Source organism: Furipterus horrens, unplaced genomic scaffold (genome assembly GCF_987537825.1).
Source record: "Furipterus horrens unplaced genomic scaffold, mFurHor1.1.pri manual_scaffold_4, whole genome shotgun sequence".
NCBI classification, from domain to species: Eukaryota; Metazoa; Chordata; class Mammalia; order Chiroptera; family Furipteridae; genus Furipterus; species Furipterus horrens.
This window is the reverse complement of record NW_028327174.1, coordinates 52,173,885-52,315,098: the sequence shown is the minus strand read 5'-3', so window position 1 is coordinate 52,315,098 and position 141,214 is coordinate 52,173,885. Positions and strand designations below refer to the sequence as shown.

At 49.9% G+C, this 141,214-nt stretch overlaps 5 protein-coding genes and 1 long non-coding RNA gene across 9 annotated transcripts; 1 reads left to right on the top strand and 5 right to left on the bottom strand.

Annotated features, from left to right (window-relative positions):
• Positions 1–15,441: 15,441 nt before the first annotated feature.
• SMIM41 (small integral membrane protein 41) lies at positions 15,442–17,600 on the bottom strand. The gene is made up of 2 exons (XM_090275556.1): positions 15,786–17,600; positions 15,442–15,590 (listed from the first exon to the last, which is right to left on the bottom strand). The coding sequence occupies exon 1, from the start codon at positions 16,207–16,209 to the stop codon at positions 15,952–15,954; it is 258 nt and encodes an 85-aa protein (XP_090131682.1). The 5' UTR covers positions 16,210–17,600; the 3' UTR covers positions 15,442–15,590; positions 15,786–15,951.
• Positions 17,601–19,831: 2,231 nt separating this feature from the next.
• On the bottom strand, positions 19,832–24,963 carry ATG101 (autophagy related 101). Of its 2 annotated transcripts, none has more exons than XM_090273206.1 (3): positions 24,847–24,963; positions 21,469–21,796; positions 19,832–20,528 (listed from the first exon to the last, which is right to left on the bottom strand). In XM_090273206.1, exons 2-3 carry the CDS (start codon positions 21,718–21,720, stop codon positions 20,124–20,126), a joined length of 657 nt encoding a protein of 218 aa, XP_090129332.1. In that variant the 5' UTR covers positions 21,721–21,796; positions 24,847–24,963; the 3' UTR covers positions 19,832–20,123. The 2 variants fall into 2 exon arrangements, with proteins under 2 accessions (XP_090129332.1, XP_090129333.1); XM_090273207.1 differs by having other exon boundaries at positions 21,469–21,791.
• Positions 24,964–33,623: 8,660 nt separating this feature from the next.
• On the bottom strand, positions 33,624–48,207 carry NR4A1 (nuclear receptor subfamily 4 group A member 1). Of its 3 annotated transcripts, none has more exons than XM_090273204.1 (7): positions 48,000–48,207; positions 37,439–38,316; positions 36,687–36,816; positions 36,272–36,423; positions 35,737–35,939; positions 35,470–35,648; positions 33,624–34,441 (listed from the first exon to the last, which is right to left on the bottom strand). In XM_090273204.1, the coding sequence occupies exons 2-7, from the start codon at positions 38,312–38,314 to the stop codon at positions 34,185–34,187; spliced, it is 1,797 nt and encodes a 598-aa protein (XP_090129330.1). In that variant the 5' UTR covers positions 38,315–38,316; positions 48,000–48,207; the 3' UTR covers positions 33,624–34,184. The 3 variants fall into 3 exon arrangements, with proteins under 3 accessions (XP_090129330.1, XP_090129331.1, XP_090129329.1); XM_090273205.1 differs by lacking the exon at positions 48,000–48,207 and adding an exon at positions 42,017–42,105; XM_090273203.1 differs by lacking the exon at positions 48,000–48,207 and adding an exon at positions 41,185–41,326.
• Positions 48,208–71,710: 23,503 nt separating this feature from the next.
• Positions 71,711–79,769, bottom strand: TAMALIN (trafficking regulator and scaffold protein tamalin). Its single transcript, XM_090275555.1, has 8 exons — positions 79,451–79,769; positions 77,457–77,506; positions 75,450–75,504; positions 75,242–75,344; positions 73,830–73,923; positions 73,664–73,730; positions 73,384–73,450; positions 71,711–72,945 (listed from the first exon to the last, which is right to left on the bottom strand). Exons 1-8 carry the CDS (start codon positions 79,679–79,681, stop codon positions 72,455–72,457), a joined length of 1,158 nt encoding a protein of 385 aa, XP_090131681.1. The 5' UTR covers positions 79,682–79,769; the 3' UTR covers positions 71,711–72,454.
• A 2,517-nt stretch (positions 79,770–82,286) lies between these two features.
• On the top strand, positions 82,287–84,444 carry LOC150011781 (uncharacterized). The gene is made up of 3 exons (XR_016510466.1): positions 82,287–82,506; positions 82,824–83,037; positions 84,014–84,444. It is a non-coding gene; the product is annotated as an uncharacterized LOC150011781 (long non-coding RNA).
• Positions 84,445–90,155: 5,711 nt separating this feature from the next.
• ACVR1B (activin A receptor type 1B) lies at positions 90,156–129,291 on the bottom strand. The gene is given in 10 exon segments (XM_090273200.1): positions 90,156–90,739; positions 93,022–93,152; positions 100,814–100,938; positions 102,158–102,314; positions 103,803–103,970; positions 109,419–109,548; positions 109,550–109,650; positions 112,493–112,741; positions 113,551–113,790; positions 129,168–129,291. Coding segments are annotated over 10 exon segments (1,518 nt in total). The 5' UTR covers positions 129,259–129,291; the 3' UTR covers positions 90,156–90,613.
• Between the last annotated feature and the right edge of the window lie 11,923 nt (positions 129,292–141,214).

The following is a 141,214-nucleotide window of genomic DNA, read 5'->3' as shown; positions in this document are numbered from 1 at the left end:
AGTATGTTGCTCCCAGTATCATTCCCCTCCCCAACCCCACCCCACATCCGCCTTCATAACAGCCTCAGGTCTGAGCCCTGCAGCCCTAAATACCATCCCAGGCTTCAGTGGGGTGGAGGGAGGAGGAGGCAATGCCTTGCTGCCTATCCTTACAAGTGCTGGGGATGGGGCTGGAAGGAGGTGGGGTGCAGTCCCACAATGACTGGAATCCTCCCATTCAATTCCTTTTCAGGATTCCCCCAAAGAGAGCTAGAGACCCACCAGTTTTTTCTTGGGTGACTCCTGCCTGGATGAACACCTACAGCATCTCCTGGGACAAGAAGTTCTGACAAATGAGATTTCAGGAAGAGCATTTCTGCATTTGCAAGGCACACGTCCTGCTCTGCAAGTCATTTGGTCCCCATTTCTTCATTGTTTCCTGGTCCCCCAGGGCCTTGTGCAATCAGGAGAGAACGACTGGATTATCTCCTTTGACTCAAGAGTGTCCCTATGAAGAAATGAGGGGTCCTTCAACTCCCGTAGCACACTTTCAGGGTGCCTCGGGAGCTTGTTTAAGGAAGTTGAAGCTGAGACAGCTTAAACTCCCACCGATTGTATAAGTAAGAGTGTGCAGGTGAGGATACCCTGACTGGCGTAGCTCAATGGGTTGGGCATCATCCTGCAAAACGAAAGGTCGCAAGTTCGATTCCCAGTCAGGGCACACACCTGGGTTGCAGGCTGGGTGCCCCAATTGGGGCATGTGAGAGAGAACCAACTGATGTTTCTCTCTCACACTAATGTTTCCCTCTCTTTCTCCCTCCCTTCCCTTCTCTCTGAAAAATAAAAATTAAAAAAGAGTTCAGGTGGAGAGACAGCATGTATGTGAGGGAGGGGGGCTGATACTCTCCCAGCACGACCTTCCCAGACTTCTGCACTAAATAGCTGTCCCTCCTTGGGGCTGGGGAGAGAAAGAATGGGGTGCCTCTCCTATTTTTACCCACTCCTGATTGTGAGGGCGCTGCTGCCCTCTGGCTAACTGCCTAGGGGAGAGCTTCTGTGCTCGGGTTGCTCTCGGATGCCTCCCTGACAACCACTCGCCCTGTTCTCAGTAACAGTCCTAATTGTGTATTATATCTGCACATCTCCCCAAACAACCCACATGCTTTGTGGGAAACTGGCTCCTCCACAGATCCTAGGTAGGTATACAAGACCAGGTCCTTGTCCTGCCAGTTACACAGTCAGGGTGGGAATATGACCCATCTGGGCCAAGGAGAGTCTTGCTGTGGATTCCTTGGGAAGTCGCTTCCTCAACCTCCTAGAAGAGCTTCCCAAAGCCTCCCTTCCTCACAGGACCTGGACTGGGAAGCCACAGCCATGGACCAAACTGCTGTACCCCTTTGGGCCACACGAGGGTGCCAGTCTCAGGCAGATGCTGCACCACGCCTGTGTGGAGAGAGACCCAGTTCCCCAGGCCTTTTTACCAGCTGAGCCCAGGTCAAACCATCCCTGACGTCCATCCTTCTTCTGCACTGACCAGTTGGTTGAGTTGATAAACCCCCTTTACTGTTTAACTCAGTGTGAGTGAGGAGTGTCTTTGCATATGAAAGCCCCCTGCTAACTCCGGGTGCTTCTCAAAATTGTGTTCCTGCCCTTGCCAGTGTGGGTCAGTTAGCTGGAGCTCCATCTCATAAACTGAAAGGTATCAGGTTCGATTCAAGTCAGGGCACATGCCTAGGTTGCAGGTTCAGTCCCTGGTCAGGGCAAGTTCAAGAGGCAACAGATCAATGTTTTTCTCTCTTACTCTCCTCCACTCCTCTCTCTCCAAAATAAAAATTCTCAGAAGGATTTTTTTAAAAAAGACCCTGGCCAGGTAGCTCAGTTGGTAAGCGTGTCATCCTTGTATGCCCAGGTGGCAGGTTTGATTCCTGATCAGGGCACATACAAGAATCAACCAGTGCCCTGGCTGCTGTGGCTCAGTGGATTGAGCGTCTGCCTGTGAGTCAAGTGCCACTGGTTCAATTCCCAGTCAGGGCACATGACTAGGTTGCACATCAGGTCCCCCGTTGGGGGCGCTAGTGAGAGGCAACCACACAGTGATGTTTCTTTTCCTCTCTTTCTCCTTTCCCCTCTCTCTAAAAATAAATAAATAAACAAACAAAAATAAATAAATAAATAAAAGAATCAACCAGTGAATTCATCAATAAGTAGAATAACAGATCTCCCCACGCACACACACTCTAAAATCAGTAAATTAAAAAAAAAAAAAAAAGAAGATTGTGTTCGCCACCCTCCCCCATTCCTGCTTCTGGAGCAACCTACTGGGCTAGGCCTGGACAATGCAGATGGGCAGGAAGCGCAGCTAGACCTCATAGAGAGTGAGACAGACCAATTATCAACAGAGTGTTAAGCGCTGTTAGTAAGGCAGTGCCAACAATAATGTTTGTGGGATGCAGGCAGGTGTGTGGGCCTGGGTTGGAGTGCTACAAAACTCCAAACAAGAGCAGTGTTTGAATTGAGCCTGGGAGTCTGCAGGTAAACAAGGGGCTCCAGGCTGCAGGACCAGCAGGACCAGGGGTGGCCAGGCATGAAGGCAGGAGAGAATCAACACACACAGGGAGCCGGGATGTCAGGAACGGAGGGTGCAAGTGGGACAAGATGAGAGGTGCAGCTAGACAGGTACACCCAGGTGGGATGGAGGTGTAAAATAGGTTAAGGAGTCTGGACTTTATCCAGAGGGAAATGAACAACCAGGGAGGTTTTAGACATTAACACAATCACAGAGCAACACCACACAGTAGAATTTTCTGCAGTAATGGTAATGTTCTAAGTCTGTACTGTCCAATATGAAAGCCACTAGTCACGTGTGAGTATTGAGTTCTTAAAATGTGGCTACTGAATTTTTTAATTTTATTTGATTTTAATCAATTTAAACAGCTACAGGTGGTTTGTGGCTACAATATTGGATAGCACAGCTCTAGAGGAAGGACTGGAGGAAGAAGATTGGCAGAGACACCAGCCTAGAGGCTGGAAAGTGTTCAGGTAAGAGAAGATAAGGGCCTGAAGACAATGGTAAGGGAACAGAGAAGAGGGCATGGATGCTAGAGACTGTTAATAACTAGAACTAGGACATCAGTCATGGTGATGATCTGAATGTAGAGAGGAAAGGAAGGAGAGCATAGCAGGACCCCCAGAGTGGCCTGGGTGAGTGGATGTTTGCTGTATCATCACTGAGAACAGGAACCTGGGATGAATAGGCATTGAGGAGATGACAAGTTCGATTCTGGGCACGTGGAAGTTGAGATGCTTTAACGTCTCATCTGTATGTCCACATAACATCCAGGTGGAGGCATCTGGTAAGCAGTTCTGTATGTGGCTCAGGTGCTCAGGAGAGACTTAAAGCTGGAGACAGAGATTTTTCAATCACCAGTAGTTACAAACTGGCAGCCCATGGGTTAATTCTTCCAAGAGGGCTACTTTTATTTTTCTTTTTTGTTTTTTTTAAGAGAAAGAAGAGGGGCGGGGGAGAAGGAGAGGAAGAAAAATACACTGGGGAACACAACTTTTGTTGAGTTAGATCCAACACATGTTTTTGACTAACTTTTGGCATCTGAATCCAAAAAATGACCCCAATTTTTCTCTATCGCGTCAACTTTTTAAGGTATAGGATACCCTCCCTTTGTCCCAAGAATCATACAAAATGTATATACAAAGAAAAATAAAGAAAAAATTACCTGAATATACTGTTTATTTAGAGCTATCTTATTCACATAAAGGTTATATATTGTTACTATAAGTCAAATTGTGTACAAGTAGTAAAGTTCTGCTACCACACATACATATTAAAGTATTTTATCTTTTCAAACAACAGGCTAGGAAATGCCAAAATGAGATACTTGAAACAGTCTCCTTCAGGTGGCAAAGCTTTAACAAATTGCTTCATGAGACCCAGTTTTATGCGCAGAGGTGGGAATATAATGTTCTTTCTGTCAACAAGTGGCTCATGTAGAACGTTTGGATCTCCAGGTTTGAAGTCAGATCTTGGAGGCCAATTCAACTCCACCCAATGCTTCTCACGAACTCTGCTGTCCCACATACACAGAAAACAGGGATACTTAGTGTATCCGCGTTGCTGACCAAGAAGGAAGCAGACCATTTTACGGTCAACATTGATGATCCAATTGTGCTTGTGATATTGCAATAGATCAGTGACTCACTTTATGTCTTCATATTCATCACAAAAACAAACAGAATGGCCAATTGGGACTGCACCATTTAAATTAGCATTGTGGAGGAGGACACACTTCAAGCTTCACTTTGAGCTATCGATGAACAGTCACCATTCAGTTGCATTATAAATTGGAATTCCCAATTCCTCCATTAAACCATGTATGTTATGGCAATACACAAAGCCACCGTCATTTCAAAAGTACTGCAGAAATGCACTTTCTCTTGATCGAAAGTAGGATACCTTTGCTCCTTTTTCAAGCAAGTTTTTCTCATGCAGTCTTGATGCTAGGAGTTCTGAAGCCTTTTTTGATAGTCCCAAATCTCATGCCAAATCATTCAACTCATGCTGATCAAATCCCTTACAAACTGAGTCATCTTCAATTTCAAAATCTTCATCATTGCTGTTACTTAGTTCTTCACCATACTCCTGATTTTCAAAAGAGGGTGGTTCAATGAAAACTGGCACTGGAATTTCAGCTGAATGAGGCACTGGCCATATAGCTGATGGTAGACTAGGGTACTCTGTTTTACATTTATTTTTCTTGTTATATCCTGATGTTTTCACTAGACAAAAGTAATAGTCACTTGAATGATCTCTGGGCTCTCGCCAAACCAAAGGTATACCAAATGGCAATTTATCATGTGTTCCCTTCATCCACATCCATAAACTCTCGACACACTGCTTGCACACCTTGTGAGGGGCCCAAGACTTATCTTGATCACCAAGTTTTACTTTAAATATACAAAACAGGCTTGCCTGACAAATGTGCTGATGTTTGTCCTTTGACTGGGAATGGTGAAACTGACACAGATATAACAAAACGATTCAGGGTTGTTTAGGCACTTATGAGGAGAAATAGCAGAGGCAGACAAGATCTGAAGAAAAGGAAATAAGTACGTATGTAAATAAAAATGTTAATTCTGCTAACTCCGTGTATACAGACAAGAACTTGGACTACACTTTGGAATACGATTCACTGTATAGAGCGGCACACAACCTCTCACCACACTGTCTCATGTGTAACTGAATAGCCTAGACAAGTATGAACCTGTCGCTGGTCTCCAAGGTCGTCCCCCACCCCTCCCCACTTGAGGGAGGTTTGCTCTCAGCCAATAGGAGAGCACTAGTGCTTCCCTCCATCCAGGCTCAATCCAGCCTAGAGTGGTCGCATAAAGATAAGCTGTACAGAAAAAAACCTGACATGATAGAAGAAAACTAACTGCAGTTTTGAAATCAGCATGCCTATTTAAGTCTAAAACAACTGAAAAATCGAACTCAACAGGAATTATGTTAAAAATTGTTCCCCTGTGATATTGATTGGCCACCTTTCACACACAAACTAACTGGGGACCAAACCTGCAACCCATGCATGTGCCCTGATCAAGAATCAAACTGGTGAACTTTCGGTTTGCTGGGCAACACCCAACTAAACTTAGCCACACAGGCCAGGGCTTTTTTTTTTTTTTTAATCCTCACCTAAGGACATACTTATTGATTTCAGAGAGGGGAGAAGGTAGGGAGAGAGCAAGGGAGAAATATCTATGTGAGAGAGAAACATCAATCGATTGCCTCTCGTAGGCACCCCAACTGGGAACAGAACCCACAACCTTGGCATGTGCCCTGACCAGGAATCGAACCCACAACATTTTGGTTTACAGGACGATGCTCCAGTCCACTGAGCCACACCAGCCAGGGTGATTACTTACTTTTTAATGAGAAAATAGTTCCGTAAAGAACCTGTTCATTTCCATTATTTTAGTCCAGCTACAGAGTTACAGAGCTCACATGACAGCCTCCAGCCATAACCACAATGGCCAGAGTCACAACCCAGAAATTAAAGTTCAGAATGTATAACCTGATAAAACATACCAAAGTGAACTCAGATTAGTCCAATAAAACATTACCAGCCTCCTGGCCAGTGCAGCCAATTTCCCTGCAGAGCCCACGTGTCAGGTCCTCGGGCTCCCTTGGCTTGGTCCCCCAGTCCCCACTCCCCAGCCAACAGCCTAGGCCACTGACCTCAGTTCATTTTAGGCAATGAGGGTGCTGGGATACTATAAGGACAGGTTAGACCAAAGCAAAGCCAACAGCTCTTCGAGGAATGGGCTCCCTTCTTTGTGACAACCATGCTAAAGAAAACCTAGCCAAGGTCTATTGTGTCCCAAGAACCACAGACTACAGTGAACTCTGAGTAAAATAGTTGTGGCGAAATTAAAATTCTGGGATCACATTTGCATCCTGTGTAAAATTCATGAACATATTTGGCCATTGCTCCTTGTAGAGGTTTGTTTCACATAAGGAGTAGTTCCAAAATGTGTTTTTTAAAACACTCTTTAGAGGGGGTGGGGATTTAAATTTAGTAATGTGGCATTACAGTCCTGGAAAATAAGATTAATTTTATACTGTTCTGATAAAGTAAGGAAAATGTACTATCTGAAGTGGTATAATCTAATTTTTTCCAAAATTTTTTTTCTCTTCCAAAGGAAAGATTTTTAAATGACATTTCTCAAGGTATATTTTTTAGAATGTTAGTCCCATGAGATGCTCCTTTAAAAAAAAATTTTAAGGGGGGTGGGGGGAAGAGGAGGAGGAAGGGGAAAAATAATTCTTTGATCAAATCTGCTTGAAAATCCTCTGTGCCTCTCCTAGATTCATTATAATATTGGTATAACCGTGCCTCTTAAAAGAAACTGGAGTAAAGAAGTCTGTTTAACTTTGCTTAAAACAATAATCCCCAAATGTATTAGACCACAGAGTCTTTTTCATTAAAGGTCCTTGAGGCTGGAGGAGCATGAACTCACTTTAAGAAATGCTGCCTCACCCACTGGGAAGAGGCAGTGGGACGTCACTGGTTCCTGCCAAATGGTCATTTCTCTCCAATGACAAAAGACAAAATATTATTTCTACTTTTAATTCATTTCGCCTACAGTTCCTGGAACATTTGCTATCTGATAAAAAACATTTGAAGTAAAAGTATACATCCAAAATTGGGAACCAGCAGGCAGCACACTGTTCCATTCACTGGCCACCTGTGCGTTTGAAGCAGCTGGTTCGGAACCCACTGTTGCCACAGCCCCTGGAACACCTTCCCAGGTGTAGAGCATGCAATTCAAATTGTCACACAGGTCTGCCCCTCTCCACCCAGCTCCCACACTGGGGAAAACATGTGCTGATCTTTTTTTGCAAACCCATAAAGAGTGGTGTCTAAGGAACCGACAGTATGGAAAGCATTTTGGAGTTATTCAATTTCCTTGTAAAACTTCATTGTTGCTAAATCCAAAAGATGTACATGACAATATCTGGAACCCTAACAATTTTCCCCTTACATGTTGCTGCCATTCCTCTAAAGCTCCTGTTTACACCAAGCACATAGCATATGATCTACTCCAACATACCTCATGCCTCCATTAGGTTCTAGCACATTTCTGGGAATTAACACATTTTTGCTTGAGAAAACAAAGGGGTTATAATGCACTTACAGTTTTTCCCTCCTCCCTACCGTATGATCAAAAAAGTTTAAGAGACGATGTTATGCATTCAAAAATTTATTTCCTGACAGCCCTCCATGTGCAGTGAACAAAACAACAGAAATCCCTATCTTAATAGAGCTAACATTTGAGCAGGTGGCCTGGGCGGAGAAGTTGCCAGCTAATATGGTGGCTCTTACCATGAAACCAGTCCAAGAAGTGGGCAAATCTACTTTCCGCTGACTTGTTATTTTTCAAGGAAGAGGTATAAAGTCACCGAAAGAGAAGGGTTCACGTGGACTGTCAAGAGAGGAGGATGGTGGCCAGGGAGATGGAGCAAAGCCCCAGGAGGTAGCATGGACCATATTTGGTGATGGACTGGCTGTGGAAGGGAAGGAGAAAGGGGAATCAAGGACGGCTGCAAGGGAGGGGGAGGTACCACGCACAGAGCCAGAAGATTGCAAGAGCAAAGATCATGCGCTTGGAACAAGGCCACCCTTACCATGAGCCTCCGTGCCATGGCCCAGCCACCCTCCCTGTCTCTCATCAAGTTCCTGCCGCCCTAGCCTCCTTCCTGTCCCTCAGAGGTGCCAATCTTATGCTCAACGCAGGACCTTTTCACCCACTGTCCCTCTAGCAGGAACGCTGTGCCCCAGCCCTTTGCCTGGCTGGATCCACCTCCTGGGAGAGGTTCCCTGACCACCTCCACCTAAAGTCACCCCCCAGGTCTCCGCCACATTGCGCTGTTTTATTCTCTTCACAGCACAGTCGCTGTGTGCAATTACCTCATATAATTGTTCACACATCCATCAGATGTCCCTTCCCGGCACAGCATGGGCTCTGTGGGCAGGGACCCTCTGTCTCTCTTACTGCGTACTCTCTAGCACCTAGAACAGTGGCTGCCCAGAGTAGCTGCTTAGTAAATCACTGCAGAAGGGACAGCGGGGTTAATGGGCACTCAGGAGCCAGGTTAGGCTGGGGCCACCGATTCTGGATTTCAGAGCTGTCACACAGGTGGCGATCTCAGTCCGTGGGGATGGGGAGCACTCAGGGCAGGGAGGCAAGGTAAGAGAGGGTCCTGGGACTGGTCCTGAGGCAGTCGGCATGCCAGTGCTGGGAGAGGAAAGAGGATGCTGGCACAGGACCCTCTGAGAGGGTGAGCCAGGGACCGGCAAAGCAAGACGTCCCCGGGGCAACACAACTGGGAGAAGGGCCTGGATTCAACCCAGGGAGGCATCCAGAGCCCAGGCTCCCAAATGAGCTGAAGTCCACATCACCTGGGGGAGGGGACAGGGATTCCCAAAGTGGGCACTATCCCTGTCCCGTTGTACAAATGAGGGGAGGATTTCTGTTACCCAGTTAAGTGGCGGCCCCAGGGTGTGGACACAGTGCTGTTCCAGAACCCAAGGTCTCAGTCTCCTCTCCAGAGCGTCACAGAAGCCACAGGGGGGCTGTGTGGAGCAGGGAGCAGCGGCACAGGTACCCAGGAGGCAGCTGAGATACCTGCTGAAAAGTGGCTTCAGAGCAACCACCCAGGGGCTGGTGACCTTGATCCGCCAGTGTAGACGGAAGCTGCTGGAGAGGACTGAGGAGTAAGCAGGAGGTGAGGACGGAGGGTGGCAAGCATGGGTGACTCTTCAGAGAAGTTTGGCTGCAAAGACAGACACAGGGCAGTAAGTGGAGAAGCAGCGGGTGAGAGGAAGGCTATTTTTAGGTGGAAGAAACCTGAGTATGTTTCGAAGTTGAAGCCAGCAGCCATTAAGGAAGCCTTAAGGAAACTGGGGTGAAGAAGGACAACCGGCACCCAGGGAAAAGGTGCTCCCGAGGTGTGCGTGCGGGTCTGGGACAGAGTAGAGGGAGTCTTGCGTTCTGGGGCCTCTCTTCTGTGAGAAGTAGGAGGTGAGGGTATCTGAGCAGAGTACAGGGGAGGAGGGCAGGGATTGACAGTCCAGGTAATTTGCAGTAACAGCATCAGCAGAAAGCTGGCTGGAGGGGTGGGGGGCAAGCCTGGCAAGGGTCCAGCAGGGCCTGATGACCATTCTTGGGGTCATCAGTCTGCCCAGGACTGGGGTGCTCTTTGGGGGCACTCAGTGGCCCAGGTGTAAGTTCAAAGAACAGAGTCACAGCCCTCCAGAGCCAAGGTTCTATCAGGAGGGCTCCATGGAAGCAAAGTCGGGAAATGGGCAGGAGCAGGACTGAGTGATGCACCACAATCTAACCCAAAGCGAAGGAAGCGGGGACAGGAGGGCCTGAGGAACTGGAAAGGAGATGCGGACAAGGTCAGGGAGCCAACCTAAAGATGTTTGAATGAGCAGGTTGAAAGAATAGAAGGTCTGCCCATAAAGCGCAGCGTGTGAAGTTGGTGCTCAGAGACAGAGGAAGACAGACATCGTGGGTGTGGGTGAGGTGGCCGCAGGCTCAGACACTTCAACAGGATGCAATACTCACGGAAGTCTGCTGCTTCTTGGAAGGAAAACACAGTAGCCTTGCAGGGGGAGGAGGTTCCTTTATATGTGTGTGTGTGTGTGTGTGTGTGTGTGTGTTTCATTTTTTTATTGTTTTATTTTGCCTTGGTGATACACAAGCCAAAGGCATGTACTATAAAAAAACAAAAAAAACAAACCCTCTCCTCGCTAGTGAGTTCATTGGCCCAGAGGGAACCACATTCCCACTTTCTTCTGTATGGAGCTCCACTTTCCCAAGGCTGAGGGTAGCAGCGGAGGCAGCTCAGGTGGGCTGTGGGGTCCATGAAGAGGCCTTCTCCCACTGGCCCTCCCTCCTAGGTCTCGGGACACATGTCCCTTCCTAGCATACCAAAACTGCTGAGGGCACTGACACTCCTGGCCACACCCTCAGTCCACAATCTTTCCTTGCCCAACTCCTTGGTGCACCCCATCCACCTCCTCGCCAGCTCCTCCTCTGCTCTGCCTTTAAGTGGTGGGCCCTGCATGCCCAGTCCCCTCCCTTCTTGCCCCAGTGACTCCAACCTAACCTGATCTGTTCCACAGCTCCATTTCCATCCCCAGCAGCATCACAGACCAGAACTCTCTCCGCTCAGCAGCAGCCCCACAGGCTAATTGTGCACCTGACAGCTCCCCCTGGATGTCCTCAACACACCAGAACTGGACCCAACAGCGCCCCCTGTGGCCTCCTATTTGCAGCAGCGGAGTTGGTTTATGGCCACCCAGTATCTGTTCACCGCAGGGCTGAAACAGGCCTAGATTTGGTGAGACATCCCCCTCCTTTGGGCCCTGTGGTTTGGGGTATCTCACCCCACCCCACACCAGTCTGAGTAGGGCAGTGATCTAAACCTAGAACATTCTGTACTTACAGCTCAGTACTTCAGGGTCAGCACAGAGTCAAACTGACCCAGTCACAGCTGATCCTGGGGTTTGGCCTGAGTGAACTCGGAGATGAGCCCCCCTCTTTCCTGATAGATTTGAGAGCCCATACAGTCAATATCCTGCCTCATGTGGGACTAATAACATGCACACTCTACATGTGTGAATCACATTTCGTCCTAACAAAAAATGCACTAGCCAGGCACCGCTTTTCCTCACTCTAAATGGGAGGGAATGGAAGTCAGAGGGGGTAAGGAAGCACCTTGCTCCGGTTGCAGAGCTAGGGAATGTGGTGCCAGCATTCAGATCCAGCAGTATGATTCCAAGCCCTTGCTCCAATCACAAGACAGTCCACAGGAGGCTGGCGGAGTCAAGAAATGACCAACTGAGCACGAAAGGGAGGAGGCCCTGCCCTCAACCTCAGAGGCCTGAGGACTACCCCCTCGGTTTTTCAGCAATATGGGCCAATGAATTCCCTTCTGCTCAAGCCATATAGCATGTGGGTTTCCTATAAAGTCAGATCAGAAAGTACTAACTGATAACACACTGCCTCAGTGGGAGGCAGGCATCACCCCCCTCCGTGATCAGGCCAGGAGCTAGGGTGTCATCCTCCCACCTCCCTCTCCCTTATCCCCCACATCCAACTAGTGACCAAAGCCTAAATCCCAAATCTGGCTTGGATCTGCCCCCCTCCTTTCCACCCTAGTCCAAGCCACCACCACTTTTGCCATTTTTTGACCACAACCTAATTCCCTAAGATCCAGATCTTACCGTGGTGCCATATTGGGTAAATTCCTCAGGGTAAATTCTACCCCTCTCCAAGCTGCCACCTCTCTAGTCTCACCTCCATTCACACCCGGCTCTAGCTACCCCGGCCCACACCCCCTCTGCACCTCTGCTCATAATGTTCTTCCTCCCCTTCTTCACCCCATGAATACCCATTCAGTACCACCTCCTCTATGAGCCCGTCTCTCTGTGCTCTCGGATCTGCCCCCACTGGCACTTCTTATCATCTGTGTTAACTTTAGTTTTGCAAGCAATGCTCTTTACTAGACTGGGAGCCCCTCAAGCGCAATAGCTCTGTCTCATTCACCTCCTTGTCCCCAGCCCTCAGAGCGTACCTGGCACAAAGCCGTCACTCAGTAAATACTCATGGAAAAGATGAATAAATGAAGCAGTCCCCAACAGGGTGGGTGACTCTCCATGTCTTCTCCGGGAGTGGTCAGGTTTGGGGAAAATAATAACATTACATGATAACTGCAATGTAGAAAGCTTTTTATCTACAGACAAGCACATGACCTATTTGATCCTCAGAAGGACATTGTTGCCTTTATTTTATAAATAAAAGACTGAGATTCAGGAAGAGGTTTACAATCTAGAATTCACTGAGCACAGCCACAAAATCAACTCGCATTCTGAGGCACCAGCTGGGGCTGGACTGTACTCAGATGCCAATATCCCTGGTAGAAGGAAGCAGTTTTTGCCCATACTGACCACAGGGGGGCAGCAGAGTGCTGGGTGAGAGTCACTGTCTGCCTCACCTCCTACATCCTTAGAAAGATCTGGACCTGAGACTAGAAAAGCCACCACAGGGGAGAGACCTAGGGAGAGGGGCCCTGGCTGGGGCTGCTATTTCAGTTCAAACTAGAAGTGGCGGTGGGGTACCACTGATGCCAGGAGTCAGGAGCTGGAAACATATAGACTATATACCACAAACTTGCATTGCCTGCATATTTAATAACAAGCCACAGGAACTTATGGGTCATTGCTGGAAAACCCAAGACAAATGGGTGTCGCTGACCCACAACTCTCAGCAAGGACAGGTCACTGGTCTGTCAGATTACAGCCACCGTATACCAAAGGCAAGACATGCTCATGTCCCCAGAGGCCCGGCAGGCAGGGGGCAGGGCCAGCACGTGCTGCAGAGCATCCAGGGTATGTGGCCACTTCAGTGCCCAGGATGCACAGCAGTGGCCCAAGGGCTCTCGTTCCTGACCTTGCAGCCTCACACCTGTGAGCATTTCAGCAGACTGAGTGGAGCCGGTGAGAGGCAGCAGCTGAGTGCAAGGATCTTCGGCAGAGGTCTCACCCCTTGCAGGCTTCTCCCAGTCAGTCCTGTGCGCCGCGCGTGGATCAAACGCAGCCAAGTTCCAGCAGGCTGAAGGAGCGCATCCTAGAGAACGGACCATGCAAGACTCAGGAATCTGAAACAGACAGCCAGCCTCATCTCTGCTGGAAATGGGGCTGTGCTATGTGGAAGCCAAGGAATGAACTGGATAAGCCCCAACAGCCTTTTCCAGCTCAGGGTGAAACTGAGGGGTTGGAGGAAAGTTAAGGCAAGATCGCCTCCCATCTGTTGCCTAGTCTTTCTCCCAAGTGGGACAGTGCAGACTGACAGAGCTTGCCAAGGACCCAGATGCCCAGCCTCGCTCCATGGCACTCAGATCTGCACCCATGCCCCACCTCTCACTCTAGCTGTAGCCTAAGAGATGGAGCGACAGCAGCACCCGTTTCCCAATTTTCTAAATTCTTTTCCTTCCCACTCAGTCTGACAGCCTTGACCAGGGTCAGGGTTCCATAGCAAACACTCAGGATCTTCCCTCAGGAACACTGAGGTCCCCAGCTCATGACACACCCTGACTCTACAAGTCCTGAGCTGAAGGCACAGCAAAGGCAGAAAGCTGGATGAAGTCAGCCTTTGCCTCCCACCTTACCTCCTCCCCCCAGCCCTGCCTGGGTGTCAGCAGACATGATGCTGGGACACAGCTCTACCCTCTACTGAATCTCTCTAGGCCCCTGAAACCACCCAGACTTGAACCCAAAGGCCAATCCAAAGCCATCACCCTTACTTCTGATCCCTCTGCTCTGACCACTGGGATTTTTTCATAGATGTATAGTCCACGTGACCCTCCGAGACCACCCCCAACCTCAGGTTCAGACTAGGAAAGCTGAGCCCAGCTGGCTGGGGAGCTGCTGCAGCATCTGGAAGGCTGTCCCCAGCAGCAAAAAGGTACCTCCCAAGGTTGCTGGGGAAGTAAGGACAGGAGGGAGGCAGTAGCATGGAGTTTGGAGTTCTGGTTACTTTCAGGGAGGGAGGAGAGGCCATATTTTGCATCAGAATCTCAGAGTAGTAGGAAATGGGGAGGTGGGGACAGAGCAAGAGGGATAACTAAGGGAGGACTTCTCACTCAGAGGCCATCCCCACCCCTGAGCTCAGAATCAGGAGCCCCAGGGTCCAGTTCCAGTTCTGTCATTCACTCGGGCACATCATTTTCTTCTTTCTGTGCTTTCCCATATGAAAAATGAAGGGTTCCCAGTGGACATGGAGACTCCTCCACCCAGCTAGGGAAGCAGAGGGGCACACAGGGAGAAAGGGCGGAAAAGCAGCAGAAAGTATCAGGCTTCACCCAGGGTGCAGGAACCTGGATACAAGAGAGAGCTCCCACCTCTCCCCCAGGACACAGCCAAGGGAGGTGGGGTGTGTCCCCAGGGCCCAGCCTGCTGCCAGGAGCAGACGCACACACCTCCCTCACTGCCCCAGCCAGTCCTCCCTCTAAAGGGGTGAGGGTGGTGCCAGGAGGTGATATGTCCACAGCTCAGCAAGGCCAGAGTCGCATGGCTGCTGGGATTAGCACCAAATCTGAGCAGCTCTGTGTAGGCACCATGTGTCACCAGCTTCACCGCTGCTTAGCAGCACCCTGCCCACACTGTCCCTTTGCTCCTCACTCACCAGCCCCTCCTCACATGCCCTAACACCTTTCTCAGAGGGAAGCTGGGACTCCGCCTCTGCAAGCAGGGGAGGGACTTTAGAGGGGGAGGGGAGGTAGAGGCACCTCCAATAGCAGCCACACCAACAGAAACCTGCCAGGACCCCCCAGGTACAATGCTGAACCATGGAGAGGGTCAGTAAAGGCTTCTCTGCCCAATCGCTGTGGCTCTGTCCAAGGTGGCCTTGGCCTGGAATTACCCAGTCTTTAGGCCACACAGGCCCTTCCCTCCAGATGGTTCCTGTCCTTGGAGAGACAGAGGCAGGAGAGCCAGACAGAGACCCCACAGCTGGGAGTCGTCAGCCCTGGCCTCCTGGAGAAAGTGCTACTGAGACCCCCCAGCTGTTAGCAACCTCCATCCACCCACCCCCCAAACACACCACAAAACTCCTTTCTCTGGGACGTCTGTCCAACCCTAACCTGAGCAGGAGCTGAGGGAGCCCCCCTCCCCACTGCACACTTCCCCATCCCCCAGGACCTATCCAGACCCTTGGCTCTGCCCTCCCATCCCCCGTGCCTCAAGAGGGAGGTCACACTGAGGAATCTTAATCTTTCTCAAACCCCTTTAGAGACGGGCTTTTAGATAGGGGGAGGGAAGAACGCAGAGGCCAAAGGCCCAGGGTGTCTGAGTTTCTGTTGCAGCCTCTCCTCACCTTCCAGTGGAATGGGCAGTGCTGGGGCGCTGGAGTCAAGACAGGAGCAAAGTAGTGCAAAGAAAGAAAGGCTCCAAAGTACACTGCGGCCCCTCCCGACTCCCTCCTCTTCCGTGCGCCCCAAGTCCTCCTCTCCCAGTTTGTGATCGCCTGGTCTAGAAAAAGCACTTGGGTGGGGGCGCCGCTGCAGGAGAGTCGGGGGTGAGGGGGGCAGCCCCTTCCCTCAGATCTTGGCACTGGGGGTGGATGGTCGGAGCAGCTGCGGGCCCCACCCCGGGGACTTCCAGAGGAGGGAACCAAAGGCGCTCAAGAGGGGACAGGACTGTGAGTACCCGCTCTGCCCTTCTCACCTGTGCAACCCGCTGGCCTCAAGGGAAGGAACCCGAGTCTTCGCTTCTCCGCAGGGGCTGCTGGCGCGCTCCTGAACGCACCGGCAAGCGCAGCAGCTTTCTCGCAGTCCTGTGCCGAGTTCCAGGGCGGCCTGGACAGTTAGAACGCTGGCGCGCAGCCGGGTGTCTAGGAGTCGTCGTTGCCGGGCTCGGTCTCAGGGTAGGCGCGCAGCTCACGGGCCAACAGAGCAGTCAGGCCCTGGGCTCGGAGGAGGAGGCCGCCTCCCAGGAACAGGATCCCGCAGAGTACGAGCAGTGCCAGCACGCCCAGCACAGCTGCCTGCACCGGGTGCGACCCTTCGGGGACCTCCGGCCGCACCCCCGACTGGTTGCAGCAGCTCAGCCAGGCGCCTCCGGCCGTGGTGCCCTCCTGCAAGGTGTTCATGCTTCAGAGGCAGCTGCCCAGATGTACCCTGATGTGTGCGGGACTGTCAGATGATCAGATGTGCAGGAGGCAGAGCTGGCGGGCAGACCCCAGGGGCTGACGACTACAAGCATCCGGGAGGAGCCTAAGGGGCGGGTCCCAGGTCCGCTAAGCCCCCACCCCTTGCACAGAGCGCGCTCAGGCCCTTCCTAGATAGACTAAGGGCTCCTCCGGTGTGGACTATGGTAGACTTCCGGGCGGGGGGCATATCTTCTTGTCCCAAAGGCCCACACACCTACCCACGCGAATCTAGCCCACTGGCGCCCAGCCAGCCAAACCCAGGAATCCTGTCCCCAAGGCTCTCCCTCCCCCCTGGCAAAAGTCAAGAAATAGCACCTTACTCAGAACCCTGAAAAGCTCTTCCAAACCCCATCCCAGGTGCCGCCGGGGACTCTGCCAGTTTAGCAGGACAAAGGACCAGCAAGGGCCATCCCCATTTCTAGGCCTTCCGGCCCTGGGCCAAAGCTCAGTGCTGCCAGATGGCCCAGGTGGCCACTGGAACCGGAGATAAATGAGCAGCCTCTAAGACCTGAGTGACACGTGTCTTTCCTAACCTCTGAGAGCCTCCTGGGGCTGAACAAGCAGGCCAGTGCCTCCTCGGCCCCATGCAGGGAAAGAGGGGAGGACAGGGGGACTTTAAGGCATACCCCCATTCCTTTGCTCAGGCCCCAGAGGCCAAGGTGAGTTACAAACCAATGGGAAAGCAGATTTGAGTCACCAACGCTTGGGTTTTGAACTTGGTAAATCAGTCCTCTACCTCTGGGAAATCACAATGCCAAAAGGGATAGAGATGTTACTGTCCTGCCCACCAAAGGGAGCTTGCTGCCAGCTGCTTATAGAATACCCAAGCCAATGCTGTAGGGTAGAGCAGCCTGGCTGCAAAAAAGGAGAAAGTTGAGATGGAGGGAAGACCCTCCTGCCCAGGTCTCCTGAAAACTAGCAACCTTGAGCTCTTTAAAACAAAGGTACTGCTTAGCAAACACCTGTATCACCCAATCCCTCAGAAGAGATTAGCTGATGGCCAGCTAGAAGGAAAAGGTCCCCAAGATGACAACAGGACAAGTAGGGATCACACACACCAGTAAGGACTTGCTGAGAACAGGCCTTCCCCATCTCCAAACCTCCAAGAACCTCCTGAGTTCTCCAGTTCCCCAGAAATCAAGGGTAGAACATCACAAAAACTGACATGAAATGTCCCATGGCCAAAAACTGCTTGGAATGAGAAAAATGTGCAAACACTTCCTGGCGATTCTGGCTACTACCTACCTGCTACAGGCCAATGGGCACGACCCCTCCCCACCCCAACCATCTTTCCCTTAGCAACCCTCCCTGCACAGTTTAGTCTATTAAAACTGGTGCAGTGTAAACAAAAAAAAAAATCACCATGTACAAGAACAAAGGAGACCGCAGCGACTGCAACAACTACCGGGGCATCTCTCTCCTCAGCGTCGTCGGCAAAGTATTCGCCCGGGTCGCTCTTGCCCGCCTGCAGACCCTTGCTTCCCGCGTCTACCCAGAGTCCCAGTGTGGCTTCAGAGCTGGCCGATCAACAGTGGACATGATCTTCTCCCTACGCCAGCTGCAGGAGAAGTGTCACGAGCAGCATAAACCACTCTACCTCGCCTTTATTGACCTCACGAAGGCGTTTGATCTGGTCAGTCGAAGCGGACTCTTCAGCTTGCTACGGAAGATTGGCTGTCCACCACATCTGCTTGCTGTGGTCATGTCCTTTCACGACAACATGCACAGCACGGTGTCCTACAACGGCGCAACCTCTGAGGCCTTCCCAGTCAGCAGCGGAGTAAAGCAGGGCTGCGTCCTCGCGCCTACGCTGTTCGGAATCTTCTTCTCCATGCTCCTCCAATACGCCTTTAAGGACTGCAGCGAGGGTGTCTTCATTCACACCAGATCCGATGGCAAGCTCTACAACCTGGCCCGTCTACGAGCCAAGACCAAAGTCCAAGAGGTGCTCATCCGTGAGATGCTCTTCGCCGACGACGCAGCTTTGACATCACACTCCGAAGAGGGACTCCAGCAGCTAGTCACTTGCCTTTCCCACGCATGCAAGGAGTTCGGACTAGCCATCAGCCTGACGAAGACGAATGTTATGGCTCAAGGCACAGGGACTCCCCCATGCATCACCATCGACGGATACACCCTGGAGGTTGTCAACGACTTCACTTACCTCGGGTCCACCATCTCGAGCTCTCTGTCAGTCGACTTGGAGGTCAACCGGAGAATCGCCAGGGCAGCCACAGTTATGGCCAGACTGAACCGGCGAGCGTGGAATAATTCCAGCCTCACTGAGAAAACCAGACTGCGCATCTACCAAGCCTGTGTACTCAGCACTCTCCTCTATGGCAGCGAGACGTGGACCACCTATGCAAGGCACGAAAGGAAACTCAACAGCTTCCACATGAGGTGCCTGCGACGCGTCCTGCATGTCGCCTGGCAGGATAAGGTTCCCAACACCGAGGTGCTGAAGCGAGCCAATATGAGCAGTTTGCATGCAGTTCTTAGCGAGAGACGCCTCAGGTGGCTCGGCCATGTCAAAAGAATGGATGCAGGCCGTATCCCCAAAGACCTCCTCTACGGCGAGCTAGCAGAAGGCAAGAGGATGACAGGGCGCCCAAAACTGCGGTTCAAAGACATCTGCAAAAAGGACATGACACAATGCTCCATCAATCTCAACACATGGGAAGTTCAAGCAGACGACCGCCTAGCCTGGAGGCTCGCGGTCAGGCAAGGTACGTCACGCGCGGAGGCTGCGCGCAACGAGGAGGCGGTCCAGAAAAGATCGAGGCGGAAGCAGCGTCAGCAGCAGCAACAACAGCCATCTGCCTTCACCTGTACCAAGTGCGGCAGGGATTGTCACTCCCGAATCGGACTGCACAGCCATTCTCGGCGGTGCAGATAGACTCTCAGGAAGCTACGCCATCGTCTCTCGAGACGGACGGCTGCCGCCGCCGCCGCCGCCGTAAACAAAAAAACCATTGTAAAACGTGGACTAAATCAATAAAAAGCACACAATGGAGCTCATCGATTTTGAGCATACTAGTGTTGAAACAAGTGTGAGATATTGAAACAATGTCCCAACAACCAGCAAGGGCCAGCCCAGCCTGGAAAATTGTCATCACACACCAGTCTCAAAGTGGCCCGTCTCTCTCCAGAAAGAAACCCCAAATCAAATGAGCTTTCTGGTGCATGTTGGACCTGTGCATGCTCTATGAAGACAGAAGATATTCTTCAGAGAATCGAGACCACATAATATAAAGGGCAAGGATATTACAGGTTCCTCAGGAAGGGAGGACAAACAGCAGTCATATCTAAAAGCAACAGACCCTGATCTGAACCCTCATTCGAGGGACTGACCATGGTCACACCTGGGTGGGTAACATTATGTGAATATCCACAAAGTACAAAATCGGTCAGCTTTAATCTTTCTGTAATCCTATCCACCCACTCTCCTCATCTTGGAATAGTGCCTTCAACACACATCTGTGTCCTCAAAAGTCTGCCAGAAAGTGTTAATATTTCAGGGCAGAACAAACACAAGGCGAGGAAGAGATGGCTCAACCCAAACTCACATTCTCAATTTTATTCACCATCCTACTGATGGTGCTTCTGTACAGTGGAGAAGGGAGGGGCACCCCTCAAAGGGGCAGTGGGACAGTGCTGGCCTGACTTAACCATCAGTGAAGGTTATGAGGCTGACCAGAGGCTGGCAACCATAAATCAAGGAAGCCAGGGGTTGGCCCTTCCAAGACTTATCAGGGACCTGGATCAGGTTCCCACGCCCCAAGGGCCCAACAGTACAATCCCCGGAAACCAAGGTCTGGGAGGCATCAAGGAGCACCCAAGGCACCCAGCAAGACCTAGAGAGCAAGGGTGTCTTTGATGAGCCTGCGCATGGTGGTGGTGACTGAGGTGCCCAGGGCATCGGTGATTTGGAAGGAGATCTTGTAGAGGTAGGGCTGCACGTCCCGCAAGCCTGTGTCAAACACGTTGTCCACCTCCGACTGCGTGGGCATCTTGGGCAGGTACTCGTGCCGATTCATCACCTCCACGATGTTGATGATCTTCTCACAGAGCTTCTCACCCACCTTCTCCCGGCAGATCTGCCGCTCCTGCTCTGTGGCCAGGGCTACCACATGCACCTTGACCGTCCACACTTCCCAGGGGATGCACTCGTCTGAGAAAGGCCAGCGAGACTTCTTCTTTTGGTAGAACTCCAAGGACATCTGCCCCAGCCCATCGCCACCTGAGTTGCGCAGTGCATCCTGGGGAAGAAGGGGTAACAGATGAACAGGCCAAGACAGGAGTTCTCGCCCTGTGACCACCTGCTTCCTACACCCCCAGGAACTACGCTGTCCTAGCTCTGTTAGTCCTTCAGGGAGGGCAGGGAATGAGCAATAGAGAAGGTAAAGGATCCGGGTAATAAGACACAGCAAACTGACAACCTAAAATTGAGTAGTTCAAGCAAAACAACAAAACCTATCTCCTCACCCAACTCCTCCAGCTTTGCTCAGAATTCTTGTTTTTGAAGCACTTATTCTAGGCCAGTCATTTACACTCACAATCCCATTCGCTCCTCTCAACAACTCTTCAGGGCAGGAATATTGAGGCAAAATGAGGCTCAGAGTCAAGCTATTTTGCTAAAAGTCGGAGGCCAGTGCATGGCTATGCCAGGATTTGAATCCACATTGTCTAATTTCAAAATCCTTGCTTTTCACCCTTACATGAAGGGCCTTCCTCTTCCTTCCACAACCCCAATCCTTTAGGCCCCATCCTTCAAAATGTATTCTAACATCTCCTACTCCCCAGGTAATTCCTATTTGCCTCCTCCACTGTCAATTAAGCACAATTCTTCCACTTTATTCACTCAATGACAACCTAAACTCGTAGTCTCTAAAGAAAAGGAGGGGGTACTATAAAGCCTAGTGATCCTTGATTACAAAGAAGGAAGCCAAAGAACAGAAGAGGTAAGGGAGAAGAAGGACAGGCCAGACCTGGCTGCTTCTCCCTCTTCTTGTCTGAGAAGCAAATGGAACCATCTGGTCCAGTAATTCTGCCCATGATCTCCCCACCCCCATGGCATGTGGTAACCACACACTCTTCCCCTATAGGGCAGCCAGAACCCTTTCCATCTCAGTCATGGAGAGCCAACCAGAGAATCAAGATGCTTCCCCCAAGCCCTGACGGGACTGTGCCACACCCTACCTTGAATTCCCCAACAACCTTGCGCAGGGCACGGTCCAGCTCCTCAGAGGAGACGCGCACATAGGTGAAATCAATGAAGTCACAGTCGACATCCTGGGTACCCACAGTGCCGATGGAGTAGGTGCCCTCCTTCTTGTAGTGGAACTTGCCCGTGCTGCGGTGCAGGAGCACCGTGTGCAGCACAGCCAGCATGGCCTCCTCCACCTGCCGCCCCTCCACTGACACCTCCAGCACCTCCGAGCGACAGTTCATCCCGTAGTCGGTGGCCCACAACAGGGTGGGGGACAGGAATAAAGACAGGGAAGCTTCACGCCACCCAGGGGCTGCCCTGCAAGAGGAGCCAGGTCAGAATGCTGACACCTTCTGAATGATCTACATGTTACCTATTCACTTCCTTCCAGGCCCAGCCCAGCCTCTGTCTCTATAGCCTTTCGCTGCATTTGAGCAGCACCTACTATCAGAGAATCTTAAGACTACTGGGATCAGAAAGGGGGAGAACTTCAAAGTTACCAGGCCCAACAACCCGCCACAGCTCAAATTCCATTATGGTCTTCATTGTAGTTTAAAACACATGCTCAGAAAAACAATAAATAAAACTTAAAAAAAACAATTCAACACATGCTCACTGTGCACCACCTGTTAGGCAATGGCCATGCAAGGCAAACACGGCCCCTGACCTTGAGAAGCTGCCAAGATAGAGGAGACAGGTGGGTGAATGTTGCCGTACTGGCGAGACTACAGGTGGGAGAAGGAAAAGGAAGTCTGATTTCCTGGGACCTTGAGTGACCAGGTAAAGGATTTGGACTCTGTCGTAAGGGCAGTGAAAAGTCAATGCGTCACTGGGCCAAGACCAAATCTGTACATCAGAAAGTTAACTCTGAAACAACTGAAGAGGAAAAAACAATGTGACCACTGAGACAGAGACTGAAGAAATGCAGACACAAGCCAAGAAATGCCCTATTATCCCCTAAAGTCTGTAGAGTGGATGGCTGAAACCGATTTGGAAGTTCGGCCCTTCCGAACTGGGGTGCCCAAACCCACAGCCATTGAGCCAAGTGCTGGGAATAGAGCTGCTATTCTGTTTCTTTGTCTACTGTGAGGATCAGCAGGTGCTCCCAACCCACACTGGGCAGTCAGACCTGCAATTGCCAGTGCCCTAACAGATACTTCACAACAGAAGCCTTCATATAGTAAACACATTGTATGTGGGACATGTAAAATTACGTTTTTCACAAACTGCACAGAGTGCCTATATCTTTCATAACAACGATGAAGAACACCTTCTAAGGTAAGAAAATCAAAGTTTCATAAAAAAATTTCAAAGCAGTTTTCAATTTATAGTGATTTTACGTAACAACAAAATTCGGGCCTATATTTCAAAAAATCTCCCACTCCCACCATAATGCAGTGGCAAAAAACGCACACATACAATGTGTAAAGATAAGACTTCACAAGTCTGAAATTGAAAACGCTACCCCTCAACATGTCAAGGAACCGTGTCTGACAAACAGGAAACACTCCAGGATAATTTGTGGTTTCACTTTGTAAATGGCTTCCATTAGGCTCGTCTATGGCCTCAAGTTATACAGAGGCAAAACTCTGTATAGCCCCAGGACCCAAGTACAGTTCCCACCAAATGGGCAAGGACCCAAGTGGCCACAGAATATTCATGAGTTTTATAAAAGTAACAATATTGAAGGTATTGGGTGATAAAGTCTATTTTTATGACTCTCTTAGGCTTATCCTAGATAATACTAAATTACTTTGGAAAAAGATGTATATAGTTTCTTAATGCAGATGAAAAATACGTAATTTGTATAAACCAAACTGTTTATATCCCAAGACATTAAAGACAGACAGTTTATAATGCTGGGGGGAAAAGAAAATTAACTCTGGCTCTTCATGATTTTTGGGCCACCAAATGCTAAGAGAAGTCACTGAAAGCTAAGAAGACTGGGCTGACTGACACATGCACATGCACACCAAAACCCACTCACTTCCAGGGCCAGCCACAGACTCTGCAGTGAAAACTCCCACTTGAAAGCACAGAGGCTGGGCAAGGCATCTGTTAGGGCCACCACAGCAGTGGCAGTTACAGGGACAGCAAAATGGATGTGGGGGGATCGAAGGGCAGAGTGGTGGGGCTTTCATGTCCAGCAATCCTGGGTTTGAATCCTAGCTCTCTCCTATCTTGCTGTGTGACCTTAAACAATTCACACAACCTCTCTGAGTCTGTTTTCTTAGCTGCAAATTTGGATTGTTCTCAGAATTAAGTAAAACAACCCATGTAAAATATAGTAGAACAGTGGTTAAGAACAGCAACTATAAAGCCAGACAGCCTGAGTGGGAACCCCAGCTCTGCCAATTGCTCACTGTGTGCTCTTGGGCAAGCTGCTTAACTGCTATGTGCCTTAGTTTCCCCAATCTATAAAAAGGGAATATTAACAAGAGCTACCTTAAAACGAATGTCTGGAAAATTAGATGAGTTAGCATCTCTAAAGCACTCCCTCACCCCTCCTATAGATTAAAGATCTCCATTCCCCAGAAACATGCCAGCTCCACGTCCCACCTTACCTCCTCAGGGTCTGACAGCTCTTTCTAAGTTTATTTCAGTTTGTTTATATCCCCCATAAACAGTGGTGCTCACCACTGAACACACAGGGCACCAGTCAGAAATCAAACCAGCTCTGCCTCTCACTTGGCAATCAGCCCAGGGCCACCTGTACTAGCAGGCACGGTTTCACAGGTGTGACCCCGTTTGGTCTCTCCCACTTGGCAGACAGTTCCTCACCGGCAGGGTCTGTATCCTGTTCATCACCAGACACTGAGTACCTGGAACCTAATACAAAGCTACTGCTCAACTCACCCTGACCCAGGAATTCCAGGTCCTTCCAAGTGTTGCTGGGTTGGTTTCTCCTACACTCTTAGATCAAGGGTGAGATCTTATTCTTTTCCACCCTCTAGCCTAACTCGATCCAGCAGTTTTCCACCTAAACTCCCAGCTCTGTCCAGCTCCCCTTTCTTGCACAACTTCCCCTTCTGATGTCCCCCACAAACATTCAAACAGGCCATTCAGCTCTTCACTTTTGCCCCAAGCCCAGGCCCTTCCCTCATTCTCAGTGCTATCCTAAGCTCCATTTCTCCAGGAAATCAGTACTCCAGCCTCCTTCCCACAACATCCACCTTTGGTCTGCGATGAGCCTGTCTGCCCGCCCTCCTGCACCCCTGCCTTCTGTGAGCAGGGAGTTCTCCAAAGCAGGGCCCGGTAAGTCTTGTCCCTCTGCTCCCCCCAAGGTCCAGGTCTGTAGAACACAGGGGCAGAGGCTGACAGGTGCCTTCTCAGAGCCAGGCTGGAGCCCAGTGCACCCCAATACCCACCTTACGCGTACAGGCTGAAGTGGGGTCACTCAGGCTCTGATCATCCCCTTCCTCACGCCACGATACGACCTCCGCTGGTCCGCCCCAAACTCCGGCCCGGCGACAGAGCGCAAAAGAACTAAAAGCGAAAAAATAAAGCATTCGCCTAAGCATCAAAGGACTCGGGCAGGACTCAGAATAAGATCTCTGCTCTGGGTCCCGTTTTTCCACCGCCACTCCCCCAGAACCTCCACAGGCCGGGAACCCAGGGCGGAGCTGACTTCGCAGAGGTCTCGGGGGCGGCGCTCCGCGCCCCACCGGGCCAGGCTGGGGAGTTCGAGGCGCACCCTCCCTCCTGCCAGCTCCGGGAACGCCCGCGCTTGCCCAGGTGACGGGGGCAGCAGGTTAGAACGGTGCCCTACCTCCCCGAACCCGCGCCCCGGACCCACGGGCCACACAACCGCGATCCCGGGGGCGCCAGACGAACAGCAAGGAAGGCGACGCCGACCCCGGAAATCCGTGCTCCACCCCTGCTCGCCAGACGGCTCCACTTGGCCCCGCGGCCACCGGTGAGCAAGGCTGGCCAAACCTTGACACCAGTGCAGCTTCCCAGACCGTTTTACATTCACGACAGAGAAAAAATATAGTCATATACTGCTCTTTAATTTATATGCTGGCTTGTTCTTGATTATCTCTCGGATTTTAAGATTTGACAGTGAGACGTATCCCCCTCATTGGACGATTCCATTCACTCCCACCACCGAGAATGTTGTTGTGTTTCGGCTGGAACAGCTCACTTCCGCCATAGAGACGAGATGGGAGGAGAGGCCGATGAGCTCTGTGCTGCCTCCGGAGGCTGAGAGGAGTGATCCGCGGCCAGCCAGCCCCTGGGTGGGGAGAGGGGAATGTGGCCCCTAATCGGGCCTCCGGGGCCCGGAAGGGGCGCCGATCGCCTAAGATGAGGGGCATGCTACATGGAGAGATGACCAGTGTGCTGCTTGAAGCTGAGTGGATGGCAAAACTTTAGCTTTTCCAGTACATAATAGCCAGGATCCCAGGTCCCACAAAGAGACTGGAGAAAAGGACTTCACTTTACTGTGCTATCATCGAACAGAAGCACGCCTTGGTGCTTTACATTGACCAATCTGGTGACAGTTCTTGTAAGGCTGGTAATTCTGCCATTGCCTTTGCATGTGCCTCTTGACGTCACTCAGCCTTTCTGATTTCCTCCTCTAACCGAGTAGTTGTTGCAAGGATCGCAAGAGATCATTCATATGAAAAACCTTTGTGGACTGTAAAGTGGTGTATGAATATGAGTGCATTTTTAGTGCCATGTAACTTCCCGGGAGCGTATTTGGTTCTCCAAGTAGATTTGTGCGCCCAAGGTAGACAGGGGTTTTTCATTGACTCTGTTCATGCCCACAGGACCTTGCATGCCCTGGACCCCAACAGGAGGCACTCATAAGTTGTTTACTTGCAGATCAAGATGCTCATTTTTCTAACATGAAATTCCTCTCCCAAAGTAATTCAAAACATTTATTGAATGGAATGGAAAGGGCATGATTTTAAGTGTTTTGTATACATTAATTAATTTAATCCTATGAGATAAAGAAGTTGGCACTGGGAGGTGTTGTTACCTGGCAAAGGGCACTGGGAAAATGGCAGAGCCTGGGGTTCAAGTGCAGGATTCCTTACCACTCCAGAAGTTCTCTTCCTGGTTTCTCCACCCTTACCCTCCCTCCTGTGCACTACCATGCTCCAATACGCACCCCTCCACCCACACACACACACACTCCTGCTTTCTGGTGGAGAAATGCCTTGATTAGTAGCGTTTGCCAATTTTCTATGACCATTTTCAAGCTATAGTTCATCACTGAATGCAAAGTCCGGGATGCATGAAAGATTACATTTTTATCATCAGAGTTACAATTGGTTGTAGAGTATCAGTACCAGCTGACTCCAGCATACCATTGTCACCTACCTGCCCTTTAGGCTTCCTTCTCCCACCCAGTTCTTCCAAACCCCCCTACTTAACCTGCTCTTCTGGCTGACTTCCCCACTCCACCTATTCCTTCCTTCCTTCCCATAGTTCTGCCCCATGCAGCCTTAGTCTCTGGCTTGGCTCTGTCCCAGTTGTGGATACCTCTCCCCAGGCAGCTTCAGAGTACCCACAGAGCCCGGGGAGGAGAAAGCTGCCTGCCTGACAGACCAGCAGCCTTTTATGGGGCCTGGACTTAACCTGGAGGGAATCAGGATAAAATATTAAGAGGGGAGGGTCTGCAAGGAGCCAAAGGATGGGGACCCTGGGAGGTTAGAACTCCAGGGTGGGGGGAACCAGAACCTAACTCCCAGACACTGCACTGAGTGAGGGGAGTGACTGACCTCCCTCTACCTCTGACACAGTCTGTCTCAGGGCCCTTTGCTGCCACCATCTCAACATCATCATCTTCCATACTACCATTCATTGAGAGTTATTAGGCACCATGCCAGCAATTTACATGCACTATTGTGTTGATTTCTCCAACCACCTTTGAAGGGAAATATCATTTCCTCATTTTCCCCCAATTTACACATAATGCAACTGAGGCTTAAGGATATGTAGTAGCTTGCTTTAATGTCTGATTTTATGTGTCAACTTGGCTGTACCACAAAATGCCTAGATATTTGGTCAAATATTATTCTGGGTTATGTCTGTAAGGGTGTTTCTGAATGAGATTAACATTTGAAACCCTAGGCTGAGTAAAGTAGATTACTTTCCCTAGTGAGGATGAGCCTCATGCAGTCATCCCGGAACAGAATAAAGGCCTGACCCTGGCATGAGTGAGTGAGTGCAGGGACCTCCTCCTGTCCAATAGCTTCTGAGTTGGGACGTTGCTTTTCCCTGCCTTCAGGCTTGAACTGAAATATCTGCTCTTCTTGGTCTTGAGGCTCCCAGCATTTGGAACTACACCTTCAGATCCCCTGGGTCTCCAGCCTCTAGCTTGCTGCCTGAAGATCTTGGGATTTGTCAGCCTCCATACTCACATAAGCCAATTCATATATATATAATTTGGTTCTGTTCCTCTGGAGAGCCCTGACTATATTTGCTGCCAAGGCCACACAGCTACTCTTTCTTCATTCCACTGGTCCTTTTACCTATTCTTGTCCCTACTTCAAAATGTACCCTGTCCAGGGAGCTTTTCCTGCCTGAAGGTGAGGCCAAACCCTCACACCTCTCTTATCTCAAGCTCAGATGCTGGCCCAGACTTGCCTCCTCTCACCTCCCTGAATCTTTATAGGGTGGTTCTCATGGTACCTCATATGGGTGGTCCTGTCAGGGAAGGAAGGTTTTGGTCAAAATAGACTATGTAATGAATTCTCCCATCCTATGCCACTACCCCTGATGATCAAGATCTAATCATTCATTCATTCATTCATTCATGCCACATGTATATAACTGTCCACATGCTAGGCCCATGTCATACTAAGGTGGACGAGTCACAACCCTGGCCCTCTGGGAGCTCAGAGTCTTGCAAAGGAGATGGACCAGGAGATAGACCTGGGCAAGAGAACACAACATGTGGTCTGAAAGAAATGGCAGCAGGTTTTGCAGGGCAAGAGGAGGCCAGCATGGAGGCTACTGATGTCATTCCAGAGAGATGCCTGTGGCTTGGAGAGCAAGGGACACACTTGGAGTAAAGAGGAGTCCCGAGCCATGCTCTCAGCAAGTTCGGAGGTGACTGGGCACCAGAAGAAAACAAGGACAGCTTCAGAGAACACAGGATAACAGCCTGTGGAGGTGGGCGGGCAGGGGATTCTGGAAGGGGAGTCTAGAAAGAAGTGGGGCTACGGTGAATTTTTTGGGGAGGCTTCCTGGGGAAGAGGAAAGAGCAGAGTTGACGCAAGAGGTCTCACTGAGGATGGAGGGTGGAAACTGAGGGTTCTGAGGCAGGAAAGGCAAAGACTTCTCAGCCAGAGCCCAGAGCCACAGCCAGCAGGCAGATGGGCAACTGGCTGAGGCCCTCTGAGCCAGACCTACAGCAAAGGCCAGTGGAGGGAACTTGAAGGCTAACTGGAGACCTTGGGAGTAGGAGCTGGCTGTGCTTGGTGAGTGTGACCTTGGATGGCCACAGCCATCCGAGTCCATGTCCCAGGGGAGAGCTGATCCCTGAAGCTGGCCCCACAGGCCACCCCCAGCCATTCCAGAGCTGACCTGTGTGGCGTCACAGGAATGACTCAGGCCCCAGCAACAACAATAAGTGGGACTGACGTCAGGCTGGGGGCTCCTGACGGTGACCAGCCTGGCTGGGTGGCCAGCACCCTGCCTGCTGACACTCTAACCAGGCTGGGCCTCAGGGATGAGGAGGACCAGCTGTCCCTTTCTGACATCTGCCTCCTGCCACCCTGAGCAGGGGCTCCTCTTCCTCCCACCCTTCTGGGATGTCACTCCCAGCTCCTCCTCCTCCAAGGCAAAGGAAATGGCTGGGCGGACGGAGAGGGACAGAGAGCGTGAGAAAGAGGCACCACCCGGCCCAACATCATCAGGCAGTCTCTAGACCTGGACTGGGTTGGGAGGTGGCTTGTCTGCTGCCACTTCTCCTAGGGGGTTGGGGCTCTATCCTTCCATGCTGGGGAAAAGTGGCGCATCTCTTTTTCTGGGAAGGTCTATGTGTTTGTCCCTCTGGCCAAGTTGGGGTGCAGTGAGCCTTTATTTTTATGTTAGTCCCGTAGGGGTAAGAAGTCCTCTCTCTGTCCTGCAGTTAGTGCATCTGTTCCTTTGGGAGGCATGTGTGTACGCATTGCTCTTTGGGGCACAGGATTCTGTGTGACTGTTCATACAAAAGGAAAGGACCGTTTACCCACCCTTGTCAGAGAGTCTATCTCCCCCTAGAGGCTGATTTTCTCTCCCTGGTTTCTTGTCCAGCTGCAGACATCTCTATCTACCCTCATGGTATCCCAGTTACACGGAATGGGATCCAGGTCTCCTGCTTGGCCTCCTCCAAGGCTGGGCTCCCTGGGTGGGGGCCCCTTCTCTCTGATGTGCCAAAGGAGGAGGGTACCCCATCTGCCTAGCTTGCATGTAGCAGGACAGGCACCCCATCAGCAGTATTCTGCTCCCAGGCCCAGCTGCCACCCCCCGGCCCCTCAGCCACGCCTGAGTAGGGGCTAGACAGGGCCAGCTCCTGAGCTGGCCCTTAAGGAGACCTCAAGTGGTAGGGTCAGGGCCCAGCAGGAGGGAAAGCCAGGGCTGTCGGGAGGATGACTGGAGCATGGGCCCAACCATGAAGAGCTAGGGCAAGAGGCAGAGCCAAGGCCAGAGCCTCCAGGGCCCTATAGCTCTCAGGCCAGCTCTGAGTCCTGCTGGGGACTCTGCAACGTGCCTCCTGCCCTCAGAATGTCCCTGGCTGTGTGGGGAAGATGATATTGGGAGTGGGAGTGGAGGGGGCTTTTACTCAGCTCTACAATAACTACTCTCTGTCTTCACCACAAGGAGCTGGAGGTTTCAAAGTCCCATCAGCCAGGCAGACCAGACCCCCTGTCTGGAGCCAAGGCAGAGCCTAGGAGAAGCCTGAGCCTGGAGCTGGGGTGGAAACAGAGGTTCTGGGCCAGGCTCTGGCCCATCCAGGGAAGACGGAGCAGCTGTAGGTTGTGCGGTGGGGCTGCAAGGCCAGGCCTGGACTGGGCTGGAAGGCAGTCTCACTCCTTCAGCCTAATCTTCTGAGAAAGCGCAGTGGCCTAGGGTCTCTGCTGCAGTCAAGGACTTGGTGGGCACTGTGGCTTGTCCAGGTTTAACTGAAAACTTTCTGGGACTCCCCAGGCCCAGCTTCACATAAGGGTGACCCAGCACTGCCCTCAACACACAGCGGGCTCGTGAGCATGGAAGAGCATCCCTAGCAACCCGCTGACTGTCCAGTCACAACGCCCTTCCACCTCTGACAGGTTCTCTCGCAGACTTCCTTCTGTAGCCACAAAGCTGGCTGCCACACAGCCAGACACGCTGGACACTTCGAGCCAACCACGTGGCACCATGCAGCTCAAGTCCAATGCTGAAGTCAGGTTGTCCATGACCTTCAGAAGCTTCTCTACCTCCTTGAGGCTGACCCTCACCACCTCCCTCCATAACAAGCCCTAGTGGCTGGAGCAGCTTCCTTCACCCCAGGCCCCAGGGAAAGGCCATTCGGCACAGATCCCTGGGGTGTGTAGAGCACCCACTCAGACTCTAGATCTCAAAGCCATTCCCCTACCCGCCTTCCCTAGTCACAGTGGCACCTTAGAGCTAAGGAAGGGGCTCGGGCCTCTGGGCACGGGGCCCAGCGTGGGTGGGTTGGGGGATACAGGGAGGCAAGCTTCCTGGGTCTCCGTGTGAAGACAAACAGCAGGCTTTGAGGCCTTGGAAAATCCCTCCCGGGATTCCAGGCCCTGCTAGCGTCACTGCCTTTTGACTATTGTCCCCATCGGAAACGGGCCCAGCCCCCGGCCAGCCAGGACAGAGCGGCCATTGTGAGGCCCCACCAGGCTCAATGCCCCCTTGTTCGTCCTTCCAGCCCCTAGCAAGACTTGGAGGCCAGTTCTTCCAGTTGCTCAGTGGAAAGAAAGGGCCTGTCTGCAGGCTCCAGCCCTTGGGCGGGGTGGGGCGGGGCAGGGTGGAGCTGCAGAAATCAGCCCCCAGCCCTATATCCCCTGTAGCCAAGAGTTCTGAAAAGGAGCCACCATTCCTGGAGCTTCTTTTATTTCCAAGGCCCTGGGGCAGGGAGACCTAGTGGTTAGATATACCCAACTCAGCCACTTATAAGCCAAGTGACCTTGGGAAAGTCATTTCCTCTCTCTGACTTGAATTCTCTTTTGTGAAAACAAGAGCTGTTATTATTGGGTGTTTGCTTTGTGCTGGGCACTGTTTGAAACACTTTGTATGCATTCATTCATGTAATCATTATAGCAAGTTTATGAAATAGGTACAATCATTTTCTCCATTTACAGACAAAGACACTGAGGCACAGCAAGACAAAGTCACTTGCCCCACATTCCACAGCTGTAGCCAAGATTTAAACCAAGGCAGTCTGGTTCCAGATTCCTTTCCCACTCTGCTGTGAGGTGAGGATAACCACACTTTCCTCATAGGATGATATTGAGGGTTTGAAATAACAAATGTATGAAAAGAACCTAGTGGGCAGTGGAACATAATATGTGGTAGCTATCCTCAATACTGTAGGGCTTAGAGATCTCTAGGGACCAAGATTGTGCACTGCTCACTCCATTCCCCTGCCCCAGCCCCTCCTCAAGCACCAGAGTGGTCCTTCCCCTTCCCCAGGGACTGCCCTGTGCTCCACATCTGTCTGTGCAGGAAAAAAAACAGGATATGGAGGAGAAGGACAGGAAGACTCAGTCCAGCCACAGCTGATGGGAAATTTCCCAGCAACCTCTGCTCCTAACCAGAACATTGCCACCAGACTTGCCTCTTCGAGGCTCAGTGAGGAAAACGGCTTCTCAGAGAGCAGCATGCAACTAAAGGCAGGGCTGAGAACAAGAGCAGATCTCCTGACACTCCCGCCCCCTGCATTGCCAGGTGCTGGTGCTGCAACAGCAGCTCACATGGGGGCTGGGGGGTGGGGGGAGGGCAGCAGGGACACATGCTTGGAAGTCCACACGCTGCTGGGGGTGGGAGCCACCATGCACAGATCCCAGGGCTCCCCACCTCACCCCCACATGTGGACCATTCAGGAAGCCTGGACACGTGGCTGGGGCTCCTTGAGGACCTACTGACTGCTTGGAGCCCTGGGGAAGACCCTTGACTCCATCCTACTCCTGAGCAGAGCACTCTTTTGTTCAACTTCCATCCAACAGGGACTGCCCCCATGCAGTCTAAGGCCCCAGGGAGATGGACACTCATCCAGCAGGTTTGTCCTGGGGCAAGGAAACTACGGGTTGTAAGGAACAAGAGTCAGGGGCACTGCCCTCAGGGTCCCCGAGAAGGAAGCTGTGAGGCTAGACAGGCACTGAGAGTGGTGAGGGGGGCTGAACGCTGCCTGGATGCTGCCTTGAGCCTCAGGTTGGGGACCATCTAGATTCACATTTCTCAAGAGTGCCTCCACCCACCAACCACTTGCATCACTAGCACCTGGGTTCTTGGTAAAAGTTCAGATTTATGGATCCACCCCTCACCAAATCCAGGTCTTTGAGGTAGAGTCTAGAAATCTGCATTTTAAGCCAGTTGACCAAGCAACTGATGAGCCTGGAGGTGGGAAAACCTACAGGGCACACTTGGGCATAGGCAGAGACCTCAGAACAATCTTCCTGCCAGAAAGTCAAGGCCTGCCAGCAACCTGGATCCTGTTGCTGGGGTGTGAGGTACATGGGGAAGAATGCTGAAGATGACGATGGAAAAAACTTCTACTGAATAACAGCTGCTACCACCATTCTGGGCTGCCCAGTGCCCAGCCCATGCTCAGCACCACACCCACACTCCTGGAATTCCAGCAGCAACATGAGGTAGGCTACGCCCCTCTGTTTTACAGATGTGGATGCCAAATCAGAGATCACTGCCCCAGGTTAGGCCTGAGATGCGCTCCTCCCAGTCCGCCTCTGCTGCGGGCCCCACCCACAGCACAGGAGATTGGAGGCTTTCTAGTGTCAGAATCTAGCCTGAGTGCTTTTGCATAACAGCCCCATGAAGTAGATGCCATTATTACTCACTTGTTACAAAAGAGTAAACTGAGGCCTGTTTGCTCAGGTTGGTAACTTACAAGATTTATCCAGTCACCTGTCTCTTCTGTTAGTATGGAGTTGGGGGAGCGGAGTGTCAGAGATAGATAGGATCCCAGTTTTAGCTACATGTCTATTTTTTATTCAATATATTAAATATATTAATCAGAAAAGTCACATACTATAAATCCAGGAAATACACAAATATAAATGTCAGAATCTGTCATCTGTCTTCCTCCTAGAGTGAGTTTATGTACATGTAGAAGGAGGTAGGAAGAGAGAGCCAGTAGGAAGAGGCTGGGAAAGGCTTGCCTAGGCTGGTGGGGCCCATCCCTCCCTCTCAACTGCCCCCCCTCCCCCACCTCAACCTCTTCCTTCCTGTATTTACAGCAACATTTGGCTTATTTACAGCATGGCAGTGGTGTGTTAAAAATGGTTTATCTTACAAAAACACGAAGGCCAGGGCTGGGATGGGGAGTAAGACAAATAATAGGGGTCTCCCCCATGAATGCATCCCCTTCCCCAGGGGATGACCTCCCAAAGCAAGTGAGGAGGCCAGTCAGTCTGCAGCTCCAGCCCAGGCAGGGGGTAGTGCTCTGGGAGTCCAAGGGCCATGGGCTCAAGGCACGTGGGGTGGTGCAGGAGTGTGCGTACACAATGCACGTGTTCCTGGGCTGGGGTCAGAAGGGCAGCGTCTCCATAAAGATCTTGTCGACGATGGGCGGAGGAGGCACCAAGTCCTCCAGCTTGAGGTAGAAGATGCGCTGCAGGCCCTGGGTGCACAGGGTCCGCAGCTCGGGCAGCTTGCCCAGCAGGCGCGACAGGCAGCTGGCCGGCTGGGACTCGCCTGCCACAGCTGAAACGTGCTCCTTCAGGCAGCTGGCGATGCGGTTCTGCAGCTCCTCCACCCGCCGAGGCTCCTGCAGCCCGTGCCGGTCTGTGAGGAAGGTACAGGATTAAACTCCCAATCTGAAGACCGGGCCTCCCCAAGACCTGGCCTTTCCCGGCCTCCAAAACTCCTCTGGCACTTTGCAAAAGCAGGTTCACATATAAGAGCCCATCAGAAGTCTAGGAAGGCAGTAACATGCATTATCCTCAACTTCCCAGGAGAGAAACTGAGACCCAGAGAGGTTAAATGACTTGCCCAAGGTCAAAAAGAGGAACAAGAATCCTAGCCAAGTTTTCTGAATAGACCAGTGGTTTTGGGTTGTTTTTTTTTTCCCCAAACTATCCCGAGGAGCCATGGAGTTGAGTGGTGGTCTCCTGGGGCCCACCTCCAGGGAAAGCTGGCCTCAAAGCCTACCACTCCCTCCTCCGCCCAGAGAGCCCCAGATTCTGTCCCTTATAGCTCCATCCCCTGTGGAACTTAAGTAAAAATGGGACATGGGCAAATTCAGGTGCTTTAAAAAATAAAACAGAGAGATCTGAAAACCTCCATATTGAACACCCAGAGCCCACCCTGCATCATTATATTTACAGAAAACACAGCAGGCTCAGGTAACCCGTGCTGTCGGAAGTCGGGATGGCAGTTACCCTTGGGGGAGCCAGTGATTGGAAGGAACACAAGGAGGGCTTTCTGGGAGACTGGTCATGCCTGTGTCTTGACCTCGGTGCTGGTTATGTGAGTGTGCTTAGTCTGTGCAAACTTATCATTTGAACAATTATGCGACATAATTCAGTAAGAGTTTAAAAAGAAACCACAACCCCAGGCTACACACAATACCTACACAGTCTGGAGCTTGGGTCACCTGGGATCATTCACAGACTTGCCTGGGCTTTACAGTCAGGTGCAGCTGGGCCCAAACCCTAGCTCTGCCTCCTACCAGCCGTGTTGCTCTGAGCAAAGGCTCGCCCTTCTCTGCATCTAGTCACCCTAACTTCACCATGTCGGGGCCTAGGAAGTATCAGATGCCAGCCTACCCAGGGCTCTCAAGCCCTCCCCAGCCCCAGGGACTGGCCACTCACCTGTGATGAGGACGAGCGCAGAGAGGCAGGCAAAGGCAGGGACATCGACAACCAAGCTGTGCAGGGACCGGGAGAAGGCCAGAATGCCATCCATCCAGTCACCGAAGCCTCGGGCGCACTGCAGTCGGTGCAGTACCAGGCCGGAGCAGAAGATGAGCTTCCCCTCGGCCGGCTTAGACCTGGCGGCAGAGGGGACGCAGATGGTGGTCAGGGGGTCTCCAGAGCAGGGCATCAGGGGAGGGGCGAGGCAGACAGCAGGCAGCTCACCGGTAGGCCAGGCGGAGGATGAAGAGCTCCAGGAAGGCAGACTCCAGCAGCAGGTCCCGATCTCCTGCACACAGCTCAGCGAAGCCAGGGATCTTCTCGGCCCACTTGCGGATGACCTCCAGGGACCCCGAGAGCAGGTCATAGAACTGCTGTACATCCCTGGCATCCTCCTTCCCATAGTGGGGCAGCACCAGCTCCTGGAACTAGGGGGCAACCCAGTGGGGTCAGCACCCCACATAGGGCCCTGGACAAGGGCCACCATGTACAGCCACATCATGCATCAGAGGTCAGGGCCCAGGGGTGAGAGAGGAACTGAGATTCCATTCCCCTCCTGCCTGCCAATTCTCAAACATTCACCCATGGTGGGGGCTGCTGGAAGGAGCACATTTTTCTAATTGGCCACCCACCCAAAGGGGTACAATTTTCCATCTGGTCAGCCCACAGGGGCTCTTCTTTTTTCAATTTGTCCAACTGGGTGGCAGGAGGGTGCTTTCCTGTTGTGCAGAGGCACTGGATGTGGGCTGGCGGGGCTCACCTTGGAGTAGTCCAGTTTGGCTGTGCTGGGCCCGGAATCCAGGTGTGCACGAACCAGGGAGGTGAGGAGATTGGCAGGGGAGGCATCTGGGGGCTGCCTGGGCTTTGAAGGGAGCCGCCCCCGCCGTCCCTTTAGGCTGTCTGTCCGGACAACTGCAAAGAAATGGCAGGGGTGAGGAAGGGAGGAAGGGACCCAGGAAAGGGCCTCCCAACCCAAGCTGTGTACAACAAAGCTGGGAGGCACCAAGGACCTAGAGCCCCTGAGACACCCCCCCCCACGCCATCAGCAAGGCAAGTGGACCAGAGATGGGGTGGAAATAGGGTCCAGGCATGCCTTGCCCTGCGGCCCACCAGGACAGATGTGGGGGACTCTGCCCCCCCGACCCACCAGGCCTGCCTCTGTCCTAGCCACCCACCTTCCTTCACCATGCCCACGGCCAGGCACTTCTGGAAGCGGCAGAACTGGCAGCGGTTTCGCCGCCTCTTGTCCACAGGGCAGTCCTTGTTAGCCAGGCAGATGTACTTGGCATTTTTCTGCACTGTGCGCTGGAGGGGGAACAACACGGAACAGGCTGTCAGAGTATGGGGAGGGGACCGTCCAGATCCTGCTGCCATCATAGACAAAAGCACTCTCTGTTCACAGCTATTTTTCTAACATTTGGGTGGCAGGGGAGGGAGAGGTGGAAGGGTGGGGTGGGGGAGAAAGTCTTGGGGACATTGGGGGAGGTTCTGCATCAGGAGAAAGAGCCCTAGGACACCAGATTAGGGGGTAGGCACCTGTACTTCTTATGTGCCTGCATCCACCTATCCCTTTCTCGGGGGCAGACGGGAGAGGGTCGAGGAGGGGTGTGGGGTGTGGGAGTTGGGACGGGAAGCTGAGCAGGCACCCTGAGCTGGGACAAACACACAGCCTGTTCCCAAGTCCACCCCCAGCCGTCAAGCACCAAGCCATCTTCCCAGATCCTTTTATCTCATGCCAGGAACACGAGCGCCTGGGGCCCTCCTTCTCACCGGGACCCTGACTAGGGGGAGGATGGGCAGAGGAAAACCAGAGGCTGGCCATTGGAACGTACCCTCCTGGGTACCCCTGCAGCCCACCCCCTCAATGGAGTGAGAGACCAGCTCATCCCCACTGCTCATGAAAACCACACCCAGGACAGTCCAGTACCTTGAAGAAGCCCTTGCAACCCTCGCAGGTGCGGACACCGTAATGCTGGCATGAAGCGTTGTCCCCACACACAGCACAGCGGCCATCGCTTCCACCCGGAGCTCCGCTCCGGGACTTCGCTGAGGTCACAGGCATATTCAGCATCCCCGGGCAATCCAGGTGTGGAGAAGTGGGCACCAGGCCTGAGAAAGCCGCTGGCATGGAATAGCTCTCTCCCTCCACCAGCTGGTGGGTGGCCTGGGAGGGGAACAGCTTCAGGGGGTTCTGAGCCATGCTGGGGCTGGGGCCGGTGGTCGGGCTGAAGGAAAAGAAGGCCGGTGGCTGGGGGGGCCCAGGGGCCTTGGGCAGCTGCTCTGTCCATGCCCGCAGGTTTTCATAAGTCTGGTTGGGTGAGAAGGGGCCAAAGGAGCCGTCCCAGGGAGAGAGCTGGGGTGGCTGAAGGCCGGGCGTGGGCGGTGACGGGGCTGAGCAGGGGCTGCCATAGTAATCAGAGCCGCTGGAGGACAGGGTCTCATCTAGTGGGCCACTCAGGGTGCCAGGGTAGCAGCCATACACCTGGAAGTCCTCGAACTTGAAGGAAGCAGAGGCAGGGGAGGTGGCTGAAGATGATGATGTGGAGGATGCTGAGGAGGAGGCTGAGGAGGGTGGCTGGGCTGTTCCTGGCAGCTGGTAGAGGAAGGTGTCGAACTCCCCGGTGTAGCCATCCATGAAGGTGCTGAAGCTGGGCAGGGCAGTGGGGGCAGTGGGAGCCACCTCGGGGCTGGCCAGGTCCATGGTGGGCTTGCTGAGTTCGGAGGTCAGGGGGTTGTTTGCCAGGTGGTCACGGGGTCCTGGGCTTGGTGCTGGTGTCCCATATTGGGCTTGGATACAGGGCATCTCTGGAGAGGGAAGACACCCAGGGGTGAGGGGAGGGAATCAGTGAGCAAGACCTGAAGCCTGACCTCTAAGGACAGACCCCCCCGAGTAGCCAGGTGGCAAGAATGCCAGCCAGACTTGGGATCCTGTGACGTTAGGGTCACAACCCACCACAGAACCCAGGAATCCTGGACCCACCCCCAACCCCCAACCAGAGCACCTCCTTGTCACAAAAAGCCCCTGGGCAAAGGCCCAGTGAGAGTGGGCTCAGTCGGAAGGCCAGCCACACCCAGTCAGCCTGGGAACCCCAGGGAAGGCATCCAGCCAGCACTTCTCTGCTGGAACAGGGAAAAGCTGTGTTCCTTCAGCCCCCTGCCCTCCCTCGCCTGGTAAGGCATGGGTGGGGGCTGGGAGAAGCAGCCAGGCTCAGCCTCAGCCCAGTCCCCAGGAACTGATATGCTGTTCCTCCAACCTGGCACTTCTGGGAATATTCCCAGGCACTGCCTAGCATCTGCAAAACCCCCTCTCCTCTCCCCACAGTGCTAGGGAAGAAGGACATCCTGCAGTGGAAGAGGGGCTGGGAGTGAAGGCCTCACTGCCTAAGAAATCAGCCTAAGCAGCAATGACCCTGTCTCCTATCCCTGCCCCCACCCTACATACTGAGTAAAGGCTGAAGATTCCACATGTACCCTGGTCCTGCCACCTCGGGGACAGGTACCCATTCTGTACTTGGCTAGGATCCTCCTAGGGGCAAAGAGGAAGAGCCCCCAGGCCTCCTTACCCTGTCCCCAGCTCCCCAGTGGATTGAGTAACCTGGCTCCAGACCTTTAAAGGCCATATGCTGAAGAAAGGCTGAGGGGAGGCTGGAGGGAAGAGAGAACAGCCCTTTGACATCCAGGAGAATGGACAGTCCCTAAGAGGAATTTCTCTGCTGCCCCCAAAGCATTTTCCTCTGTAATATTTATAAGAGAAGTCTTGGAGTGCACCAGAAGACTTGAGGTGGCTGTGCAGGGAGGAACCTGCTGGTGGGAGGGTGAAAGCCATCCTGCCACTGCCTGGGTCCCTCCACTAACGAGTGTCTGTGCTGTGAAAAATTCAGAAGCTCAGACAAAGGGGGTTACACCCCCCAAACCTGAGGAGCCTGAAGGAGCAGAACCAGCATACTTCAGGGGGATCCTTAAGTTCCCAGACTGGTCATAAATTAACAAGAAGAAGCTCCAGGATGGTGTCCCCTCCCATCTCCATGCCTGGGGTCTGCAGGACTCTAGCCTCACCAGTCAGGGAGGGAAGCTGGGTAAGAAAGCAAGCTGGAACAGAGCACCATAATCAAGTACAGCAGGAAGGGGCAATGGCTGACACCCCCTCCTGGCCAAGAGTCCAAGAAGTCCTCTGGTTCTAGCCTTTCTCCCACCTCCATGGGTCCTGGACAGGTTAGCACCACCCCTAACCTAAGACTCCCACAACCAACCCAGACAACAGAGCCTCTGGAAGCTCTGGCCCCACCTACCCAGTGGCACCTATCCACAGGCACACAGCACCTGTGAGAGATAAGGGTGGCCACGTTTGCCTGCACCAGGAGAGCCTGGGCAGGGATGGGTTTGGGGTGGAGGAGACGCAGTAGCCACGAAGGGCTGGGCGTTCCAGCTTTATTCAAATCCTGTTTCTCCACTTGGACGTCCCACATCCGGATCAACCCCCACCAACCTATCCCTCAACCCCCATGCAGATACTTAATGGCACAAGATATGGACCCACATTGGGGGTGGGGACAACTGCGCAGTCCCACAGGGAGGAGGAAGAGGCGGGGTTGAAGGAGGGAGGGGGAGAATCCGGCTTCAGGCAGGTACTGGCAACAGTGTGCCTTGCACCTGTTATGCTGAACCTGCCTCAGGCTGCACCCTACCTGTATGATCCAACAAGTACTATGGGGGTAGAGGGGTGACTATGGGGGCAGAGGGGTGGGGGTATCCTCCGGGTAGTACCACACCAGAGACTCTGACATCAGCAACTGCCATCCAGGATCCCCAAGGACCAGAGTTTCCACACATCTCTCTCTCTCTCTCTCTTCTCTCTCTCTCTCTCTCTCTCTCTCTCTCTCTCTCTCTCTCTCTCTCACTCAAACACACACACACACACACACACACACACACACACACACACACGATTCAAGCTACAGCTAAAACAATCTTCCTTGTGCTTCCAGAAACCCTGCTCCTGCCCTCTTGGAGAAGACTTTATTCCAGCATGCAGCAGCACCCACTCCACAGTTCAGCTGCCAATGCTGGCCATTTCCTTGGGGAACCAAGAGGTCTCCTAGCATAGTTCAGGCAGAAACTTCAGGCTGGATCCCTGCAAACTAAGTCACAGACTCTGAAGTGTTAAGAAAACTACTAGGGGCATGAGGAGGGGGCAGACAAGCTTGCAGGAAGACCCTTTTGGAAATCCAATCCTGGCAGAAGTCGGATGGATCCTAGCAGCTGAAGCTCTGTGTACCTTTACCCCCACTGTACTGAGAATCCCATCAGCACCCCAGTCTAGGGCGCTGTGTGCCCAGGTGGGCAACCTGGGAGACTGAACTACAGCCAGCTTCCTACAGAACAAGTCCCGACTCCTGGCGCCAGCCCTAACCCCCTGGAGGCTTCCACCTTGCACAGACACTCCCCCCACCAACCCGTTACCTGGCGCCAAGTAGACTCTAGTCCGATCTGGGTCCTCATCCCGTTCCAACCGCTCCTCACCCCAACGCCAGAGCTGCACCCTACACCCGCCCTCCTACATGATTACCCTACAACATCCTTTCTACCCGCGCGTACACCCACCTCCTTCATGCAACACTCCGAAAAAAACTAAAGAGCTCTGATGCACGGCACGCTCCCCGCGTGGGTACCTACCCGACCGGCTTCTGCTCCCCCTGCCCGGGACCAGCGCCCCGGGTTGCAGCCTGATCCCGAGTGCGCTTCAGCAGTCCTACACGCTCCCTCAACCTTCGCAGCCTCAGCCACTGGGGCTCCCCGGCTGAGCCGACCCTCTTCTTAAGCGCTCCGTGACGCACGGAGAGGGGCGGAGGCGCCTCTGACGCACGGCGGGCGAGCCCTGGCCATACAAGGGCGCGGGGGGCGGTGCGGTTCCGGCAGGAGGCGGCGCGGGCCGGGGAGCCCGAGGGGGCGGAGCAAGAAGGGGGCCTGGAATGTCTGTGCGGGTGACGCACGAGGGGTTCCATTGACGCAGGGAGCCCGGACTGTTTGATCTATAAATAGTCCCCTCGCGCCCACTGCGCGGGCTAAAAATAGCAACTCGTGGACTCCCGAGGCTCCCCCCGCGCGACTCAGGACCCGGCCCGGTGTCCCCAGGTCCGAAATAACTGGCCCGGGAGGGCCAGAATCCGAGGAGAGGGCGCTATGGAGCCGCGGCCGCAGGGCTTCCCTGACGAGGATCTCCTCACCCTCCAGCTGCTCCCGCGAGCCATGACCGACCGCGCCCGCTCCCTCCGGCTCCCTTGGCCCGCTCCGCCGTGCACCCTCCCAAGTCCTTCCTGGAAGCCTGGAACTGGGGCGGGCACGCAGGGACACACCTGAGGAACCTGCGCCCCCACCTCAGCCCCGTGCACTTGCTCAGGCTTTCCCAGCACGGTCTCCCCAACAGGTTCCCGGGCTGAAAGGCTGCCCCGAGGCTCAGTCTGAGCCTTTTTCTCTACCCCCACCCCCAATTTCCTATGCAAAGTACCTTCCGGAGGGCAGGGGTTTGCCAAGCCGAGGATGGGCGGGCCAGTGGGCTCTACTCCACCCGCTGAACTTCATTTCTCACCAGTCCCCTCCACAGTCCCTTCCAAGTTGAGTGAGCTCTGGTGGGAAATTACCGAATTTCAGAATCGGGTGGAGCCTGAGAAATGTTTTAGAATTTTGCAGACTCTTCCCCATTTTATAAATAAACAGGCTCAAAATAATGGCACTTGCTCAAGGTCACACAGGAAGGTGGTGGCTCACAGTTGGGGGATGTTTGTGGAACCTAGGGCCACTGAATGTGTCTCTAGGAGGTCTTTTCTCACCTTCACCTGTCCCTAATAAGGGAGCACCCACACTCCCACCTCACCTCCAACACCTGTGTAAAGAGTAGCTCTGCTCTGCCCTACAGGAGCAGGAAGGGCCTTCCAGGGCTATAGCAAGGCACAGATCATGCTGCAGCCACCTGGAACCTTCCCTGGTCTGGCTGTCACCCCTCCACCCCCATTCTGCCCCTAGCCAGGGGAGCCCTCACCTGCTAGGTAAGAGAGGAAGGAAGGGCTAATATTCACAAGAAGAGAGCTATCCCCCTATAGGTCGGAGACACACACACACACACACACACACACACGCACACACGCCCCACCCAGCCCCCTTCTCCCCTGCAAGTCAACATGAAGAGTTTCTGCTTCCTCTGAGCCTTCACCCACAGATCCCAGTCTCACCTCATCTGGTCATCCCACAGCACTTCCCTCTACCCTTCAGGCATTTCCTTCTCCTCATGTCTGCTTCCATCTCAGATTCCCCACTCCCTTGTCTCCAGCCCCCACCTCTGCCCACTCAAAGGTCCTGCCTGCACCTCAGACTTTATCTCTTCCAGACAGCACTTATCTCTGCATTTCCTGCCTGTCACCCCGTCTCTGCTCCTGATGCCCCACATGTAACTTTTCATTTTTTTCCTGAAATTCTATTTTGGAATATCTCTTGGATCCTTCATTCCTACTGCCAGCCACAGCCGGTGCCTCCCTGGCACCTGAAGGCAGCAGCAGCAAACCAACTGAGTGAGGCCCACAACCATTAAGAAAACTATCTCCACTTTCCAAACACCACTGTCCATCCTGGATGGAGCAGTCTTCAGGTAATGCCAATCTTATTCAGTGATCTGGTTAGGACCAGCCAGAACTTCCCCATTACAATCTCAACGTGGACGAGTCTTCAGAGAGCTCTGGCTTTTCCCAAGCCATCTTCCAGAGACCCTTCAAGGCTACCTGGGTAAAGGTGAAAAATGAGCAGGTACCAATGGGACCCATCCAGGATCCCCACCCCACTTAAGCTAAAGTTTTGTGAGTTTGTTTGTTTGTTTTGTCTTGGGCTTTTTGCATAAGACTTGTTTAGGAAGAGAGGATCCAGCTAAAAAATCAAGCTTGAACCATCAATATACTTCATGTCCTTCCCATTTTGCAGATTAGGATCCAAGGATTCCCAGAGGAGCTGCACCCTGCTCAGGCATACAAAGCAAGTCTGGGCAGGTGAAACTAGGCTGGCCACCCAGTCCCCCATCCAGCCCTGGGATGCCTCCCTCCACCCAACAGGGCCTTCCTCAAAAAATAAAAATAATCTTAGCATGTCAGCAAAAGATGATTCGCCAGATCAGCATTCTTCCCTCTATCCCCCACAATGCAAACAGGTGTATTAGCTGTGGCTTGACCTATGTGTGCTCAAGCCCAGCCTCAACAGTTCTTTGAGAGCTGGGCCAGCCTCGAGCCCTCGCACCTGCCTTTCCTCCCCACCACCTTCCATCTGCAAAAAGCAGCACAGACCATCCCTACTCTCCCATGAGGAGGCCCACCCAGGAGCCCCAGGGAACTCAGGTTTGTTGAGGAGCTGTCCAGGGCCCTGGTCTAAATCTCTGCATCTCAGCACTAGCCTCCAAATCTGTGTGTGCAGCCCAGGCCCCACCTTCCTCATCTGTTGCAGGTTTGGAGGCTGTAGTCTTGCTGTTGCACAGGCAGAGGGGAGGGGAGGCAAGTGCACCTGCCTTGGCCATGCTTGTGGAGGTGGGGGGTGCTGGAAGGTCTAAACACAATACACTCCGAAAATAGGAGAAAAAGGCAGTCCTTTGGCAGTACAGCCCAGGCCACCCATTAGGCACCTGTGTGGAGTACCTAGTCTCAGACAGAGGGGAGAGAGAAGAGAGGGGCTTATCCTTGCTGGCCAAAGGCCCTCCAGGGAGGGTGGGCTAGAGCTCTGATGGGGGGTGGCATCTGGCTAAAGTAGGACTGTGGGGAAAGGCATACTTGATGCAGACATTGGAGGCCTAGAGTAGAAGCTGGTCCCAGACCAGACAGAGACTCTCAAGGGACCCTTCCCCCTTTAAGAAGTCCAGCCTTCAAAAGCGGAACAGCTCCCAGGGATGCAGGTGGGATGAGGGACAGGTAATGATGAGAGAGGTATCCAAAGCTAGAGGAGAGAACCAGAAGGTAAAGATGGGCCATGATAACACAGAAAGGGCAGGGATGGAAGAAGTCGTGCTGGATACAAGACAGCCACCATGTCAAGCTCCCCAGCAGGCCCAGCCCACCAATCTACCCTCATTACCCTCCCCCCTCCCTGCTGCCCCCATATAAGGACCTTAGGCTAAACCTTCCCACCATTCCCTGGGCATATTGCTCCTCTTCCTTCTAACAATGCTGATCCTCCAAAACCTCATCTCATGTGCCACCATCTTGGACCAGCCTAACTTAAAAAGTACATCCTCACTGGGAGATGGGGGCATGAGGAATACCAGTCAAGGGTCAGCCCAGGGCACTTCACATGGGTTCTTCCATTTAACCCTCTCCCCAGCCTTCCAGGTTTAAATTCTGACCCACATTTTGAAGAGATGGAGGTTTTGGCGCAGGACTCAAACTCAGGTCCCCTAGCTCTCAGCTTTGTGCTGGACCCAATGCCCCCTTGATTCTTATAAGGGCACTACAGAGCCAGGTACACACAGGTATGGCCCACAAGTTGAAAGCCGTGGTGGCCATGAGGGGGTTTTGGGAGGGACTGGAAGCATTACAGTTCAGTCTGGACATGGCCCCCCATGTGTGTTCACTCTGGAAAAGTCATCAAAGTACACTCTTAAAATATCACACCTATCATTTGCACATTTTTTGGTATATAAGCCACACTTTCAAAAATAACCATTTAATTAAAAAATAGCCACACCTCAATGAAAGTAATATATATGTATGCAGATGGTACAGATGCCGCTGGAATTTATTGTGTACAAACACATTCAAGTGTGGATTCCTGAAATCTCAGGGAAGCAGTGGCTGTTCCTCATGACTTACTTGCTCTGTCGATACACACTCAGAACACAACTACAGCTAGGGGAGGCCATAATATCTGACATTAGAAAAGGGTCTTCACAGTATATTTTCTGTCAGCACACCATGTTTTCTGAACAACTCACTAGGCCCTTGCCCCTCCTAGTCACATCTTATGGGGACTTATCATGTGTTCAGCCACATCCCTCCCCGATGTGTGAACCTGAGGGCAAGACCCTGTCTCTCTCACCCTCATGCATCCTCAACAGTAAGTAGCCCGGGGCCACCCCAAATGGGCAGCCAATGTTCCCCAGCCAAGAGGGAGGGCGTGGAGCTGGGTGAACAGGGAATGGAGGAAGTGGAACTGCACTGCCCCTTTCCCACAATGTCCCCCGACCTCGAGATGGGCCCCTTTACTGCTGAGCAGAGGGCAGGAACTTGTCCTACTTTCACCAAGACCATCCCCACCCACAGGCTCCACACCCTTCCCTTGGGGTGGGCAGAGGGAGTGAGCTTTGCCTCCTCTCTCTGAGAAGTGGCCAGGGGAGCTTCCCCTCCTCAGCCCCAGGCCCTATCACCTGCCTTGACCTGGCCACTTCCTCTTCCTGCCCTGGCAGCGGGCAGGGGATGTGTGCTGGGGGTGGAGACACACTGCCTACTGCCCCAAAGGGCTTCCCATGGACAGCTGTGAGAGCCGCGGATGTAGAGTGAGGTCCAGGCCACCAGCTCTGATGTCCTGGCCCTGGCCCAGGCCCTGCCATGGCCACACCTCTCCCAGCAGCCCCAGGCAGGGGCAAACAATTGAGGAGTTCTCGGAGGCATCTGTGACCTGGAGCCAGCAAAACTGCGTGCAACCTGGGGCCAGGCCCTTGCCCTCCCTGAGACTGTTTCCCCATCTGTCCAATGCAGATAGCATCCCAGGTCCCAGCACTATGAAAATTCAATCTGCTGCCGCGACTGGTGTGGTTCAGTGGGATGGGCATTGGCCTGCAAACCGAGGAGAGGTCATCGGCTGCTCCGGTCAGGACCCATGCCTGGCTTGCAGGCCAGGTGCCACCAGCTGGGGAAGTGCAGGAGACAGCTGACCCATGTTTCTCTCACACACTGATGTTACTCTTCCTCTCTTTCTCCCTCCCTTCCCCTCTCTCTAAAAGTAAATGAATAAAATCTATAAAAAAGAAAGAAAGAAGTCAATCTGCTAACAGAAGGGGGCAGCTCCACAGTGAAATGGAGCACTGTCTCGGGGCAGGGACTCTAGGGACCTGCAGCAGGACCCTAGGGCATTCAAGGAAAAGAGACACCAGGTTCCTCAGCTCAACTTGGGAGTTGGCACCCCCCTTCTTCAAGAACCAGAGAAACAAAGCAACCCCATCCCCATCTCTCCCCGTTCAGGGCTTCAATAAAAGGAAGTAAGAGTGTGCCCAGAGATGTGGCTCCACCCAGCACCAGAAAATTCCAGATTCTGTATGCAGCAAGTGCTCAATTAATATTCTGAAGAAAGCCAGTTAATTAAGGAGGGCAGGCCTCTCTCCACAGAGGTCATCTTCGGTCCAGTGATTTCTCAACCCCCATTCCCTTCTCAGGCCAGAAGGAATTAACATACAGCACAAAGGAATAAGATTAGACTTCAGGAAGAACAGCCAGAGCTGGGAAACCAGACAAGACCACTGAGTTCCTTTGGGAAAGGTCGCCCACACCTCATTTGCACCTTCCTCAAATCCCCTTCTGTGCCCCTCCTTCTGCTCAGCTCCTAGCTAGCTCTACTCTCCTCCACCCTTGGAGGGTCTCCCACCACCCTGCAGAACATCAACACCCACCAAATTCTTCTGCCCTTGCCCAGGGTCTCCACCCAGCCACCTTGGGCAAAATTTCAAATTCCAAAATAAAAACCCTCTGATAATGAGCCCCAGCCGGAAAAACTGATGCATTTTCCTATTGTTAAAGTATTTTTAGTCACAGGCTCTGGATTCGTTCAGAGACTCTCGTTCAGAGACTCACGTTCAGAAAGGGAAAACTTTTTCTTTTTTTTTTCCTCAAGAACTGAGAAGGAGAGTACAGGAGTCTCCCACGTAAGGAGCTGCCACTTATTCCATGCCAGGCCCAAGCCCCTGGCCTTGGGCCTGGGGAGCATGTTTGCGGCAGGCTGGTTGGCAGACCTGCCAGACCTCACTCCAGCTCTGCTTCTCAGGCACCAAAACCAGCTGGGAAGCTGGGCAAGGAAAGCAGGGCAGGGGTGGAGGGCTCAGGGAAGCCAAGCCCAGGGGTCTGCCTCTTAGTCCCAACCAGATGGGGGACGCAGGGACCCTCCTCCAGAACCAGTGCTGAAATGCCCTGATGCACACCCAGCTGACTCCAGGGTTCTCCCCGACCTGAGCACAGCAGTGCCCTGTCCATACCCAGTCAACAGAAGAGGAGGCTCAAGACCCCGATGGAAACCTCTGAGGGAGGAGACGGCATCATGCCTCCAGTTCTCAATCACAAAGTGTCCTCAAGTCCAATGCCCATCATCCAACTGTAGTCAAGCCCCTAACTCATTCCTTGGGATGCTGGCCACCCTTGCTCCCTCCTCCTCCCCGACTCCTCTCAAGGGGAGAGAAACCACAAAGCAGACGGTCACAATGGAGAAAGATCCAAAGAGCCCAGCACTTGTGCCTCAGTTTCCCTGTTCCTAAGACTCACCAGCTTCCTCCTCACGATCTGCTGTGACTCAAAGATCCTGGACAGCAGCACCAAGCGAGAATCCCAGGGCTGGCTACAGGCTCTTCCCCACGGCCTCAGGGAGCCCTGAGGGAAGAGACGTGACTGCCCAGTCAGCCTGTCCTGCCCAGCCGAGGTCGTGCACCAGCTGAACAGGCTCAGGACATGGAGCTGTCTCCAAGCCAGCATGTCCTCCTCTGTTTATATAGCAGAAACCAGAGCCTGCCTCTGGGGAGGGGGAGCTGCCTCAGGGCCCTCTTGGCTGAAGTCTGACTTTGGACCAGGTCAGCGAGAGCCCAAAATAGTCAACTGACGGGAGCCCTGGTGTGAGCATGACGCTGGGCCCATGCCCAGGCCTGGCAGACAGGTGCCACGTCACAAGACCAGCAGCCCTTGCACTCATGGGGCCCCAGCTGGCACCCCTCAGGGTGGCCTTGGCAGTGAGTCTGGCATGAGAGTTCCATCCTATCACCCAGACAACAAGGTGACCACAAGAAATTCTGCCATGGGGGCTGCTATATACCCAGGGGAAGGCTGGGAGCTCAGGGCTCCGGGTATGAACTGAGGGTGCAGCTGAGTGGAGAGAAAGATACATGGCCCACTGCTGTCATCTTTACTCTCGTGCTTCCCGAGTCATGATCTTTGGCTGACCAGGGACACCTGCCTCTCCCACTTACAGTAATTCCTCTTCCCGTTCCCAGCCCAGAGGTGGCACAGAGGCTGCTGCCAGGACACACCCAGGACAGCCCCTGGAAAAGGAGGCCCTGCTTCCTGGGGCTTCTCTCTTTCCATCCAGGCTTGAACTGGACATCCATCCTCCCCATCCCAGCCACCTGTCTGGGACTCTTTGCACTCTGAACACCAACTCCCCAGGAGGCAACAGTGTTTGGAGGGGCTGGGGAAAAATACTGAGCCAGCTCTGGCTTCATCAAGGATCTCTCAAGGCCGGAGGTGGGGTATTGCTCAGAGATGGCCCTCTGTTCCAGGGACAGAAAAGGGAATCGTAGGGTCCCCATCCAGGGTGCCAGGATGAACTCCAGCTCCCTCAGGTAAACATGATAACCAGGACTATGGTGTCCTTAGCCCCATCCCAGTATCTCAGGTCCCCAGGGAGAGGGCTGGTGGAAATCCCACCCCCACCCCCACCTCTCACTCGCAGGTCAGCAGTACCTCTCTGGAAGCTTGTCCAGACAGGACAGTGTGTCCTCATCAGCATATCAGGCCTCTGGGCTCACCTGGAATCCAGGAGACCTGGATTCTAAGCTTGGCTCTACGTGTCCTCACTGTAGGACCTTGAGAAGTCACTTCTTCCCTCTGTAGCTCAGTTTCTTCACCCATAAGGAGGGAGGTAAGCTAGATGGCCAAGGATCCCTCTGGCCACATCCACAAGACTGAGGTTCTCCCTCTCAGGAAGAATGCTCGATGAATAGTGGAGGGTCTATCCCTGCCCTTGGTTAGCAGGATCCTCCTCATTCACAAAGGCACCTCCCCATACCAGACCCCACAGGGCCTTCAGGACTGCCATAGTGGGGAGGGGGTGGTCAGCACCCTTTCGGGGAGGAATGGAGTAATCCCCACCCTCCCTTCATGCATTCCCCTGGTGCAGTGTCTGTACCCTAGAAACAAGCCAGCCTCCCATCCCCAGTGTCTTCCCCATTATACTCCCAGCCTGGCCTTGAGCTACCCATTAACTTCCTGGAACCAGGCACATGCTGCCTTAGGAGCAGCTGCCATTCCCCACCCGTAACCACCACTCCATGTCACCGGGCCCAAAGTGCCCCTCCTCCATCTGTTCTGCTAAGAAAATGAGGCTTCCCCCTTCCCCACCCCCACAATACCCCCACCACTGAGAAATGAGACCCTCCCCTCTGCTGAGCAGCACCTTGCCTACCACCTCTGCAGGGCTTCCCCTTCATCCCCCAAACCACATCCACTTCAGGCAGCTCTACACCCACCTGTACCCTCTAACCCCATCTGCTTGGGGGCCCGGGGGTGTACAAAGGAAAACAGCAGAGCACTTACCACTCTGGATGGATGGCCAGACCTTGGAAAACACTCAAACCATCCTCTGGGCCTTCAGGGTCTGTCAAAAGGAGCCGGGACACCAGGGAGGGGCCGGGGCTGGCTTCTGTCCATGGTGGAGGCCTAGAGAAGGGGAGTCAGTGTGACTGAGGAGAAACCAGCCAGCAGGGATATTCCCTGGAGACAGCACAAGCCAGTAAACACAGCTGTGGGAACAGGGACAGGACCCAGGGCACCAGGGAAAGACAAGCCAGCCCAAGGCTGGGCGTCAGAGCCTGGGGCCTATGCCCCAGGCAAACAGCGCTTAGGGATGTGGGTTGTGGCCAGGAGAAGCTGACAGCATCTGGGGCATCTCAGGGTCATGGAGGCACATGGAAGCACCTGGTCCCGCAGCTTTATACCCTATTCTGGGGTGAGGGTGCCTCAATCCAATTCTCAGCCCCTGATGTGCACAAAAGAGCATCCTGTAGGCAGAGAAAAGAGAACTATTGTGAAGACAGAGCAGAATACCCTTCTCTCCTTACCCCAAGGTGGCCCCCAAAGCCTCAGAGGCTCCACAGGGCAGGAACTCCGTGAACCCTTCTCCAGGCAGCCCAGCCTTCTAACCGGGGCAGTGAGGACTCTCAGGAATATTCTGTGAAGGGACTCCAGTCCCCAAATGGGAAGGCCCAGCTTAAAGTGGAGTACTTAAAAGCAGGATGTGTTAGATTCCAGAGTGCCTAGGTTCAAATCCTGGTTTCATCCCTTGTGGCCTTGGGCAAGTTACATAACCTCTTTGTGCCTCATTTTCCTGATCTATCAAAATAACAATTCATAACTGACATCTCTAAAATTAACAGTGGTTATCAGCAGGCTTGAAATGAGTTATGGGTACGAAGTTTAGAACAGTGCTAGACACACATATGTGATGTCAATTTGAAAAGAAATTAAATGCAGACACATCGAACCTAACTCCAGACCCTGATTCCGAGCCACTCTGGACACTGGCCTCTCCTTCTGGAGCCAACTGTGTGTGCCACCCCTCCAGCCTTTTCAAGCTCTCCCCACTGACCCCACTGGTGCCAAAGCCTCTTCAGCCAGTGCACCTTAGATCCCACATCTCTACTCCCCCCTTCCCACCCTTATTTAGCCTTCTCCTCTCTTGACTGGGCCCCAGAGGGCAGGACCAGCCAAGGCTTGGCCTTCTCTGGTTATCAGGCTGCCTTCAGGCCAAGATGAGGTCTGGGAAAAGAGAAGTAAATGTTGCCTTGATAGGAGGCGGAGGGAGTAAGAAGGAGAGGGCCCCAGAGGGTGGGTGATGGGATTCCTCCCGATCCTGACTTCTGCTCCACGGTCTTCAGATACAGTGAGCTCCTCTGGCCCATAGTGCACAGACTCTCCTCCTCCAGAGCTACCAGCACCCCCTTGTTCCTGTGAGTGTAATGGGAGCAGAGCTGAAGGCTGAAGGAAAGAACGAGGGGAGGGAAGTCTGGAGCATCTGGAGGGCTTCCAGCCCCAAAGAGAAGGCAAAAGCAGGCTACACTCCTGCCCCAGCCCACAGGCTATACCTGCTTCCCAGAGCAACATCATCATCTCCCGTACCCTAGAAACAGGACTGCAGTCAGGCCCTAGGCCTCCCTTCCCTTTTCTCACGACCAGCCCACAGCTCAGGAGGAAAGGCGGGGAGGAACAAACACCTCCTACAGTCAGGCCCAACCTGAGTGCCCAGGTCACCCCCAACCTGTGTCTGAGAACAGGGGCCAGACTCAGGGACCCAATGGTGCCCAGAAAGTGATTCCTAACATCTTAGAGCAGGTACCTGATCCCATCTCCTAACCTAGATCAAAATCCTCTCCGCCACAGTCATTCCATAAATATTTACTGGGGGCTTTACTGTGAGCCCAGCAGTGAGCCATGAACGGTGGGAGACCCAAGAAGGAGCAAACCAAGATCCCTGGGCCCCAAGAGGTTACAGTGGGGAATGAATCAAGGTCAATTACAATCAGCAATGTGCAGAGGCTTGAGTGGGCTTGGAGGAGGAAAAGTGATACCTCCTAAATGGGGTGGGAGCATCAGGCCCGATACAAGTACCCGGCTCCCGCTCCCTGTCCTCACTGTGCTCCAGCTACACAGGCTTTCTGCCCCCACTCAGGGTCCTCACACTGGTTATTCCCTCTGCCAGGAAGTCATTGCCCTGGATGTCTTCAGAGCTGTCTTCTCTCATCAATCAGGTTTCCGTTCCCATTTCCTTGGAGAGCCTTCACCCTCACCCTACCACGTTAACCTATTTTTATGATCTCCATAAGACCAATGCTGTTCCCTTGCTCACTTCTCTCTCCCAATCACTGCAGTGTTCAGTCTCTGAAACAGAGTTCAGCACTAGCAGGTGCTTAGTAAGTATTTATGGAATTGGGGGAATGGAGGACTCACACATGCCTGCATTGGAACTGACATGGCAGGAGGGTCAGCCGGTCACTTGGAAGGTGGCGGAAAGGAGGAAACTGCAGCTAAGGAGCTGTCCCTTTCATTTGGGGGCAGATTAAAAACCTGAGGGTTCTTTCCTATGCTGAGTCACAACCCTGACTCCAAGAGCCCACAGCTCCGGGTCCCAGTTCTGCATGGCTCCTAAAACATCCTTCTCCTTCCTCAAGTATTTGGGTCTTGTCTTAACTAAACTCTCCCTTGCAACAGGACATGACTGACACACACTCTACAGCCCTGATGGCCTCCTAGGTATAAGCTCTGCATTGGCCAATGTCCTCACCCAGAAACAAACATATTACTATAACTAACAATAACAACAGCAACTGATACATGTTGAATGCCATGTGCTAGATCCATTACGAAGCACTTTACATGCATTTTCTCCTTTCAGCCTCATAACACTATGAGGAAGGGGTGATTATTATGAACATTTTACCGATAAGGAAACTAAGGCACAGGAATTTTAAGCACCTTGCACAAGGCCACACAGCTAGGTAGTGGCAAAGCTGGGATTAGAACCCAGGGAGCCCAACCAGAAGGCCCATGGCCAGGCATTCCACTCCCTGCTTGGATCTGTTTAGTGGGTAGACGTCTCTGCAGAGCAGTTTGACAGCCAACACCAGAGAGCAAGTGGGAAGCTGCAGTGCCTGGGCGGCTGGGCCTCTGAACCAGGCTCTAGACCTGAATTTCTGACCTAATTTTCTTAACTCCAGCACAGGCCTGAACATTTACAATCAGTCACATTCATCTTGTTAGTCTTGGTCCATCCTTCTGCCCGGCTGCCATCATCCGGAATCTTGATTTTATCCTACTGTACACTTGTCATTCCTCTCAGCTCTAGATCATTAGAAGGAATCAGCTGGCTTCCTTTTTAAGTCTTCCTCCAAGTCGCTGATCTAACCATTCATTTGGAGTGGGTCTAGGACCAAGCAAGCCTTGTGGCCTCCACTGGGGCCCCTGTCCAGGCTGTTGTCAGCCCCCTTATCTATGAGCACCCTTTAGAGCAGAACTGTCGTGAACCCATCTACCTTTGCCCAGCCTTCGTTTTCCCAGCATTCCCCTAAAACTAGTCCCAAACCCAAATTAATACTTAACTAGAAAGCATTGTAAATGCCACCTCTGCAGCATGTCTAATCCCAGGTCTGCTCCTGACTCCATGAGACCCTCTCCGGCCCCGGTTTCTCGACTCAGTCCCACTAAGGACTTGCACTGGGCAATCCTGGTCCCTCCCAGCGACGTCCTGGCAGCCGAGCTCCAGAACTCCTGGAACCCGTTCCCCGAAGCCAGAGGGGAAAAGGAAGGAATTTCTCTGGTCTGGCCACCTCCAGCGCCCCTCGCGGGCCAAACCCCACCCTTGGCGGGTGAGGGAGAGAAGGCGTTGGCTGCCGCATTTGGGAACTGTGTTGGAGCTAGCAGGTTCCGCTGGAAATCCAGTCGCTGCCCTCACGGTCCCCGGCTTCCACGCAGAACTCCCAGCGGTGGCCCCAGCCCAGCCCAGTGCATCCACAAGACCCCCCTCCGCCCAGTGCTCTCCGGGACCACATCGCCTCCCCTCCACTCGGCCCCCTCACCTGGCCTGTCGAGCTCTGCTCGCCTCTCCACCCCCCGCGCCTACCGGACTCGCACACCAGCCGGCGGGGGTGGCAGCTCCGAACCGCAGGGGCGCCCATGACTGGGGGTCGCGATCGCCCCGCGAGGCCCCCAGCAGTTCCGCCGCCGCCTCGCACTTCAGCCGCCGCGCCCCCCGCCCTCAGGAGGCCCCCCACCCTGCAGTTCCGGCCTCGGTCGCGACCCCCCCCGCGCCCCCGCGGCTGCAGGCGCCGCTGTCCCAGCCCGGGGTGCGCCTCCCCCGGCAGGCGGGCAAGGACCGTGACGCGCGCTCATTGACGTCTCCGGAATCCCGGCTGCGGCGGCTAACGCAGCCTCATCAATGGGGCTAAAAATAGAGGCGCCCGGAATAGTCGCGAACGCCCCGCCCCGCGTCCCCTCATCCCCAGCACACGCGCTGAACACCCGGTTATATAATCCGCCTCGCCACAAGCTGGGCTGGGGGTGCTGTTTTTCAGGCGAGGGTTCTGCTCCTTGCTAACACTACCGGAGGCAGCAAACTTGCAGCTAAATTATAAATAAATTTACCCGGGGCTTCCCCGGAGTTAGAGGTGGAAAAAGTGAGGCCCAGAGAGGCTTAGTCGCAGCCCCAAATCACACAGCAATTAAGCTGGTTTGAGAGGGCAGGCAACAGGCTCTCTGAGCTCTGGGCACCCTCACTGCATTGCTTGGCCTGCATGCCACCCCCAAGGGCAATGAACCCAGCTAGCAGAGTGCTCAGGGGTTTGGTTAAGCCCCAGGACCCAGGGCAATCAGCCAGAAGGCAGCTTCTTACACAGAGAAGAGGACTTCTTGGGAGGGTAAAATTTCTCCTGAAGAGAAGCATTCCCAGAGGGTAGAGTGTGCAGGCAGGGTCAAGACCTCCAGGGGTCTCTCTATACTGTATGACCTAGGGCAAGTCACTTCCCACTCTGAGGCTCAGTTTCCTTACCTTAAAAGGGGGATGATAATATTACTCACCTTTTGGGGGTTTTGGGAGACTTGAACAGCTCTAGAGGCGCCCTGTACACAATAGGCACCATAACCTCCACCTTATCTCCTCACCAATGGGCAGGAGTACTTAGTGCAAGAAACACCCAGAAGCTCACCCCAATGGCCAGGAAACCTTGAGTGGCCCACCCTCTTCTGACCATGGTCTCTCTCCTCTCTCCCACCTGACTGGAACACTCTTTGGAAATGGGAAAAGTATCTTGTTATGAGCGAATCTTTGTCCAGCAACTGCCCACCTAGCAGTGGCTGGTTCAGGGAGGCCAGGTCAAGGCTGGAGCAGTGGCTCTTGGATCTGGTTGAGTGGGGTTGGGGTTACCGCGTCTGTTCCTATACTGCCAGCCAGGCAGGGTCGTTGGAAAACACCCATTCAGCAGGACCCAGTCCTGCGTTCTGCTGCACCAGCCACAAGCGCCTGCTAATTTTGTGAGCCACCTTAAATTATGAACATGCCATCCAATCCCCAGCACCCAGCAGGTCCCACGCAGCAAAGAATCTCTTCTGCATTCAAAACTCTCCAAAAGAAGTCCCACATCTGCACTTGGCCCTCATTCCAGGGGCCACATTCCTCTCCCCACCTCCTACCAACTCCCAGAAATCCTTTTTCTGGACCTGTCCTAAACTTCTGCTACAAATCTGAATCCCCTTTCCCTCATTTTTCATAACGATCCTAAGAATCTCTGGTTTGTCTCAAGATCACCCCTCAGGACCTTTACATTTTTCTTCCATATCCAAGGATTAGGCCAAAAAGAGATAAAGAAATTGAGGCTTGAAAAATGGGAAGGGCACCCTGGCCAGGTGGCTCGGTTACTTGGAACATCATCCCATACACCAAAGGTTGTGGGTTCGATTACCAGTCAGGGCACATACCTACGTTGCAAGTTTGAGCCCAGTTAAAGCGTGTACAGGAGGCAACCAATCAATGTTTCTCGTTCACATTGATGTTTCTCTCTCCTGATATCTGTCTGTCTTTGTCTCTGTCTCTCTCTAAAAAACTCACAAACAAAAAACAAACATGCCAAAAAAAACCCCATATCCTCATGTGAAGATTAAAAAACAAAAATGACAAGAGGAGCAGAGCCATGAGACTGGCTTTTCCTCCCTGTCACCCTCCTCTCCTTTCTGACCCAGGAGTTCCAGGACTTTTTAAAGAAGCTACTACCCTAACCTCTTCTTTTTCTTTTTCCAGAAATCTAACTTTTGAAATACATTTTTAAAGTATTTGCTTGTGTAGGAGAAATACATTTCTTTGGACAGGAAGGATTTTTATAAAAGGCTCAGTTACCAGTTTTTCCATGAAGGTTTCCAGCCCACAGAGGTCTGTCCGTTCTATAAATACTTTAGCACAACTTAGCTTTATTATACACTCTTCTGTTTTATAATCAAATAAAATATTTATTAAAATATGCAATGCTAAAACATACCTGTGTGGCTCATGACAGTGGTGTGAGTGGCAGGAGCAATAGGCTCCAAAGGCCTGGGATTGACACTGATTCCACTATTAGCAATTGTGTGACTTCAGGGAAGTAACTCATCTTCTCTGGGCTTCAGTTTCTTCATTTGAAACACAAAGATGATAACATAAAACCATCTCACAGGGTTGTCATGAAGGGAGCATCTTTGCTAGCAGAGATACAGAATGGCAGCAAGGAACCGGGCACATAGCAGAAGACTTGCCTTTTCCATACAGGAGGACTCAAGGGAAGCTGTACATGAAAAGCACTCACCTGGCTTTACTCAACTGCTATTTTATTGGGGGGGCTTGAGAAGCTGCACAGATGATGGGGGCAATGTCACCTCTCAGTGTCATTACAAATGTCCAGTACATTTCAGCCCCCTTGTTGTCTCCTTGACTCAAGTCATCAGCTAGTCAGTGGTCAAACCAGAACCACTGCCCAGGTCTTCTGACTTCCAGATCAGTGCTCTAGTTTCTATCCACCACCTTGTTCCTTCATACCTCAGCCCCTCCTCTTTCTACACAAATTCCAGTGACTACCACACAGCCCCTATCGGCCATGGGAAAACTGAGGAAAGAAAAGGTCAACTATTTGCATGGCTCAAGAGCTAGGACTAGAAGGGAAAACAGATGCCCTGGACACAGTGGTCCCACATTCTGGAAAATTCCTAAGGGAGAAAGACAAGATCGTGCTACAGAAAGCTGGTTCCTAATCTGATGGGGAGGTAGGACACAGCAGAGTTGTGAAAACATTCCCAGAAGGTCCAAGAGGCTGCTTCCCAGAGGCCTCGAGCTGGCATTGGGGTGGAATCTGGAGGGTTGATCCAAGAGGCCTCCCTGGAAGAAGAGAACATGGGGCACAGTGTGAAGGGAGAGATTGGACCAGGCAAGTCAGAGAGAAGGGAAGGCATCACTTGAAGGAGAAAGGCTGACCTCAAAATTCATAGGATTGGGGTCGGGGCAGTGTCGATATCCTGAGTGTGATTAAGCCCCTGGACCCAGGTCAACTGGCCAGACCCTTGGTGGTCTTTCACATATGCCCCTCCATCTCACAGAAGCAGAAACCCTTGATCTAAGTTCACCCAGTAGGGAGACACCATTCCACTTCACCTCCACCCTGACCCAACTAGGGAAAGGGTAAAAGCATGTGAAGGGGGTTTTCCAGCCCATTTCGGCCCAGAAGGGGCTCCCCTGCCCAGGCCCTGGCCCTGAGTGGGGAGAGAGGTTGTGGAGGGGATTCCCTCGGAGGTTCCCTTCTTTGTCTTGAGGATGGAGAAATACTTGACTGGGGTATTCCCTCTGTTCCCCAGGTTAAAGAGCAATTAAAGGGCAAAAAAATGGGGGCACAAAGACAAGGCCTTCCTGGGGCTGTCCCAGGGACACCAAGGGGATGGGTTTACCTGTTCTGAATTATAGGAGGATGAAGAGGCCTTTCTGAATTGCCTCCACATTTGCTCTTCTTCCCTGGTTGCCATGGAAGGCCGGCAGGGCTAGCACGAAAGACTGGCCAAGGTCGCCAGACTGGAATTAAAGCCAATATTTCCCCTAAATCCAGACCAGGTTCTTTAATAATAACAAACAGAAATCCTCCGTAACTATTTTATTTTTAATTACAATATCAAACACGTTAATTGTAAACAAACTCAAAACGTTAAAGAACGGCGTGATTTACGAAGCGAGAGGCCGGTAATCCACTCCCAGAGGAGTCGAGTTTGGGAGTTTGGTGATCTGATGTCAGCTTCCAGATTTCTGTCCAGGCCTCCAGAGACCGAGTCTGGAGCCACGGACCCGAACGCCGGGCCGGAAGTTAAAGAGCCAGGGCCCGCTGCAGCGCCGCGGCCTCGGTCGTGCCCCACGTCGCGTTCCCGGGGGCGGCTGCCTGCTCTGCCCCGCGCCAGGCCCGCCGGGGCCGGCCGGAGCCGGGGGAAGCCGCTACGTCACAAGGCTGACTGGAGGGAGCCCACGCGGGGCCCAGCCAGGATTCCATTACATCACCGGACGGCTCTGAGCGGTAGCAGGGCAAACACTGCGGCAAACCATTGGCTGCCCTTCCAACCAGTAGCACGAGAATATGCAAATCAGCCATGGAGGGTGCTCTTCCTTCGGGTCTGGTGGACGCAAATAGAGGTCTCTGGGAGGATGCAGAAGGAGAGGGGTTCCGAAATTCGAAATTCGTAGGCGGCTTGTTTGGGATTTGCCATCCCAAATCTGGCCCAGCCAGCCCTGGATAATGAAAGGGTCAGCGCCCTTAATCCTTGAGCTGTCTTTGCAATTAGACTCCGCTTTTTGGAGATTCAGGTTAACCTAAGAAGTAGCGCAAAAATTATTTGGGTCAATGTAGAAAGGAGGAGAAGGAAGAAATAAGAAAGAAAGAGATACAGAAAGCTCGAATGTACTTTGGAGAGTACCTAAGCCAACCTTCTCGCTGGGGACACAGCAAAGAACACAACACACACAGCCCCTGGCCCAAATTTACAGCCCACTAGGGGAGACTAATGTTAAACCATCTTGCAAATAAGTAATAGCGCCATAAAGAGAAAACGAAATGCAAGACGCCAATGAGATATTTAATGTGAAGCTGTCATTCAAAAGGTGGGTGGTGAATAAGGGATGCTTCTCCAGGGAAGTAATTTTTCAACTGAGGAATATTGGTCAGCTGGAGAGTGGGGGGAAATGGCATGTGTTCCAGGGAGAGGAAACAATATAAGGGAAAGCACAGAGTGGGGGGGGGGGGGACAGAGCTTAGTTCATTCAACAGCAGGATAGGCCAGTAACTAAGGGAGAGTGTTGGCCATGAAGATACAGAGGGGTGCCCGGCCCAGACCCTGTGGGGTCACGTGCCAGGCACTGTGGTAAGCACTTTCCTCACTTTGTCTCTTTCTCTGTCTTTCAACAGTCCTACAGTCCTATAAGGTGGGTTTAGTACTGAGGCCCCAAGAGGTTAAATAATGCCTGATGTTACACAGCTGAGAAATAGCAGAGCATGGATCTGTATCCAGGTTGATGTGGCTTCAAAGCCTATGCATTGAACCACTAGTTATTGCCTCCCGGATTGGAGTCTAAGGTTCACAGAGGCGAAGTTAATTGCCCCAAATTTTGTGGCTTGCAACAGAGTTGGGACACCTAGAGAGGTCTGCAGATTTTTCACTGAGCTGTGAAAGAGATAGCACTACTGAAAGGGGTGAGGGACAGAAAAGGTGGAAAGAGAAAGGGTCCTCCCCGTGCAAACGTTGGGGTTTGCTAGAACTTGTGTAGAACTTGGCTTTTGCTGACATGGAAAGAGGTAGAAGTTTTTAAGTATCTGTTTCTGGGGGGCGGCTGCTGGCCAGCAGGCCCTGCCCTCCAAGCTATGGGGCTTGGATTGCCCAGGCAGCTCGGATTAGCGGGATCTTTTGTGCAGTCCCGTTGCCAAGCAACACCATCCCTCCTGCTCTCACTATTGGGAACAGCTCTGGTTACTGGTGACAACTTCCTGGGGAAAACCTGGAGAGACCCGGAGGCAGGAGGCAGGAGAGAGGCTGGGTCCTTTTCCTTACAGGTTTACCTGGCAGTGGGGTTGGTAACCCTTAGCCCTCTGGTGTGCCTTTGGAGCCTTTCTCCCCTGGGCCTCCGCTGTGGGCTCATAAGTCCAGGACCCACAGGCACACAAGGAAGGTGGCAAAGGCATGGGCAGCACCTCGGCACAGGCAGGGCCTTCAAGGGAGTTCAGCTACAGGAGATTGGAAGAGGTTCCTGCCTCCACATCTGAGCCCCAAGAAGAGCAGTGGCATGTGTATGTGTGTGTCCATCCAGTCAGTCATTGAGCAGGGAATGTCAGTCATCAGGAAGGTGCACAACTCATCCACCTCCCATTGCTCTTTTGTAAAAAGTCCCACCCTTCTCCCACTGTAGGTGAGGAGTTCCTACTTGCCATGGAGTTATGGGGTAAAGAGATCCTAATTCCCTGGCTCTGCCTGTCCCACTGAAGGACTTAGGGAGAAATAAGTAAGTGACTTAACTGTTAGGTAATTGAAAGCATTACTTCTACATTTTTATGGAGAGGTATTTTTTTTTTAAGGACTAGGTATCTTAAAGGCACAGAATTGGAATGGCCATAATCATAATTCTTACCATATAATCATCATGCTCTGGGAAAACACCCTCCCATTTCCCGGTGGTCTGCAAAAGTCTGTTCAAGTTGCTCTCAGGTATAGGGGTGTGTGTGCCTGGTGTCTAGAGGGGGAGTCAGAGTGTATAGGCACCCCCTTGGATCCAGGGGTCATGACTGCAGTGACAGAGTAGGCTGCGACATGAGAGGCATAGGCATGGGAGTGAGTGCAGTGCTGGAATAATGGAGCCTGCAGTCTCCAGCAGCCCCCACCCCACCCCCAATTTCTCAAGCTCCTCATGCTTTCTGTGGGGCCTTAGCAGAGGGCTCAAGGGAGCAGAGCTCCCAGCTTTCCCTGGTGCTGGCTTCAGCAATCCCAGTGCACTTTCTCAGGGCAAGGATGGGGCTCCCAGCACCTGGGAAGGCTGCCCTGGGCGTGGCATGGCTGCGAGCTGCCTTAGCCACTCAGGCTTGTGAGTGGGATAGTCCCTCAGACACTCACACCATAAATGTCCAGACACAGAATCACTTTGGAATGGCCCTCTGCAGGCCAGGCAGTGCCTGCTCCCAGGGAGGGCTAGGTAACCTGAGCTGCTGGCAGGCCCTCAGGTCACTTCAGACATGGTCAGCTGATGCTGCTGGGGCCATTCATCATGCCCCCAGCCCAGCCAAGCACTGCCATGGCTATTTCCAGTCTCTGGGCATGAAAGAGCTTATATAACAGGCTGGAAGCCAGGGGCTGGACTTGGGGCACTGTGGCAAGGGATGGGGCTGCTCCCATCTCCCACTGTCAGGCCAGCCCCTCGGAGTCCCATTCTACCTGTGGAGATGTGGGGTGGGGGCGCTACACACCTGGGTGGAATCACTGTGGACAGCCTGGCGTCTACCAGCACACTTTTCAGCCCCTCACTCCTGACCTGGCCCAGAAGGTGGCGCAGCCTCCTTCGTCCTAGGAATGTGAGGCCACCAAGTAGCTTCCCCTTTACGCACTCAGCCCTGCACAGCCTCTGTTCTCTCTCTCCCCGGACCCTCAGAGGGAGAGGCGGCTGTGTTTGCTGCTGGCCCCTCTGAGAGAACCCTGTACCCATCTCTGCAGCCCCTTTCTGACTCCAGTAAGGAATGCAAATTTTCTCTGGGTGGTTAAGCGGGGTTCAAATACACTTGTTCACACTGCAGCTTTGTAAACTTGGTGAGCCTCAGTCTGCATCTGGGAAATGGAACAATAACATCTTTTCAGTATGGTTGTGACCATGAAGGCTAGGGAGCACTTTCTGGGAGGCAGAATGCTCAGTTTTGAATCTCAGCTCTGTGTGGCCATGTGCAGATTACTTAAACTCTCTAGGCCTCAGTTTCCTCCTCATGCGTAGAATGTAGACAGCGATTAGACCGAGCTCTGTGGATTGTGAGGATCCCGTGAGTCCCTATGCATGTCACTTAAAGAGCGCCTGGCACAGCCCAGCACCATCTAAGTGTTGACTATAATTAGACAATGTTTGGAGAGCACGTTCCTCAGCCTTGGCTCCTAATAAGCTCTTGGAGAAAGGTAGGCGCTATTTTTAACTTTCTCTTTCTCCTTGACTATCTTCATCCTCTTTATAAACCCACCTTCATTTAGCCATGCAGTTCCTTTTAAATGCCCTGTAATTTCTCCTCTTTTGTGGCTAATCTGCTGCCACCACCAATAAAGGCCTTTATAAATTATATTTGTTTGGTGTTTACATTCACAAAATATTTCACAGGCATTCCTGTCTGGGCCTCACAGCAAACCTGTGACAGCAATGCAGCTCATGTCCTCGCCCTCATTTTGCCGCTGCGCCGGGACAGGGTGTGATCTGTCCAGAGCATCAGCTGCTAAGGCATGTGCCCAGGACAGCGGTCAGGGTATTCCGACCTCCGCCACGGGAGCACGCGGCCTCGAGGATGTGGCCAGGGCACTTCAGCTCTGCGTTGCCAGGGCAGATTAGCGCAGGGGGCCCTCCTGCTTCCGGTCCCAGCCAGCCTGCGCACCCACAGAGTGGGAGGAGAGAGTTCTGCGGGATTTATAAATATCCTCCACCCTAGCACCAGTCCAGAGACCCCAAAATGCTGTGTGGTGGTGCCCTCTACTGGAAAGAAGTGTCCTCTACTGGACTGCTGCCTCTTGAAGGTAGAAAGCGGAATGCAACATTTATTCATATTCACATAAAAAATCTATCCAGGGCCTGCTATGTGCCAGGCAGTCCTCTAGGAACCACAGAGGTTGGGGGGGGGCACTAAAAAATACCCTACTCTCCATGGTGACACATTGGGCGGGGGTGGGGGGCTGAATGCAGATAAAAACATATGTATGTAATATAGGAAGGAAGGCAGCCGTCCGTCTCGAGAGACGATGGTGTAGCTTCTTAAGAGTCTGTCTGCACTGCCGAGAATGGCTGTGCAGTCCGACTCGGGAGTGACACGGTATCTGTCTTCTCCCGTGTTGAATCAACATCTTGCGATGACGCTGGAGTGTCCTCTCCAGTGGAGCTGAAGCTACAGAGCCTGGGCAGGATAATATAATGTCACATAATAAGGAGTACTATGAAGAAAAATAGAGCAGGTGAGGGACTAAAGAATGACAGAGGTTGCTAATTATAAAAATGTAGGTGGGACCCTAGGGAAGTGAGGGAAAGGACCCTTATCTGGGGAAAAGGCCAGCAAGGCAGAGGATGAGGCAGAGGGCACCAAGAAGGGGAATTCTGGGTGCATGGAAGGAATAATGAGACCCATGTGGCTGACAGCAGTGCTGGGGAGAGAGCAAGCTCAGAAATGGATATGGCTCCCTTTCTCAGTGTGGAGGTGCAAGAAATAATTTTCCTCCCACCTTCTAAGTTCTACTGGGCCAATAATTGTATTAATATGAGATAGATTAACAGGAGAAAACGGTACAAAATATATTATGGATGTATATACTAGGGGTGCCATGAGCCCGGAAGATGCATTGGGCAGTTAAGGTTTATATGCCATTTGGACAAAAGAGAAGGGGGCCAGTCGTCTGGAATTTTAAGGGAAAACATGTAATTTGCAAGTAGACGAGAAAGAGCAAACACTTGGTAAACAGGTCCCTTTGGGTCACCCAGAAACAATGGGATGCAGAGGCGAGTCCAACAAACAGGGGCCTGCCACATGTGGTTCATATCATGATGCTGCTAAGTGATGCTCCCTTCCTTTTAGCAGGTTTTCTACCTGAATTTCTTTAGGCAGGTTGCAGGATGGGGGTTGGTGGTGCCACAGTTCTTTGTGTCTTTTGTTTCTTTTTAATTTTTATTTTTTTAACTTTTTAAAAAGATTTTATTCACTTATATTTAGAGAGAGGGGAAGGGATGGAGAAAGAGAGGAACATCAATGTGTGGTTGCCTCGCTCACTCCCTCAACTGGGGGGAAGGGGAGCCCTGGCCCACAACCCAGGCATGTGCCCTGAATGGGAATAGAACCAGCAACCCTTTGGTTTGCAGGCTGGCACTCAATCCACTAAGACACACCAGCCAAGGCTGTTTCTTTTTATTTTTACATTTATTATTTTTATTCTTCAATTACAGTTGACATACATTATATTAGTTTCAGAAGTACAACATAATGATCAGACACTTATATAACTTACAAAGTGATCACCCCAATAAGTCTAGTACCCGCCTGACATCATCTTTTGTTTCTTAATAACCAGCTTAAAATAACTACCTCAAAAGGTATTATTTTAGGATGGCAAAACATTGGGCTCCTTTATCACTATTATGGCACATGTAGAAGGGAGAGTATGGTGCACACTCGAAAAATCATGTGGCTGAGAACAGCCCTGCTCAGAATACAAGCACATTAACATCGACTAACAAGTACTGAGCTGGCTATGTCCAGGGATTAACCACAGCCTGATAAATTGGTATGCCTGGAATTATTACCATTTTGCATATGAGGAAACTGAGGCTGGAAAAGGTAGAGGTTATGCAGTTTGCCCAAGGACAGAAATATAAAGTCACAGAGTAGGGGCTTAAATCTAGGTTTGTCTGACTCTGGAATCCAGGCTTTTAATCATGAATTGTGCACTTGGAGAAAAACAAAGGGGGGAAGGACATAAAACAGCATGTAGAGTATGGCAAACCATCAAAATGTGATGCCCTCCAAGGATGAATTATGCCCTCTTTCCACTGATGGCCAGGCAGGGACAGGGGGGAAAGATGACTTACCCCCAGAAAGCAGGAGAGAACGTCCTTAGCATTTACAACAATCATACCGCATACCCAGATGCTCCTTCTGGTTTTACCAGCTGTTTTCTTTCATGGTCCTGCACTTAGTCTTCACAACTGCTATTTCACAGGGTAGGAACCCAAGCCTCAGGGAGGCTGGGACTCAGATAGTTTGAAGTATAGCTGGGACCAGGACCGGCATCTGTATATTCTGTGTCCTCCAGGATTCAGGTCAAGGAAAGAAGAGGGAGAGCAGCCCAAGAGATCAAGGAAGGTCTGAAACCAGGCAGCCAATTGGGCAGGGCAAGGACGCCAGGAGGAGGAAGTGAAGCAGTTCCCGAATCTTCCCAGCAGAGGGCGACGCTTCCTTAAAGGTCCGCAAACCTGCCGGGGTCAAGGGCTAGGCCTGGACTGGTCTCTCCAGAGACCCAGGGAACCGGGAGGAACGCTTTTTGTTTTTGTTTTTGTTTTTTTCCCCCAGAATCTGAAGGTCTGGGGTCATGGAGATGCAGGGGTGGTTGCCCAGCGGGGATGGTGTGCGTATCTGTGACGGGGTCAAGTATGCTGGGGCGCTGCGCTGCTGCGGCCGAGAGAGTGAGGCGCGAGCTAGCTGGAGGTGCGCGTAGGCGTGGGCAAGGAGAAGGTCCCGGCGTGGGCGAGGGAAGGGGTGCAGAATGTCTGTGGGACTTCCTGAAACGACAAGATTGCTGCTCCGGAGAGGCGGTTACTCACTCAGGCTTTGCCAACTGCCTCCCTCCCAGCTCCCAAACAACACCCAGAGTCCCCATCTCCACCCCCGCCCCAACTAATGGCAGCTGCGCCCCCAAGCTGGAACCTGCCTCTGCAATTTCTGCCCTCAGCCTCTCATTGGGCGAAGGTGGTGGGGGAGGGTGCCCAGCTGACTCTAGTTTGTTCACTAGAGTGCCACCCCCCCCACCACCACCACCACACACACACACTCAACCAAACCCAGAACTCCAAGGTCAGTCTTGCAGTCCCTTGGCAACTCATGGGGCTGCTTCCCAAGGGACACCACCACCAACCAGCCTGACATCCCCCTGCTGACCCCCAACTGTTGGTCTAGACTTGAACCCCTGCTCAGTCCCAGCCTCCTCTCCCCTGAGCATCAGCATTGGCTACACCCAGTCAGTCGACAACTCCTGGATACCTGGGTGTAACCGAACCCCAAACTAACAGATGTGTCTAAAGGGATGTCTTTGCCCTCCAGGAGTTCCTAGTCTGTGGGGTAATGACCAACACACATACCAAAACTTACACCGTGATGCCAAAACTGGTTCTATGTTAGTGGGAGGCACAGGTTGTCAGCTGCCAGAGGATGAGTATGACAAGGATGATGATCTTAGCGGGGCGTGAGTTCTGGCAGTATTTGGAGTACCACGGTTCTAGGAGGAGGGAACCCTGAGCTCTCTAGAATCATCTTCATTCAACATCCAGTTCATAAATCCTTAATGAGCATCTAGGGTGCTTTTTTTATTTTGTTAAGATTTTATTTATTTATTTAGAAAGAGAGGAAGGGAGGGAGAGAGGGAGAGAAACAGCCTCGGTTGCCTCTCACATATCCCCAACTGGAGACCCAGGCATGTGTCCTGACCAGGAATCGAACCAGTGACTTCTAGGTTCACAGTCCGATGCTCAACCCACTGAACCACACCAGCCAGGGTTGGGTGTTTTTAAAAATACCGATGCTCCAATGCATCTCAGAATTCCTGAATCAATCTCATGGTGAGGGACAGGTCCCACCTACTGTTAAATGTCCCCCAGGCAATTTGTTGCTATAGTTGGTTATCACAGGTCTTGCAGTCACTTAACGAGAGACCACCTTCTTCAATCAGAGTGAGATTTAGATAGAGCTGCAAGTGGGACTTGGGTGGCCTGTCACTCTGGCAGGGCGTGGCAGGGGGGAAGGGGGGGCGGTGACGGGTTGCTGAATGAACCTGGCGAGCTGTGAGGGGAGCTGTTAAGTGACTCTAGGGTAGCAGCAAAGAAAGAGGCCCAGAGTTGCAGTATTCGCATATCTTTTACTTTTTGTGTAGATGTGTTTGTTCTCTACTGAAAGGCTAAACTCCAAGAACAGAAAATTCACTGTGGTTTGGTCTCCCGTAGAGCAAATTTTTTCTTGCAGTTCTACAAGTGTGCTTGCTTCCTCCCTGTCCCCCATGCCCCAGTCAATGAGCCTTTAGACTACGTGGAGTTCCACACAGAGAAGGTATGTTGGTCAGAAAAAATTTTAATTTGATAACTGAAGTTCTGACCTCACTGTTAATTTATTTTGACATACTGTCTTCGGTCAGTGTTGATGCCTATTCAATGCCGGGCGCAGCAAGAAGTCAGAGAGGTTAAGATGGGTTGTTCGGTTTAGAGGAGACTCCACTTTCTGAGTGTGGGGCAGGGCTGAGGAAGGGCAGAAGAGGTGGGCTCTAGGAGAGAGAGCTGTCTGCCTGGCACCTTACTTCTGCCAATCTCGTGCCTGTAAGGCCAGGGCTGATGTGCAGTGTACTGAGGTCTCCACCAGGGGTCAGGCACACCTGGTCTACTCTCCAGTGAATGTCTCAGTTCCTGGCTACTGGATCCTATTGAGGAAGCCTCCTTGGCCCCCTGCCCTCTCCGCAGCCACAGGTTCCTTTTTCTCTCTCACTTCTTGTAGCCCATCACTTCCTACTTTAGGTCATCCTAGCCAGCCATCATTGCAAGACCAGGTAGCCTCCCAACTACACAGCCTGACGTCTCTCTTGACCCTTAGGGAGTCCCACAGCCTCTCAGTTCCCCAAGTTCATGAGTGGCTGACTGGTGAGCAGAAAATGCCTTCTACTGTCTCACCTCTTTTCCTCCTGCTGTCAGTCAGGTCAAGTTCTCTGGTGTTGTCTATGAGCAAAACAGGAGTGTCTATGGTGTCACTCCAAACGGATTTCCTTATGTGGGTCAACAAAGCTTGTGGCCAAGCCCAAGCCTCTTTTGTGGTCCCCAGAACCTAGTCCCAAGCTCTTCCCCCTTAGATGGGAATGTTCTTCATCTAATCCAGGATAGCACTCACATGCGTGGAACTTTGTTCCCTCTGACCCCATTGATCTCCTCCTTTTGCTCTCCAGCCCATCTCAGACCCTGCTCCTTCGGGTCCCACCTTTCATACACGCTCCGTGCTCCCACCTTTCCCCCCAAAAGTGAGTCCCACAGCTTTAAAGATTCGGGTCCTCTAAATAGTTCTTTCCCATCTTGACCCTGTCCTCACACTCTTTCCTCCAGGAAGCCTTCGCATTCACCAATCCAGGCTCTAGAGACAAACAAGAGATGAGAGGATGCTGGCTCTGCCAGATACCAGCTATGCTGCCCTAACCTCTCTAATCTCAGTTTCTTCATCTTTGGAATGGGGACGTGGTACATGGCTCTCAGATACACTGTGCGGCCTAAGTGAGGTAATGGAAGTGCTTGCTTAGCTTGGTGCTGGGTCCATAGCAGGTGCTGAGGGAAAGAGTCTCCTGTCCGTTCCTGAAGGTATGGCTGCTGCCCCCACTGTCCCCCAACTCTGGGACCCTTTGTTCACTGGCTGCTTCTGTTCCCCCCACTGCCCCTGGGCAAAGGAGGAAGAACCAGGGGTCTCAGGACATGGCAGCCACCATGCTGAGGAAGTGGGGCAGATATGGTGCTGTGTAGGAACCTCAGACCAGAACTACATCTGCAAGGCTGTGTCCTCACTTTACCATGCCCAAGACCTAGAGTGGTGTCTACTCTCCTCCTCCTCTCTGGAATTATTGGGGGCCCCTTCTGGCCTAGGGAATGGGAGGGGAAAGCCTCGAGTCCTCTGAGGCTTTGAGAGGACCAGAAGGCTGGTCGGGGGTGAAGGAGGGGAGGCAGGGCAGGGGAAATACCGACCACACAATATTGTGAGTCCCTGCTCCTTTCCCACCCACCTCCACCCCTCCACCAAACACGATCCCTGGATTAATTTTTAGCATCACAGCTCACACATTAGTCATTCCCTGTCACCCACCTACACGGCAGGAGGCTGCTGTGCTGGTACCGTCATCCCATCCGCTGAGAGGTGGGATCCAACCCCGCCCTGGGTACCCCCTCCCCCTCCTCTGGGTGCTCACAGCTAGCGGCTAGCCAGGAGCCCCTGGCAGCTTGGGCAAGGAGGGCTGACATCACTCCCAAGACAAGCTGCATGGGAGAAGGGGGAAGAACCAGCTGGTAGGAAAGTGGCTGGGTATCTATTCTGGGAGGAGAAAGCCAGGGAGGCCCTTATAGTCCCTGCCCCCAGTAAGGTGCCAGTTATACTCAGATGTCTGGTTGCCTGATAGCCCTGGGCTCTGGGAACAAAGATGTGGGGCCCCTCCCCTAGACCTGAGCTCCTGGGAATGGCTGTTTGTCATCACAGCAGAGCAGCTGTTCAAACAGGGAGCTTAGGGAAGCTCCATTTTCTTAATCAAATGTCCTCCCTCCCCTGGACCAGGGAGGGTAGGGCAGCCAGGTGCTGGTGCCTTGGCTGGCGCTGACACCCAGCCCCCAAGGGATTGCATGAGAGGGGCCCACTGAGGTGGCCGACTCCAGATGGAGCAGGGGAACAGCTCCTCACCCCACCCCCAGGGCTGGGAAGTGAGGAGGCAGTGGTCACCCTATACAAGGTTGGCCCCAAAGAAGCATTCCCATTTATTGATCACCTACTATGTGTCAGGCTGTGTTAGGCCCTGGAGGTAAAAGGTAAACAAGGCGGTTTCCTGCCTTAGGAAGGCACAAGACAGATGCAAAGGAAGTCAGGAAAATTACCAAATGGTAGTAAGTGCTATAAAGAAAGAAAAACAGAGGGAGGGCTCAAGATAAAGAATAATGGGGACAGGAAATGGCTTCTGATCAGATCAGGGAAACCTCTCTGAGCAGCTGATGTTTAAGCTGAGACCTGATGATGGAAGAATCAGCCTTGGAAAGAGTATTCCAGGCAGAGAAAACAGTACGGGCAAAGGCTGGAGGCAGGAAAGGGCTTGGTGTATTTGAGGAATAGGACTAGAAAGAATAGCATGGCTTAAACATAAGTGACACGAAAGGAGAAACCATTTAAGCTTGAAGAAAGAGACAGGGACCAAATCCTGGAGATTCTCATGCATAATGGCTCCCGATGCAAAATTTTGGGGCCCCTATGGCTGCTGTAACCCAGAGGAAGGGATGCCTTTTTGTAATTTGTCTGCCTAGAGGGGCAACATGTTACCGATAAGCCGTGGAAAACAATTTGGATCTTGTTCTTTTATTCCAGGGGAAGCCATACTTTGTTTTGAGCAGAGAAGGGTTGTGATCTGACTTCCCTTTTAGAAAGCTCACCCTGCCTGCTTGCTGTGTGTAGGGATGGCCCATGGGTGAGAGAGGAAGCAGGGAGCCCACTCAGGAGGAAGTGCAGTGGTGCAGGAGGGAGTTAGCTTGGTTGGGGGAGGCTGCTACTGAGACCTCTTAAAGTTGCCCCTTTTGTGTTGGTCACTTTCAGGGGGAAGCACTGGCACATGAGTCTCAAGTCTCAGGCCCAGCTCTGCCACTCACTTTTTTTGTTTTTTAATTTTTAAAAATTGATTCTATAGAGACAAACATCGATTTGTTGTTCCACTCATGTATGCAGTCATTGGTTGATTCTTGTATGTGCCCTGACTGGGGATCAAATCCATGACCTTGGTGTATTGGGACGCCGCTCTAACCAACTGAGCTACCCAGCCAGGGCTACCACTTATTTCTGGGTTGCCCCAAACAGGTCACTTGGAGATGCCTTGAGCACACACTGTATTTACTCATGTTCTACTAAGCACTAGTGTTGGGCAAGAAATAAAGCAGTGAATAAGACAGAAAAGGTGCCCTGACCAGAGTGGCTTAGTTGGTTGGGCATTGTCTCACAAAGCAAAAGGTCACTGGTTCGATTCCTGGCCAGGGCTCATGCCTGGGTTGTGGGTTCAATCCCAGTTGGGGCATGCACAATAGATGACCCATCAATATTTCTGTTTCTCTCCCTCTTTATCCCTCCCTTCTCCTCTAAAAATAAATAAATCTTAAAAAAACAAACAAAAAGACAGAAAAAGTCCTTAAGGCCTGCTGCAAAAGGAAAGTACATCCTAATGGGGAGGGGGGCAGGTAAAACACAAAACCCATAAACATCCAATTTCAGATGCTGCTGAGTAGTAGGATGGAAATAAAACAGGGCTCTGTCACTGCAAAGGGGTGTGACTGTATTTCAGAATGGGTGTCCAAGCCTTTGGGAGGCAGAGTTGAGGACTGAAGGAGCCAGCTATGGGAGGAGCAAGTGCAGAGACCCCTGAGGGGCGGGGATCTGAAGTGCACTAGGTACAACAAGGTGGCTAGAGCAGGGACTGAGAGGGAAGACAAGAAAATGAGGCAGGCAGGGGTCAGATATCCCAGCCTGCGAGCTAGAAATCTTCCGGGGCAACTGGGAAACTACTAAGGAGTGATCTGTAATTGGGCCTGTCACAAGTTGGCTGGATGATGGCTAAGGTCTCCTCTGCAGGAGACCCCAGGGCCCTGGGAAGAGAGGGTGCCAAGCACAGCTATTTACACAATGATAATTAAGGTCTTTAGATGAGACTTGGCCACCACTGTTGTGGGTATTTGGGGAGGGAGACTCAGGCAAGATGCACTGAAACTACAGGGCCGAGGCTGAGGAGGGCGTGGGGCCTCCAGTTCAGGCCCATACATGTACGTTAAAAATCCCCCGGACTACTTTTCTGGCTGCAGGTTCCAAGTAAATAAGATGTAAAATATAGTGTTTGTGTGTGTACACGTGTGTGTTGGGGGCAGGGGGTGTGGTGGAGTCAGAGCTCGCCGGAGCCCGATCCTCCCCGTCAGGCAGTCACCACGCTGACACAGATGCAAAAAAACCATCAATTTTATACAGTTTCTGGTTCAGAAGCAACAATATGCAAAGCAGTGGAACAGCCTGTGCTGCCCCCACCCCACCTGGACATGCCCATTTCTGTCCCCAAGGGGCAGAGAACCCAGGACCCTTGCCCAGCAGGACCCAACTTAGTTACAGGCCTCTGGGAGGGGCCAAGCCCTTAGGGGTCAAGACCGGAAGTGAGGGGGACCAGCACCTCAGGCCCCCTCAAGGGCCCACTCGTTAAATGGAACTGTCTCTGTATGCGAGTATGGAGGGTGGGGCAACTACCCACAGGAGGCCATTTCTCCCCAAGGCCAAGAGAAGCAAGTAAAGCTGAGGAGAGGGCTTCGTGGGACAGGGTCACCACCCCCTAGGAGGAGTTTTCCTGGATGCCCCACAAGGCACCAATGACCAGATGTAGGATGGCACAACCCACCTTTGGTCCCTGAACCTCTCCCAACCCCGAGCTTGCCTGGTTCTCCCGTGTGCCAGCTCCCACTACGGTTTAGGGAGGAGGAATAGAAGGGTCTGGGGCCTGGGTACGCTGCTGGGCAGAGACAAGCCAGGAACACAGCAGGCCAACTGGACTGGCAAGGACCCTCTCCCACTGCTCTGGGTTCCTGGGGTCCCCCTCGGCCGGGCACCAGCCTCACCCCTTGAGCACCTCCACCCCCACTTTTGAACTGGCTGGAACGAATAAATAAATAAATAACTCCCCTCCCCGCCGACCCTCCCTTACAGCTGACTCTCCTCCTCCTCCAGGGAGCGGTTGAGTCCTGGGATGAATTTGAGCAGCCGCCGGCGGAAGCTGCGATACTTGGCTTTGCGCAGGCCGGGGCCGCATAGGGCCTGCTCGCGGGCCTCAGTCCAGAGCGTGCCTGGCGCGCCCCCGCCGCCGCCGCCGCCCCCCGGGCCCGCGCACCGCACGCTGGCGCTGCGGCTCAGCCCGGACCGCAGCCCGGAGGTCAGGGTCTCAGCCGGGCCCAGGCCCGGCGTGCGGGCGGGAGGCGGCGGGGGCGCGGGCGGCTCAGCGCCCTCGAAAAAGCACGTGTGGTAAACGGCGTCATCGGGGTCACCCCCAGCCTGCCGCGCGCTCCCACGGGGGACCCCGGGCGCCGCCAGCAGGGGCCCAAAGGGCAGCGAGCCTGGAAGCAGGCCAGCTCCGTACAGACAGGAGCGCACCGACTCCAACGTGTCGTAGACGCTCGGGTCCTTCACCACGAGGCCTGCCAGGGCAGAAGGCAAGAGGGAGGGCCGTCAGAGGGCACAGCTGGGAGGCCTCAGCAGCCTCCTAGCAACCATCCTGAGCAAGTCACCACCCTGAGCCCCACTTCCCTGTCTGTAAAACAGGAATTATACACTCAAATCCTTATGAGGACCAGTTATGACACTTGAGCCACGGAAGAGATTTGAGACATGTTCTTTGAGCCTTGGTGTTCCCATCTGTAAAATGAAGATGATACCACCTAATACTCAACCTTCAGAGGGCTATTGAGAATAAACTAAAAATGTGCGTGCATCAGCCCAGGGTGGTATTGTACCCAAAGTAGCTCAACAAACCTTTCTTCACTTTGGAGGGGGGAATAACCCACTAGGTCTGAGGGGGAAGCATGGCTGAGGGTATGAGGGTATCTGCAGGGCCCTCCACACCCCAATGTACTCACCATGCACCAGCCGTTGTTCCTGCACCATTAGGGACCTGTATTCTCCCCACTTCTCATATAGGGTTTGCTGCAAGAGACAACCCCAACTCACTGTCAGGAGCCAGCCAGAAATTAGCAGGAGGTGGGCACAGACTGAGTGGTCAGGGAGTACACAGGAAACCTTAAGGCTAAAAGGAGGTTCAGACAGATAAGTGACCCCCTGAAAAAGAGTGGGGGGCCTGCTGTGGCAGGGGCTTGGGAAGAGCAGGGTAGAAGCTGGACAGTATCTGGGCTGCTTTACCTTTAGGTACTGCAGACGAGCCTCCAGCTCCGCCTTCCGAATTGATGTTCCATATAGAGTTTCCAGTCTGAGGAGATTGGGGAAGCAAAGGCTGAGTGAGTGCCCAGTGGAAACACCAAGACAGGCTGAGCTCAGGAGTCACAAGGACCCTGGCACCTGGACACACCTGAGAACGTTGCCAGATGCCTTAATGATGTCCACGATCTCTCGATGCCGGATACCTTCCACGTTCAGGCCATTGACACTGGCGATGGTGTCCCCTGCCAGGAAACAGGGGGTCAGCAGCTGATCCATGGGTCATTACAGAAGAATTCAAGTCCCATACCTTAGCCACAAAGGGAAGGGGTAATAACCACCATAGAATCCTCCTGAACTCCCCTTGCCCCTCTCATGGTCTGGGAGACCTTGTCCAGGCCCAGCACCGCAGCCTAGGGTCCAGGGTCCTCATAAACCCACACCTTCACTTCACCTTCAGGAAGCTCTGTTCCCAAAGGCTGAGCCCTCCCAGCAACCTGGGCTGCCCCCAGCATTGGTTATTTCAGTCTGGCCCACAGGCTTCCAGGAGACCCAGTCAGGACAGGAAGTGGGCAGGGTGAGTAGTACCAAGCTAAGAACTAACACTGTCCCAGGCCTGAGAGCTTCTGCTATCCTGTGCCACTGCAGAGCCTCCTGACCTCAGGCAGACCAGCCACTATCTCTGAGGGTTCATTTCCCATCTATAAAAGGGGGTGTGAATCTGCTGTGCCTACCTCGGGGAGCAGGGGGGAAGGTGGGGGTGAAACTACTTTGCACAGTTGCAATATACCACTTGGCTACCAGGGGCTGCTGGTAAGTGGGCAAGGGAAGAAAATGGTAATGAATTGGGGGAGGGGGTCAATTTGTGAAGTTTCAGGCTGCCCCTCCCTGGAACTTGGGACTCTAGATTTGGCCAATCTTAAGGGTCTCCTACTGGAGGCATCATTTCCTAGTTAAAGGAAATAACACAGGTACCCCAGAGTTGGGCCAGGTCAGGGGTAGGATAGGTCCTGATCCCCAGTATCAGGCAGATCTAATGGAATGTTGCTTCTTCCCCCAACTCCTGCCTGTGCTGGATTGCCAGATTGCCAGGAAGAGGCAGAACAGCAACAGCAACACCCCGCATTTACCAGGCCCTGGTTCTGTGTCCAGGGAACCCCCACACCACACAATAATGTGAGGACATATTATTGCCCCCATTTACAGATGGGGCTGCTCAATATCATACAGTAAGTGGCAAATTTGCCTGGATCCAAACCCTGGAATCTAACTGTTGTTTCTGGCCTTCTCAAAATGGGACAAGGAAGGGGAATTGATTTTATTATCTTTTTATTTCTTTTTTTATTGTTGTTGTATTACAGTTGCCCCACTTTTTCCCCCACTGCTCTCCACTGCCCCCCTGTCCCACTCCCACAGTCAATCCCCACCGTGTTGTCCATGTGCATGGGTCATTTATACATGTTCCTCGGGGAACTGATTTTAGAAGAGATTTCTCACCCATTCTGCTTGGTAGTAAAGTTATACCCCTTTCCCAGAGCCCAGTGTCCTGAGCTCAGGCCCCACCTGGTGTGAGCCCAGCCCGCTGGGCAGGGCTTGACTCATGAACCCGGCAGACAAAAGTCACCATCTCCACACGCTGCTCCTCCTGGTGGTGAAGGCCATAAGTCTGTAACAGACAAGGTGACCCTCAGCCCTGGATTGGGGCAGGGTCCATCCATTCCTCAGACTGGCCTCCCAACCCTTCCCTTGCTCTGCACCCAGCTTCTCCTACCTGGATCTCAAAACCGAAGGTCTGATTTTCCTCCTTCTCCAAAGTCAGCACTTTCCTGCAGGAGACACAGGGGCCATCTCATCAAGACTTTTAGAATTAAAAGGAGTGTGCCAGTCCCATAGTGTAGTCCTCCACGGATGCTGGAGTCTGCTGTAGAACACCCAGCCAGGGCTCACTGTGTCCAATGACAATGACTCATTCTCATCACAGGTTACTGGAATGTCCCTCCCCATGTTACAGAGTGGGATCCCCAAGGAGATGGGAGTGGTGGATTAAGAGCTGGGGAACACTGCGACACAAGCAAAACCACCCCAATCAGGCACAAGTGATTGGAAGCTGCCAGTAAAGTTGAACTGTGTCTGGAAAGTAGGGGAATGGTATCTCTGACTTTTCTATTCTTAAACTAGTCTGGTTTGGCAGGGGGAGGCAGAACTGTGTTTGTGGGTGTTTTAAAGAAAGTAAGACTTACTAGCAGAAATCTGCCATTAATCTAAATCTGTATAACCTTTAAATAAGCAATTCTTTTTCTTTTCACCAAACTCTGGTATTGAGAATTATGCTTTTTGGCGGCGGGCAACCTGAACAGCCCGTGGGTTCTGTTTCACCCACACCCAGCTGAAATCAGCTCATCCAGATGCACAGAACCAGTCTAGCCTCCGGTAGGGGGAGGCACTGGGAATGTCCAGCCCCCAGAGCTGGTGGACAAGCTGAATTTTTCAGATAGTCCCTCCTTCCTAGTGAGCCCCAGAGTACCACTTACGGAATAGCTGAGGCTCCAAATTCAGCCCCAGCCTGGAGCCTCCTCTGATCCACAGCCTTGGGGAGAGGGCTGGCCCCACCCCCAGAGACCGGTCACGAGGCCGAGCCCAGACCACAGCTGCTCCTCCCAGCTGCAGTGGGGCCAGCCCACCAGATGTGAGGGCTAGGGGGAGGGTAGCCTCAAAGCTGCCCCTTCCAGCACTGAAGGCCTGCCCACTGGACACAATGGTCTGGAGCTGATCCAGATCCTCGCCTGCTGGGGGAGCCCAGAGTTTCCTCTGCCCACCCCCACCCCCTTCCTTCCCTCCCAGCCAGAGGCAGAGTTAAAGCAGCTGCCAAAGGCCTCTTCATGTCTCATAGCCTCAGGAAGGCCCTGGAGACCCACGTCCCCAGCTCTCAGCATGACCCAGATACTCCCCAAATGCTGAGTGGTAACTCCTAGCCCCAAGCTCAGCTCCTCCCCATTTTGAACCCTCTGTGTGTGTTGTGGCAGGCAGCAGGGTGACTGAAAATTCTGTGTCTACCCCAGTGATCTCTGGTTTTCTTGAAGGGTTGGCAAACTTTTTCTGCAAAGGGTCAGGTAGTAAGTATTTTAGGCTTTCTTTTTGGGGCGCATTCAGCCTCTATCGTATATGGTTCTTTGTTTTTAATTTAACAACCCTTTAGAAATATAGCACCAAACAGGCCAATCTGGCCAGCAGGCTCTAGCCTGCTGATCCATTTTAGAAGAAGCCAGGCCCAAACCAGGATGGGACACTCTGAGTTGGGCCTGAGATCAGCACCTCTGTCTGCCGTCTCCTCAGTTGCTTCCTAAGAGGGCTCCCACAGGATGGAACAGAGCCTCTGGAAGCTGGGGCAGGCAGACTCAAACAGCTGGACATGCTGTGGGTATGGTCTGGGCCCTCGGGGTTTGCTGAACTGGGAGGGCATAGGACCCTGAAGACTTCTCTTACTTCCCCCACCTCCCAGGCCCAGATTTCCCAGGGAGGGGTAATTTGCAGGGACTGGGGGTGGGTTGAGGAGCACCAGATGACTCAAAAGTCCCTTCCTCCTTTCTCTGCCACCCCTTCACACAGCCCACACCCCCACCTGCACCTCAGTCCTAGTGAGGGAGCCATGCTGAAAGGGTGAGAGAATGACTCCCCCTGGCTGGGGCTGAGATGCTGCATTCTGCTGCCCCCCTGCCCCCCCCCGCCAAGGCGTCTCACCCCTGGGACCAGGGCAGGGGCTGGGGAGATGGTGGCTTACCGCTGCTGTTCGGGACTCGGGCTGAGATTCTTCCAGCGGAATCCAGAGCCCTGGGCAGGAAGATGGAGAGTTAGGAAGGAGCGAGTGCTGAGAGCCCTGTTCTGGGGGGTCCCTCACTTGGTCTCCAGCCCTGGACCCAGCACTCCCTGTTGTCTGGTCCTGGTTCAAAACCTGCTTTGGTGCTGGTGTAACTACTTGCTGAGTGCCACTATCAGTATCACTCCATGACTTTTCCCAAGACTTTGTTCCCATAACTGGAACTGCAGGGACACAACAGTCCTCCTGAGTTCCAGGTGCATGACCCTCTCAGCCCATGCTGGGTGCGGAGGGTTTCATTAATCTAGATAGAATAGTCTTCACCCCTAGGGTGCATGCCCGCCAAAGCTCAAGCCTCCTAGACTCCCGAAAAGCCAAGCCAAGCCAAGGCAGGGGCTCCTTCCAGACGTTCCCAGAGAGGCACAGGGGGCCCCTGGGCTTGCAGATCAAGGCACCCCAGAGGGCCCCTGCTAGTCAAGTCTCTCCTAGTCTCTCAGACACAAACAATAGTTTGGGGAAGATGGGGTCGGGGGCCCAGGTCTGGAGGGCCAGGAACCCTAGCCTGACTGTGGGAAGGCAGGGGACACAGGGACCAACTGCTTCCTCCAAATTATAGGCTGTTTCAGGAACCAGCTGTACCCGGCTCAACCTGGATCTCTCAACATTGCTGTATGTGTGCTGCTTTTTGGGATGAAAAATCTTAGATCTCAAATGTGCCCTAAAGTCTCACTATATTTAGGAGAGAGATTGGGAGTTCTTTTTCTTTTTCCTTATTTATTTTTTGTTGGAGGTGGGTGACAGTGCTGAGGGTTCCTGCCTCTTTAGGGCCCTTGAGAAACTAGTCTCTCTCCCTCCCTAAATTATTGGTCCTTGGAAGAAACCCTGACCAGCACTTGTCCCATGTGCCCTAAAGAGCCCAGGGCCTTCCTGGTTGGTGCCCTTGTTCACCCTCCCTCCCAGGCTCCCCAAGGCTAGGAAGATAAGGGGGCCCTCTTTTTCCAGAACCAGAGAGTGGCCTCAGGGGTGAGGACAGTTCCCAGATGAGCCAGGGAGGAAGGACTGGGCAGCATAGAGAGAGACCCCTTTGTCTTTCCACCCTATTTTCATAAAATGCAAATTTTCAACAAGCTGTTCATTGTGTGGGGGGGAGCCAAGGGCCAGAGAAGGAGGAGGGGGACAGAGCGAGGAAAGGCCACCAGCTCCTTCTCCTTAACCTGGGTCTTGCGTCCCGGCTTCTGGGAGCTCGGGTTTCCCTCAGGCCAGAGGAAGAGCCCGCGGAGGAGGGGAGACTCGGAGGGCGGGCGCGGCCCGCATCCTTCCTGCCCCGCGGGCGCCCTGCGACCCCTCCCACCGCGTCCGGTCCCAGCCGAAGTCCAGGGAGCAGTGACCTCGTGCCCCACACTTCAGACGCAGGGCCAGGCGGTAGGCCCCGAGCCTAGGCAGCCGGGCGTTCCCTCCGAGGGGCGAACGCTCTCTCGGACTCGGCAACTGGAGGAGCCCGGGAGAGGGGTCCTTGGAGTCTCGAGATACCTGGGCGCAGGGAGGCGGGGCGTGGGGGTTGCAGGCCAGATGGATGAGGAGAAGGGGGTGCTGGGGGGTCAGGAGGGAGAGGAGCCAGACAGGGGGCGGCGCGTGGGGAGCGGGGAGGAGAGTCCCGAGATCGGGCGGCGTGGAGGTGGGGGCCGCGGGGGCCGGCGGCTGGCGCTTTCCAAGGAGAGGGCCGGGGGGACTCATTAGGTTCTGAACGTGGCCGCGGGGGTCTGCGGGCTGGGGAAGATTGTGGGGTACTCGGCCGACCCCGAGCAGAATGGTGTGGGGGTCAGCGGGGGCGATTGGGGTTCAGCAGGCGCAGACGGGGGTGTTGCGGGGTTGAGCGGATCTGGAGGGAGGGAACTGGGGGTGAGGCTGGGGGTTACCGAGAGCTGGTGCCGCGGGAGCTGGAAGAGCAGAGGACGCACCTTTCGGCGGGGCAGGGTACCCCCGGAAACAGCGAGCGCGCGATACAGCTCGGCTGGGTGATAGTCCTCCAGCGCCGCGTACAGCTCGTCCCCGGGGGGCCGCGGGCTGGCGGCTCCGGCAGGGGGGGCCGAGGCCGGGGTCCGGGCCGGAGCGACTTCGGAGTCGGGAGCCCGGGCGGCGGCTGACGCCTCCTCCTTCGGCTGCAGTTTCCTGAGTCGGCGGAGGGTCATGGCTCCGGCGCCCCGCACGGCGGGGCTGGCAGCAGCTCGGGGATGCCAGCCAGGCGGGTGGCTAGTCGCCTCCCTTTATAGGATCCGCTGGGCGGACCGGGGAGCGGGCGGGGAGCGGCCTTCGGTGGCCTCGCCCCCAGAGCCGCAGGCCCCGCCCCCGGGGGGGGCGCGGTGGGGAGCTCGGCCCACGGACGCCTGGAGCCCGACGCCCGCCCAGGCTAAGGACTGTCTCAAGAGGGGGAAACCTAGCCGCGGAAGAGGGGTTTGGGAAACAGGGCATCCCTGGGCGGGGCCAGTGGTACCTGGGGGCGGGAGGGGCGGTGGTCTGGGAAGGGGCTTGTGTGGGAGATTTGAAAATTTGGAGATAGATAGCTTTGGAGACTCGTGGAACATCTGGTGGTGGATGAACAGTAAGCAGTCATTGTGAGGCGGTTTGGAGACCCAGGAGAAGATTCTAGGAGCTGCTCGGGGCTGCAGGAGACTTTAGGCAAGATGAGAGAGGCAGGGGGGCTGCGCAGAGGGAGGGGTGCGGTTCCTGGGGAAGAGTTGCCCCTGAAGGGATTGTGCAGAAACCGCCCCTCTCCCCCGTGAGAGGGCCCAAGATTTCCCCTTTACACGGCTGCTCCAGCACAAGTGAAAGAGGCTTCTCCTCCTCCCAAGTCAAGAGGAAAGAGAAGGGGATGAGGGGGAACCTAGAAGACAGTGGGCTTCATTCTGGCCTGTCCCGGAGTGGTCCCTCCTGAGCAAACATCCCCTCAGCTCCTGATGTCAGAGCTCCTGGCAAACAGACCCTTACTATGGAGTTGACTCATGGGGAAGGGGATGTCCCTGAGCAACCGGGTGCTGAGGGCTGGGGTGTGTGCTCAACCACTCTCTCACACTGCCTGAGGGACCATCCCCCTGGGAGAGGTGGGGATGGCCCAGCTGAAGTCTCTGTCGTCAGCGGTGCCTGAATAAGAAGTGAGAGTAGGAAGTGGAAGGCCAGGACTGGCGTCTGATGAGCAGGTACCCACCACAGGGTGTCAGTGCCACATCAATCACAAAACAGAGGCTGAGGCCAGGGATGCACTGTCCCTGGCTGTCCCCTCCTCCTCCTCCCACCTTCCCAAATCTGTTAGCCTTTAGAGCTGGCATTCATTGAGCATTTACCATGTGCTGTGCACACTGTTCTGTATATGCTTTTACATACATGAGTTAACTCATTTGGTTCTGCTAACAACCCTTAGAAATAGGTATCATCATCATCCCTTACAGACGAGGAAACTGAGGCCCAGGGAGGTTAGGTAACTTGTTTTAGGCTACTCAGTGGCAGAGCTGGTATTCGAACCCAGGCAGCCTGATTCCAGAGCCTGCTACCTAACACTATGCGATGCTGTCATCTTCAGTTCTTCATTCTCTCTACATTTAGGCCTGCTCCAAGCCCTGGAGTTAAAGAGGCTCTTGGTCTGGTAGGGAGTGGTACCTGCACAGGTGCTGTGTTAGCCACCTGCCACAAGGAGTACAGAGGGACAAGTAGCCACATCCACTTGGGGCATCCAGGAAAGGCTGTCTTCTGTCTCATTCACAGGTCTGGCCCAGTCTCCTTGCTCTCTAGTGTCCTTAACTTTCTGTGTCTGTGTCTTCTTCAGCCCCAGGCTCCTGGGGCCCCCGCCCTACAGGAGGTGTGGGTGGGAGGGGGTGCTTCTCCATCCCTCAGTGATTACACAAGTCCAGATGGCAAGATGCTTGTGTTGGGGGCAGGGGTGGAATTGGGGACTGCCAGGAGCTAAGAGCTAACTAACTCCCTTAGTGTCTTCCTCTCCCTCCTCCCACTTCTCCCCTTGGCACCACCAAGTGGCCATCAGCTGAGGGGCTGAGGGGGTGTCGGTGGGGAAACATGGGACTCTATTGTGAAGCATTAGCACAGATGGACCCCTGGACCGTCTGCTGCCTGCTCTTGACAGACGGCATCTGTGCTGGGGGTTGGGTAGGGGTAGGGAGGCGAGCAGAGGCAGGAGAGGCAACGGTTTCTCTTCTCCCCATTCCTGTGCCAATCCCTGAAGGGACCCACAAAAGAGCATCTTGTACCTCTTCTGGGAAAGACCATCACCCTACCTATCCAAGCAGGCTACCTCACTGACACCTTCCTGCCCGAAACCTGGAGCAGTGGGCCCCGTGGGTGTCCCAGCGCTGAGACAGTACTCCTTCGCGCGGAAGTGGAGGCGGAGACTTCCCCTCGTCCCTGCAGGTCAGCCTGCCTCCCCGTCTCCAGGTGAGAGACCACCGCCAGAGGTCTCACAAGTGTCCTCCTCCTGCCAGGTAGAGCCCCAGTAAGGGTGGTTCTGGGAGATGAGATTTCTGTCAGCCTCATTGCGTGATTTCCCCAGATCCTGGAACTTTAGAGGTGGAAAGGGCCTTGTGGTCTGGAAGGATACCATGTGGTTTAAGCCCTCATTTAACAGAGGAGGCAGACGGAGGCCAGGGAGGGAAAGATGGTGGTGAAACAGGCACTAGAACCCCCCTACATCCCGGGTCTCCTGATTCCAGAGGCTGTTTAATTCAGTCGTTGGCAGCTCAGAGACCCGTGCCCCTTCCTCCCCGACCTCCCCAGTTTCTCCAGGGAGGTGATAGGGAGCCCAGGAGGTCGCACCGTGGCGTAGTGATGCCCTCTGGTGGTCATGAGTCTCTTGGTGGAAAATCTTCAAATCAGACTGAAGGGCTGGTGCCCGGACTCCATCGGAATCCCAGCCGGTTTATGGATCGCCCACAACTCCTCCCCTGCCCCAGAGGGTCTGTGTCCCCCTGACACACCAAGCTCCAAGTTTGGAATTGCCCACCTCTCACAGGTAGGAAATTGTGTTTTGATCTCAGCCAGCGTTGCCCTGCTGCAGGTGAAATTCGTCAGGAGGGCAGACAGCTGGTGGGTCACCCCATGCCATAGCCTCTGCATGCCAGACCGTACACGAAGCCCCTAAAGCTTTGCCTTTTCTACCTACCCATGACTTCCACCTAAGCCCAGGTCTCTTGTCTAGCCCCTGTTCTCCTCATCCTATCTTCTGCAGCTCCTTAAAGCTTGGGGGAGGTCAGGGGATAGGGGGAGCACACTGCACACTGCCAGCAACCTCATACCAGGACACACCTTCCTCCTTTCTCCTCTCTCCAGGAATCCTCCCTGCAAAAGCCCCATCGCTCTGGCTCCTCAGACATCTGTGCTCAATATGTACTTTATTCCCAAGAGCAAGTCCCTGCCTTTCAGAGTGAGCTCCTTAAGTTTGGCTTCCTTTTGCCCCAGCTGCCCTGGCTCCCAGCTCTCAGGATGGGTCTGGGCTTGTGCTGGGGGCGAGACAGCAGGGGCTGGGCTAATGGACAAGGCCAAGGTAAGACCCCCTTCTCTTTGGCACAAGCCCTTGCCCCTGGAGGGAATGGGGAGAGCTGGATCTTGTCCCCAGTGACCTGTGCAAGCTCTGGAGAAGTTCGGGACTGGGGGTGAGCTCCAGAAGCTCAGGCCCCTGTGGAGTCTTGCTCGGTATCACAGCTTTGGTAGTCACTTCATCCCAGAACTAGGAGGCTGTCACTGGGGCTCCTCTCTGGGTATTGCCACTGCTCCTAAGTGGGGGAGGTAGGAGGGAGAGGGCCTGGGACTCAGCTGGCTCTCTGGTCAGGAATGAGGGGTTGGGCCCCCAGTTGCATGATACTGAGGGCGGCATGAACAGCCGGTGGGCAGCTGACAGGCAGGGAGTGGTTGTTTTTCTGAACGAATCCTTTTGCTCAACAGTCTCCACGGGATAGTGTCTGTGTGTGGCATTGTGACCGGGGGAGCCTAGGAGCAGGGAGCGGATCCATTATAGCCCAGGCTTGATTCTAGGGGGGTCTGGGAATTGGGGCAAGGCAGACATGGCAGTTTATTTGTGTTGGACATGGGTGGCCTCTAGAGTCTTGTCCCGCCCAGAGGCCAGGGACCCTCTTGCCAGTTGGGTTGGGGGTGGCAAGGTGTCTCCAGCTTGAACAAGTTAGACTGTTAGAAGGGAGAGTTACCTCTCCAGCTTTCCTTACAGTACCACTCCTAGCACAGAGGGTATGTATTATTGTACCCTCTTCATTTCAGAACAGGTACAGCTAGGACAGGAAGTAACAGCTCTTAGCGCCCCAGATTCCCCAGATGTCCACCCTCTTGGCAAATCCAGCTGCTCTGGGGGGTTCATCCCTGGTTCCTTCTCCCAGGAGACAGCGTTGCGCACCAGGCTAAGATTCTGCTTACTCCGAATTGGCCAGCTCCCCTCATTCCCTCACTGTTTGCATTTGCTCATGCCTCAAAACTGTTCATTCTACCAAACGTCTCCCCCTTTCCTCCAGCTGCTCCGGCTGTCACCACCGCAATTGTCTCTGAGGTCAGCACTGTGACTGTCCCCGAAAACATACAGGATCACATCACTCCCTTGCTTAAAGTCTTGCTTTAGATAGCGTATTCCCCACATCAGGAATGACAAAGAGGTGTTACGGGACAACTCCACGTAAGCATATTGTTGAGAAAACTTTGGAGACCAAGTCTAGACTCAAGATGAAAAACTACTGATAGATTTGCCCCATCACAGGGTAAGTGATGGCACTGGTGGTCCTCAGGATGAAGGCTTGACTTCTCAGCACATGACAGCCCCAAAAGGCTCCCTCATTGCACCCACCCCGGATCCCTTCCTTTAGCCACGCTGAACATCTGCAGATTTGGAATGGTGACACGCTCCTTTCGACTAAAACCCCCTTCCCTTCTACATCAGAAGGCCAATGTCGACTCCAAAATAGATGAGATGTCACCTCTCTTGACCCCAACCGTTTGTCTGTCCCATGTTTCCAGAGCATTCTGTGTCTGCCCCTCTCATAGAATCTATCTCAACCCATTGTCATTACCTATTCATTAGTCCCCTCCACCAGCCAGGGAGCCACTGGGGGGCAGGAGCCAGCCCTTTATTTCCTCAGGCGCCTCATCTGTGCTTCCACCACACCTTACATATTGCTCTGTATGGGACTTGCCAAAATCTGCCTTATTATTTATTCTCTATACAGATCCTCTCTGTCCTGAAGAGCAGGGACCAGGCTGTTCATTCTGCCTTCCTTCCGCTTTACACACTAAGGTTGCTCAACAGATGCTTATTTAATGATAATCCACTTAAGAGTCTAGTCTATCCAATTGTTCCTTAAACCTTCCTGCCCCATTAACCCCCATCCTTGGCTCCCAAGGAATGTTCCCAGACAGACCCAGGACTACCTGCCATATTCCTTAAATCCCATCCTATCTGACTATGGGATGCTCACCAACTTTCAGCTGGGAATGATGCCAGTTGTTTGGTCCAACACCAGTCTAGAAGTTGCTGTAAAAATGGTTTAGATGTGATCGGCACTGAAATCAGCAGTTTCAGTAAAGTAGATGACCTTCTACATGTGGATGGGCCCCATCCAATCAGTTGAAAGCCTTAAAAGACAGGTCCCCTGAGGAAAAAGGATTTCTGCCTCCAGATTGTCTTCGGACACAAGACTGCAATATCAGTTCTTCACTGGCTCTCTAGCTTGTTGGCCTGATTTCAGACTTGCCAGCCCCCACGTTCATGAGTCAAGTCCTTAAAATATCTCTCTCTATATCTACCCATCTTATTGGTTCTCTTTGTCTGGAGAACCTTAATACACTATTCCTGGCTGGACCCAAAGCTTCTTCCTCCCACCACCTTCTTTGTGTGTCCCTCCTGTGTTCCTGAGTGTCTCCTGAATGCTGTTTCTGTACCACCAATTTTGTTTTGCTTATATTGAGCAGGCATGTTTTCCAGACTGCAAAGATCAGCAGACAGGGCCTAGGGGAACAGAAATTTAAAATGTTTGTACAAACCCAGTGATACACCAGTCAAATGAATTCAGGTCTCCTGTATTGGGCCTTATAAAGATAATACTGTTAGTAACCTTCAAGGGCACATGAAGAGGTACCAGAATGGCTGGCATTCTGATTTTCAGAATGAAGCTGAACCTGCAATCCATTACCTAGTGAACTGTAGGTCCATGCCTGCAAGATGACTGTCTTTTGAACTGGGTTGAGGTTAGCTACAAGCCACTTCACTTTTCCTTCAGACAGGTAGATCGAAGAGATGCAGCAGCCATATCTTGCCACTTCAGCAAGCTACCTGGGCTTCTGCTGTTATCTTTGTGCATCGAAGAATTATGAACAGGTCCAAGGACAATTAGCAGCTAATCTGGGTTATGGCAATATATGCCTATTTTAAAGCCAACTTCTAAAGGTAGGTTATTTGATTTTCTCCAGCCCAACAGTCTCAGATGGGAGAACAGTGGGAAAGTCTGGATAACAATCAGAATTTTAGCCCTGGCTAGTGTGGCTCAGTGGATTGAGCACCTGCCTGCAAACTGAAAGTTCGCTGGTTCGATTTCTGATCAGGACACGTGCCTGGGTTGCAGGCCAGGTCCCCAGCTGGGGGTATGTAGGAGGCAACTGATTGATGCAACTCTCACATATAAATATGTCTCCCTCTCTTTCTTCCTCTCTTCTCCCCTCTCTAAAAATAAATAAAGTCTTAAACAGAATTTTAAAATATTGACAGGCTGGAGCAATGGACAGGTTCTATGGTAAAATTTAACAGGGTAAACATGACATTCTGCACTTGAGTTCAACTTCTCTTATATAGGACGGAAGAAGGAAGTGGCTGGGTTTTACTTAACCTAAGACATGAGGTGCAGCCATGGGATGGGCCCTGCAGCTGTCAAGCAGTCTGGGATCCTTGTTCGAGTCCATGCTGTTAGTTAATGCCTAGGTGAAATGTTACCTGACCTTCCTGGCCCCAGGCTCTCGCTAGGTTCAGTGGAGAGCAGCTGGCCAAGGGGAAGAACACTGAACCAGAGGCTGGATGGTGCAAAGGTTGAGGGTTGCCGTCTGTGGTCAGATATCCTGAACCCAAAGTCTTTTCTGCCTGTGTGAGCTATGCTTATTTGATTTATTGACAATTTACTTGAGTTCTCTAACCCTGTTTCCTAATCCATAAAGAGAGGACAATAATGCTCATCTCATAGTTTTAGGATTAAAGCAATTAATATACATGAACCAAATTTTGGCACATTGCTTAGCATACAGTAAGTTTTCAGTATTTGCTAATATTAACTGAAGAAATTCGAAGCTTTGCCAAATTCATGATAATATGACAGCTGCCTTCAAGTATTTTCAGGGACCTTATATGGAAGAGAAAAAGCTGCTCTGAACTGCCTCTGGATAGAAGTCACGTGGAGGTTGCCTGGTTCTTGTACGGGAGAGCTTTCTCCACAGCAGACACCTGCAGGGGGAAGTTGTGCTCCCAAGTTTCAGCAGGAGGCTCGGGCCCACCGGGCCCACTCCACGTGGCAGGGATGCTATGGAGAGTCAAGTACCTGATGGGTGGTGACTAGGCGACCTCTAGGGTCCCACCTCAACACATGAAATTGTGATTCTAGGACTTTTGTCCCAGGTTCCCTCAGCCTAGAGACGATATTCACAGCCACCCACACGTTGAAAATACCAGAGGAACCATTGAAGACTCCCATCCCAAAGCCACCTAAGCATCCCCAAATTCGCATTTATACTCCAATTTAGGAGGGGAGAGCAAAAACTGAGGCTGTCTTCAAGACTAGGTGGTGTGTGACTAAGCAGGATCAAGATCCTTTTTTGTCTAAAAAGAAAAATGCTACAAGACAAAACAAGTACAAAGCTCAAGAAAAGGTATTCTGTGTCTTCTGCACCCTCTCACACACCAGACCCTCCTCTCTCCACGGAACAGAGAAATGGTCTCAAGGAGACCCGATGTGAACAGATCAGCTCCTCTTCCCTGCTGTGACCTGCTGTGACTGGTGCTGACAGCATGCCCCAGCCAAGTGGGAAGGTAGAAATACTACCTGAGAACATCTGCCCGTGCCAACTCTCCTGGTAACAGCTGGGCGCAGTCAACAGATGGAAAACAGATGCACCAGAAAAGCTCTGTGAATAAAACTTTAATAATGTACAGCAGAAATTGGACAGGCTCATTCTTATATTAAAACAAAAGATTTCTATATTACAACTTATTTACATTTGCATACTGAAGAGGTAAAGTGTCTAAGTGGCTAATTTACAGTCCTAATAAAATGTACAAAACAAACAGAAGTACCGAGAATGCCGTTCAGGGGCCTTGGTGGCGACATAAGAACGGGCTTGGACTTGGTCTGTGAATCCAGAATCCAGAGGTGCAGGTAGCCCTAAGGATCAGGGTCAGCCCCAGAGGGCCAGACACCCCAGCTTCAGGCTGTAGTTTCTCCCCAACTCTCTAACTCCTAGTGTTTAAGAGTGGCAGGGATAAGGGTGGGAACTTCCAAAAAAACTGCTCAGTCTTCCCCAAGGGTAGAGGAGCTGGACCGCATGTGTGGTTAGGACAGAAGGGCCACCTAGGGAGTAGGCTAGTGGCTTTTGAGTCCCTGGGTTGAGGAGTGTTGGCAGATCCTAGAGGCTGGTTGTGACGGGCACAGGAGCCTGCGTCCCATTACCACTTAGAACCCACCAGACTCTGCTGCAGGGCGGAGAGGTGAGGGATGAGCAAGGGTGGGGAAAGAAGGTTCCCCCCCATGACACAACTGGTATTCAAGGGAAATTAGTCGATAGCCAGTAAATTGGCCCAAACAGTTAAGGGAAGATCTCTTTTTAACACAAGGAAAAGAGGCAATACCTCAGGAAAATAAATAGAAAGGCTGGGGCATCAGGGAGACACGTAAGCAGGGAGAGGGCTCTCCCCGTCCTCCACAAGCTTTGGCAGAGAACCGCTGGGCTGGAGGCAGGGGTGCTGTGGAGCTGCATCCGTAACATGCTCCCTTTGGGCCAGTAGGGGAACTCTGAATGAATGCAGTGATTGGGCGCTCATGCCCACCCACTAGTCTCTTTGGCGTGGGGGGCATGCGTGCTCTTTAGTTAGAGCAATCATTCCAGGCTCAAAGGCTTTCAGAACCAACTACTATATGAAAACTTGTGGTCTCAAAACAGGCACCCATTAACTTGGATCAGGTCCTTCTCCAGTGCTCCCAGAAGAGGACCCAAGCCTGTCTTATTCACAGCTATATTCCCAGCACCTAGTACAGTGCCTGGCACCCAACAGGCACTCAACATCCGCTGAGTAAACGCCTGGAGGAGAAGATGCAGCCAGCTGGACAATGCACAAAAGGTAGGGCCCTAGCCCCAAACCACTCACGGACTTGGGGTTGGGCGGGGCACAAGGCAAGAGACTAACCCCCAGGGCAGGCAGGCAGGCACTCTCCCTGCGGAGTGGGAACAGGCTCAGGTACGAGGACAGACGTTTCCAGTGTGATTGAGCTATGTGCGTTTGATTGAACCATTTTTTTTTTTTTTTGTGGTTGTTTTTGTAGGGATTTCTTTAAAAACAAACAGATTGAGAGGTAATTATCACATAGAGATGGTTTTCCTTTTATAAAAACTTAATATTAAAAAAAGTTAAAATCCAGACCCTTCCAATAAAATTAAAAAACAAACAACAACAACAAAACCACTCCAGTTAAAAGTTATGGCTTCAAAGTTATTATATACCTAAAATATGCTGACCAAACCACCACCCACAACCGTGCTGCTAGACATCATTAAATACTACACTCAGGTTAAATATGATCCGGCTCAGGCTGTTCCCTTTAGTAGGGCTCCTAAAGAGGGTGTAAACCTCATCTCTTCCCTCCACCATGGTCTGATAACCCAGTAAAAGACCCATGCAAATGGCTCCCTCCCACCTCTAACTCCCTCCCGACTCTTTGTCCCCCCCTCCCTTCCCCACCCTAAACCCACCACCACCAAAAATATACACCGCTGTTTCCAAAATCTGGGACATGAAAGACAGATGTGACATTCCAATCTGAGTCCCCAGATCTGGGCTTCAAATTCCTTGGCCCTTCCTTGATGCTGCTGAGGACGATGCCCTGGGCTGGCTCATTTCCCACGGTTGCAGCTGACCACAACACCCGAGGCGTTCACCAGGATGCTTTCCCTGTCCACCCACCCCTCCCTCACATTTGGACCCGAAAGCCTTGCCTGCCATGAACAACTGGGTCAGCTTTGGTTCCACAGTCTGAAATGGAGGAGGAGAGTGGTGTGACACAGGGTGGGAAAGGAGGACCACCATGGCTCAGAGTTCTGGGGTAAGGGGCAGGGAGGGAGACCCCGGGGAAGGTCACCAGGAAACAAGACGTCACTACTGAACAGAGGTACCAGCACGCAGACAGCATGACAAACACCCCTGACCTGCACATGCACAGAAAGCTCAAGCAGGGAAGTACGCACCTACACACACACACATACACACGTGTAAGGGCATGGCGCGGACCATGCACAACAGGGGACATACCTCGGCACATGCACACACGGCTGGACAGAGGTGGCAGGTTCCGTCTCCACCGGCAGTCCCTCCAGATGTCCGCGCCAGGGTGGAGCCGGGCCTGGGCCCGGCTGGGCCCGCCTGCCAGAGGGCTGCACTGCTGGCTCCCCCAGGCCTCCTCAGTGTGCCAGGGCTGGTCCCTGGTGGGAACCCCTCAGTCCTGCTCAGCACTGGCAACACTCGGCTTCACCTGGGGCCCCCCAGGCCACCCGTCACCACTGCTGGCTGTACGCCAGATGCACCAGGTTTGGTGGGACTTCCCACTACAACCAGTTCTAATTGTGGCACCGAGCTCTCCACACCACTCGCTCTCAGAGTCTCCATGCCACTAGGAGGTAAGTATAAAAGGTGTCTGTGTCTCAAACCCAACATGGGAGTGAGTGCGTCTCCCGGGCTCTGTCCCTCTTTTGGACCAGAGCTTCTGGCCACAGAGGGCTGGGCAGAAACGAGAGGTAGGCCTCCATCGTACGCTCAACATGGCAGCTCTGTATAGTCCTCGCTGCCCAGGGTTGCATGTAGGGGCAGGAAAGCAGGGTTAGATCTTCACATCTTCCTGTACGCTGAGCTGGGAGAGGGTCTTCTTAATGCGCAGGGCGGTGAGGCGGGCCGCGCCGTTGGCGTACCAGCACTCTCGCATCATCTTCCCCATCACGCGTAATGCCTGCAGAGATGCAGAGGGCATCAGTCTGACCCTGTCCGGGTGAAGCCTTTCTGGTCCCCAGGGTCCCCCCCATTTCTCAGTACAACATGTGTCAGAATCTCCTCTCCCCCTCTGAGCCTAGGGAAACACTTTGCAAGCTTCTCTCTCCCCTTGGGTCACCCTTCCTCAGGGGACAGGTTGTACAGGCAAATGGAGAAAGCTCCAGCCAGGAGAGGGGAGAACTTCTCTTCAAGTACAGTCAGCCACTTCCCATCATCTGGGTAATCTTGAAAGAAATAACCAGCAACAGCCTGTGATCTGAAAATCATTTCTGTTGGGTGTGAGTTTCCATTTTTATGACTGTACACTAACTGTTCTTTTACAAAGTGGCATGTAAACCAGGGACACACCTTGGTCCATGCATGCACCTGGCTGTAATCTTGAGGCAGGAAAGTAAGAAGCTAGGAAAATTCCTTGGCAAGTAGAATAGGGAAACTGAGACAGACAGCTCAACACAATGGCCAAGCAATTTATAGCCAGGTGCAGAAGGTCACCTCCTTGGAAATAACATCTAGGCCTCAGCTGTATTTCAGCTCCAGGCTAGAAAAGCAGCAAAACCAGGCCAGTGACACCAGGACCAGCTGCAATGATTAACGACCTCTTGCCAGCACTGACCAGTCAGTGGAGACCACCACCCTGAAAGGTCACACCTGGAATAGCTGATGACTATGCTATTGAAATTCTAAGCTCCCAGCCTTTAAAATCCTCAAGACAAAGGACCAGCATGCTCCCCTCCCAGGGCACACCCACACCTTTCCCTTCCCCCAAAAGCAGACATCTCCTAAATTCTAAGGAACTCCATGAGACTTGCAGCCAGGGGAGCAACAGGCAGTGGCAGCTTATCTTGGGCTAACCCCGACCCTGTCTCCAAGGCCCCCTTTCTCTGTGACTTTTAGTTTTCAGTGAGTTCCTGTAGCCCGACCTGGGCGCATTTCTCTCCTATAACATTTCCAGACAACCCACGCAGCCCCATCTAGGCTTGCTCCTATTGCTTCTTCTGTCCTAGGCCCTTCCTTGTTTCACTGTCCCTAGCTTTAATAAATGTCCTCTCAAAATCACCTGGACTTGTCTTGTGAAATCTTTCCTGCACACAGTCAGGAACCCCCGTACTATGTAGGGGCTAGCTGGTCCCCGTTCCAGTAACAGCCTCACATCACTGTTCACATGCAGAGATGGAGGGTGGTGATAAGGTAGGACACAAGCCCCTGAAAGCAGTCTCATCACAGGCACTGCCATCGCCTGGAGGACCCAGGCGACCACCACCGTCAGGCCAGGAGCTGATACGGAAGGTCACCTAAGGAGGCCTCTGCTCACTGAGGGCTGCCAAGTTCCCCTATTGCTGCCCTAAGCCAGTGGTGTTCCAATTTCCCCTCCACAGCGGAGCCCCCTTTCCTAAGCTGAGTCCCAACGTATCAACAGTGCTGACTGAACAGAATGGGGCAGGGCAGTCAAAGCAGCTCCTCCAGCCTCACACTCCTCCTCTGAAGTAAACCCAGCCCAGGGTGCTAAGGAACATTTTGGAAAATGCTGTTCTACTGCAACAAGAGAAAGAGAACATCACCTAAACTGTGAATTAATTTTGTTCATCACCGATGAAACACCCTCTAGTGGTTATACTCCCTAAAAGCAAAAAGAGGCCCAAGGGCGCTTAGGTAGACAAACCCATTCCCCAGAACACTCTAAGACCCCAGAACTCCATGTTTATTAGTTACCTGTATCAGAAATTTGTCCTCATTTCAACTCTTTCCACCAAATGACCTTCCTAACTTTATCATCTCTCCCAAATTCAAATTCTCCACATCCTCCTCCCTTCTTCTGAGTTGTTAGAAAGGCCACCTCCCTCACAAACGTGTACTTGGTAAGTCCCGTCCCTCATCCTTCTGCACCCTTCACGGAGGCTCTTCTTCACTGGGCCACAAGACTTGGCTCACCCTATGGATCCAGAGCCATTTTTCTAGTTAGACAAGTCTAAAGACTCCCCTTAGCTTTTCACTTCTGTCTCTTGTTGATTACCTATCTCATTTGTGTCCTGGGAGCCAAGTCTTCTTCTTCTGTCAATTCCAAAGGGGGCCTTACAGTGCCCAGGACAAGGGACTGTGACCCCTCAGGGCTTAGTATATAACAGCACAGTGGGATATCATAAATGACACACTCAGGGGGTAGACCTGGGGGTTGGACCCAGTCAGGTGAGATGGAGAAATCCCACGGATGAAAAAGCAGCATGAGGTAGGGGAGCTTCCCACCTCATAACTCTGCCACCAGTTGGGGATGTTGGGACGCAGCTTCTGGTCACAAACGACCTTTCGCATTTCCTCTATGGAAGGGTCAGAGGGCACTAAGTCGTAATATGGCAGCTGATACTCTTCATGGACTCCTGGAAAAAAAGAAAATAACCACCAGAGTTACCAAGAGAAGGAAGAGATTGTTCAAAAGCCAGTGAGAACAACCACATTATGGTCTGCAAATGCTACGTCCCACTAAGAGGGAACAGGACTCCTTGGAGACCTTGGTTGATCTAGGTATGGGACAAGAGATACACAAGATTAGTCAGGAACATCTTTTTCATACCAAATCGCAAGAAAACCATCAAAGACTACTGAAGTCAAATCAAAAGGCACCAACCTGAAAAGCTCCCAATTAGCTAAAGACGAGAACATTTATGCAATAATAAGACTAATAACTTCAATGGAAACAAATATTTAAAATCCACCAGCTCAGCCCTGGCTGGCATGGCTCAGCTGGTTGGATCATCATCTTGTAGACCAACAGGTTGTGGGTTTGAACCCCAGTCGTGGCACACACCAGAAGGCAGCCAATTGATGTTTCTCTCCTCCTTCCCTCTCTCTAGAAGCAATGAAAAAGTTTCCTCAGGTGAGGATTAAAAAATAAAACGAATAAATACAAATAAAATCCACCAGTTAAAAAAAGTCTAGTTCATAACGACACTAAACAACAACAAAAAACCCCAACCACTGTCACCTTTGTAAGATGATAGATAACAAACTCATTATTTTGAGAAATGGTAAATAAATGGAAACCAAGTATTTTTCCTGTCTTTCCTAGTCAAATTATACATCTTGGTAACCAAAGAGACAAATATGGGAAGTTTCTCTTTCAAGAAGGAATCTAGCTAATGCCTAAAGATTGACAAAATCAGAATATTGCCATTTTTCAACCTCTAATAAATTTGGATTTGGACAGTAATCACTGATGGCTATTAAATCACAAAATGATAACAGTAACTGGCATTATGTGCCTTATAAAAGAGAGATTTTTGAAAAAAACCCATATATATATATACACACACACACATGATTCTAGTCATTAAATGTAACTATCATAGGGAATTCACAGGAACAGGAGAACATGTGAACTCCATGAAGAGGCAAACAGGAACATTTATAGGACAAATGACTGGGTTCTCCAATTTAAAAACTGCAGGGGGAAAAATGGAGATGAAACCTATAGATTATAAGAGACTTAAGAGGTGTACCAGTCAATTGCAATGAATGAACATTATTTGAACTCTGCTTTTGAACAAACTGTTTAAAAAAGAAATTAGAAGAAAATTGGGGAAATCTCACTACCAACTGATGTTAAACAATATTAAGAATTAATGTTCATTTGTTAAAAGTCTAAGAAGAGTACAGTGTTCCCGCACTTATCACAGGTATTACGTTCTAGACCCGCCCCCGCAATAGGTGAAAATCCGCGAAGTAGGAACCTTACATTTATTTTAGTATTTATATATGTTTTAAGGCTTTATAAACCCTTCCCACACACTTATAAACCGTTCCCAGTCCCTTATTAACTTTTCCATACTTTTATAAACACTACTTATGTTCTTAAACTTATTCTACACTCTTAAACCTACGTAACTTAAACATACGTATATAGTAGCGCAAAACCCCGCGATATAGCAAAAAACCCATAATAAATAAATATAATATTTTTAAAAATCCTGCGATACAGTGAAGCCGCGATAAGTGAACTGCAATATAGAGAGGGACTACTGTATTATATTTTTGAAGTCCTTATGTTTTATAGCTACAAACTTAAATATCTTCTGTAACAAAAAAATTACTTAAAAAAATCATTTAAGATAGACCGACAGGCGCTGTCTCCCTCCACAACTAAGAAGGACTACAACTACTGCAAAAACAAAAATAATAAGTTCCAGAAAATAAAGCTACATGGAAATCTAACGTATGAAGTCATAAACAAGTGGTGCTCGTCCGGACAGGTAGGAAGGGCGAAACCACGGTGAAAGATGGAACCGTGCTGGAGGCGGCAGCTGCAGCAGCGAGCAGTGGGACCCAGTAAGCAGACACCCGTATTTGGGGGGAGGAGAGAAGCGCCTGGGAGCGGCCCTGGCTGCAGACCAGACCCATCGGCTCACAATTCCAACGCCGGGGAAGGCAGACCCCACTGTCTTGGACTGAGAGACCTGGAGGGCGTGGGGATGGAGGAGGAGGCTCCCGGTTCCTCAGCAGAGATTAACAGCAGGAATCCATCTTGGACCCCCGCCCCCACGCAAAGCACCAGTGTGGTGAGAAAGGTCGCCAGGTTGTGACGAGCACACACGGGGCTCGCTCCACCCAGTATAGCGTAGGAGGTGGGACAGCGCCCCGCCCAAGAAGGAAAGATGAACAAAACGGTCAGAATGGCAGCATTAATGACTGAAATACCAATCACACAGCTAACAAAAAAACAAATAAAGGCCTTGACCAATGAACAAATAGCGAATCTTTCTGAGGCTCAGTTCAGAGCTGTAGTCATAAGGCAGCTTACAGACAGAGAAGGAATGAAGGCTAGTCCTGCTGAAATGAACAAAAATATATACAAGACGACTGGTGAGGAAGGGAAAGCCATGGATCAAATCAACAAATCGGAACATCGGGAGGGAACAAACTGTCAATCAGTGCAGAAAGAGGAAACAAAAAGTGAGGAATATGAGGAGAGGCTCAGAAACCTCTGGGACAGCTATAAGTGAACGAACATTCGAATTATAGGGTTGCCAGAGGGTGAAGAAGAACTAGAAATTGAAAAATTATGTGAAAACATAATGAAGCAGAATTTCTCTAACTTGGGGAAGGAAATGAACTTACAGGTCCAGGAAGCACAGAGAGTTCCGGATAGACTGGACCCAGAGAGGACCACACCAAGACACATTATCATCAAAATGTCAAAAATTAAAGATGAAGAATCTTAAAAGCAGCAAGAGAGAAGAGAAGAATTATGTACAAAGGGGCCCCAATTAGACTATCAGCAGATTTCTCAAAGAGACTTCACAGGCAAGAAATATTCAAAGTAATTAAAATCAAAAACCTACAACCATGATTACTCTATCCAGCGAAGCTGTAATTCAGGATAGAAGGGCAGAGAAAGTGTTTCCAGGACAAAGTAAAACTGAAGGAGTTTGTTAGATCCAAACCACTGTTATATGAGATGTTAAAAGGGACTTGTTTAGAAGAAAGAGGATCAAAACTATGAACATTAAAATGAAAACTGTATCACAACAACCAACAACAGAAGCTAGGGAATCGAAACAAAGGCAAACTAAGTAGGCAAGGAGAAGGGAAAAAGAATTATAGGTACGGGGAACATATTGGGAGGATGTCAGCAGGGAGGGGGAAGGGGGAAAAGGGAGGGAGATGATGCAGGAATTAAGAAGCATAGTAGGAGGGAGTGGAGTAGACAGGAAGATGTTGAGAAGAACTATATGCACAACCAACGGGCATGGACTAAGCGGGGAATAACTGGAGGGAGGGGGGGAGCAGGGGGAAAAGAAATTGGGACAACTGTAACAGCATAATCAATAAAAGAAAAGAAAAAGAAACTGAAAAAAAAAATCACTTAAATCCAATGTAACCTTCTCAAGCCTTTTTCCAGGAAAACTTCTGCTGTCCTGAGCTAATAGAAGAGATTTTAAATAGAGTCTGACTTTGTAGTTACCTAAGGGGTAGTTAAGAGCTTACGCTCTGGCCTCAGTCTGACAAAGTTTGAATCCTAGTTTATTAGCTATGTGACCTTGGACAAATTACCTGATCTCTGTGATTTATTTTCTTCACCTGCAAAATGGTGGCAATAATAGTACACACTTTATAGTTCGTAGTAGAGATTGAGTTTATATATTACAAGTGGTGAATGTTAGCATTGTTATTATACATTAAGCCCCAACTTCTGGAGAGTATGAGAAAGAACAAATTAACTTATTCAGCTTAAGATCTGTGTGGCCAGATTTTTCTAAATCTGTTTTCTGTACATAGGATCAAAAGTTAAGGTGTACAATTCTATGAATAATACCCAGGTGCCTCCTCCATAACTTGGATCTTACCCAACACATCATAGATGGAAAAAGACAGTAATACAGAAAAGGATTTGGCTGGAAGATTCACCTGTTTTTAAAATTTTTTTAGTATGTTTTACTGATTATGCTGTTACAGTTGTCCCAATTTCTTTTCCCTTTGCTCCTCTCCACCCAGTGACCCCCCTCCCTCCAGCAGTCCCCCTCTTAGTTCATGTCCATGGGTTGTGCACAAAGCTCTTCTCAACATCCCCATCCATTCTGCACCCTCCTACTATGCTTCTTAATTCCTGCACCATTTCCCTCCTTCCCTCTTCCCCCTCCCAGCTGCCCTCCCCTCACATGCTCCCCATTCCTATGATTATGTTCCCACTCTGGTTGTCTGCTTAGTTTACCTTTGTTCCATTCCCTAGCTTCTGTTGTTAATAGTTGTGATACTGTTTTCATTTTAATGTTCATAGCTTTGATCTTCTTCTTTTTCTTAAATAAGTCCCTTTAACATTTCATATAATAATGGCTCGTGATGAGGAACTCCTTCAGCTTTACCTTATCTGGGAAGCACTTGATCTGCCCGTCCATTCTAAATGACAGCTTTGCTGGATAGAGTAATCTTGGTTGTAGGTCCTTGCTTTTCATCACTTTGAATATTTCCTGCCAGTCCTTTCTTGCTCGCAAAGTTTCTTTTGAGAAATCAGCTGACAGTCTTACAGATATCCCTTTGTAGGTAATTCTCCTCTTCTCTCTTGCTGCTTTTAAGATTTTCTCTTTATCCTTAACCTTTGGCATTTTGATTATGTGTCTTGGTGTGGTCCTCCCTGGGTCTAGGTTTGTTTGGGACTCTCTGTGCTTCCTGGACCTGTATGTCCATTTCCTACCCCAAATTAGGGAAGCTTTCCTTCATTATTTTTTCACATAATTTTTCAACTTCTCTCTCTCTCTTTTAAAAATTTTTCAATTTCTTGCTCTTCCTCTTCACCTTCTGGCACCCCTATGATTCGGACGTTGGCACATGTTTGAGAAAGGCAGGCATGGTTAAAAGACTTTGACCACTGTGTGAAGCCACCGCCATGGGCCTTAACCGGCAGGTTTGTCTTCCATGCTTGCTCTGAATCCCACCCTCTGGGGGATTTTAAAGATAGAATAGAAATACAAAGTGGCTTTTAAGGACAAGGGAACCTGCTCTGTTTTTCTCTGAATAGCCCCAAATTCTTGTCAGTAGGATGTGAAAAACAGAATGATTAGGTATGAGTAAATATTTTTGAACTTGTGTAAAATACCTGAGCATTTCAACCCTGTATTGATCTGCATTTCCCTTTGTTATTACTCCCAACCATTTGGTGAAGGGCTGCACGTTTTTCTTATGCATTTCCCACGTAGAAAGTAAATAAGAACCCTGGTTAATAAAGAAAAGTGGGTGATTTTCCTCAGAGAAAACCGCCTCCCTTCCTTCCTCAGATGGTGAGTGTCTAATTTCTTCATCCATTCCGAGGGACCCAGAGTCTCTTGCAGGCACATTTAAAGCTGTCCCAGAGGTTTCTAAGCCTCTCCTCATTTCTTTCAATTCTCTTTTCCTCCTTCTGTACTGGTTGACTTTATTTCTTCCTTATGTTCCAGTTTGTTGATTTGAACCCTGGTTTCCTCTCCTTCACCACTTGTTTGTGTGGATTTTCCCTCATTTCACCCAGGATAGCCTTCCTTCTTTTCCCGTCCTGTTTAACCTTTTCTGTCAAGTCTGTGAGCATCTTTATCACCAATGCCTTGAACTGTTCATCTGTTAGGCTCGCTATCTCCTCATCCGTTAGGTGCACTATGTCCTCGTTGCTTAGTTCTGTTACTGAAACCTTGATCTGCCCCCCATTCTGGGCTGTATTTCTCTGTCTCCTTATCTCGACAGCTTTCTGTGTTTGCCTCTGTGATTTGGGTGGGGCTGTTGCACCTCTTACATTATAGGGGGCAGAGCCTTAGGTATTTGTTAGTGCTGGCAACCTGTTTCACCGCGTTTTGGTGCTGTATGTGGGGAAGGGGTCTGAGAGGGAACAGGGCCAGTTGTCGCCACTTTCCAAGCACTTCTCCCTCTTCCAGTACTAAGCAAGCTGCCTCCTTTTTGAGACTGGTAGCTTCTTCCTCTGCCCCAACCCCACTAGCTTTCACAGTCAGAGGCAACGCGGCTCTATTTTCCCCAGCACTGGAACCGCAAGCTACACAGTCTGGTCTGGGGCTAGGATCAGTCTGGTTTGGGGCTGTGATCGCTTCTCGGGCTTAAACCATATGAATGTGTTTCTCACCACAGCTACAGTCGCTGAACTGCTAGCCACGCCGCCAGCCGCATGCCTGACCTGCCACCACTGCCTCTAGCCTTGCAGCCTGCTGTGCTGCCCGCCAAGCACCGCCCCCCAGCTGCTGCTCCGCTGCTCCACTACTCTTTCTCTCTGTCCCGGCTCCGCCCCCTCCTACTTTTCTGGCTGATTATTTCTTCTTTATTTCTTTGCTGAACTTCCCCGTAGTTTCGCTTTTCTGAATTTTGTTTTTTGTTTTTTTTTAAGTTTTGAAGTGGTTGTAAATTCTTAGTTGTGAGGAGACGCAGTGTGTGTATTTATGCCTCCATCCTGGCCGGAAGTCTTTTTTGTTTTTGCTTTGTTTGTTTTTTAAAATCCTCACCTGAGGACTTTATTTTCATTGTTTTTAGAGAGAGAGAAAAGGAGAGAGGGAAACATTGATTGGCTTCCTCCCGTACATGCCCAGAATGAGGATAGGTGCCTGGACCAGGGATCATATGTGTCTAGACTGGGGGTTGGATGTCCCTGCATCCAGATGGGGGATTGAACCTACAGTGTTGGTATGTGCTCTAACTGGGAATCGAACCCACAGCCTTTTAGTTACAGGACAATATTCCAACCCACTGAACCACCCTGGCCAGGGCACCTGTTCTTTTCAATTCATTTCATTTCATTTCACTTAATTTCACTTCATTTCATTTCACTTAATTTCACTTCATTTCATTTCACTTCCACTTACTTGGAATTTCTCATATTAGAGATAAATGGCTAAGGGCAGTGGTTCTTGAACTTGATCTTGTAGCAAAATACCTGAAAGTCACTGTAAAATACTGATACACTAAGCTGATGGTAAAAATGTTCTCTGCTAAATCTGATACTACTTTTTACTGGATTCTTACATGAGGAGGCAGTTGCAAATTCCAAAGATTTAAGGGAAAAATACAAGAGGAAAAATTCATTTTGAGATAATTCTACACATTGGTAAACTTTCTTCTACAAATTAAGAAATCACCACATTTAATTTATCAGTGAAACCCATGGTCCCCAGAAACATAGCTCATAGCTGGAGAGCCAGTAGAATTAGCACATAATACCTCCTATATAAAGAAGAACCCTGCATTAGTCCCAAGCTATTTCTGCCTAGGACGTTCTGCCAACCTCCAATGACCAATAAAAACAGCGTGTGAAAAAAAAAAAAAAAGCCTCTGGAATAGTTATGACAATGTAAAACACTATTTTAGAAGCTGGTCCAAAGAGTAAACACACCCTTAGCACAGCTACCTCCAAGGTTCCCTCATAACTGATGAGAACTCTGAGGCAGACTAAAGTGCTCTGTCACAAGGCATCTGACAGTTGTAAAAAGAAAGGAAGCAGCAGAACACCAGCATCCTCAGGTGACCCAACATTCTCCACCAGGAAGCAGGTGCAAGAGAAGGCAGAAAAGAAACGTACCTCCAGAATTGCATCTCCGAGCAATCTCCCAATATACAAGCCCGAGGGCATAGATATCAGCACATTTAAAGGAGTCAAAGTGCTTCATGTTAATAGTTTCATCAAGTACTTCAGGGGCCATGTATCTGCAACAGCAAAGAAAACATAACCATGCATAGAAAAAGATGATTTCTCTCCTTAAATATAAGTACTGACTCAGGGGCCCTCTGAATGTGGGCAAGTATCTCCCCAAAAAAGCCCGTTGGGGAGGAGGGCATAATCAATTCCTTTATTGCAGACTCCCATGTGTTTTGGATTCAAATCTAAATTCTTCAGCATATGTTTGGTAAGCAGCATTGGCTACCTTATCTGCACCTCTACTTTTCAACCATCAAGATTTATTTTTAGCATGTTTTCATTTCTTGGCAGAGGCATTTATACTGTGGGTCGCAGGGCAATAATAACAACATGTAATATCTAGTTGCTAGATATTACGGGGTCTTGGACTTTATTAAATATAGCGACAGTGATGGGTGGAGCTTCAGTTTCATTCTGCACTTACCTCACCTGATTGCAGATATATGAAAATTAATTCTAGAGAGTTATCCAAGTCCTTCTCAGCTAATCAGTACTGCTTGCTCCACCCCTGCCCCTCACACACACAAAGTAAGGCAAATCATGGGGTCACCCAGGTCTCACATTTTGGGGCCTGGGTCATTCGCTCATTCAGCTCAAAAGGAAAGGACAGAGGAAAAGAGAAATTTAGTGAAATTCACTGAGATTCGACAGAAAAACAGTCCTCCTTTTCCTTCCTATTAAAAGACAGTTCCATTTCCAATTCGTCGACCTGCAATCCTAATTCTTTACTCTTTACTTCATTTCTGCATGAAGCGCGAAGCAGACCCATAGTCGTTAGGATGCCCCAGTCTGCACCCTAGATCACCTCTGCTACAGCTGAGCCAACCTACTCTCTAACCCCAGAGCAAAACACGCTCCCTGCCTCCTCAGAGTTTTCTGCACAAGCCACCCCTTTGGACAGCAACATTTCCCTCTTCCCCCAGCCAAGCCTGATGCCCATCCCCCTCCCAAATCTTGCTCCAGGTTCTCTTCTCCACTGCCTCCCCTGCCCAATAGTCACAACACATACACGTATACAGTTCTGTGGAGCTGTGCTCTTGGCACTTGGGTCTGTTAGATGTAACCATGTAGCTTTCCAGTGTGGAGAGTGGGTGTTCAAATTTCAGTCATCTGAGAGCCAGGTCCACACCTCCCTTTTCTACACCTCGTCCTGCACCATGGGCAAAGGCATACACGGGCTACTTGGGACAGGTATAGGGCAAGGGCAGAGGCTCAGGGCCTTCCTACCGTTTGGTTCCCACCCTCTGGTTTGGAGCAATGTCAATGGTGTCGGTGACTGCATCATGACGGACGGCCAGGCCCAGGTCTGCGATGGCACACATGCCATTTTTCTTCACTAGGATGTTCTTTGACTTTAAGTCTCGATGAGCAATTCCAGGCTTCCCTGGCATAGAAGAAAACAGGAATCTTTGAAGAAAGCTAGTAAAAATATTAAAAGCAAGAGTCTGCAGCCACAGTGAATGTTAGGAAGGTTGCGTGGGTTCGAGTCCTGGCTTTGCCTCCTACTAACCCAGGAACCCTTGAAAAGTGACTTAACCCATCTGACCTTTGTCTTCTTAGCCATCGTCGTCGTCGGCAGCCGTCCGTCTCGAGAGACGATGGTGTAGCTTCTCAAGAGTCTATCTGCACCGCCGAGAATGGCTGTGCAGTCCGACTCGGGAGTGACATCGTATCTGTCTCCTCCCGTGTTGAATTGACATCTTGCGATGACGCTGAAGCTACAGAGCCTGGGCAGGGTGATATGGAGGGTCTGCTGTTGCCCATGCAGCAGACCCCCCCTCTCTTCGCAGCTGAAGGGTCCAAGGGAAAGACGGAGTCAATACAGCTTGGCTTCAGGTGCGCCGCAGGAGTTGCCGGTGTTGACTACAACGTCAAACCGCCTTAGGGACTCCGGCTCCGGATTTTCTGTCAGGGTTTACTCCCTTAGCCTTTCCCCTGAAGAGGTATGCCGCAAGGCAGCGGAGGTTTTTTGGAGTCAGAGTTTTCCTTCTCTGTCTTCTTAGCCATAAAATAAAACTAACACCAGTATTTAATTCATGGGAATATTGTGAGGATTAAATGCATTAATGTAGGTAAGTAATGAGCTCAGAAGGGCATACGTATTAGCTAACATTACTATTAATAATACTACTTGCCTTCTTCCCTGAACTAATGTGCTCAGTAGTGAGGTGCTGAGAAATTCAAAGAGAAACTGCTGTGTTAGCTAGATTCTTAGAATCAAACAAAATCATCAACCAATTAATAAAGACTGCTAATATCTCCGCAGAGGCAAGGAACAGGACCAAACTTTAATGGGTAGTTTTCTGCCAGCAAGTATTGCTGTCCTGGTCAATCAGGCATCAGGGAACACACCCTGTCGCTGTGACAAGATCCAGGATTTCCCAAAGAGCTGACATTTCAGTCAATAAGTAGGGATGCTCAAGGTCTTTTCCTCCAGGAAATCCTTCCTAGATTAGCAAAGCCAGGATCTAATCCGCCAAGAAATCTTTATAAACCAGCTGCCCAAACAATGAAAGTGTTAAGTTACTAAACTGATGCTCCTGTCCCAAGAGTTTGTTGAATCTTATTTCCACGTGCACTGTGGGATTCTGAGAGGATTACTCAATGAACACCAGACAACAACTATGCCAGGCCATGGAATGAACATCTCCACTACAGCCGCTGAGGGAGTTCGAAAGACAGATGGAAAAAACCCCTTGGGGATCCTCTTGTCCTCTTTCAAGTCAAGTTTAAACCTCTCTCCTCTAAATTAAGAGTTCCTGAGGTCCAGCTCCAACTTTCTCAGTAAAAAGGAGCTCTGGGAACTAAATCAGGATGGTACAAGGTTTTAAGGCCTGCAGAACTTCACCACTCCTCAGCTGAGTCCACTCACCTTGGGTGCCCACAATCTCCATGTGCAGGTGCGCCAGCCCACTGGCAGCAGACAAGGCCAGCTTGATCATCCCCTCGATCGTCACTGTGTACCGGTTAAGATAATCAAATAGGGAGCCATGCTCATGATAGTCTGAGACGAGCCAGAGCTGGGTCCAGGTGCCATTATCTGCAGTGAACCACAGAGAGGAATTCCACATGGTGCAACCACAGAGAGGAAGGCAGGAAGGGAACAATACATACGATCAGACTCCTGAATTCCCACGTCTTGCCTCCACACCACCTGAGGCCCCCTCTATGTCTGTTTCATCTACAGCTATCTACAGGTTTCAGGCTCCAGGAAGGACAGAAAATCAGTTCTTTCTTAGACCTGCTCCTTTATTTTCTGTAGGTGGCTACAGGATGCTGGACAGCGTTCCATTGTAACACCAAATTTGAAATGTGAGGCACCCAGAAGAGGAAGCATATACTTCAGAGAATACCAGGTAACACCTGCAACGCTGCTTCTGCTCCTGACCAGACCCACTCATCTACGTGTAAGCACCCACAACCGGCTGCATCCACCACCACCAAAGAGGGAGGCTTTGCAGGTCCTCCTCTGTGCTCTAAGACCTTTTAAGATAATTGATTTTATCGGGGTGACATTAGTTAATAAAACTATATAGGTTTCAGGTGTACAATTCTGTAATACAGGAGTCCCCAACCCCCAGGCCAAGGACCAGTACCAGTCTGTGGCCTGTTTGGAAGCAGGCCATACAGCAGAAGGTGGGTGACAGACCAAGGGGCGCATTCTGCATGAGCTCTGCCTCCTATCTTCGCTACCCTGCCCCCGCCTTCCCGATCTGTGGAAAAACTGCCTTCCAAGAAACCGGTCTCTGGTGCCAAAAAGTTTGGGGACCACTGCTACAATACATCATCTCTATACTGTAGTGTGCGTTTACCACCCCAAGTCAGGTCTCCTTCCATCACCATTTACTCCCACTATACCTTCTTCAACCTGCCCCCGTCCCCAGCCCTCAAGGCCCTTTAAAAAGCCCAGACCAGCCCAGTACCTGTCTCATTTGTAGCATTTCTATCACAAGACCATTGCTCTTACCAGGCTATAAACTCTATGAGAGTAGGAAAGAGGTCCTTTGTGCATTATTATTAAGTATATTTTATTATGTTGTTACAGTAGTTCCAATTTCTTTTCCCTTTGTACCCCTCTTCCCTCCAGCAATCCCACCCCCCACTTAGTTCATGTCCATGGGTCGTGCATATAAGTTCTTCGACTTCACCCTTTCTTATATTATTCTTAACACCCCCCTGTCTATTTTGTACCAACCAATTATATTTCTTAATCCCTGCACCATTTCCCCATTTCCCCCTCTTCCCCCTCCCAGCTGATAACCCTCCAAATGATCCCCATACCTATGATTCTGTTCCTCTTCTGGTTGTTTGCTTAATTTGTCTTTGTTTTTATTTTTTGGATTCAATTGTTGATAGTTGTCAGTTTGTTGTCATTTTAATGTTCATAGTGTTGATCTTTTTCTTAAATAAGTCCCTTTAACAGTTCATATAATAATGGCTTGGTGATGATGAACTCCTTTAGCTTTACCTTGTCTGGGAAGCACTTTATCTACCTTTCCATTCTAAATGATAGCTTTGCTGAATAGAGTAGTCTTGGTTATAGGTCCTTACTTTTCATCACATTGAATACTGCTTGCCAGTCCCTTCTTGCCTGCAAAGTTTCTTTCGAGAAATCACCTGATAGTCTTGTAGGCACCCCTTTATAGGTAACTCTTGCTTTTCTCTTGCTGCTTTTAAGACTCTCTCTTTAACCTTTGGCATTTTAATTATGATGTGTCTTGGTGTGATCCTCTTTGGGTCTAGCTTGTTTGGGCCTCTCTGTGCTTCCTGGACGTGTATGTCTATTTCCTTCACCAAATTTGGGAAGTTTTCATTATTTTTTCACATAATCTTTCAATTTCTTGCTCTTCCTCTTCTCCTTCTGGCACTCCTATGATTCAGATGTTGGCACATTTAAAATTGTCCCAGAGGTTCCTGAGCCTCTTCTCATTTCTTTCAATTCCTTTTTCCTCATTCTGCACTGGTTGACTGTTTTTTTCTTCCTTTTGTTCCAAATCATTGATTTTGAACCCCAGCTTCCTTCCCTTCACCACTGGTTTTGTGTGGATTTTCCTTCATTTCATTTAGCATAGCCTTCACTTCTTCCCTTATGCGTTTGCCATACTTAAGCATATGTCAAGTCTGTGAGCATCTTTATCACCTGTGTTTTGAAAGCCGCATCTGTTAGGTTGTCTATCTCCTCATCTGTTAGGTTGGCTATCTCGTCTCTTAGTTCTCCCACTGGAACCTTGATCGTTCTCTCTTTTGGACCATACTTCTCTGTCTCCTCATCTTGACAGGCTCCTGGGTTTGTCTGCCTCTGTGTCTTAGGTAGAGCTATAGAATCTGTTATGTTGTAAGGGGCGGAGCCTTAGGTATTTGTTAGTACAGAGCGACCTATTTCACCACGTTGTGGTGCTGTGTGTGGGAGAGCGGTCTGAGAGGAAACAATGCCGTTTGCTCAGCACTCGCCTCCTTTTCAGGCACTTCTCCAACTTCTGTATGGGCCTGGCGCCTCTCTAGCTGTTGCCCTGGCTGTTGTTCCCAGAGTGGGTGGGTCTGCGGACATTCTAGGACTGTGGGGGCCCTTTAAACAAGTGGACTCTGCTGAGAGACCGACAGTTTCTTCCTCCGCCCTAACCCCCACTGGTTTGCAGTCAGAAGCAATGGGGTTTTACTTACGTTGGAGCTGGGACCGTGAGCTGTGTGGTCTGGTCTGGCGCTAGGAGTGCTCCCTAGGTGTGCCTCTAGACTTTTTTAAATGTTTGACTGCGCTTTCCACTGACCTGCCGCTACCACACTGCATTCTCTCTGCCCTGGCTCTGCCCCTCCTACCTGTCTGGATGAGTATTTCTTCTTTATATCTTTGCTGGACTTCCATGAAGCTTGATTTTCTGGAACTTCTGGTTGTCTCTAGTTTTGAGGTAGTTATATTCCTTCTTAGTTGTGGAGGGAGAGGCAGCGTGTCTGTCTAGGCCCCCATCTTGGCTGGAAGTCTGTCCTCCTTGTGCATTATTATAGTCCAGGCTAACCGCCCCCCACTTTTTAAAAGATTTTTTATTTTACTTTTAGAAGGGAAAGGAGGGAGAGAGGGAGAGAAATATCAATGTGTGGTTGCCTCTCGCACACCCTGACCTGGGGACCTGGCCTGCAACCCAGGCACGTGCCCTGACTAGGAATTAAGCTAGAGACCCCCTTGGTTTGCAGGCTGATGCTCAATCCACTGAGCCACACCAGCCTGGGCCAAAAATCCCTTTCAATGCATGATGAGCACCCATCAAGCATTCCAGAGAGGTCATCTGATCCTCAGAAGAGCAATGGAAGGTAGAGAGCACAGATTTTTATACATGGGTATGTCTGTGTGTGTGCACATGAATGTGCACACATGCAATGGGGAGGAGGAAAGGGGAGGAAGAGGGAGAAAAAGGAAATCAAAGCCTTGGCCGGGTGGCTCAGTTGGTTAGAGCATTGTCCGACACACCAAGGTTGTGGGTTCAATCTCTGGGCAAAGCACATACAAGAATCAATCAATGCATGCATAAATAAGTGGAACAACAAATTGACGTTTCTTTCTCTCTCTCTAAAAAAAAAAAGAAAAAAAATCAATAAAATATTTTAAAAAAAGAAAAATCAAAAGCTGGTAATCTGAGTTATGCTGCTGTCAACAGGAAAATTGAAAATTGAACTGAGCTCTAAGTTCCAGGCTGGTACTAGTTCCATGATGCTGCACTACACAGGGTGGGGCAAAAGCAGGTTTACAATTGTATGAAAAATAATACAATAATAAATGAATAATAATACAAGAATTAACTGTTTCACATACTCACAACTGCAAACCTACTTTTGTCCCCCCCTTGTGTATATCATGTTAAAGAAGGAGTTTGTTTTTTCTCCTCCCTTGGCCCTTATGTGGGTTTCAAGAGCCAGATCCCAATTCACACAGCTGCCAGAATCAATAAAGGGAGTGGCTTCTGGAAGAGCACCAATCTTGGCTTCTTTGATTATGAACAAGGGGTCCACTCAACACAGCCCTCTAGCACTCCAACTAGCCCTGAAGTCTTGAGGACACTGCCAGTAAGTTAAAAGGGAAGACATCTTTTGATCCTTTAAAATATATGTAAAATTTAAATTTTCTCAAAAGGTAATGTCTTAAAAAGGAGCAGCTTATTCAGAAGGAATAAAAAATTCTCTCTTCCCCTTCTTCCCTCTGTGTACGAGTCCAAGACTCTTCAGCTTGGGGGCAGTTGGGGCCACTACAAACCCTCAAAGCAACATGAGGAATGAGCAGCCCGCTGTTGTTTTAATAAATACTTAGCACCTTCCATAGGCTTTGTAGACACTAACTTCTAAAAACCGCTGTGCTGCAGGAGCAAACTATGTCACAACTGCCAGAGACCATCACCTCATGGTCTTTGACTCCAAGTGCACTACCTGCCTGTGTGTCTGTCATCCCCTCTTCCTGTGGGCTGTGAGGGCAGGGACTGCATCTCATTCGTATGTGTGATCATCCAAGAAGCTGGCAGAGGTCCTGGCCCATAGTCATCAATAGATGTTACTGACTCAATGAATGAAATTTCAGTTGCCTTCCACTATCTCATAATAAAATACAATGCTTTCAAAAAGACCCTTGTAATCTGATCTGTGACCTCACCACTGTCTCTTGATCTAACATAGCTGTCTCATGTTAGCTGCAGGTTCCCAAACACACTTCACCTCTGCACATGTGTCTGGAGTGAACCTTCCACTGATTTTTCTTCCTGACCAGCTTCTGCTGCTTTGACCTCAGTCAAGCTCAGGTGTGTCCTCCTGGACCCTCCCCTCATTACCAACTGTGCTCGCTAGAACAGGGTGCCGCTTTATCACATCCTAAATCATTACTTGGTCTCTTTGCTAGGGAGTGAGGTCCTCAAAAATGAGAATGATGAGAACATGCCTGGCCATATTAGAGACTCAACATTGAAAGCAAAAACAGAAGAAGAAGGAAAAAATAAGGAACCTCAGGTACAAGTGGACTCAAAGCTGAGCCTGAAAGACACGAGGTAGCATTTTGGGGGCAGGCAGGTCACTGCTCTGCTCACCTGCTCCTCTCCAAAGGTGTGCATGCTGCTGCTACATCACAGAATGTGGACTATGTGCTTTTCTGGGGCCATCTTCTCCTGGCAGGAGCTGAGGCCACAATTCTTCACTCCAGTTGTTTTCAAGGTATACTTATTGGGGCCCTTCGGGGACTATCCTAGAGGTGGGTTTGGGAACATCATGGAAGCAAAAGTGAGCAGACAGGGCAAGAGCTTTATCTTATTTATCTGCTTAATAATTATTTACTTGCTTAGTAACCTGGGTTTCTAAGTAAGCTTTTTGTAGAAGAAAAGCTTGAAAACTATTACCTTATTTACTCTCTTTCTATGGGTACCATCTATGAAGGCAAACGGAGCTGTGCTGTCCCAGTCACCCCTCCATCTGGGACTACGGTTGGCTTTAGGACGCCCTGTATCCAAATCCAGCCCTTTACCTTTATTGTCAGCAGCAATAAATCCAAGGATGTTTTCATGGCGCAGCATGACTGTCTGATATATCTCTGCTTCCCGGAACCAAGACCGTTCTTCACGAGAAGAGAAAATTTTCACAGCCACATCGCCACCCCCGCCAGCGGCCACGCCACACTTCTCCAAACCGGCCCTTGCCAATAATCTCCTGTAAAACGATGGTTCGGGCCACTGTGCGCTGGACAAAAAGGGGTAACCCTATGGACCAAAGAATGGAAAGAAAGCTGACACTGTAAACTTGCTAAACTTTGTAACTCCTGCTCTTACCACAGTGTCCCATCTACACCAGTCCACTGACCGTGGAGAGCTGTGGCTGCCCCTGTACCATACCCAGGTAATCCACCACACAGCGAAGCCAGGCAGTGACCGAGAGTGAACACAGAAAGGGAAATGCATAGGATTAGCTGTTCCTGATCTAAGCAATTTATGCTGTCAAAGTGGGTGACAGATTTGAAAATAAATGTCTGACCAGGTTTACCAACTTTGCAATCAGCCTCCTGTGGGCCAATCCATCCTCATCTGCCTCCTGCTGATGAAGAGGGAAGAGGGCAAAAGAGGCTTGAACACTGGGAGTGCCTTCTGGCTGCTCTGCTCATTCACCACTAGAGGGCAGTGCTGTGCGGCCCATGAAACCCAAACTGTGGTCAGGGCACACTACGATCTGCCCTCTCTCTAGAGAACCAAGTTCTGATCACAGGTGAAGCTCCAGATGTTGAAAGGGACACTACCCATGCCTATTCTAAGATTAATTTTATTGCCTTTACAGGACTCATTTATTGCTTTATTTGACTCATTCAAATATCTCCCTATCTAACCAATCACCCTTACCATCATGACTGACTCTTAACTCTCACTTCCTCTCCCTGACCAAATAAAAAATGTTATTAATCTCTAACTCCTGTGGACGTTAACTACCATTTACCGTATGCTTAGTATGCATTAAGCACTACGCTAAGGGTTTTACATAAATTATCTCATTTCCTCACAACCACCTATAAGGTGGGTATTGTTATTATTCCCATTTTACAGATGAGAAAACTAAGGCCCATAGTGGGAAAGTTAAGTAACTCTTGCAAACTCATATAAGCAGTAAGTGGCAATACAGGGATTAAAATCTGACTCCAAAAGTTCATGCTTTTAACTATAATAGTATAGAACCACCAAAATGTTTCTCAAATTAGACCCCTTCTCCCCATTCTCCGTGCCAGTCCTAGTTCTGGCCCTTCTTTAAAACACTTTCGGCTGGTATTTTTGCCTCCCATCACACCCTGCGCCCGCCCTGCAACCCACACACAGCCCTGCCTCACCCTTCCCTAACAGGAGGTTGGTAAATGAATGAATTTATCCTCCGCACCATTGCCAAAACTCCCTCCACAGGAAAAAAATGAATATTTCTTTCCCACATGAAAACTTTCAGCAGATGCCTCTCATCTTGTCAGAAAAAGTACAGCACCCAAGATCTTTTCCTCGTGGGTTGGCCTGCCATGCCATGCCCCACCCCCAGTGTGGTCACGCCATGCTGGCCTCCTTATTGTTCCCTAAACACTCTGTGAACTCTCATGCCTTTCTGTCCTTTCGCTCAAGAGATTTTCCTTGACCTGGAATGTTCCCTGCCCTGTCATCTCTCTTAAAACTTTGAACCAGTCTTCAAAACCCCTTTGAACGCATCCTCCTCTGTGAGACTCTTCCCAACAATCCCCATCTCTTCTGTCCAACCTTGGCTCAGTCTTTCTCATCTTTGTTCACCCTGAATCACCCAGAGGGTATTCAACATGTATTTGTTCGTGTGAATTGAAAGCCACGTAAGCAGCAAGGACGTATTCACTTTAAATCCACAGTTTTAAAACTGCAACACCTTGGAAGCTCTGCATATCCTGAATTAAGAATGGACTAAACTACCCAGAGAGAAAGTTATCAATCATTTTACTCCAGCTGGCTAAGCACCATGCACCTTCCAGATCCCCAGCTAGACCCTGGAAATGGAGCTACCTCCTCCAGCAGCAAATCAAGACACAAAGTCAGCCAGGCAGTTCTAACCACTGCCCTACCTCTTTCATCAAAGAACAAGCCGTATATTTTCTCTCTTTCTACAAGTAGACAGCTTTTAAATATACCCATCACTATGCTCTCTACTGCATAGCTTAAGAGAGGAAAAACTACTAAAATTCAAGAGATGTCACAGTTCAAAGTATTCCTTCTGTTCAAGGAGGAATGTCTGGCCATGACTGATGGCACAATTTCCCTATAGAACAGTCTTGTCACAGGGCAAAAAAAAAAAAAAGTCTCACAAATATGATTCTATACGTTTTAGCTAGAATGGCAACAATAACTTTTGTGGATAATATTTTTCTTTTTTTTACAAGATCAGAATACCACCATCACTAAAATAATTGAGACCTGAAAGATCCAATTACCTTTATCCTAGTCTGGTCTCATGATGAGATCCAATGTTAGGTTCAGTTCCCTCATCTGAGAAAGGCTCGGTTACCAACAGGCAGTGCAAGAAACGGTGCTGATGCCACACCACAAGCCCGTGCTGCCCTTGTTTAACCCCCACCAAAATCCCTGGGCAACTGGTACAAGTCAATGATTCACCAAACCTCAGCTTTCAGCTTCACTCAATGTCCTTCAACTCCCCTTGTGGTTGCTCAGAAATCAATGATTAGCTGTCACCACCTCACAGGAACATGGCACACTCCTGTTTCTCAAAAGGGGCCCTTAAATTGAGCACTCCACCACTCAGGTGGAACCAGATGAATTTTAATAGATATATAGTTACAGAACTTGAAGAGAGGCAGTTTCTGGAAGGGACTGTTTTGCATTTGACCTCTGGAATCCCAGGGAATGAAAGATTTTCTGTGGTCCTAATTATCTTATGTTATTATACGTCAGACTCCAAAAGTATGGGGAAGTATGAAACCGAATGACTCAATGCTGCTGTAAACAAGAATAAGGCCCAGCCTTTTCCTTATATGCTCCACCCTGCTGGGAAGCAGTGACGAAGGCCAACAACAGACACAAGGCCTAAGGAACTGAGTACCTGAGCCAGACCCTGAGGTGGAGAGATCGTAGACAAGATCCTGGAGTGTCTTGTCTTTGGAGAGGCACATCTCACATGAGGGATCTTCCATGTCCAGCCTCTGGCGGTTGTGATAAACACGTTGATGATAGTTAATGACAAGGAAAACAATGATGATGATGAGAAACAGGAGGAACACTGGGCCGGCGATAATGCCGACCAGCTCCACAGGGCCCCACATTGACGGGTGCTCGGGCTCCTTGAGGTGACCTGGATCAAGTGAGAGAAGAGAGGGAGAGAACAAAGAGTTAAAACATGGGAGTGCACTAGCATTATTTATCTCGACCCCTCCAAGTGAAATGCCCTTTCCCTCCCCGTGTGTTCAAGATGTTCCTGACCTCTCATCTTACAGGGTAGTCTGCCTGCCTGGGTGCTCTCAAATGCAAACCTCTCTAGTAAAGGAGCCCTTTGCAGCAGTCAAACCCATAACCCACTTTGTAATTTCATGGTACTTCTCCCATCTCAGTGCCCCAGAGAGATGCCAGAATCTACTCTTCAACTTACACCAGCTCCTTTAAGCTCTGCTCCAGGCTCTCTCCTACTCCTCTGATCTCCCCAGTAATATCTTCTAAATGGCAGACCTGCAGAGGGGTGGAATCTAATACTTTCCAGCCTTGATCACTGTCCTTTTTGCTCAATTCTAGCCCTTCTTTCCATTTTTGACCTCACCCTAACCCTAACAGCTCCCTTTACAGGGCTCTGGGGCTGCCTCCTGCAGGATCAATCCCATACCCTCCCCTGGGACCCCTGCCTAGCTCTCCCACTCTTCAATAGCTGCCCACTACCCAAAATGCAGTTTTTACCTCTGGGACCAACTTGACAACAATTTGTCTCCCTCATCCTCTAATCTACAAACCTGACATGGGAGGAAGCCCATCCTCTGTCACCTTAGGGAACTTCACAAAGGTACCTTTACCTATCATCAAACAAAGTGATTGGGGAAGAACAGAGATAGATGAAATGAGAGGGGTGCCCTACCTCCAAGATGAGCCAATAGTCCAACAAGGGTGTCCACTCACCACTGGGAACCCTCAGGTCGATCTTGTTGCAGAAGTCAGTATAGCAGCAGTGGGTGTTACGCAGATCTTCGGAGCTTAGGCAGTAGAAGGGCTTCCCAGCGGGGACCAGCTCCGCTTTGGGGATGCAGGTGCGCACATGGTGCTCCATCCCATCCAGGTTGAAAATGGAAACCATGCAGGCCCCATCGGTTTCACACGTGTGGTTGGCCTGCAGGCAGCTGGTGCACGTACACAGAAGAGCTGCAGGAAATTTGGGAGCAGACGTTGACATCAACAACCAGATCTCATCCTAGGCTATTTTCCAGACTTAAAGAGTGTCATTCCTTAGCATACTTGACATTCCAAAATAAGGAACTTTTATAGAGGTAGAATCAGAAAGATGACGTCAACAGAGGCACAACCTTTTCACCTGTTTCTTCAGCTCACAAACAAGGCTTTCCAGGCCCTACCATTTTCCTCTAAGTGCTCTATTTTATGCCCACGAGACACCGAAAAACTACCTTTTGAACTTTGCCTTAGACTTAATACAAAGTATTTTGTGGCTGGGAAAGATGTTTTCCTTCAAATTTAGATGCCTGAGAGAGAAAGGTAAAAGGTACCCTTTGGAGCATGCAGGTCTTCACCCCTGCCCCGCCCCGGGGTTCCTGGGAGCCATCATCCCCCACTCCTTTCTCCAGCGGTAGGCCCGCCCACAGCTTCCTGAATGCAGGCAGTATGCATGCTCTCACTTGTTCTCTGTGGCTACGCTTTTTCCCAGCTAATTCTTACACATCCTTTAAAATTCAGCTTATACATGGCAGCCTTTTAAAAGCTGCCCCTGACTATCCAATATCCTCTTCCTTTAGTCCATGGCAGGTACCCCTCTCATGAGGGGCAAAAACAGTATCCTCCAAAGAGGATAACTCATGAAGTTACTGTGAGGATTAAGTGAGCTAATGCGTAAAAAGGGCTCAATAAATTTAACCTATTCAGAAAGGTCCGTGGATATCACTTTACAAGTATTTTTATATATGTAAACATACACACACTTTTTTGCAAACAGGTAGTGTATACACTCATCTCTGGGGTTAGTGAGTTGTGTGGGGTGCACAGTACACACAAGTGTAGACTATTGACAGGAAATTACTGTAAATGAATCTGGTGCCTCTGAAAGCCAGTTCAGCAGCCTGGAGTCTGAAACCCTTTATTTACCCACCTAACAAGAATAGCACAGACAGCAGCAGTTGGTTCTCCCCAACACTGTCTCCCATGAGCCTAACCATGCCCTGACCTCCTGGGACGGGCAGGAGCGTGGCTTTAGCCACTACAATACTTAGGTTGAATGAAGCTCTCACTCATCAGGGGATGGAGGTGGGAGGGCCCACCCGAGAGCCCACTCAGGCCCCACACTGGACACTAAGTGAATACTATCTGGATACCACGTGGGAAGGGACATGTATGACCAGCCCATGAAAAGCTAGCCTGTCGTAACTCACCCCTTTAGGCTGTAAACAATCTATCTTTGTCTCTTCAATACACTGGAAAGCATCTCTTGGCTTTGCAAATCCAAAGACAGATTCTCAATATCCTAGTGTCCATGCCCTCCTTTCTCAGGCTTTCTGGAAAGCACTCAGCCCCTCACCATTCTCAGCCAAGGAAACAAGGAGAGGTGGCCCTGGCAGGTGAGCAAGCAGTGCGCATCCTCACCGTACAGCCTGTGGGTATTTTTTTTCACAGCATCTGATCACATCCCTCTTCTGGGAGAAATTCCAAAACATGTAGCTACCTGCTGAAGGGTTTGGGTAGTGTTACATTTTAAGGGCAGGAAGTTTAAAGCTTGTACTCTTTAGGTTCCAAATCATAGCAGGAATTTTAAAAGTAAATTCCTCTTGAATTTCAAATCCCACCCTTTTAGACACAAGGAGAACTAAGGAACCTCCTCAATAACTTTATTTATTCCCTTTTTTTCCCCTCTTCTTAACAAATTTACTTCTGTGACCTTCCAAATACTCTACCCAAATCTCTTGTACTTACGCCGGAGCCCTGTCCGTTACTTGGAAAGCTAATGCCCATGCCCCTGGGTCAGTGGGGACAATCAGGCACTAAAGGGGTTCCCCATGGAGCACACACCTCTCCACACAGGCGCCAGCACGTCCAGCAAAGAGAACAGCATTGGGTCTATTTTGGGAAGCGAGAAGGGAAAGCGAACAACTCCAAGAGAGCTATTCTGAGCACAGTGGGACACCCAGGCCAGACCCGCAGCCGCCTTATGGAAAAAAGCTCACTCCAGAGTCGTCAATCAGCAGGCAGGAGAGCCAGGAGTCTCTGATTCCAGATACTTATTCTCCTTTCATTGGTTCACGGCCCCTTTCACAGTGATTCATCCTGGAGAATGAACACACCCACACGTGGCTCATTATTTTTGGGAAGTACTTAAACAATCTTGGTGTAAGACAGGAAAGAACAAAAAGTGGTGAAATCTATGCTAGACAGGACGAAGAACGGAACTGGGAGCAGGGCCATGTGGGTTTGTGATAAAGAATTGAGCAAGTCCCCAAATCTCTCTGGGCCTCAGCTGTCCAATTGGAAAATACTATTTATCTTACAGAAATGGTATAACAATTAGCCAAACATCCACTAAGTGCTGTGGGTACTCAGAGTAAGACTCACTCCGCACCCGTCTGTGTACATCTATATATTTTACAATGAGTGAGAAGTCTGAAAAAGATCTATTTTTAAGATAATCATCACTACTACCCATACCCCTGAAAAGGTTTCAGTTACTATCATTAGAACCACAGCAGGGTATCGTGGCAGGAAACAGGTCAGAAAGACCTACGGCTCAAATACCATCTCTGATATTAATTACGTAACCTTGAGCGAGTTAGGAAACTTCATGTACCTGGGTTTACTAATCCATAAGATGGGACTATTAATAATTATATTTCAGGATGACGTAAGAATTAAATGAAATAAAGTGCGTAGCAAATAGATGCTCAATAAATTTTAGTCCCTACTCTCAAGGTAAAACTCAAGCACACATATTTAACATGTGTCTCTTTAACCACTAATTAGGAAGTAGCAAGTTACTGCAACACCACAGCAAGAAACTGCTGTTGGAGCCTCAGTTCTGCCAGTAACTAGTCGCGTGGCATTGGGCAAGTCACTTAACCTCCCTGAACCTAATTTTCCTCATGATTAACCAGAAAGAAGGAAGTGAACTAGATGACCTCTAAAACCTTCCAGCTGAAATCTGAACTAGTTTATTTCTAAATTCACATTGTTTGCTTCACTGGTCCAACACTGGGAAGTTCTGCTTTAAATTGTAATAACTTTTCCTGAACTTTAAAGACAGAAATTATGGCTAGTCTGTAAATACCCATTTTTTGTTGAAACAAAATAAGTGATAATTAAATTATACCAACATCTAAATTTATTATACTACAGATTTACTAGTACACTAAATCACAAACCTCATTTTGATGTCTTTGAAAAGCCAAATCCATATTAATGATAACAGCCCTTTATAATGTTTCATATTGACTCATCAAGTTAAATCAGCCTACACATGTGTATATAAATAACACATACCACAACACACACCTAACAGTTACATAGAACTAACACAATTAGGAAAACCAATCACAGAAGAGTAACAAAATCATTCTACACACAAACAAGTTAAAAAGTGGTCAGAACAAAATTCCTACTAGCACAGCATTGTTATTAACAAGCTAGTCAAACCTGAACTAAAGACAAAACCGCTCTGCCAGTATTTGAACATGGTTCCAAAATATGATTAGAAGGTGGTCTGCGGTAGGAAGCGAATGCAAATTTGACTTGTGTGAGAAGCAGTGTTTTGAGGAAGGCTGACAAGTCCCGACTTGGGCAGGCGCCGTCTAGTTGCATGTTGCAGAGGCACTAAGGCAGCCAGGTCTCAGCAAGATGACTTCACTGCACGCAGAACACTGGTTGGGTCCTCCCTCTTTTACCCGCAGGCAGACACTTGGAGGACAATGGGTGAGGCTGTGGCTCACTGGGAATTCCTCAGAATCACCTACAGGGCTAGAGTCACAACACCCAGCCCAATATTAGGCCGAGAAGAGATCACCAGGGGACAAGGTGTGGGAGAGCGCAGGGTGAGGGCACCAACCTCATGAGGTAAGAGGCGTACTGCAAAACATGATCGTTTGTCCTGGTAGGTAAAGGTTCATGAATGTTCCAAAGTGTCTTAAAGCTACAGTATTTATGATTTTTAGCTTATAGTGTTTTTTGGAAATAAGAAGTTTCATTAACTAAGTTCTTGTGGGGAGCACTGTCCGGTTCAGGCACACCAAGCTTACCACTTCCAACCTTCACCCGGTAACCTTCCAGTTCTGGAGGATCTAAGAGTTGGTGTCCAAATCCACCTGTGCTGCCCATACTCCTCATGATTTTACATGTTGACCATAAACTCCCTCTCAGCCTCGTCCTTCCAGATGGCAGCATCCATCAGATCAAACAAACTGATAAGAATAGTGTATTACAACCCTTGATTATTTTAATTATTCTTCCCTGGACCTTACCCAAACCCCCTACAACTTCCTTAGAATGAGGACCACAACTCTACTCAACTTTGTGACCCAGAACAAAGTGATCTTGAAACAAAACAAAACAGTTGGAGGACTCACACTGCCTGTTTCAAAACTTACCAGTGGCCTAAGTCTAGGCATAAAAATCAATGGAATAGACTTATCAGTCCCGAAACTAACGTATACATCTATGATCAATTGATTTTTAAAGAAGAATCTAGAACCTTCAGGGAGTAAGACTAATAACCTTCAACAAATGAAGCTGGACACCTGGCTATCCACATACAAGAGAATAAAACTGAACCATATACAAAAACAAACTCAAAGTTAATCATAGATCTAAATATAAGACTTAAAGCTTAAATTCTGAAACTTCTAAAACTTAAAAAAAGAAAACAGGGACACATCTTCATGACCCTGAATTTGTTAACTGTCTCTTAGATATCACACCAAAAGCACAAGCAACAAAACAAAAATAAATTGGCCTTCATCAGAAGTAAAAGCTTTTGTGCACCAAAGGAGAGTATCAAGAGAGTGAAAAGAATCTACAGAATGAGAGAAAAAAATCTTTGTAGATCACATATCTAATAATGATCTAGTATACAGAATATATAAAGAACTCTTATAACTCAACAACAACAAAAAAAAAAATTTAAAAATGGGCAAAGGATCTGAACAGACATTTCTCCAAAAAAAATATACAAATAGCCAATAAGCACATGAAAGGATAGATATTCACTCAACATGATCTCAAACGCAAATACATTTCAATGCAAATGCAAATAGAAATAAAAACCACAGTTAGATACCAATTCACACCTACTAGGAAGGCCATAAGAAAATGAAAAAGAGAAGTAGCCAGTGTTGGTGAAGACCAGTGAAACCTGAAGCCTCCAGCACTACCTGTGTTGTGGGAAACAGTTCGATGGTTTCTCAATAAGTGCAACACTGAATTACCATATAACCCAGTCACCCCACTGCTAGGTATACATCCAAAAGATTAAAAACAAGTGTTCACACAAACACTTGTACACAAGTGTTCATAACAGTAGTATTCAAAATAATCAAAAGGTGCAACAATCCAAACGTCCATCAAATAATGAACGGATGACTAAAATGTGGTATATTCATACAATGGAGTATTATTCAGCCCTAAAAGTGAACAAATTATTGATACATACTACAATATGAATAAACTTAAAAAAAAAAACATTATGCTGAGTGAAAGAAATAACACATTGTATGATTCCATTTATATTAAATATTCAGAAAGCAAATTAATGGTTGCCAAAAGGGTTGGGGAGGAGGGGAGTGACAGCTTAACTGGGTTTCTGGGTTTTCTTTGGGGTAAGGAAAAAGTCCTGAAACCAGAGTGCTGATGGTCTGCAGAACATTATGAAGGTACTTAACACCACTGGATGGTATACTTTACAATACTGAAAAGTGGTAAATTTTCTGTTATATGTGTTTTACTACAATTTTTAAAATACCATAAATCTTTGTAAAACAATATATATTAAATAATCTCCATTATAAAACAAAAACACCAAAAACCTCACACATGAAACTGGAGGTACAGTGTTCTTCAGACTGTGTGCACCCTCAACCCCAGGCTGGCCCAGACGCCCCAGACCCTCTGACTCTACAGGGAAGGAGACAGCGGCCTTGGCTCCACCCCCTCCTCCCTGGCAGCCAGCACAGCACCCAGCAAACAGCACTGTGCTGAATAAATCCAATTCAATAAATCTCAGTCTAATAACTGGAGAGCGAAGGGGACTCTGCCAGAGTGGCTCAGCTTTTATCCTCTTTATATACGTTTCCACATTTTCATCTTTAAAAGGGTTCTACTACTTTAAAAAGAAAAAGGGATGTTCAGTAATTATTGATATAGCCAACAGCCAATGTATTTATAAAATCCCTGAATTAAAAAATGAAGGTACCAGGCACTAAACTGTCACAAAGAAGAGGTAATGTCTGGTTCTCCTGGGAGGGCGGAGCAATAATGGGGCACTGACCCTGTACCACAGTCAAAGTTCTAACTAACCCAAGTAGAAAAATCTTGCAGCATTACAGCAAAACGAGCAGAAGTTACTGGTAGAAAAGACCCAAGTTACACCTTCACCTTTCACAATCATCAAAATTAGACTAAAAATAAACGAATCCAAAACAAAAAACTCTCAAGTTCCAGTCATAGTAAGTCAAATTTTACATGTGTAGCTGGTGGTACCTAAAAAAAATAAAAAATGTATTGGTAAAAGCACTTATGAAAAAAAAAACCTGACTTAATAAAGGAAGCTATTTGTATGAGAAGGGGGAAAACCCCCACAGATTTAACAATAAGACACTTGATAAGCTTTTGGTATTTAATTCCAATCTGGGAAAAGGTCTCAGAATGGAGTCTACATGAGAGAAAGGTGCTTGAAAGCAAGCTGCACACTGTATCTATTCTACAAACTGCCTTTCTGACAGTCTACTTGGAGACAACCTTAGACAGCTGTTTAAACAAGTTTACCCCTAAGCCCTAGGTCTAGAGAACGAAAGCTTTGTTCTCACTCATAAGAGACGTTTGATGTTTATGCTAAAGAGACCTGTCACTGCAATTTAATTTATGGCTGACTGTAAATACCTGAACATCCAGCATGGGCCCACCTGCTGTCCAGGAGAACGTTAAGGTAAAACCTGAATGAGTGGCATCATTAGGATGGAGCATGTCCAATGTTCCTAGGACCTAGGTGTACAGACTCAGCTACCATATTTAGACTGTCTACCAGTAACTTGGTATTTCTCCTTTACTTGCAGTTTATAATGAACATCCAAAAAATTCTGTTTTCTTTCTTCGTTGTATATAAATAGACATATCTGTGGCTCATTAGGGCAGGAGAAGACATTTATCGCTGATATTTTGTATTTGCTTCCTGACCTATTTACTATACTATGGATGAGTGGAGAGGAGACAGTATTCATCAGTTTTGAGTGAGAAGAGGTATAGGAATGGTTGTTTCAGGCATCTGGGACAATGAAGTAGGGAAAGAAAAAAAAAAAAAAAAACTCAGCCAGGACTGAGACTAAAGCTAATGAGGTTGAGAACAAGTTAATTTGGCTGGAATAAAATCGGTATGTGGTAGAATAAACAGAAATGAAAGAGGTGAGGTAGGAAGAGAGATTATAATGTTCCAAGGAACTCACAAATCTCTGTAGTATTTTTGAGTAACTGGGATAAAAACTCTATGCAGGAGATAAAATTATAGTAGGACAGAGTTGGAATTACCGACCTAGAATTTTGCTGAGGACAGAAATGAAGGAATTCAATTAAACAAATGTATTAAGTACTTAAGATATACGTAAGGCTCTGTGATAGGAAAAAGCCATAGAAAGGAGAAGCCAGTTCCGAGCATTGATTTTTAGGAGATAAAGGGTAGGAGAATGGGAGGAGCAGACAACTAAAAACCAGTGCGAACCTCTATACAACCAGTAAGGACCAAAGAGAAAAGCAGAGAGGATAGACTCACTGACTGGGGGAAGACAGGAGGACAAAGAAGGTCTTACACTGGAGGATGCTGGATTTGGCTAAGAAGAGGAGGCCAAGGCCAAGAAAAGCATAAGCGATGTTAGGTCCACAGTGAACAGACAGATGCAACAGCATCAAGGTTCCAAGGGAAACTAAGCTAGACTAGATGGATTCGAGGCAAGGCTAAGGGGTCTAGGGTTGATCCTGGAGGCCACATAAAAGCAGTGGAACCATCAGACCAGAGGGTAATTTTCCAAAGTTAAATCCAACACTAGGATGGAGGGACTGTGAGAGACTGGAGGCAGAGACAGGTTTAAAAAATTACCTGAATAGGCATTGTAGAATGTAGTAGAGTACAGTATCAAGACCATATGCTTTAGAGTCAGACAGACTTCGGGCCCACTACTTAACCTATATATGCCCAGGTTTTTCCTCTGTAAAATGGAGATTAGAGTGCCTCAGAGAATAGCTGTATAGTCAATGATGAAACACAGTGCTTAGCTTAACAGTTGAGTATACAGTACACATTCGATCAGAAGCTTCTATTACTATTGTCATCCCAGTCAATAAGAGGGATGAACTCTTTGTATTTTCATGGTTATTCCAACAAGCAGAAGAAAAGTCAATTTGTGTATAAACTTATAAAGGGCAAAGACAGATTCTTTCCTCAGTGTCCCTCTCATTCAGCTTGATCTTGGACATTAGAAGTGGACACTGACCAAATCTGATTCAGTCTTACCCACTAAAAGTGTAGAATATTCAGATGTGCACCAAAATAATACATGAAGACTTGGGGCAAGGTAGGTTCACCACAAATATTTAAAAATAATAATTAATAAATAATAATACAAGAATAAACTCTGTGTTCCACATAAACACAACTGTGAAACTACTTTTGCTCCAACCTGTGTATGTTTCAGTTCACAGGTTCTTCAACTTAAACATCACAATCATCTAAAAAAAAACCATATCCAAAACACCCCAAATATTCTCTCTCCTCCAAACACTCACAAACATCTAGGAAAAGGTAACAGGCAGTAGATGAAAGCGACATGTGGCCAAAGTCCTTTTCACATGCAAGGTCCAGCAGTGGAACGGCTGGGTACCAGGTCTCAAGTACCCTTACGCCTACCTTGGAGTATTTCTCTTATTCCCCTCTCCTGCTTTCTTTCTCTTCACATCACCACATGATTCACCACACACACAAGCACTTTTAAAAAGAGCACCTATTTATTATCTCACAGTTTCTGTAGGTCAGAAGTCCAGGCACAACATGATGGTGTCAGCCCGGGTTGCGCTCTCACCTTGGGCTAGGACCTCTTTCAAGCTCAAATCCCGCTGCCTGTGACAAAGGTCTGAGGTCCCCACTTCCTGCCTAGCAGACAGTCCAGGACCACTCTCAGCTCCTAGAGATGGCCTGCAGTTCCTGGCCATGCGGCCCATGGGCAGTTCACACACAGATGTTTACTCTTTCAGGCCAGCTGGAGCATCTCTGCCTTTCTCTTCTGCAATCAGCTGAAAAAATTCTCTGCTGTCAAAGGGCTATAGCTTGATTAGGTTCTGTCCATCATAAAACAGTCTCCGTATTTGCAGATCAACTGATTTGGGACCTTAATTACATCTACAAAATCCCTTCACAATAGTACCTAGATTCATGTTGGACTGAGTAACTGGAAGGGGTCAATGTATACACCAAAAGCTGAGAATCTTGGGGGTGGGGGTGGGGGTAAAGAGGGGGCTGTAGTTGGCAGAATCACCTTATATTTTATTCCTTTATTGTCTGTCTCACCTGCCAAAAGGTAAGCTTCATGAAGAAAGGCATTTTTGTCTCCTTTTGTTTACTGTAAACAAGTGTTCAGAATATGGTAGGTGCTCGATAATCATGTTAAAGGAATCTTTAGATCACAATTCTCTCTCCCTCTCCCTATACATATATGTATGGTATGTATGTATGTGTGTGTGTGTGTGTGTTTAGTTTACAGGTTAAAATGGGACTTCTAACTGTATATACTAAAATTCTGGTTCAATGAAATCATTTAGGAGTCGTTGGAATTCCATATGACATAAATTTCTCTCTACCACAATTATTTGAACAGCTTTAACAAAATACAGTTAATCCTCATCAGTCATAGATTCTATACTTGTGAATCTGCCTACTTGCTACAATTTATTTGTAAACCCAAAACCAACACTATTGGTTTTCTCATGGTCATTTATGGACATGTACCAATTGGTGAAAAGTTTAAACATGTGCATGTCTGAATACCCAATGCATTTGTGGTTCCAGCTGAGATGGAACAAGACAATGCTCTGCCTTCTTGTTTCGGCTCTTACACTATAAGTATACATCCTTTTCATGGTCTATGTAGTGCCATGCTTTTCCCTTTTTTGTGTTTTTGTTGGTGGTGGCGGTGGTGGTCGTGGTGGTGGTAGTAATTTCAGTTTAAAGTTGCCCCCAAGAGTAGTACTGAAATGCTAAAAACACTGATGTACCTTACAGAGAAAATATACATATCAGACAAGCTTTGTTTAGGCATGCATTATAGTGCTACTGGCCCTGAGTTCACTGTTAAATAATCAACAAAATATATTAAATAAGGTGTCTTTAAATAGAACCACACAGAAGACAAGGTTATGTACTGGTTGGCTGATGAAAATGTTGTGACCAGTGGCTCATGGGACCCTAACCCTGCGTTTCCCCCAGCAGCAGAGGTTCGGTACTCGCTAATCCGCGTCGGAGATGACCTGATAAAGCACAACCATCACAAACGAGATGACTGTCAGAGCCCCACTTTACAGAGGAAAGAATGAAGTTGAGGTAGAGGTGAAATGGCAGTTCCTGGCACACTCTAGCACATCACCCTGATTTATTTTCTTCACAGCCCTCGTGACTGATCCTTGTGTTTACTTATTTATTTTCAGTCTAAGCCACTGCAATGTTTAGTTCCATGACAGTGAGAGATTTAGAGATCTTTGCCCATCTTGTTCTCCGTTATTTCCCCATGCCAAGAATTGTTCCAGGTACATACCCCGTGAATGAACAAAGAATTCACCTATATGTCACTGTGTAAGGATTAGGGGCGGTTGATACTGTAAAGGGAAAGGCCATTACTTTTATTATATTAAATTCAATATATTTAGCCAGACAAATGCAGGCTTAAGATTAAGCAGAGAGAGAAGAAAACCAAAAAGAACCCCAGAGCCGCCTGAAGTTAACACCATCTGAAACCCAGAGAGCAGGTGAGATGACCTGGGATGGAAACTTCACAACTAAACTCTGGCAACTCTACAGAGTAAGGGAGAAAAAGATATATTCTGCAATAGTAGTTCTGCATGGTGTTACATTTATCCATGATGCAGAAGCCAGCAGGCAGAGAGAACAGACAAGGGCAGAGACGGTGCGTCTGGAGCCCAAGTTCAGGTTAAATTTGTGAGAATGAGAGAGAAACTGAGGTGGGCAAAAACCAAGAGCAGGTATTCGAACCTGGCCAGGAGGCACTGCTTGTGGAGTGAAAGCATGCAAGTTAGACTGTGGGAGACTGTCAGGTCTGAGCAGCTGATTCCTTAAAAGGTTCCAGCAATCCCAGTCCAGGCAGAAATGATGGGCTAGCAGCGGGGTCAGCGAGAAAGAAGACTGGAGGATTTTCGTTGTATAAATAGAGAGAGGAAAATGAGATAAGACCTGCTTACTTCAACCCCTACTATAACAAATAACACAAGAATTCAAGACTAAGAGGCGGGATTCCAGAATTACTGTTCATTGCTGCTCTGAGCAAAAACTGAACAGTAAACAATTAAGGATTTCAAAATTAAAACAAAAGAGCCACTTCAGTATTCGAATTTAACTTTCAAAAATAAATAGCATCTAAAGCGCCATGAACTGAGAACTCCATTCCACCTCAACACCGTGTACTCCTGAGTTATTATGAGAACAGACTGCAACACAATTCAACTCATGTTCCAAAATGCAACAAGCAGCTTCAGCAGGACATGCTGAAAGCAGCAGCGTGGCTCCTCTCCTTGCTTTCTGATTTATATTTTGGTAGCAAGGTTACAATTAGCTCACCAGTGGAGAATAAACCTATTTATAACACAGCAGTCCACCTGAAAGACACAATCAACTAAAAAGGTTTTCAGAGGAGAATGAAGTGCCCCTTCTTCCTGTACTGACAGCAGGTTCCCAAGGTCCTTTCAGATGAAGTCCTCAGTCTAACCTTCCTGTGTTCACAGGCACCAATCCGGCCACCTCTCTCAGCCTCCATGTTCTTATGTAACATTTACATAGTGCCATAAACGTATCCAGAGTTGTGTAAGAATTAAAACGCTGCCAAACCAATAAAGCCTAAAGCAGGTCACTCCCTCTAGCCTGTCTTTGATTAGCACAGGTATGCTGCCTGGTCTAGGTGGAAGAGCCTATCAAAAGACAGAAATTAACCTGAGGAAATCTGACACATCTACGAAAATGCACAAATAAGAAATAAATCACACTGTGACACGTGGTGTTCCTATCAATCCCAAGAGTATGTTATCCTGCCCCATGAGATAAAAAGTAACCCAACATTGCTTGTTCACTGAAGTCAGAAACTGTGTCTAAAAATACCTCCCAGCCAACTGGCTATCAGTAAGTCAGTCTCACAAACGTCCCAATAAGAGTGACATGAATTATTTTCTTACTTTACAGAGGAAAAACTGAGGCAGTCACAGTAACTTAAGTGACTTACGGACAACCTGTAAGGGAACAAAATCCTGGGGCTGAAAACCAGTCTCCTCCCTCCATCTGGCTCTAACCTTTAACCAGAGTAGCCATTTTACTATGTTTCATTCAATCATATCTGTTCCAGGAGCTCTTTTAACAAAACTAATCAGTGATTCCCTTTTTCTCTGCAAGAGTTCCCTTTCACTGTACTTCAAAACTATGTACAATGAACAAAATTACAAGACTTGACCTGAAATGAGATTGTCAGTCTGTTCACAGAAATTCAGCATGTTCCTATCAAAACCTCAAATGTTGCCTTTGTTGCTTTTGTCTTAAGAAATGAATGTCTTCTGCTACTAACCAATGCAATTTTACATTTTTAAATACGAATGTGAAAATTCCAGAGCTCAGCCTTAAAACATGGTACACCTATCAAATGGAGGCTGTTTATAACCTTGAAGTCATTCTCCTTATCGTTGGCCTTCTACTAAGTCAAAGTTGATTCACTAATTAATAGAAACGCCTATCCCTTGCTGCCCTCATGTCGTATCCAAGTAGCAGGCATTTGGGCTGCCCAGCTCTGCCACTCCTCCAGACCTCCTAGGGAAGCAAGATAGAGTGCAGAGGAGGAAAGCAATCAACTTCTTGTTATCCTCAGCCTCTATTTTCCCAGAAGTGACGTTTTACTTTAAGCCTTTTGCAACAGTGGTCTCTGTAGCATGCACTATTGGCAACTAGACGTGTCCCGGAAAAAACTGCAGTGTCTGGCCAAGAAGTTTAAAGGCCTTCGAGAATGTTTGCTGGACACACAACCTAATTTCCAATTTACTGAAAAAAGAAACTAATTCCCTGTTATGACCACCCATTTCACCCCAACAAACATCGATTTTAGGATGGTTACAATAAAAAAGAACTCTGCTCCATTCAGACCCAGTTGGATTATCAATTAAACATTCTTAACCAAGCTCACAAGAAAAGCTGCACAGACACTACACCAAGTTAACAGGGAAGCGGCTGTTAAAAATCCTGCATACAGTAGGGACAGGATAAAAATTCCTATGAAAGGAATTTAAAGATTTATTCATACACATATCAAATGACAAACCTGAAGGCCAAGTCTCCTTATTTATTATCCTACTAGAGAAATAACATTGTTACACTTTCCAAAAACATGGCCCATAATAAGGCCCAGCAAACACTATTCATGAAAACCATGATCTTACCACAAATTTCAGGCTGTGTTCATACACCTTCACTGAGTTGATCAGAACCATGGCATGTTACCCGTGCACAGAGCAGCGAGACCCAGGAACACACACGAGGTGCTTAACAGAATATTAGCCAGTGAACAAAGACCCCGCTGCACAGGCTACACCACTGGAAACAAATATCAAAGCTGAAGATAATGAACTTGTTTTTGAGACTCCAAAGTGGGATGATTTCTTTTCCTTTTTTTTTTTATTGTCTGGCTTATTAAAGAAGACTAAACCCACCTGAGAATCATTATTTTTAGTGGATAGGAAAGCCACAGAACACACACTTGATCTCCCAGCTAGGGGCTGCTGAGAAGTCAAAGCAGCAGGCTTTGTAATACACCAGAGCATATACAATCCTGACAGTCTCTCCCTGATCCATCTGTGGGTCAATAATCACTTCAATATAACTGCCAAATATAACCTTCATCTGCTACCCCAATGCCAAAACACACTGGAGACAACTCTCTTAAATTAAATATTTTAGGGTTTCATCTGCTCTTCTCAGCCCCACAAAGCCTCATAAGTAACACACCCAGTTAAGGGCGCCACAGAAAGGTATCCACCTATTCGGTGAGAAGGGTGGGGGATGGAAGCTGAGGGGTGGGAGAGGGCAGGGAGTGTGTGGGGGGAAGGGCGAGTAAGAGGAGTGTGTGGGAAGGTAAATAAGTACTGACCAAGGGCCAGGGAGCCGGTCCAGTGGTGGAATCTTTAAATAATCCCGGGGGTTGGAGCCTGGTTCTAGGATTTCACCTGAAAGGCATCCACGAAGTGAGCAACTGAATGGGCCCCCTGGGGTGGGGTGGGGGAGGCGAGATGGAAAGCAAATACACCTAGATGCAGATTAACCATTCTGGAACTAGGTTTCCTAGGGTTAGAGAGATTCCAAAGGCAAACACCAAAACGGGTGAGGGGCCTGTTTGTCCCACTTCCTCCAAAGAGCTTCCACGGGGCATGTGTATTGGCGGTGGGGGGTTCTGCCCCACTGAACTCAAGGGACTGGGTGAAGGGGAAATGTGACTCCGTTTCCCAGAACAGGAGGGCGGAAGGAGAGGAAGGGGAAGAGACGCCCCGAATGGGGGATCTGAAGGAAAGGTTAGAGCCCCTTTCCCCTATCATCTGAGATGCGCGAGGGCTCTCAGCATCAGAGTACCTCGGAAAGCAAAGACCTCATCGCCCCAGCCCCACGATCTTGGCGGGAGAAAAGACATCCCCCAGAAGCATCTGGAGGGAAGGAATGAAGACCCCCGCCCCTGGACAAGCGGAGGGGCAGAAACCTGATCTCCACATTTTGGGAAAGAAGCCCGTACGCCCCTCTACGGACTATCAGGGTGCTGGGAGCGCGACCCCAAGAGCTCCCGGAATTTTGCTCCGCCTCGTAGAGGGCTCGGGTCCCCAGGGGCCCGACGTGAGCTCGGTCGCGGCAGGGCGGCCAAGCCTAAGGGGTCAGGAGAAGCCACTGGGGGTCACCCCGACTCCTCTGCGCCCCCCGCCCGGCCATATTGTGCGCGTGGGGAGGGGGCGCACTGTAGCCCAGGCGCCGCGGCGCGAGGCCTCGCCCTCGCCCGGCCCTCTCCATCCTGGCCTCCACCCCCTACCCCGGGACTCACCTTGGATTCCCCGGGGCCCGGACCCGCCGCTGCTGGCGAGCAGGAGGACGAATAGAGGGAAGAAGGAGGAGGCTCCGGCCGACTCCGCCATAGTAACCACCGCCGCCGCCGCCGCCGCAGCCCAGCAGCGCCCAGCGCGCGCGCGCGCGCCCCCGGCGCCTCCCCTCCTCCCGCGGCCCGGCTCCCGCCTCCCGCTCCTCAGCCCGGCGCCGGCACGTGCGCTCCCGGCGGAGCCGGCGCCGCAGCCGCCGCGCGCGCCCCCGAAGGGCGGGGCCGGGTGCGGGCGGGCGCCCGCCTTAAAGGGGAGTGTCCCTGTTAAAGGGGTGGGAGGGGTGCGTCCCTCTTCCCCCCTCACTGGTGGTGTGTGAGAGGGCGGCGCGGAGGAGGCCAAGTGGAATGCGCATCCTCTGCCCTCCCCTACATGTCACCCAGGGCAGGTTATCTTATTAGCACCGGCCCCCTCCCCGCATGGAACGTTCCACGAATCCCAAGCGTTTTCCTGTTCCCTTCATCCCTAGTGCCTATCCTCTAGCCCCATTATGTCCCAGCCGGGTCATCGCAACCATCTACTAACTGGTCTCCCCGCTGCAATTCTCTGGATGCCCAGCAACCTGTATGATTAATCATAGGATGCCCCTTTTCAGAACATACTAAGGCTCTTTAAAAAATTGGTTTGAGAGAGAGAGAAATATCAACTTGTTGCTGCATTTATTTATACATCAATTGGTTGATTCTTGTATGTGCCCTGACCTGGGATGGAACCTGTACTTTTGGGGTTTGGGGACTAGCTCTAACCAACTGAGCGACAAAGCAGGGCCTTTTTAATGATAGTACTCAATCTCTGTAAGGGTGCTAGTCAGGCACCCCCATTCTGCTCCTAGGTAGAACCCTGTTGGTAAACAATTTGGCATTATGTATCAAATACCCTAAAATATTCATACTCACTACCTGGAATTATCCCCTGTCTTCAAGAACTAATAGATAACAAATGTTTATGAAAAGTTTTAACTGTTGCATGTTTATCATTGTAAAAGGCTAGAAACTTTCTTACTAACTGATGGTGAAAACTTGGGCAAGTTTTTTAACTTCTCTAAGCCTAGTTTTATTGTCTAAGATCTAGGGGTGGAGATGACCAAAGGGTAAAAGGAGGAGTTTCTCCAATGGAGTCTTCACAGTGTAAATTGTCACCAACCTGAAGAACACCCATCCTCACCAGAAAAAAACAAGATTGCAGACACACTCCACACACACACACACACACACACACACACACACACACACACACCATGCTAAGTCATGCAGAGGCACTGTTTACAAATGGGTCAGTGTAGCTAGATGAGTAAACACCTTATTTTTATACTGCTCTCCCTCACCCCCACCCCCAATGGGCATCTCTCTTCTCTGGTCCATTAAACTGGTCTCCCAAACCCACCCCTTAGGGCTCCCAGCTATAGTGGGCACAGCACTAGGTGACTGTGTTAGTTTCCTAGGGCGGCTGTAACACCACAAATTGGGTGGCTTAAAATAACAGAAATTTATTCTCTCACGGTTCTGGAGGCTAGAAATCTGAAACCAGGGTGTCAGCAGGCCCATGTTCTCTGTGAAGTCTCTAGGGAAGAATCATTCCTTGTCTCTTCTAGTTTCTGGTGGTTCCCAGAGTCCTTGGTGTTCTTTGGCTTGTGGAAGCGTAACTTCAAGCTCTGCCTTCATCTGCACATGGCTGTCTTCCCTTTGTGTCTGTATCTCTGTACAAATTTCTCTCCTTATAAAGACACCAGTCACTGAATTAAGGCCCACCCTAATCTAGTATGAGTCCAAGTAATTTTAACTTGATTACATATGCAAATACCCTGTTTCCCAATAAGATCATATTCACAGATTTCAGGTGGACATAAATTGTGGGAGACACTATTCAACACAGTACATTCACTAACCCCAGTAGTCAGGAAGGGAAAACTGATCCCTCAGGAGTACATCTCTGAGGCCCAAGGAAAGGGACTAGTCTTTCTTAAACCTTACTAAGTGCTGCCCCTGTGGCTGCAAGACCAAGAGTCCCAGAGGGCACATGTAGTAGCTTTCCTTCTAAATTGCAAGGTCAGCCACATACCTGAATGTACAGCTCAGGGAACCAGACTACTGGGTCCATAGATCAAATGCCACCTCAGTCAGCTCACTTGCTAGCATTTTTACTTTTATCTGTGAAATGGAGCCGATAATAGTTCTATCTCATAGAGATGTTGTGAGGATGGATCAAGATACTGTATGTAAAGCACCTAGCATAGTCTCTGACACAGAGGAGGTGATATAAAAAGAATAGCTATTCTTATTATGATGATTTGACCTTTGCTACAATCCTGTGAAGTGGCCGAGGCATGTCAGGGTGTGAGCAGTTTATGGATAAGGCAACTGAGATCTAGGCAAGGTAAGCAACCTGCCCAGGCTCATGCATAATTAAGTGTTGAAGTCACAGCCTGCTGTTTTGGTACTTACTTAGCATTGAAGCATCTCATGCTTTTTCAGGGACTGGTCTTCAAGATCCAGCTAAAGGTGGGAAATTAGACTTGATAGGGACGGGGGGAGGGAGGTTAGTTATATTGTTTACACCCTACTCCTGAGAGTTTGAGGCATCTATTCAAGTCAGAGCTTTCCTAGGTGATGCATCTACCTTGCCTTTTAGGTCCCAAGCTGAATGGGGACAGACTGAACTACCCGTGCTCCCTGTGGCAGCCTCGCTCTCCTACCATCCCTGAAGGCCTCAGCAAAGCGTCCATTTCTGTAAGCCTCTTTAATCTTAGGGCTGGACCCATATCACAATCTCTAAACTCCTTGTTAGCCCTGCTCTGTCTTGAGATTCCCCGGAGCTGTCAGGATTTACTCTTCCAGGAAAAAGTCTTACTCCCCAGGCTCCACTGATTAGAACACCTAGCCTTACAACTGCCGTCTTGCTTACAGCACATCAAGACTCCACGTCTCCTGGGGGATTCAGCACAGTTTGCCTTGGTGAGGAAGGAGTAGGATCATTAATCCCAAGAAGGCAATAGTTCATCTTCAGTCATTCATTCTACAATCCCTTATTAAATACCTGCAGTATCCCAGGACAACATATAAACATAGATAAGTCGTGGTCCTTGCCCTCAGAGAACTTACAATCTAATAGAGACAAGCATGGAAAATAAAGCAACAATGTGTTATATTTGCTATAGCATACACCTACAAAGGGTTAGTGAGGCCAGTTAAGAGGGCATGGATGATGCAACTCTGCAGCCACAAGCTGAGGAGGCAGGAAGGGTTTCAGGAACAGGCCATGCTACAGCTGACTCTTGGAAGATCAAAGAGTATTTCCTAGATAGACAGACAGGCTTTTATGAGGAAAGGGAAGGCAGGAGATTATTCCTGGCACAGGGAGCAGTATGAGCAAGATACTGAGATGAAATTGACTGGCATTTAGGGGAATTGTGAGCAGCATGGTAGCACACCCAGGGAGTACAGAGTGAAGAGGGCTGATGGGGGAGCTGAAAGGTAGTGTTGGAGAGACAGACAGACATAAAAATGCACATGAAAGTGTACTTTTCTCAAGGGTCCTAAGCAAGGAGGTAAATTGATTGTATTTGTGCTTTAGAAAGACAACTTCGCTGAACCAAATGAACTTGAACTTTGTGCAGATGGTTGGAGGAAGGGGAGACTGATTGTAAGGAAACTAAATAGGCAATTCTAGTAGCTCAGACAATATATAAGGAGGACCTGACCCTTGGCAGCAGCAATAGAGAGGGGAAAGAGAAATAGATGCAAAAGAATTTAGGCCTGGCCGCGTAGCTCTGTTGGTTAGAGCGTTGTCCTGATACTCCAAAGTTGCAAGTTTGATCCCTAGTTAGGACGCATACAAGAATCAATGAGACCTGGCTGGTGGACAAGTGGATTGAGTGCCATCCTGTGAACTGAAAGGTCACTGGTTCGATTCCCAGTCAGGGCACATGCCTGGGTTGTAGGCCAGGTCCCCAGCTGGGGGCATGTGAGAGGCAACAGATAGATTTATCTCTTACAAATCTACTTTTTTCTCCCTCTTTTCTCCCTCCCTTCCCTTCTCTCTAAAAATAAGTAAATAAAAAAGAATCAACCAATGAATGCATAAATAAGTGGAAGAACAAATTGATGTTTCTCTCTCTCACTCTCAAATCAATAAACTAAAAAAATAAAACATTTCAAAGGGATAGAAACTACAAGATTGTTTGGATATGGAAAGTAAGGAGGAAATGGGGATGGCACAAAATGATTGCAGGGTAATTTGACTTGGGTGACTGGCTGCTTGGTGGCTCCATCTAGCAGATTAGCAAGAGCAGGCTTGGGCGGAAGATAATGAGCTCCCTATTGGGCCTACTGAGTTTGAAGGGCCTTCTGAAGGTACTTGGAGCCATGGAGATATGGATTTGGAAGTCAGCAGCATATAATAGTTATTCAAACAGAGAATTTTAGAAGCATAACAATACCACAGTAAAGAGTAGACAGAGAAGGAACAGTCAAATAAATAGAAGAGAATCTGGAAAGAATAAAAACATGGAAACCGAGGCAGGAAAGGATTTTAAGAGATCATTAGTATCTCATGTTAAGAAGGGTTGAAATAAGATGAGGAACAAAGACTGTCTTAGGATATGATAACTTGAAGCCCATCAGTCATGTTGACCTGAGCAGGTTGACTGGAAGATGGTGTGAAGGTCTGTCTTCAGATGGTTACCAGTGAATGGGAGATGAAGTCTTAGAAAGACTGAACATCATCTATTCTTTAAAAGAACTTGGCTCTGATGGGAAGGGGTGATTTGGATTTTCTTCAGAATGATAGACCAGGTTTCCTGAACAAATCTGCTCAAGAAACAACCCAAAATGCTTGATAAACTAGCAAGAAAGTGAATACTTAAATCAAAACTAAGGAATCAAGAGAGGAGAGTGGAGCTTTCATGCTGGCTTTTCTCATGCAAACATCAGTATACCAGGGGAACTTGAACTTTAGTTTTCTAAGGTGAGCTGGATACAGGGGAAAGGACAAAAAACCTAGGCCTCCCCAAGGTGGGCAGTCTAATAAGTGACCCTCTGTGCAAAGCTATGACCCATAAGGGTGATAATACACTCATTCGGCTGATGAACTAGAACACTCTCCTCCTGGAGACTGCAAGAAAAACTGCCTGACTTGAACCTTGGCTCTGAGTGAGAATGGGGGAAAGTCTTCCTTGAGGATTCATAACTCCAAGCTGGTCTTTGTGATTTAATTTCATCGCACATTCACCCTACCTGGGTGGTCTGAAAAACTATACACAATTTAGATTCAAGTGGTCCTGGCTGCTAGTACCCCCCGGTGGGACCTGTAAGGAAGAAGAGCAGATCCTCTCCAGAGGAACCCATCTTTAACTCAGGCTACAAGAAATTCTCATAGACAAAATTCCAAGAAGTATAATCTACATAGTTGCCCTGACTGGTGTGGCTCAGTTGGTTGGGTGTTGTCCCACAAAGCAAAAGTCACCGGTTCAATTCCCAGTCATACCTGAGTTGGGGGTTCGGTCCTGGTCAGGGTGTGTATGAGAGGTAACCGATTGATGTTTCTCTCTTGCATCGATGTTGCTCTCCCTGTCTTTCTCCCTCCTTTTCCCTCACTCTAAAAAATAAATAAATTAATTAATTAAAAAAAATCTGCATAGTTAAATCTAAAACCAAAAAGTAACAGTCAATTTAGAATTGTAGGCTCATAGAAAATGTCTTTCAAAAGTTAGAGCTTAATTTAAACATATAAGTTATGTATGAATTTATGTGTACTTTGTTAATTGTTAGATGTTCACTAATAGAAGAAAAACAGTATATAACTTCCAGGATGAGAGAAGGAAGGAAATAGAAGGAGATAAAAATAATCCAAAAGGAGGCAAGAAAGGAAAGAAGGATAATATTGAGTTGGAATAAATAGAAAGCACAAGATAAGATGTAGAAAATAAATTCAAATAAACTCATTATTAGAATAAATAAAAATAGGCCAAATAATCGAATTTAAAAATACAGCTCCAGATTGGACAAGAGAAAGAGAGAAAAGGGAATTTTCAGAAGAACATAAAACAAGATCCTTTGTTTTATTACTTTAGAAGGAAGGAGAGACTGCAACTCAAATCATTATTAAGGAGCCAAGAGTTGCTTAAAGATATAGGAGGAAGGAAGAGTAAGTGATGGCACCAGAACCCAGGACGGATGAAGGCACAAGGTCAAGAGCCAAAGGTAAAGGGAGTAGCCTTGGCCTGGAGGAGAATATTACCCTCCTAGAGGCTGGAGGAGGGAGTTGAACAAGGAAGTTTATAGGCATGAGAGGGTCACTTGGCTGTTCTCAGTCAAGTTGCAGTCAGGGCCATCTGTTTTGGTACAATATGGTCAGGAGGCAGGATGGCATGTATGGCAGAGATGCTCTAAGAGAGCGGTGAGAATTTGTAAAAGCCACTGTGGAGCATGGGAGTGGTGTCCAGAGACACAGAAAAGTGGAAGAGGATTGCCAAAATGGCACTAGGCCAGGGCTGCAGAACAGAAAGCAGAGGTCATAACATGCCTCTTTCTTTGACGGTACAGTTTGCTCTGGAAGTGGTCAGCAGCTCAGGATGGGACCACAAGAGGGGATGTTTGGAGGCTGGAGGTGTTAAGGGGTAGGGGGTTGAGGCTGGTGGGAGGACAGATGGGCCAGGGGGTTGACCAAAGCAGAGGGATGGCCGCTTAGGCAATGGAAGGAACTTGAATTTGACGTGCCTAGTGGCTGAGGTTGGGAGGCTGGTTAGAGGGACTGCTACCGGCCCAAGAAGCCCAAAGGCCCTAGTAAGCATCAGGGACCTGATGTGGTCAGCAGCATGCAGCCTGTGTTCCGTGGTCCCATGGAAGGCTACTGAGCTGTTTCTTCTTGAAGAAAGTCCTCCCTAGGCTTTCCTCTCTCACTTTTTGCTCCAGAGGCCACTGCATGATTTTAGAGGCAAGTCTTATTTTCTTTAACCCTCACACTGACCTTGTTCTACCCCAGTGCATCCTTGGTAAACAGGCTAGGTACCCTCAGCCTTGATGATTCATACTTCAGTTTCTACCCAGGCATGCCCAGTGGCCAAAAGGGACAGCTCTCCTGGTCATTCTTTTGTTGTGGACCTCTGTGCTTTTGCCTATCTGGGCCTCCTCTTCTCCATGCCCTCAGTGAGGCCACAGTCCAGAGCCTCATACCTCACATTTCTGTTACTACTAGGGCTACAGCCACCCTTCACCCTGGCCACATCTCCCTGCAGTTACCAGGCACATCCCTACATACCTGTGTTCTGGGAAGGTCCCTTTCATTTTGTCATCTGACTTCTTAAGAACACACAGGCTCCCTATTGCCCCATAACACCCAGCCAAATGCATGGCCATCTAAATCTGGAGCAGATTTCAGTCTGATCCCATTGTTTGACAGATAGAGAAACTGAAGTCCAGAGAAGATTAGGGACTTGTCCAGGACAGAACCAAAATTGGCAGTCAAGACCTCTACATGATATCCATCCAGACTGACTTCCCCCTACACATAAAAATGGTGGACAGGGACTGACCATCTACTCTCCTAAGAGCATCACGTGGATTATTCAATCTTTACAACAAGTGCATGAAAGATGTACTACTATTTACCCTTTGTAGAGATGAGGAACTGAGGCATAGAGAGATTAAAAAACTTGCCCAAGGTCATCCAGCTACTTCGAGTCCTGACAGCTGCACTGCCCTACTCATTTTCTCTCTCTCTCTCTCTCTCTCTCTCTCTCTCTCTCTCTCTCCCCCCCTCTTCACACACACACACACACACACACACACACACACACACGTCAAGTCCTCATTCATAGTCCTCCCCTGCCTAGAGAGTACCTATTCGCTCTCTTGCATCTGATGACAAGGGTTTATTGCTCTCACCTGCCTGCAGCCCCTTCCCCTAGGTGAGTGCACAGTCTGCCCTCTGGCCACAGATGATTGCACTAGGGCTGGGCATCTGAACCAAGGGAAAGCAATAAATAAACTATTCAGCTGCTCTTTCATGAGCATTTGAACTAATGAGGCATAGAAAGCAAGTTACTTAGATGGTGGTGGGTGATACAGAGGAGTACCTGAAAGACAGGCTGGGCCATGTGACTGCAAGGTAAGCCAGGAAAGAGTGGGGAGCGGAGGCAGGGAGGAGGGGAAAGGGGCGGGGGGCCAAGGGAGAAAGAGAGAGGGAGATTACCCAGGTGTGCCTGCCAGTACTTGCATGTATATACACGCCTTCCAGCCTCACCCAGTGTAATAGTCAAATTGTCCTCCACACATATCCAGCCCCATGTCTTCTCAGGTTCCATGGGATTTGGCTGCATTTTCCATTCTTGGTTTCTTTGAGGTTCCCAGGCATCTTTTCAGGAAATTCTCTCCCACTTCTACTGCTTTGAGTGTGCTTATCTTGCAGACTAGGAGCCCTGGCTAGAACACCAGCTCAAAAAACTCTACCCATCCTTCAGAAGAAGCTCAGGGTCTGACTCCTCCAGGAAGATGTGCTACCGCCCTCCCTCCTCCACGCCCATCTCTTGTGTGTGTTCATCTCCCCTTCCCAGACAGATCATAAGCCCCACTGTTTTCATTTTCTTCCTGACATTCAATATACACGTGTTGATTGATAGAATCTTCTAACTTTGGGGCACCCAGTTCCAATTTTGCCATCTGAAGTTGGACTATATTGCTATCATTTTATGTTCTAGCAAGTCCATGAGTCCACCCAACATTTATTTATCCAGGGAACATGTATTGAATGTCTGTGTGCCAGGCACTGGGTTAGACCCTGGATATGGTTCAGATGAAGTTCTTAAGTCTTGCTCTCTGGGAGTTTCCTCCTGCCTTCCCTCCATTCCCTTCCTCACACCAGGCGCCCGCCCTTTTCTCCCACCTGTCCTCACGCTCATGACTGCTCTCAGCTCAGGAAGATGCCCTGGAGTTCTCTCTCTATCCTCCACTCTCCCTCCTTTTTGATCATTCCATGATACAGGAATTGACACTATAGTCTGAGTGTGTGTGTCTTTATGCTATTTTAAGACCCCAGCACTTTGCAAAAACCTAGTGGAGAATACTGCCAAAGCTGGGGCGGGGAGACTGAGCAACCTGAGCCTGGGGCGGACTGGGTGTCTGGAAGCCAGGTTCTCGGAGCCGACTGCAGAGCCACTGGAACCTGCGCTGTTAACTGCTGCTTGGCTGAGCTGGTCTGGCCCGATCCGGCGGCTCCATTCGGCCTCTACTCTCTCTTTTCGGGGGCCCGTCCTCATTTCTCTCATGAGTTTGCTTAGGCGTTTGCACACCAGGCAGCGTTTTAAATTGTTGTGTTTCTGGAAACACACACGCACAGAGAAGCCTTGAAATTCTTCTTGGAACGGGTCCAAGGACTTATTTATGAAATTCCCAGGGGGTGGGAGAGACAGAAGTCTGGACTTTGCAGACTGAGTGCTGTGCCGTCATCTTATCAGCATAACCACCAGCTCTAGTGTGCACTTACTAAGTACCCACCGCGTGCCGGGCCAGGCAGGGGGCAGGGCGGGGCGTACCCGGCGCCCAATACTCTAACCAGCAGAGATGCCCTCCCCCAACCCCCACCCCAACCAGAGGAGTAGCAAACATGGTATTGACAGATTTTGACCATCGGTCCCCCGCTCTGCTCGCTCTCCCTCCAGCCCCCACTTTCTCCCTTTAAGACTCCCCTTCTTCCTGCGCCTGCAGCTTCTCTCCCCTTTGCGCACTTCACTTAGGAGGCCATGCTGTCCTGCGGATGGATGTCCGGGTCCTCTAAAGGAAGGCACCATGGCTGGTTTCGGCACATGTGAAAGTGGGGAGCTGGTTGTAGTGTGCTAACGCTTCTCCTCTGCTCCCTTGCAGCTGGGCATGGAACAGAACTGGGGTTTATGCTGAGGCATGGGAGGCGGTCTGCTGGCTGCTGGAGAAAGCTGGGGTGGCGGAGACTCTTAGGACGGTTTCAAGACCTAAGGACAGACTGTGAGCCCTTCTGTGGAGTCAGGCTGATGGAGTTGGGGAAAGGACCTTAATTCGGCTTCCTTATCTCTGCCCACCGTCTGAGGGGGAACTTGGCCTCCCTTGTCTCCACAGAGGTGGGAAAGGATGGGTCTAAATGTGTCTTCACTTTCCCACATATACCCTGCCTTTGAAGGGGAAGGCATAGGATTGATCTCTGTGCTGTGACTGATCTTAAGCAAATGTGATTTTCCTTTAAAACCTTAGAGATAAGCTCTCAACTGAAAATAGGGACAGTCTGTCAGTGGTGAGACAGAAAGACAGATAATTAGGAGGCCCTTGCGCTTACCACAGGGACTGTAGGACTTATAAAAATCAAAGGCCACCATCCAGAAAATAATCAAATCAGAAGACAAGTAATTAAATATATTAAGTTAAAAAATGGACACTGGAAGAACAAGAGGGACACTGTCCCTTAGAAAGGACAGAAACTTCTCTACCTTAAGCAGCCTAGGTTCCAAACTCTGAAATTTAGGCTCCACATTCTGTTTAGGAAAAAATCCTAAAAGTTCCAGGGGCCTCACAGGCCTCTGGAAGTTTCTCTCCCTCAGGAAGCCAGAGCCTGGTTACACAGAATGCACTGGGGTGGGGAGATAGGCCTTCTAGCTGCCTTTCCCAGGTGAGTGAGCAGCTGTGGGCAGGCTCGCCTGCCTGGGAAGCCTGTTGCGAGGAGGCGGGTCCATTCTTGGTTTGGAGGAGGACAGCTTCAGTTGGCCAAGGCTTGTGTGCATGCGTGTGCAAATGTGTACCTGTGGGCATCTGACCGTGGATGTGTTGGGAAATGGTTGGCACAGTGCTAAAGGCAGAGAAACCCCCACACACAACACATACCCCAAAAGCTATACTAAACCATCATGACCTGCCTTCCCATATGAGCACATCAGGGTCTAGATCTGTTTCCAAGCACCTTAGTAGAAAAAAGACCGTGGGTTTTGGGTTCAGGTAGCTCTAAGTTCAAATCGCAGCTCTGTTACTTACTACCTGTGTGATCTGGGGACTATCACTAACCTCTCTGACCTTTGGGTTCCTCATCGGTAATATAATAATAACTTTTATCTTGCAAAATTTTTGTGAAGATAAAATGAAACCATCCTTTATCAATTGCCAAATGTTGTGGACAGGGAAGTATGACTTCCTAGAGGTCTATAATGCAGGCTGTCATTTTTTAACCTCATCATACCAGTCTTCTCACCTGTAAAGCAGGGATAATAATGGTTCTCCCTCATATGTTTGTAGTGAGGATCAAACAAGTCAATACAAACACACACATTTAATGGTGTCTGGTCATAGTAAGTACCCAAAACATGTCAGGTGTTGTCCTACAGATCACCTAGCTCAGAGCCTACACGCACACCTCTGTTGCCTTTTGTATCAGGACCAGCCTTGTCCCAGCTTGCCCTGCCTGTGGCTTCTGGCCAGTTCTTTTTTTTTTTTTTTTTTACAGTAAAATCTAGTTTCTCCCCAAGCTGGTCCTTCCCATGCATGCTGTTGTCATGGGAACCTCCAAGGGCCGCCTGGATTTGGAGGAGGAAAGGCATTGTGGATTAAAGCCAAGGAATCCCAGCAGTGGGCCAGCCACCATGCTAAACCCCTAGAACAGATGCAGACAGTGGGGGCCCGAGGGAGGAGTTTAGGGGGGATCATTCCTGCACTGCCTTGCCACTGGCCAAAGGGGTGAAATACCGTGATTCAATACTCTCCACCAGCACAGCTCCATCATCTTTTCAGAAACAGAGCCTGATACTGAACATCATTGTTTCCTTGTGGGGCTGAACAAATGCATGGCTTAGAATAGGGATTCATAATTGATTTATTACTCCCCTTTACTTTTTTTTAAAATCCTCTCCTGAGGACCTGTTTATTGATTTGAGAGTGAAAGGAAGAGAGAGAGAGAGAGAAGGGAGAGAGAAATATTGATTGGTTGCCTCCCAGACACACCCAGACGAGGGATCGAACCCACAACCTAGGTACGTATGCTGACCCAAGGATAG

What these genes read in the sequence shown, in the direction of transcription:
- NR4A1 (XM_090273204.1), bottom strand. Translation starts at nt 38,314, where the DNA reads ATGCCCTGTATCCAAGCCCAATATGGGACACCAGCACCAAGCCCAGGA. An exon ending in GTTGCAAGGGCTTCTTCAAG is followed by an intron (nt 36,817 to 37,438) that starts GTACTGGACTGT and finishes TTCCCCCTCCAG; the next exon opens with CGCACAGTGCAGAAAAATGC. An exon ending in TGCGCTCGTCCTCATCACAG is followed by an intron (nt 34,442 to 35,469) that starts GTGAGTGGCCAG and finishes CCTTCCTCACAG; the next exon opens with ACCGGCACGGGCTGCAGGAG.
- TAMALIN (XM_090275555.1), bottom strand. Translation starts at nt 79,681, where the DNA reads ATGACCCTCCGCCGACTCAGGAAACTGCAGCCGAAGGAGGAGGCGTCA. An exon ending in CCGAGTCCCGAACAGCAGCG is followed by an intron (nt 75,505 to 77,456) that starts GTAAGCCACCAT and finishes TGTCTCCTGCAG; the next exon opens with GAAAGTGCTGACTTTGGAGA. An exon ending in GCATCTGGCAACGTTCTCAG is followed by an intron (nt 73,731 to 73,829) that starts GTGTGTCCAGGT and finishes CAATCTCCTCAG; the next exon opens with ACTGGAAACTCTATATGGAA.
- SMIM41 (XM_090275556.1), bottom strand. Translation starts at nt 16,209, where the DNA reads ATGAACACCTTGCAGGAGGGCACCACGGCCGGAGGCGCCTGGCTGAGC.
- ATG101 (XM_090273206.1), bottom strand. Translation starts at nt 21,720, where the DNA reads ATGAACTGTCGCTCGGAGGTGCTGGAGGTGTCAGTGGAGGGGCGGCAG. An exon ending in AGGTTGTTGGGGAATTCAAG is followed by an intron (nt 20,529 to 21,468) that starts GTAGGGTGTGGC and finishes CTTCTTCCCCAG; the next exon opens with GATGCACTGCGCAACTCAGG.